Raw genomic sequence first — 115,114 nt, forward strand, 5'->3', positions numbered from 1 at the left:
CACATTCGTCTTCTCACGATTTTTCCGAGTCAAAGTTCATTTGTGATTGTATATGTCCATGCGAATTTAATTTAGAAAATGTCACATATCAGCAAAAGTAACAGAATTAATATAAAGCGGGGAGTCGTCATCTGTGCATGACTCAATTCCCGCGCCGTGTGCAGGTGACGACCCCTCTGCTTTAAGTGTTTACCTAAGTGCACTCGTATATCCTAAACACCACAGATTGGTTAGTCACGCTAGGCAACTCATTATTTAAGATACTATGTAGAGTATCCATTTTTTTTTCAATCCGGCATTCTGTTACAACTATATACTATACTATACTAAAGCAAAGTGAAGTGCTTTTGTGGATCCATTGGAAATTTTCAAAACTCGCATCACCAGCAGAATTAAATCTGAGTACCAGTACTTCAAACTTGTGAAACAGGAGGACAGGTTCGAATACATTTGGACTACAAATGACGCTCTTTGTTCCTTAGAAAATGAAAAATTACAAATCCAATTGTGAAAACTGTTATGGTTCAGAAGTCGTTTTCACACTTCTGTTTGTCAACTTGTCAAAGTCCTGGGCATGACGTTAAAACTGCATCCGGTTGTGGAGTTTTTGTACTTGGGAGAATGAGGTTACCCTTTGCCATAACTACCTCCAGGTCACCCTTGGGCAAGGTGTAGCACCTGTCAGCCTTGGGTGCCAACTTCCCACATAACAAGTTCGGTTGACGTCAGGAAGGGCAAGCGGTCGTAAAAGCCTTGCACCAACTCAACCTCACGTGTGCGGTATTACCTATTAAAGGCAACGTTTACAGTTATTTAAATATGTATATATTTATCCTGGGTATGATTTTAAACTACATCCGGCTGTGGAGTCTATGGACTTGGGAGAATGAGGTTACCATTTACCACAACTACCTCCAGGTCACCTTTGGGCAAGGTGTAGCACCTGTCAGCCTTGGGTGCCAACTTCCCACATAATAAGTTTGGTTGACGTCAGTAAGGGCATACGGTCATAAAAACCTTGCACCAACTCAACGTCAAATGTGAGGTATTACCTGATAAAGGAAACGTGTATGGTCATTTAATTATGTATATATTTATCCTGGGCAAGATTTTAAACTACATCCGGTTGTGGAGTCTATGGACTTGGGAGAATGGGGTTACCCTTTGCCACAACTACCTCCAGGCCACCCTTGGGCAAGGTGTAGTACCTGTCAGCCTTGGGTGCCAACTTCCCACATAAAATGTTTGGCTGACGTCAGTAAGGGCATACGGTCATAAAAACCTTGCACCAACAGATCCGCATAGGTGGACAATATTTTATGTAAATATGTATATATACGTTTCAGTTTTCCTTAGCATTTTGCAGGGGGGGGGGGTCGTAACCTCTTGTAGTGAGAACCAGTGTCACTGGCCTGCCAACGGGATGCTAAGGTTTTTATAGTAAAAGTTATCAGTCACGTTCGTTAATGTAATTTCGTTTTATATATGCGTAAATCAAAAATCACTATACTAAAGCTCAACAAAAACCTTGAGTTAGTGGCCGTGGAGTATTAGTCACGCTAATGCAAAAATGCGACCAGGGCGTAAATACGAACGCAGGAAATATGTACTTGCATACTAAAATATGCATTACATTGACCTACACCGTAATAACGACATTGAGGTAAAACATTGACGCTCAATAGATGAACATACTGATGTCAGCTTCCTAAATTTAATACTAGTAACACGATGAACAACTGATAGATTTCGTGATTCAGGATCAAATGATATCAACACGACTGAGATGTCCTTCATGGCAGTCAGGTTTTCTTTGTGTTTCGAAACATTACCATTGGTTGATATGACACTTATATTTGTTTAATAATTTAGTTATTTCAAAACTAAAATATCATGTTTGGTACGTTATTATGTTGTTCATATGATTTATGAAACATACATATTACTACATCGTATTTTGCCGTGGCCCTTGTGTTTTTCCACATTTTTTGTCTTGTTTTTTATACATTGCACGTAGATTGTTGTTTTCGTTTTGTTGAATTTTGACCGAACACCTGCCAATTTCGTCCCAAAATAAATTACACAATAAGTCCCAAAATGTCATCAACTGTTTTTCAGACGTGTTTTGGGACCATTTCATTGGTACTGACGGTGATCCATGGTTGGTTACTAATGCAAAGCATTTGTTGTGATACGTGGCGATAATGGTGACTAGTAGCCGTGGCTGTATAGAGAACCTTTTCACAATGACGGACGACGCCGTAGTTACGCACACATACATGGGACACCATTTTATCCAATTTTAAAAATGGACAAATCTGATTGGACATGGAGTCGTTCATCAAAATATTCACATTATGTAAATAACCTAATTGTAATTGCATTTTCTGGATTACCTTACAATGCATTTGTTCACTGCTACGTTAAATTGGTGATTGTTTCAATTTCAATATATGTCAGTTAAATCATAATCTATAACACTATCAGAACCACAATCACCATAAATAAAATGACCAATTTGTTTATCATCAAACAATCTCCCATTTGCCAGCTCCAGTTCGATATGGGACTCATAGTGACGTACACAACTCGTGTAAAATACATTGTTTGTTTACATGAAATTCGGAGACGCGCTGCGCGACGACCACCACCCTTTAATAAACAGAGAGTATCTCTTACACAACTCATCAACAGGCATGGATACCACGTTGCAAGACTTACGTACAGGAATAAATGTATTAAACTAAAACAAAATTGGTTTAGTACCTGACCTTTGACTAGAGATTACAGAATTTTTAAAATCTTTATTAAAGACACTTACATCCTCCCGGAGGACGACTAAAAGGGATAGATAAGCTAGTGTAAGAGTGAAATGTAAAAATGAACCCAGTATGAAAAACTAAAAATTTCCCAAGTAGTTAATGAAGTCTTTATTATCCTATTTTGAAGATGTTATATTCACATTCCAGCAGATATATTTACATCGGCGTCACATGGTGTCAAAGTTATTATCATTTGTTGAAATTTAATGATTAGAATTATTACTGATACATGTATTTGTTTTAGAACTATGATTATGGCTGTTATTATTTAGAGAAGAATAAAGATGGCAGCTACGGCCATTACTTGAAAAATACTATTATATGAATCAGCACTGATAATTGTTGGAGAAACATGATTAACATCGGTATTGTCGTCTGTAAAAAATACTAATATGTTAGATTGGGACTTTTGAAAGATATTAATACGAGACCTTTATTTCTGGCGTATGAAGTAAAGTTATGATTAACATTACGATTGTAAACATTTAATTTAAGATTGATAAATACTTAACGAGATTTCTTATTGTGAACATTTGCGATCAAGTATCAGTTGTCGCACTGTGAAGAAGCATTTTTACTTCCTCAATAGCTTAAAGGGCGGTGGTCGTCACGCTGCGCATGTGAGACATTTGTGATGGTAAACATTGATTTTCCCACAACGCAATACGCATTTCTAATCAGTAGGAGGTTTTACCTTGGCGCGACCTGCACTAATTACCGCCAGTGACTCCTTCCATACCTCTCAATCACCTAAAAATACCTAATTAAAGCTTGGTAACGTCTCAGTTTGTACTCGTTGATCTGCACAACAGTCAAAGTCCCATATATGAGATCCACATATCTCACGCATGCATGGCGCGACGACAACCGCCTTTTAATTTCTTTCTTTTCTCTCGCACCATCACAAAATAATCTTCTGTGATTGCACTGTTGATGTTCTTCATTTTTTTCAGCTCGTAAACCCATTCTCTGTCTTGGTTACGGTGGACTTAGCACTTATTTGTTGTGACCTGCACACGTTCTAAATAAATAGCGGGTTCATCAATGTCAAGTTCGTGAGCAATACATTCACACATTTTTATTTCTCTTCGCACGTCTCCTTTTAAGATTATTCTGTCTTGACTAACATTCTCCGAGTTCTTGTTGGAGTTCCACTTTAATTCGTAATTGTGCCATATTGTTGTCTGAGTTTCCTTCTAGTTGTTGGAAACAATCATCTAAGGCTCCATGGAAAGGCTCTTTCTCGGGGTTGTTCACTCGAATAACTACATGTACGTGAGAGGTTTATAACTTATCAAACTATAGAAGTCACTCACAAAAAAATCTGTAAAGTTGCACTGGCCGATGGTTTTGTAATTTATATCATGCTATTAGAACTTAAGCTAAACACCCACCAAAAGCCAATCCTAAACATCCAAAAAAGCCAATCCTAAACATCCACCAAAAGCCAATCCTAAACATCCACCAAAAGCCAATCCTAAACATCCACCAAAAGCCAATCCTAAACATCCACCAAAAGCTAACTCCCGCATTGGAGTGAAAGAACAATTGATATCATGGCTATTCAGACTAATAGTATTATGGCCATTTTGGGTGTCAAATCATTATCAACTATTTTTAAAGCAGACTAGGCCAATTTAAAAGACACAATCGAGGTATTTATACAGGGCAGAATTTGACAGTCGAAAACAACCCTGTCAACAAGCAAGCTACTGATTTATCCAGGTGTTGGGGGTTATGGTCAAATGACCAATCAAGCAAATCTTCTAAGTAGCTTCATTTTGGTTTCAATGAAACTTGGTGTGCCGACAGTATATATATTTTTTTCAATATGGTACACTCACTCTCGTTGTTGTAACAACAGTGTTGTAACGTATAACAGTCATCGATTTTTTAGAAAATTAGCATATTCATATCAGCACCATTTTATATGTCGTATTGACCTTACTGGAGAGTACATGGAGATTACTAAGACAACTAATACTAATGTGACGATGAGGCAGATATCACTACAGATGTCATACCAATGTTTGGGACTACATGATCACATCTTCATATCATTATAATGCATTATTTAATGTAATATCCCAGTGACAACCAGTCCAAGTCGAAAACAAACACCTGTTGACCATAAACAAGATTCCCCCAAAGTCATATTCTGGAGTGAATTATTCTTGACCAGTGGTTTAGGCCTTCGCATTAAGTCTGTAGCACACTCATTCGGAGTCATTGACACTTTGGTGTTCAACCACAGATATGATTTGAACTTGTGTCTACCGATTGCGAGCCCAATAGCACACCACTACACTACCGGTGAATATATTTTTTGAATGCATGTTCATTTTAAAGCAAAGCATTAAACAATGTTAGTGTTGAATACCACAACAGTGTACCCCCAAAAAAATGGTTTTATTTCTTGCAATACTACAATATATACATTATATTCACTGTTTCAAAACCAAGCATTTAAAAAGTGGGACTGTCACATTAAAGGGATTATCAGAAAGATCTAACTACGTGATTTTAGGTGGTTGGATGAACAAAAGTACAATGTTATCATTTAAAACACATTACTGCTGTTCAATTAGAGTGCAGCCAACTCCTTGCACATATCCCACCCTCACTAAATATAGATCCATGACTAAATGCACTACTGCTATGCAATGACACCCTGGCTACACTACAATTAGCAGCACATGCAGTAATTGAAGGTATAAACAATGGCCGGTTCATAGAGCATAGCAGCCTTATGTATTTCAATTGTTGGCATCTATTAACATACAGGAAATTGCAATTGATTTGACAATGCACAGAAATACATTACTAACAGCTGTTTTTGGAATAAGTGACTATTAAATAGTGGTGGTCGTCGCACCACACATGGAAGATGATAGACAATTTGTTTTCCCACAATTCAATGCACTCTCCCAGTTCCAAGGACAAAGTTTTGATTTAGGTTGCAATATGCACTAAATACAGACTTTGACTTCTTATAATATTTGTTAAATCTTTGTGCAACACTCAAAGTCGCCATCTTTGTTGGTATTACACCTATATTTTGTAAATACATGGCATGGCAACCACCTCCCCTCAAGGGATATAACTAAAACATCCGGGGCAGGTGTTGCTGGTGATGAATCTAGAAGTCATATATGCAATATTATAAATCATTAGACATGCAAAAAAACCACATGTATCGGTAGTAAATAACTTAATTCTTTGATACATATAAATAATTATAATCTTTTAATTAATTTTTCTAGTTTCATGATTCTACTTGATTCTTGTTCCCGACTAGCGTTCTGGGGTGTGTGCGTTCCTTCTCCTGCCGGTGGTGTTGGTAATCGCTGACGAAATATATCCAGCATGACACTTTGGTCACTTCTTTTTAAAGCCTGAAATACGTAAATATAGTGCTGTCAGTGTACACGATTATATGTGCAATGTACCAAAATCTTATAGATCTAGCACTGTATTTACAATTTTAATTTAATTCATTAGCGTCATATGGATGGGTGAATTCGCAGGGTCAGAATCTTGCTATTGTCTCTGCTTGATACTGAAATATGACATGGTATTTGTTTTGAGTATGATATACATATTATATTAACCTATTCACCACCAGTTCCCTCTTTTCATCACAAATTCACAAAATACTGTAACACATGTCTTTTTCGTGAGTATATCTTTTTCGCGAATTTAGTGAGAGAACTGATTCGCTAATTCAAGATGTCGCTAATGACTTTATTATCAATTCCAAATGGCCGCCAAACAAAGAAATCGACAATGACAAGAGAGATTCGCTAAATCAACATTTCGCTATTACATCATTTTACCACAATTCGCTAAAATTGCATGCCGCTTTTTCGACATGTTTTACAGTAGTTTATAGTCTGCACTTTCCTACGCAAGATTGGGACAAAAATAGCCACATTTTTTTAGGTGAAAACTGAAAACTTACTGAAATTTTGTCTGTACATGTATGCTTCAAAATTAGAATTCATTTCCAGAAATATAGAATATGAGAAAAAAGTGCTGACAAATTTGGACAAGAAAGTTTGGTGGTAAAAACATTGAGAAATAAACTATTTTTTAGTAAACAACATTTTAACATTAAATATTCACCTTCATTTCCAGCAGTTTTTGAAAACTAGTCGTGTCACTATCAGCAATCAGTTTGATGTAGTTGTCAACAAATAACTGTGGTGGATCATGGGGAGACATCACAACCTGAGAACAAAAACAAACACGGTAATGCTCAAATTGTAAGCCATATTTTGAAAATTACAGATGCTAGTGACACTAACATTGAAATTGGTTGACATTTTACAGTGATTGATAAGATTTTCAAGTTTGAAGTTGATCAGACAAAAAGTCATTGTCACCACACGAAAAAGACAATTTGAAGGTAAATGTCAACAATACCTTGAAAAATGTACATACAACAAATGACAGAATCAAACTTTACTTAGATCATATTAATAAAATATTGTTTATACAATAGGATAAAACCTGTTAATAGTTTTTGCCAAAGATGACCAGTTCAAGGACAACAGTTCCTCCTAATTATGTTTGACTGAAATTAAATATTTGTTTTGTGCTCTACTCTCTGTCCATAGAAGGATATAGTTCATGAAAAAAAAATTACATTATTTTACTTATACCAGAGGTACATTACTTGGGGTTTGCAGCTATGGTGACATGATACCAAGATCCCGTTTCAATCTCGCTCTCGCATAAGCGTTCCAACTCAGAAAAATGTGAATGCGCATGCCCAAGGTAACTAAGATACTGGGATGTCCAGGTAGATCAAAATAGATGCTCACGATATGACGGTTTACGATAACTATATTTTCTGTACATTTTCGATGTATTACATTTTTTCACTATGAATGTGGTAATACATGTTTTACTGATTATTACAAACCGCCTATTCCATGTCAGAAGGTCGTAGCATCAGTCTCGCTATCTACGAGATGAGACTTGAATGGGATCTTGGCATGATGTCACCATATAGTATTATGCGCGTTGCAAACCCCAAGTAATGTACCTCTGCTTATACTTATTTTTAAGAAAGAGAATATAGTCTTTCCGCCATATAATATATAGAACACTTGATAATGTACATGTTCATCCATTCTCCAAGAAAAACCATTGCATACCTTTAGAATCATTTCAGCTTTAGTCATTCCTTTCACTACTATTTTCGTATAACTGCAATAAAAACACAATACAACAAGCTACAACAAGCATTAAATATTGATATTCAGTTAGCAAATTTATCCAATCAGATCTCAAACAAAGTCTCTGTGTACACCACATGGAAATATACACAACCAATAGAGTATGGATGACACTTACCTTGCTGGTGCCTTTCTCGCCACCGTTGAGCCAATTGATGGTAGATCTAACAATACTGTCTTCAAAGAATGGGTGTCTAGTAACAACTGTTCAGCACCGACTGTACTTACTGGTTTACATTTAAATAAGTGATTAATAAACCTTGGAATGAATGAACTGAAAGAAACAAAAAAACATTGACTATAAAGTCAACTGGTCCAAGTTTATGGTTTTTCAGGGGGTGGCAGGGACAGATATTTTTTTCTCACTTTTGAAATAATTTTAGATAGGAATTCTCAAAAACAATAATGGTTGTCACGTTTCCTCCCTTTTTTAATTTTTATTAGGCAAATACATGACATGTTAAATCCAAATCTATTTTAATTATTTAATGCTTTACTGTGTTCGCTAACTAAACCCAAAGTTGCAGCTGGTGTGCTCATTTTCTCAGAGGTAATAAAAACAAAAGGTAGCTTCAACCAGTCACTAGATGACTTACTTGACAAATTTGATGCAATATTGCGTGAAATATTTCCGAGCGGATGCTAGATTATCCCTTATTATCGGCACAGTCTTATTTATATGAGTTGTAATAGCCGTGATATAACCACTTTGGTCACCAACCGTCTCTACCATTGACCAGTTTATCTGTAGTCCAAAAACGCTGCAAGTTATTACATGAAAACTCTTTCTTGTACAAAAACGAATATATAAACAAATATGCCAGAGTCAAAGTCGGTATTTAATATATATCACTGTCAGGATTAAAACTTGTATTGGATTGTGGGAAAATCAATGTTTATTAACATATTTCACACACATGTGGCATGACACGCTTTAAATTTGCTTTCTGAGATGTAACTTTCAGGTCATTGGTATTGAGTACATGTATCTGAGGATGCTGAAATGGTCCCAGTAATTAGACTTTGTCCACAAGTGTGTTCAAAATACACTCGTATTCAAGAAGAAAATATTTACCACAATCCCAGATAGGTGAACATACTAACTTACCTTATTCATGGCTATAAGAGCTGGCTCACATGATGCTTCTAAGTCTTGAGTTAATAACTGAATACAATTAGATATAACACTGAAAAAAATCAAATTTAATGTGATTTTAATATCTCATCATCATATTCATTGACAGTTTGCAGCAAAGAAGTCCATATATATATATAGCTCTGCTACACATATTGGCAGAGAAAGGCATCAGAGAAAAAAAAACATTACTCACGTGATATGAAACCATAGATCGCATCAGCAAATAAACAAGTAATGCTACACTTGAATGTTAGCAATCAATCATGACCATTTTATTAGCATGTTAAGTATTGATAAATACCTCACGTTTTATGCAAACTTCCATTCCAACAACCCATTATTAGTTATCATGAAATGTGAAAGTCAGACTTAAAAAATGACGTCCATCATCTTGACACTAGAGTGGCCAAGGATGCTAGTGACAAACATAGCAAAGCCAGCAAATGTTAAAAAAAAAACGACAAACTTTTGGTTTAGCACCACTCAACTTACTTATGATAGACGTCCATTTCCCCACTAAGATGAATCTTATCTGATAAAGAAGAATCAACTTTTTCTTTCAATTTATCTTCTAACTGAAACAGAGTATATCAATTGTCAATGACCCTATAGGTCACACATCCTGGTACTTTTATGGGGATTGACTTCAGTTACAGCACATCATTGCGTATAGACTGTCGACAGTCTTCATGTCTAATGTAATTGTGTTTCCTAGATATTTGAATGCCGAAGGCATTTGATGGGAAACGCGAATCATTTCACGCGAGGGACTTTAGTTCCAAGAGACTGTCCCCATCTGCAGGTATCTAGTTGATTTGAATAATTCATAGTTGATGCTGACGTCACATAATAAATTATATTAACATATTATATTCAAATTTATTCTAAATGACCCCTGAATGCATTGGTTGTCCTCGTTATGAACACAATGAATACAGTAACTCCAACCAAAATAGATTATTATTAAATTATTAAATCGCCTAGAACCAAGGAAACAATGTGCATTGTTTGTGGCAGCCAAATAGAAAATATAGAAAACTGGAGGATACTGTTTTGAGGGACTGAGAGTGTTGACTCCGCATGAAAACATGGATAAGTTCAGGAAGAAACTTCAACAAACTAAGTGAGAGTTATTGGAAAGGTCGCAGGCATTTTCCTCTAAGAGAATGGCAACTGAAAGTGGGGGACCCCGGTTTTGGAACGAGTTCTTTTTAACAAGGCGTATGTCAACACGACATGTAGACAAACACATCTCTTCATTCTGTGTAGTTTGCGACAGTGTCTCGCTGGTATTCTTTGCAAGAAATATCATGGTATTCTAAACGTTCCAGCACTTTTATAATGCATTCGTCAAGATTTGTTTGTGTCATGATATCAAAAACTGCTGTCACAGTGGAAAGTGTCGCGATCACGTATAGTACAGTCAAAACAAACTTCGCGTCGTGGGTGATCCTAGTAGCCAGCGACCCCTGACCCTTTTCCTGATTGGCTACGATAAAATGATAGACATCTGCGCGAATATTCATTTGCATATTAAAAGTACCCGGATCTGGTAAGACATCTTACCTAACGGCACTCCATACTTCCCATCCCGGCTTTCGCAATTTATTCGCGCCTATTACGTTTATACACAATATTTATTAATAATAACAGATTAATAATAGGTGAGACCGACTGTCGACAGTCTCCATTACGTACTCTACAGAGTCTAATTTTCACTGCTGGGAATTATAACGATTTGATGGCATTTGTCACTTTGTGTTGTAGGACCCCAGTAATATTTTCCTTGCTACAAAATTTTGCTGTTTTCACTGATTCATGAAATTCAAGGAAAAATTTGTCTCTTATGATATTTTAGCAATATAAAGTAAAAATGACACGGTCTATTATACATAATATTGTCTATTAGAATTATTAATTTCTATTTTGTCCAAGAATAACAGGAAATGAGAACAAAATAGGCAGAGAAAAGTTGTTTGTATCATTTTCTAAAGCAATAATTGGAACAGACGGTTTTCCGTCCTTCTTTTATCGCGACGCTTTGAGTTCTCCTGATCATGGAAAATGGCACCACCAAATGAATGCATAACAATGAAGATACAGACCTGTTGTGTTGTTTCTAGACAATAATCAGCTGTACATAAGATACAGCAGACAAGTCTCTGTTCATTTTCTGTAAACTTTGTGATATCACTGGGCGTGTCTTTCAATAAACTTGATATACTCAAACCACCAGTGGAGAGACCACCGCTTGTAGAGCTTGACCTGCAATTGGAGTATCTTCACATGTAATTACTCATACTCTGTATCATCATTAATGGATGGAATGGCATGAACAAAAAAATGACACCAATTTTTCACCAACAGATCAACTGTAAAAGCAGATTTATTATAAGTTTTTGATCATTTTGCAATATTCGTAATTTGCTGATCAAATTTGTGCATTCATATGTGTAGCGGTTATAACGTCATGTTGTATTGAGGCAATTCGTAATAACGCAGACTCGCGTATTTTTTTTTTAAAACACATTCCGCTGACCTATCAAAGAATGCTAAAAGCAATTCGTAGTTTAGTAAAAATCACCTGTAAATTTGAGAATAGCATCATGGGATATCTTATACACAACTTCTGGTTTGTGGATAATACAGTCTATGACATCATATCGACCGGCTCTTCGAACATGTGATATCAAGTGATAAAATATGAATATTACATAATTACCCCCTCAAAATTAAATATAAAATAAAAACTCACTTACTTTGGTAAATTATTTGTGAGTAATTTAATTGCATACTCTCTAAGATGCTTCTGGAATGTAGCTGTGAGTGATAACAGTGGCTTGCCCGTACTCAATTGTGAACACTGTACCATGCACTTTTTGTAATATACAAATAAATCGGCGCAGGATGGTAAAATAGTGCCACCGTCTCCTGTCTCTAGCTTAGGGTGCCCTGAAGCTTTGAAGTCAGCCACGAATTTATCAATGAGCTCTCCTAAGCTCCTACAAAAAAATATAATCATGACATATAATATTAGCTCTATTCTCAAGCACATTATCATGACAAAGAAATAAAAAACACAGGCAAGAATTGAAGATTAACAATTGAAATGAAGCAAAATATCTTCACGAGAAACACAATTTTATCAATCCTTTCCAAACCCATATCACCCCATACCTCATTTACTTTAAACAAGACATTGGTGAATAATTCCAACTAATAAATGATGATATAACAACACTTGGTATGAGCAAACCATCAGAAGCTCCCATCCTCTTCTTCCTTTACTTTATAGTCCTTTACCTAATACTGTAAAGTGGTTATATTTGACGGGGTTAAATTTTAGCGCATTCGTGATTTTGACAATTTAACGGTGTTTAAATTTCACGCACTGAGTACATAATCAAAACCAGCTACGTAAATGTTCATCTGTTTCACGTCCTGTCTGCTCAGTTGTTAGGCCTTTTGTTTATTGTTGTGATTTTCAAACTTTTTTTATGAAAATAAAATGTGCTAATGTTTTTTGTAAACAACCAACCACAAGCAGGAAGTTTAGCTTAAATCAGTATAAAGTAGGGTTTACTTTTAGGATATTGCTCTACGCATTACGTTCGCTGCTCACTAATATTTATACTACAATTCAATTAATCATGGCTGGCAGCCTGATGCATTGGTTAAAGAAAGCACCACTGCCTTTTCAAACTGAACCAGGTTTGCTCGATTCGAACAACACAGAAGACATCGAAAAAAGCAAGCTAAGCCTCCTGATGCAATTTCAGTGATAAACGAAGAAATCACCATAGCAAGTAGGAAACGAAAACGTGGTAATTATCAGCACTATGATGACACAACCAGTGAAAAAATTGCAAAGTTTGCAATCAACAATGGAGTGATGAATGCCAAGAGAAAATTCAGTAAGGAATTTGGGAAGCCGATCAGCGAAAGTACCGTTTGTGGTATGAAGAGGTTTTACCTAAAAGAGGCCTGCTACGAAACCGAAAACATCAACAAACTACCAGCAAAGCGTGGACGTCCTGTAATGTTAGGTGATGAACTTGACTCTAAAGTACAATCCTATGTACTCAACTTCGCATCAAAGGTGGTGTTGTAAATTCGTCAAACCAAAGTTTGCTGGACAAATATGGAGGCCATGTAAGTTTAAGCGTGGACTGTGATTAAAAGTTGTTAGTGATTTTCCAGCTGTTAAAGAAAAATTTCTGAATGGTATCTAGGGGACTGTGGAAAAATACAATGTTCCCCAAGAGCTTGTCATCAATTTGGACCAGACCGGTGTTGCCATTATTCCCGCGGGAGAATGGACCATGGAAGCAGAGGGGAGTCGCCAAGTGTCAATAACCGGCCTCGATGACAAGCGTCAAATAACAGCTGTATTCGCCGCGTCTGCTACGGGCGAGTTTTTACCACCACAGCTACTTCATCAGGGAAAAACCGATCGTTTTCATGCTAACTACAAATTTCTCGAGTCTTGGGACATTTTCCACACTTTAATCACGATTCTATGATGCGATATATCGATAAGGTGTTTATCCCCTACGTTAAGGCAACGAGAGCGAGGCTGCAGTTACCGCCCACACAACAAGTCGTCGCCATTTTTGATGTGTACAAGGGACATCGGGGTGAAGAACTACTGAATAAACTCTGTGAAAGTAACATCTCTGTCGTATTTGTTCCAGCATGATGTACAGATCGCCTGCAGCCCTTGGATTTAGCAGCAAATAAGGTCTTCATGGACAAGATGAAGCGAGAATTTTAGCTATGGTACGGAGATCGCGTATGCTCTGCATTGGGCAATTCTGTTGATGATCCAACATCAACGTTAGATCTATGGCTAAGTTCAATGAAACCACTTCATGCAAAACGGTTGGTCAGAGCAGTACAGCAAGTTTCCCAACAGCTTGAACAACTTGTAGAAGGCTTTGCACAAGCTGGAATTCTGAATTGTTTTCAGTAAGAGAACTCTGAATTTTCTTGTACTAGTATTTACAGTCACGTCCTCGCCTTTATTTACATTTGGAAAATACTATTTAACATTGTAATAATTTATTTCTGTATGTACAATAAAACAAGATGAATAGTAATATTTCTTATTTTATTATAATGTGTGGATGAATGAAAATTGGTCGCCCAATACCCTATACTAGTACTAGTACCTACATGTACTGGTGCGTTCGACTTCCTGTCCCAATGACGACAATGATAAATGGCGGTGTTTTAATTTCACTCACTTCTAGTTTGCATTAAATACGCGAAAATTAAACCCTGTTAATAATCACCCACTTTACAGTATCACAGATTTTAATCAACAGAACACATAAGTTGGATTTTATAATTTATTAATTAATATTTCTTACTTGTCTTGCGCATCAATGTAGATCTGTAGGTGAGGTTCAAAACATCGAGATATTATACCACAGAATGCTGGAGGCTTGGTTTTCACTACCGTCTGAAATAATGTATTTATAAAGCAATACAAGTGAGTTGCATACATATTAATTAATTGATAACTGTGAGTATAGGCACATGTCAAGTATGTTGTATTTGTTTGTCTATTTCAACTTCTTCTGCTGCTTGACGTGGGTCTGGATATCTTAGTTAATGCTTGGTGTATGCCAGCAACAGGTCCAAAGTACCAAGTAAATAAAGTTTAATATCATCCAATCTATCTGGTGGTACCATCTTTAAATTTAGTAACATGTGGTGATCAACTTTCTCTGTTTTTGAACAAACTGCCATATGACATTCAACACCAGCCGTCAAAATATTTAAATCCAAACACAAACACATTAATTATTGAAAGTATAAGGAATTTATAAGTTTGTTCTCTCGCTTGCTCCTAATAGAAGAACTACAATACAGTGAATCGAAGCCAACAGAATTATCAAGTATACAGTTTTTTTTAGAAGTGTAGAAGGGAATGAAATGGAAAAGATGTTCAGATTAGGCAAGTCAATTTCTTACACAACATGATTCAGTTGGGACAGGTTTTATTCTACATACTTTAACTTCAGGTTTTTCTTCTTCTTCTTCGTCATCTTCTTCATCGTCCATTTCAAATGGGTTAGTAGAAACAGGTTTTTCAGTATCGGGTGTTGCAGCAATGCTGCCATCGTCACCTAAAGTAGTACCGCTAAATCGCTTCGCTAATAATGCTTCGAAATTTGTTGTCCTTTGAATGGCAAATAATAACAGTTTGACCTCTATTTCAACAGCCCTCTTGGCCATGATTTTGGACAATTCCTCTCTATTTCAGAAAAAAAGACAAAAATTTAAACGCCTGAGTATGTTTATGACATGTATAAGTGACATTATATAAACACCTTGTCAATTGAAACCCTTTATTAAATAACAAATGTGAGGATGGAAAACAAACTAAGAATGCAATATCTTTTCTATGCGTGGCAAAAGTGAGTATAAAAAGCCTGAAAACAATGTAATAATATATTATCTAAGACATTCATCATAAAAAAATTAATTAATATTTATGTTTCTTAAATAATACTACAATCACTGTAATAATCACAATGTTCCTCATCGAATAATACAACATGAATTACATGAAAGGTCCTATAAAACAAGGTCCCATAATGTCTAATGCATATATCAAGTTTGAACAAAATCCATCTGTAAAACAGCCGAGAAATGCTTCATTTTTATGATTTTTTAGCACAAAAATGGCTGCCATTCGGCCATCTTGAATCACATCATAAAACAAAATGATGTGCACCAAGGTCCTATAATATCCAACGTATATACAATGTTTGAACAAAATCCATCTGTAAACAGCCGGGAAATGCTTGATTTTGATGATTTTTTAGCACAAAAATGGCCACCAGATCGTCAAACCAATGTATCTGTATATCTCACCTTTTATACTGTTTGACCTGTCACCTTTTTATATTATTTGACCTCTCACCTTCTTATACTATTTGATCTTTCACCTTTTTATACTATTTGACCTCCAACCTTGATATACTATTTGACCACCCACCTTGTCATACTATTTGACCTCATACCTTTTATACTGTTTGACCCCTCATCTTGATATACTATTTGACCTCTCACCTTGTTATATTACAGAATTCCACACAAATCCTTTCACTGACTTCCCATTCAGAGGGAAACAATCTGCCAAACTTTTCTTCGCACTCCACCAGTGTCCGTTTAACCCAAGCGTATCTCCTGTCAATTTTATCCAACCAGGCAACGTCTTGGTTCTCATGAAACAGCACTAAATATTCCTGTAACTGGAGCCTCACAAACCATTTCAATAGGTCTTTTCTGTTGAAAGCAAAGAAATATTTATTTGTCATAGTGTATATTTTTGCTATTCTCATAATAACTGTATAATTATTTATTTCATGAAATTATTTATTTGCATTCATTTAGTCAAATTACAGAAGTCAAAAATACCATTTTGATCAAACCTCACAAAACTAATTATCACATGAAAAGATGTTAAAACACATTAATGAAAATGAGCATGGTCTATCCAATTCACCTTTCTACAATCAAAGGTTATAATATCCTTGCTAGTCTGGCAATTTGTGTTGGTCTGCACTGTTTTCTCTTCTATTTTTTTTAATTTAGCAATGTTTCTGACTTTCTTTCCGTATATGTAATCACAGATGTACATTTTCTGACTGAATATTGACTAGTGACAGAGAACAGCAACATGTCGGTTTGAGTTGCTGCAATGCTATTTGCACAGAATGCTGTTTGAGGCATGTGGAACACCGTGGAAAGGTGAATGCACTGTACATGCCAAATATGTAATTAAACTGAACATCAGTTTTCAGAAAAAAGTGAAAAATGGGATCCTGGATAATGAACAAAAGCAGTCATACACCACTCGCTCCATGTTGACTGAAAGGATAAAATTTAGTAGTCTGACTACTGAGTATATTTGGAATTTATGTACATAAGGTTTGACCAATCTCTGTACTACTTACTTGTATTTGGGATCCAGTACATTAAGTACTAAACAGGCCTCAGTTAAAAGGGCATATGGTCCTAAAGGCTGTGGAGGAAATGCAGACAAACATTTTTAGTCTGTTTATGTGTGAGAAAACAAGATAATTTTCATATGCCATACTTGAACAACTTGTTGCTCATTCTTGTGTAAGTGCTAATCCCAAACTTTTGTCCGATTTCTATTTTTGGAGTCAAGTTAAATTTAATGCCCATCCCTTACTAAATTCCCCAAATTTGACTGTCATGTTTTAACTGGTCATTATCATTGTCTTAATTTTCCTGAATAATAAAATTACAGCATAAATAGTGATTATCAACTACGGTATTACCAGTATTAATGGGATTTAAACATGGTAAACTACAGTTTCACAATGACCTCTGCCTGTTGACAACTGTGAAAGGTGTCATATACTTCTTCCGTACTCAGTTTATCTTTCTAAATTGCCATTTTTTTTTTTTTTATTAAATGACGTTGTTTCTTCTGATGAATGCAATGCTAATAGATCATATTTCAACATCAGTCATTCACTTCTGCATTATATTAAAATAAAAAAGCCACACCAAAATTCGGGAATTCCTGGACACAGACATTGTTGCAGGTCAAACCATGTAGAAAATGATCAAAAACTTTTGACAAAAAAGATAATGAGCAAGATTTTGACTTTTCCCAGAGACCCTAATAATTTTCACATCATAAATTCAGATGTTATGTAAATAATAATGTAATAAAATGTGCATATTTTTTGTGAAAATTTGTGTGTGTTCATTGTTAAAGCATTTCTGAAATCAACGACAATGTAACTTCTGTCATAAAACATTGTTTTATTTTCTCCAAAGAGAAAAGATATTTTTGTAACTCGGCACATGGTGAATGAAAATTGCCATCGAGATCAGAAACATTGGTGCGGTATGGTGCATGAAAAAACTGTTAGGAAATAACAGGTAATACCAGGAGAGTGTAAATATCTACCTTTCCTCCTTGTCCAGAGAAAGCTTCTTCAAAATCAGCAATGACCTGCTGACCTACCTCCATCTGGATGTGTTTCATCCTGCCAAAAGCATAGACGTAATGTGAAAAATATTACACATTGATTTTGGAAATCATAAATTTAGACACCAGACTCATAAATAATACAAGCAGTCCCCTGTGTGTCAAAATACTAGTACCTGATTTTAGGTATTTTTTTAGAACTAAAATGGTCATCAGTCATCCATCTTGAATCTAATTTACAAATCAAAGTGGTGTGCATCAACTACTTTTAATGTTTTTTTTTTAATCCTTAACTAAATTTTAAGTAAATTGTTCTGGGTATGTCAAAATACCTGATTTTAGTGATGTATTTTTACAACAAAAAATGGCCATCGGTTGCAGATGCAATGTTTGAAAAGAATCAGTCAAAGTATGTCTGAGATATAGGTCTTGATAGATGGACAGATGGATTGACGCACACACACACACATACAGACTAAACCATGAGACCGGGAAGTGGTGGGATGTGAACTAAGGTTCTACTTGCAGACTTTGTAATTGTCATGGGACAACCAAATTTCGAAACCAGTTGCCATAGGCACATGTATCTACCTACCTATCGGACAGTTGTCTGATCTGTGGTATACTCATATATTTCTCAAAGTGTTCCATGACATTGATGACTCCTTGTAGTAGATTGGCTACTTCCCTGTATTGCCGTTTTCTAATGAGTGACCTGAAAACAAATCACACCAACACCAAGGTACTTAATCCCTTGAATTACATTGGTCATACACCGCCATTATGAGGTCATTATGAGTCGTGTTCACGCTATACCATGTATGGTCTAAGATTTGAGCTAATCTTAGGTGTTTGCATATAGGCTAGTCCCAATTGCGCTCACAGAAAAAAGCGACAATTAGCATGGGCTAAAAAACACTAAATAATAATATACAAATCTTCAGTTTTTTCAACTATGATTACTGAGAAGGTATAAATGTTATTTCTATGGTTATAAAAGAATGCCAATTCAGAAAGTTCAGATTGCAAAATAACTAATACTTCCCGAGTATCATTGTCAGTCCAATTTTTTTTTCAATAATATCTCTGGATGTGCTCGCATCGCTCATCATGTCAAAAGTGACATACCGAAATGAATAATTAGGAGTAAAACAGTAAATCTTCCAAATGAACATTGAATACAATGGCGTTTTGGGTTTACAAGCTAAGGGTTTACATACACTTTATTAGCCCATGCTACACATGTATGTTCAGGACCAGGTCTTAAAAACAGATCAAATTTAACCTATACAGATTCTTAGCCTGTGTTATGTGTTCACAAACAGTCTTAACAAGAGCTAAGGGAGCTGTGCACAGAACACAATAATATAATGTACAACTATAAAATGTGATTTAAGTCATCATGGAAATATCAAAGTCAGTGAAGGTCAAACACACAAAATGTAATTGTGGTTACCGTAGTTAGATATATTTACTTTGGAAGCTCTTGAATATCTACCCTTGACTATGACTTACTCTAAGGAATCCACACCGCCCACTAACATATGTAAGTGATTCAATGTCGTGATTGATGATGTCAAATGTCTTTTGGCATGGTCCAGTTGCTTTATATCACGCGTTATCTCCTTAACCTGCAATGAAAATTGCACAAGAGTTAAAAGCATTTATCTTGAAATTGATTTCTACGTAGTTCTACAGATTCAGTACGCAATTTCTAACAAACGAAAGGTCAGATCGTCGCCATTTTTGGTCAACTTTACCGCTATATAGAGTACTGGAGGAATGTTTCTGGATTTTTTTCTGTCTGCCTTCGTTTTGATTTTTTGCTTATTTTAATATAGAGACATGTTGTTTTTACTCAGGTATTAACGTCCAAACATTTGAAATAAGGCTACATAAAAACAAATTATAGTTGCCAAAAAACGAAGAACATTATACATGAAGCACCCTTCTATAATATTTACATAAAAAAATATATTCAGTCGTGCTGCAAATTAATTATTAATTGCGTCATTAACCGTTTTACTCCATTTTCACGTATTCTTGTGATCACATGACTTGGTATTTGCATAATTTAAAAAAATTGCCATATTTTCAAAGTTTGAAACAAGATCTTTATTATGATATATAACATGTGTGGGTAAAATGTATGTTTCAGTCTGTAAATTGAGGCCAAAAAATTGAACCAGCGAACGTATGCTAACCCCTTAAAAAAGAAAAAAACCTAAATTTTTTTTTTTTTTTTATGATCGTGTGATGGAATGGATTATAAGAATAATTTCGTAGGGTTCCTACAGAAACAGACTTTTCTGGGAACCCTGTTTTATTAAAACTGAATTCTAAAATATTTTAGATCCTGAATGATCTCAATCCATGGCAAATAAACACTAAGTATATACAATGTAGTGATACAAAAAAAAACAGTTGAGTGCTTTTAAATTAACAGAAATAACATTGGCTACACACCATCTGTTCTGACTGTTCGGCTTTCTCTTTGATGTCTTTAATTCTTCTAAATAACTCTTGAATCGCTTTCTGCGCTTCTTCAAGTGCCTCTCTCCCATCCTGTCCGGCATTTGTCTGACCTCTAACAACGTATCGAATATCATCATCCAGGCGACGAATCTTTAGTCGCATCCTATTGACGACATCATCAATATTTGATAATGACTGAAATGAACAAAGTCATAGTTCCTCACTCATTTATGACACGTGATGGCACTGTTCATGTTACAGTCTGTTTACACCTTTCTGTACACTGTAACCTCGCCCACATATACTACATATCTAGCACATTGTTTGAAACAAGACCTGTGACTTCAGGAATCGTTAAAACCAGATCCACAACAGAACATACAATTAATTGATTAACCTTTCAGTTCCTAGAATTCTACTTCCATACACAAAATGTACAATGTAATCAGAGATGTCCAAAGTATAAAATATATAAGTACAGACAAAAAACACACACACACATGTACTTTCATATTTTCATGAAATGCAAGCATTGTTGACTCCTACCTGTTCAGTGGGGAACAGCTGATTAATGTAATCCACGGCATTGAAATCAGGTCTGTCTAAAGGATCGTTACTGGGAAGTACCTAGAAGAGAAAATACACATGAAAGTTTATCTAGATTTATATAGAAACAGATGTCACATAGTCTACTCTTTAAACCTTCCAGTGAAGACTAGGTTTTGCAGAAGAATTCATATAGAGGATTCAAGAGGTGCCTCACCTGCCTTGGTGCCTTTCAATAAGAGTGAAATATTTCCTTCACACTAGTTAGGTAAGAGCTATCAATCAGACTAAGGTATATTTGGAAATTTCAAGCAACACCCACTAAAGATTGTACTTCAGACATAAAAAAGCCTAGCATTTGCCTTGGTGGGTAAATAACATTCTATCTGGGTTACCGTATTCTAGCTAAGGTTTACTTATGGGCATAGATATGAACAGAATTATAAAGTCCAACCCCTCTGTGGCGCTATTTATATAGCTCTGTTATTTCGCGTAAACATGGCAACGTGATTGGAATAATTATTAATTTTAACGGTTCAAAAAATCAGGTCTCAGTAAATGAGTTACAAATATTATCGGGTGCCTTTGCAAGCTTGACCACTGCCAGAATGTCATACCGGCCGGTGGGGGCGTTATGCTCAGAATGAATAACATCTCGTCGACCGTACCCGGTCGCGGTTCTCTGAATCACAGTGCTGATTTATGTTCAAATCTCGGTGTATACTATCCCCACGCAATATTTCTCACCTGGTCGATCGCTTGTTGAACCTCGGGTGGAAACGCTAGCAAGTCTTTGAGGTGTGCATCATCAATCAACTCAAAATCGTCTTCTTCCGCTACGGCAGCCATTTTGAAATTATCAGGGCATTTTGGGTAGAGCTGAATTACGCTCGCGAATTAATATTTAGAAAACATGGTTTCTGTAGTGTTCATCTCTTACAATATTCGCGTGTTAACGTAACTCTTGGAATTCTATGATTTCTTACCCCACGTAAACATGATTAAATTGTGAAGTAAATGTTATAAACTACGATTAATAAACTGAACTACTTTGTTTACTGCGAGATGTGAAATTGTTTATTTCAGGTGTTGCAGGACTCTTACACATGGTTTTAGAACATGTCTGTTTCGTGGTGTGTGTATACTCTAATCGCTGTGTTGTTTATCAGTCCAACTGCGCCAAACTATTAACTGTATAATTGTAACGATTATGGGGAAGGTTAAGCGCAAGTTTAACTGGAAAGCTCGACGTGTCGCTGCAGAAAACACGCCGAATGAACCCGTAGATGTTCCTGAGGTTGAACTTGATCAGACTTTGCACGGTACTTTTGACACTAGCAATGCTTTAGTTTTGCCAGCCAAGAAGGACAAATCGGAGAAAAAATTCGACGAAATAAAGAAAGTTAGAAAATTGAGTAAAAAGAAAAGGAAGCAACTAGAAAAGGTTATTGAGCACAGAAAGAAAAAAGAGAAGGTCTGTACGATTTTGTTTTACTTCCGGTATTTTTATTACCCATCTAATTTTGGGGCTACCATTTTATTCGCCAAATTGTGTTTTTCATACTTGATATGTTTGTTCAGCTAAATATCGAGCAGTTTTTAAACTCAACACATTCATCTAAAAGTTTATTAAAATAAAACATCTTCATGGTAAATTTTATGGATCAGCAGAGAAAATATTTGAAAAGGTAGTACTTCAGGGGAAAAGACAAAAAAAAAATATATTTAAAAAATCCCACATATTTGATTATGCCTATGTTAACTGTGTAAATATTAATAAATGTATATTCAAATTTGGAGGTTACATTGTATGGTTTGCTATTTGGGATGCTCTTTTGTACTGGCCTGTATGCACAATACTGATTGCTGATTCGACAACACTGCTCTGTTTGAGGGTCTATGATTACACAAAGTGTTGCTACAGGAAGCATAACTAGCTGAAGTATAATTTGTTGCTCCATTCTTTCTTGCAGTCACAGTAAGTGATCAACAACTCATACTTTTGTTAACCTAACTTAATTTTTTTTAGAGAGCAGAATTGTTGGCTGCTTTACAAGAAGTACAGGCTTCAAAAGATGAAATGTTGATGTTTCAATCAACAGCAAAAATTGGTCAACATGTGAAAGCCCCTAAGAGGTTTGTCTATTTATATTGTTAAAGTGCAGATTACTAGTATTAGGAACATCAGTTGTCTTCAGTGCTCAAAGGTTTTTATTTATAGCGAAAACTGTGAGTACATGTAAACTGAATTGGAAAATTTCCTTGTTAGTCTCCCTAGCAACATGGTAATAGTCCTAGGCATCTGTTATTACTCTGCCTCCAACACTCATTTGTAATTTGAAATGAAATTGTATCTGTGTGTGCTACATTAGCAAATAATAATGCGGAAATTCAGCGATTTACCATTGTCATATTTCACATGTTTCTTTCACCCAAAATCTGACTTTATTTAAATCTAACTCCATAAATTTTGTTTTAAATGGTTTGTCTAGGGGTATCTGCTTGTTGGGATTTATATGCTGAAATCGTAACACCATTGTCAATGTACATATGCACCACAGAGTACATGTGTGTGTATGCATGAATACTAGAATCTTGAAAGGGAGTTTGATAAGAATGTGGTGTTGTTTCTGATCAGTTTATTTCAGTGCTTGTTATAATGACTTCAGTAAATTGTCAACAAATACAAAATTTTAAGATTTCCTGAAACTTCCAGAAAATATATCCGTTGTTCACAACTACAATTTTTTTATAAAAAAAAAATTGTTATTACAGCAGCTGCGCTCACTTGACGCTTACATTATATCATTCTTGTATTTTCCGCAGACAACTTGAGACGTGTGATTTAAAAATCAGCAGTATTAGTGGAAGCAATAAAAAGAAACGAACAGAAGATGACAGCGTCTGTCGGTATGGCTCTGATTCAAGTGACATCAACACGAGTGATATGTCAACTGATGACGAAGAGACGCCAGATAAAGAAGAAGTTATTATCAAGGAGAAAGAGAATGCTAAACAAGTTGAGGTAGATGATAATGTGAAAGATGCTGAAAGTGATAAAAGTGAGCTCAAGAAACAGGAATCTGTTGTGAAAGACTGTGAAAACACTGAGAAAAAAGATTTCCTGTCGGATGGAAAAGTGAAAGTAAAGAACATTGTTGAAATAAGTGAAGAAGATAGGAAACCAGCTGTGTTTGTTCCTGTGAATAGAAGTTCAGAAATTCAGGTCAGTGTGTGATGCATTTATTGTCATCTTTAATATGAGGAGTATTATGAAACCTTCAATTTGCCTGGGCTGTTATCAGTCAAACTTATTATTACACACATTAAAAATGGCCAAGTTGAAAGTCATCTTTTATTTTGTGTGTCCATAATAATTTCTGGCACTTTTTAGGAGTTGAATTATTGGTCATGCCATTCAAATTCCCAAGAATTCTTACCATTTTCTGGTGAATCTGACTACTGCATTGATGTAAAGTGGACATACATGTATAACTGTATTTACCCCTACTCTTATGCCAATTTTGTTCAAACATTAGAACAAAATGAAATCTCCATGATATTAATGTGGACTTTATTATGCTGCTTCTGATCTGATTTGTCATTTTGGGCTTAAAAATCATTTTTAGAACATTAGCACAGCTATTTCAAATCAACATGCTTAGTTATTGATGTCAGTCACTTTGTTTCACAATAATTATATTAATTATACACTAAATAATCAACTGTTGTTTGTCCCGATCACTTTGTGTGAATTCTTCAATTTGTTTCCCATTTTGTCTTGAGGATCATCACGTGTATGTGTTATGTAAAAAATGAAATTAAATATGAAGGGATGTTTTTTTTTTATTAGGAAGCCAGATTGGGGTTACCAATATTAGCAGAAGAGCAGATCATCATGGAAACCGTCAGACATAATTCTGTTGTTATAATATGCGGTGAAACGGGTAGCGGTAAAACGACGCAAGTACCACAGTTTTTATATGAAGCTGGATACGCACAGTGAGTGTCTTTAACATATCATTCAACCAACTAATATAGACTACCCCTGTACTCTGGACTGGTAAAAATGTATATAAGGTGTCAGATTACACTACTATGTATTAGAAAAATGTGTGAAATTGAAGCAAGAATCTTTCTTGCTCTTGGCAAGACTTGATATATGATAATTATAACTCATTATGAGAATTGTGTGTATTCTTTGCCATTCAGTGATGAGAAGTACTGCTCCTCAAGACTTAGAGGATTTGAATTCCTCACTGCTTCATTGCAAGAATCTAAATTCACACTATGTGGTTAGAATTTGAATTCTTGCAAATGAATTCATGAGAACTTGGATTCTTTCTGAAAATAAGTAATCGGGGGATGGGTAAAAAAAATTCCTTCCAAAGTTGACATTTTGCATATAAATTATAGACGGTTCTATTATCCGTTGATTGGTTGGACACTCTTTATAATTTAGAAGATTTATAAAAGGTCATGTTGACCCATTTTTTGTTCATAGAAACGGATTGATTGCAGTGACAGAGCCACGCCGTGTTGCCGCGATAAGTATGTCAAAACGTGTTGCACATGAAATGAATTTGTCAACCAGGTAAGGAAATCACTGTGTTTTTGTCATTACACATTGCAAGTTTAAACCACACATCAAACAGTGTATATACAGATGAACATACTGTTGATCATTAACCTTGCCATCTATTCTGTACTTAGATTTTGAAAAAAACATGCATGTACTTTCAGTAAAATCAGCATACTTGAGCTTGAAGTTTGAAAATATGAATTTATATTATTGATGTAGTACAATTAATTAAATAAATTGATCTGCATGGACTGGTTTTTTCTGTCTCAACAGTGAGGTTTCCTACCAAATACGTTACGAAGGTAATGTATCGAAAGAAACTCAAATTAAATTCATGACTGATGGCGTTCTACTCAAAGAAATACAGAAGGTGAGTTGTTGATATATTTTCCTTGATTTTAGTGCCATATTATAGGATATTGAAGCAATACCACTGTCCAAGACTGGTACACCACAGGAGTTTACATAATTCATCACATGTACACACAAGCATCAGCATAAGTGTATTTGAAGTAAATTGTGCAAAATCAAATTGTGTATCAGAATTGTAATTAAAAACTCTAGACCAATGAGAATAATGTATTTTAAAAACTCTAGACCAATGAGAATAATGTATTTTAAAAACTCTCTAGACCAATGAGAATAATGTATTTAAAAAACTCTCTAGACCAACAAGAATAATGTATTTTAAAAACTCTCTAGACCAACAAGAATAATGTATTTTAAAAACTCTCTAGACCAATGAGAATAATGTATTTTAAAAACTCTCTAGACCAACAAGAATAATGTATTATAAAAACTCTAGACCAATGAGAATAATGTATTTTAAAAACTCTAGACCAATGAGAATAATGTATTTTAAAAACTCTAGACCAATGAGAATAATGTATTTTAAAAACTCTCTAGACCAACAAGAATAATGTATTTTAAAAACTCTAGACCAATGAGAATAATGTATTTAAAAAACTCTCTAGACCAACAAGAATAATGTATTTTAAAAACTCTCTAGACCAATGAGAATAATGTATTTTAAAAACTCTCTAGACCAACAAGAATAATGTATTTTAAAAACTCTAGACCAATGAGAATAATGTATTTTAAAAATTCTCTAGACCAATGAGAATAATGTATTTTAAAAACTCTAGACCAATGAGAATAATGTATTTTAAAAACTCTCTAGACCAACAAGAATAATGTATTTTAAAAACTCTAGACCAATGAGAATAATGTATTTTAAAAACTCTCTAGACCAATGAGAATAATGTATTTTAAAAACTCTAGACCAATGAGAATAATGTATTTTAAAAACTCTTAGACCAATGAGAATAATGTATTTTAAAAACTCTTAGACCAACAAGAATTATGTATTTTAAAAACTCTCTAGACCAACAAGAATAATGTATTTTAAAAACTCTCTAGACCAACAAGAATAATGTATTTTAAAAACTCTAGACCAATGAGAATAATGTATTTTAAAAACTCTCTAGACCAATGAGAATAATGTATTTTAAAAACTCACTAGACCAATGAGAATAATGTATTTTAAAAACTCTTAGACCAATGAGAATAATGTATTTTAAAAATTCTCTAGACCAATGAGAATAATGTATTTTAAAAACTCTTAGACCAATGAGAATAATGTATTTTAAAAACTCTCTAGACCAACAAGAATAATGTATTTTAAAAACTCTCTAGACCAATGAGAATAATGTATTTTAAAAACTCTCTAGACCAATGAGAATAATGTATTTTAAAAACTCTTAGACCAATGAGAATAATGTATTTTAAAAACTCTCTAGACCAATGAGAATAATGTATTTTAAAAACTCTTAGACCAATGAGAATAATGTATTTTAAAAATTCTCTAGACCAATGAGAATAATGTATTTTAAAAACTCTCTAGACCAATGAGAATAATGTATTTTAAAAACTCTCTAGACCAACAAGAATAATGTATTTTAGGCAATTGAAATGCTGGTATAATAACACTGTATACTGTAACATGATTTAAAATATCTGTGATAATCATAGCAATGTGATTTTTGTTGTTTTGTAGGATTTTCTTCTCTCCAGTTACTCGGTCGTGATCATAGATGAGGCACACGAAAGGAGTGTTTATACAGACATTCTGATTGGTTTACTTTCAAGAATAGTTCCTCTCAGAAAAAAGGTCTGGGTTTGTTTGAATTTGTGTTCCAGTGTCAATTTTCAGTTTATTTTCATTATTCAAAATAAGATTACTTATATGATTCACTGTTTTTGTGCATTTCTTTGTAATGAATCAAATACAATCAAAATCATGTATGATTAGATTATAGATAATTGTGGAAACTAGAATGGTTGAGTTATTAAAAAATCGATTTCTTTATTCTAAATGACAAAGCACATGCTATGAAAAAACAGATAGTCTTTTTTTTCTGGAAATAACAGCCTAGATACTTGCCTATATATACCCGGTATACTGTAAATCATATAATTTTAATGATTTCAGATTTTATGGCATTCAAAAATACAAAATTTTGCAATTCATAAAAATTTGTCTTTCCGAATTCAGTTTACAGTAACTTTTACTGTATTTGTGTCGTGATTTCTCAAGATCTATGCTTTCTATATCACATGTGACTTCGGTTAGAAACCCTTATCTATTATACATCTTCTTTTTATTCACAACATATTTTTGTGAATTCTCCTCAGAGAGCAAAACCTTTGAAGTTGATAATCATGTCAGCCACCCTGCGAGTGGAAGACTTCACAGAGAATGGCAAGCTATTTAAAGTGAAACCACCGGTGTTGAAAGTGGATTCCAGACAATACCCCGTCACTGTACACTTCAACAAAAGAACACCAATGGATGACTATATGAATGAAGCATATCAAAAGGTAATTTTTTTTTGACTGCCAAATGTTTGGTTTTCTTTTTTTTTTCCAGTGTAAAATATAAGCTGTGACAGGCAGTGATATATTATCTACATGTACATGCTATAGCAGCTTGCCTACTTCACTCGAATACTGCATCACAAATCAAAAGCATAATTTACTAATTTACTCTGATTTCAGTTCCAATTTGTGTTACCATGTTGACAGATTATAACATTGCATGATACATTTTAATAATCTACCGGTACTGTTTTAATGTTTTTGTGAGAATGCTATAAAAAATTAAAGATTATATGGTGACCCAACCATTTATTTTTATTTTGTGTATCCTAATAACATTAACCTATAATAATGGTAAACTTGACATGTAATCTTAAATTTCCCTTGAAACCAAATGGGTTGATTATTTTTTCTCGTAGATTTTAAAAATTCATCGGACTTTACCTGCCGGTAGTATATTGGTTTTTGTTACTGGACAAAATGAGGTCAATGCCCTCTGTAGAAAGCTTAAAGAAGCGACAAGACCAAAACAGTTCAAGGCTCATTTGCAGGGTAAGACCAATATATATTTTATATAATATTACCTCCATGAGGGTTAACTTGCTTGTACATGTATCTGTAAGACTATCAGCAGGATAACTAAAAAAGATGCATATATGGACGAATATTCATGAAATTTCCACGAGGGGATGCCCTTGAGGCAAGACTCTCTTTGATTGTATCTTTCCATGGAAAACAGCATTATGGACATGTTATCGTGAAATTTTCATGATATAAAGATATCAACCAATTAGATTTGGGGGAATCTAGATCTGGTTGATGACATGAAAAGATAAGTATTTTGCATCTGTGGCAGAGGTCTGTACTGTTGTAATGCCTTCTTGTTGGTTTTCAATGATTGAACATAGTGTGTAATATACATGTAGGTTTAACTAAAGACATAAGAAATAATGTCTTTGGTTTAACATGACAGTCAAAATTCATTCTTGTATCAAGTCATGTGACCATGTACTAAGGCTTCTTCATCTTTACAATACTGTCTATGGGAGTTTTATGGTATGGAACCTGTGGCATTGATTACAGTTGTGTTGATAATAAAAAATTGTCAAAATACACAGGTTTTAATGATGTGCTTTTCCCAAAAAATAATTAAAATTTTGTTACTTGTAATTTGTTTTGTGACATCATTCAAAATGTGTTAATGGAAATAAAAATGTTGTGCTTTACAGACGAGGATGCTGAAGATGATGAACAAGAAGCTAAAGATTTCAAAAAACGGAAATTACCCAAAATACAACTGGATAGGTAAATAGCACATTTCATTTGTTGACTGTTTTAACATGAAACTCATCTTTTAGGAAAGTTGTTTAAAAGGTGGTAGTCATCATGATGATGTTAAATATGGGTCCCATGTACTGTATTTATCCGGGTAAGAGCCCAGGGTCCTGAACATGGAAAATTGCCAAAAAATAGCGGCGGGCCTATGCCTGGACATCCCCTGCAAAAAAAAACACGAAAATTGACAACTCGCAGAACGAACTGCAGCAGGGAGTAGAACGGCAAATGAAAACATGCAACATAAATCAATGAACAATATGCAACATTTGAAGTAAAATAAAAATAATTTATTGCTTAAAATATTGGCACTTTTAATTCATGACTAATCACAATAAAAAGACAAGAAAAATGGGGTTGCTTTGCTACGATGGCACACGCTGCTTTTGTTTACAGCCTGTCACCAGTATGTTTGATTTGGTGATTAGAGACCACATCCTACAGTGTTCAGTGCTCCAATATTTGTGGATTTATTGCCATACCAACTGATTTCATCATTTCATATCATTGTCTTTAAATTAATAAAAAGTAAGATGCATTGGGCCATTCCAGTTTATATCTCCAGTTTATTTGATGAGCTTGTGTGTGTTTATGTGGTGGAAACTGCCACAAACAGTACAGGATCTTTAAATCTCACTAGATAGACGGTAGATACATCAAGCAGTAGACGGTATACCATTGTGCAATGTTCTAATGGTGAACACGCAATTATTCAGTTGTACAGGGACGAGATAGAGCTAGTTGAAAAACTACATACAGTACGCTAGGACGATTTGGAACAATGTATCACTTGGAGTACAAAGGATGAAGTCTGTCTTAACACTCTTTGTCAATTTAAAGACAAGGGTGGATTCACCCCTTAGAATTTTAATCCTTGGCGTCAATTAATATAATTGGTTGTTTTAATTGAGTCAATCAGGGAGAACACACTTATGTAAACTGATAGAAATGGCTGAATACAGGCCAATGTGTGTTTCTTTGCGTCACGAAAACAGCATAAATCTATAGAAACTTTGACTACAACTACTCAATTTTGATAACATAACTGGAGATAATAAACACTGATAATTACATACAACAATAAAATAAATCTGATAAAAAGAAGCAAAGTTATGGTTAAATACATGTAACATGAAAAATATATGTATCCACATGGTACAGTGTAATAACGATAGTTTACTTCATACAGGGTATAATTTCCATGGTGTATAAGTCATACAAAGTTTTATTTCCAAATCACTATTCACCATACAGTAATGGAAATTCAAAACTATAGTTCCTACTTATGGTGTTGATGAGTTCTATTGTGCCACCATACAGAGTAGGATTTCCAAATATAACTCATCATATGCTAATTTAGCAAGTTCACAATTTTATATTTGATAATGGGAATCCAAAGTAGTCCTGATTCACGGTGTTGATGAGCTTATTCGTGCCACCATCATTATCTAATTTCAGTAATACCGTAACTATTTCATACTTGCCCAATTTTTTTACCATATACAGTCAGAATTCCAAGTTTTTTTAGTCATACTGTTGGAAATCCAACCTCATCAACTGGTATGTGGCGAGATAAATTAGGCCATATTTTATTTAGTAGCCATAACTGCCTGGAATGCCATGATTTTTTTTTCCATACTCGTCTGGATTTCCAGATTCTGTTCCTCCATATACAGTTGGAATTCCTGGGTATTTTCCCCATCATACAGTGCTAGAAATCCGACCACATCAACGGGGGGGGGGGGACTGGAATGGCCCATTTTCACACATACAATGTACATGTACATTTTTGACAACATTTCCTTCTTAAAATTGTCAGTCAGTCAGTTAGTAGTATCTTAAATGTGAATCACTGTTACAGCTATTCTGTGGATCCTTATGAAGAAGAAGAAATAGATGAAGTAAACGATGACCTTTTGGAAGATATCCAATCAGACTTTGGTTTACAAACTGAAGTGGATTCATCCGAGGATGAAATGGTAAGCCTCTTGTTTTTTGGCATCAACTTTACATTCTTCATACTACTTCTTAGAAACTAGTAACCATATGGCTTTGATACTTTCACGGAAGGTAACTTGAGTGGTTCTCCCACAAATATCATTACGATAACTGAATAGGCAGTTTTGACTAATCTGTCAAAAATTGCACGTAGTTTTCATGAGTCAACTTCTGCTGGGAAAATGAATTGCCCATGTCTATTTTAACCTTTAAATTTATATCATGTGAGTGAACTCAAACTAACAAGTTGGTTTCAATCTACAAACACTTTGATGCATTTATTGCCATGATCCACTACAGCTACATGTTGTATTCTACCATCATTAAACACTTCTATACCACAAGGAGTATTCAGTCCATTGTTATCACTATCAATCCTACAAATAAACTGACCATACCTGTCATACTTAGTGACTTTATGATCACTACTCACATAGACATAATCATTCTTATCTATGGCAACTCCCCTTGTGTGACTCATTGTACTGTCACCAGTGGAAGAGAATTCAAACATAAACTGGTCATCAGAATTGAATACCAGAATACAGTCATTTTTAAAATCTGCTACATACACAATCCCTTTACTGTTAAATGCCAACATGCAAGGGTTATTGAATCTTACCTGTTTGTTTTCCTTTTTTGCAAACGAATTAATGTACCTCCCATCTTGTGTATACTTCATAATACCCCCATTTAAAAACCCACTCACGTAAACATTCTTAGTTACAGGATTAATTGCAATGCCATATAAATCACCAATGTCAGAGCTTCCAAACCTTCTAATAAATGTTCCATGCTCATCACTGACAACTATTTGTTTGTTATTGTCATCTGTCATAAAGTATTCATTATTATCTGATATTGCTACATCACGTGGTGTGAATGGCTTTTCAAACTGATCAGTGAATGTAAAAGATTTTTTGTAATTTCCATCTCTGTCGTGAATTGCTACTGTGTTGTTCTTTTTATCAGCAGTGACAAAGTCATCATGTTTATTTATTGTTAGTCCTAGTGGGTGACTGAACTGCCCCTGTCTTCCTGTTATTCCCACGGTCTGTACCAATCCTCTTATAATGTCAATGTGTAGTGGAGATCCTGGTATTTGTTGGTTACCAATTGTCATGGCAACTTGCTGTTTTCCTTCCATCTTTCCTGTTATCATCACATGATGTGTCCCATTGCTATTTTCTGTAACATCAATGTCTTCCCATGATTCATCAGGTTTCCTTATCTTCACCTTAACATCTTGACGAGGAATGGTCTGTTTTCCTCTAGAGTCTCTGGTTGTGATGATCAGGTTGACAGATTCACCCTTCTGGAGTTGTTTTGGGATGTTTTCAACTGTACATTTGGATGGACAGGCATCAGATTTGATTACTCCTAGAAGTGTGTCCAAATCAGTGTCACTTCTTGGCTGGAACTCAGTGATATGACAAATTGGTGACTTTTTTTCCATAGCAATCAACTGCATAATACACTTACTAGATTCAGTCCTAATAGACAGCAGATGAACAGCATTCCCATGATGTACCAGTGTTTGGAGGTAATGATGTGTGCTGACTAAGTTGCCATGGTGAAACTCCATTTCATCGATGTTTATTGCTGCTTCTTTTAATTCAGTCTTGGCACTTTCATCCAAGTTATCTATCATCGTGTTCTCTTCTCTCTTTATTCTCTCTATCAATTCCTTTGCTCTTCTTCTAATTTTCATTTTTTCTGCCTCACACTGGTTTCTGATTTCTTCTCTTGTAGATTCAGCTGCTGCTTTTCTTTCCTCAACTTGTTTCTCTTTTACTTTTAACTGTCCTAACATCTCCTTCAGTTGGGTTTTATACTCGTCTGCTACCTCCTGTAAGTCTCTATGGATGTGTTCAGGAACTCTGTGTTTAACTATGGTACAGTCACTGCACACTGGCACCTGACATGTGTGACAGTAGAATTTCAGCTTGCTGTCTTTATGATCACTGCAGAAAACTTCAGTCTGCAATGTGAGATGACCCTTAGATTCTATCTCTTTGTACTTGTCAATTGTTAGTACTTGGTGACCTTTGAGAGGTGGAATGTGTTCATGCATTTTAACACAGACATCACAGCTAAACTGAGGGCAGTCTACACACCTGTGAGTTGCTGTCTTCTCTTGACATATCTCACACAATGGGGGATTGCCAGTAGTCAGCTGCTTCTGTCTCTGGAATGTGTCTAATAGACTTGTTAAAAAAAAGTTGGATTTTAGATCTTTGATGGGTGTGTCACACTGAATTCTGCATGCTGCACACCTCAAAACACCTTCAGATTTGGCTTTACAAGTCACCAGGCATTGCTCACAGAATGTATGAAGACATGGTAGAGCTTTAGGTTTCTTGTAGATCTCCAAACAGATGGAACAGCTCAGGAAATCCTCACCAATTTCATCGAGAAGAGACTTGTTGAGGGCAGCCATTTTGTTATGGCAGCCGAATTATACAATTACATTGTAATGATTTGCATGTATGTACTGAGTTGACTCCCTAGGAAAGTTGAAATTCTTATTATGTATTTCTGTGTTATTGGTGTACAGTGGCCTGACTATGGTTTCAGTGTTATGCTTTATCTACCTAAGGGATATTCTATTTATAGACTGTTAATGCTTGGATTCCTGCCAGACATCACTTAACTTGTTGACTTTTGACCCACTTTAACTTCATTGCTTAATCGTGAAAAAACATTCATTTTAGATTTAAATAAATAATATTTTAAATTTTAAACAGTTTTCTGTACAGTGGTGAAACAAAAGTGTTTAGCCCACACTTTTTTTTTTATTGGTTGAGCACATACTGATCAAAATCATTAATTTATATTTTTTAGTCCCCATATAATTGTGACAGTTTTTAAAAAATAATTTACTACAAATGGTTGTGCGGCCAGGCCAGTCAATTGTGTTACATGTAGTTATTCATTGTTTGTTATGAAATGAATGTCAATGAATTAATGATCATGATGAATGATTGCTTTAATCCTGATTCCTTATCAGGGTAATAAAAAAGTAATAATTTACACCTTAAAAAAAACACATCAACACTAAAATGTCAATCAATGATGGTGTTACATGTGAAAATCAAGGTGTGATCCTTAGCATCATAAACTTCATCAAAATCACAGTCCCTCTATAGAGGGACTGTGTCAAAATCAAGCATTTCTGTCATTCTATAGAAATTAATTTGTTGTTGTTCAGATCAAATTCAAAAAGGCTGGCTGGCCAATCAAGTTCAAAATTTATAGGTACATCATTTTGCACATTTGCACAAATAATGGTTTGACGATCAGATGCAAGATGGCTTATGGCGGCCATTTTAATGTTAAAATTCAAGCATTTCTGCCATTACAGAGCCGGATCGGATCTTCATCATGTATGGATGAATTTCGTTCAAATTAGGTACATACATTGGATTTCATGAGATCTTGATGCACATCTGTTCCGGAGCCACATTTTTGTATGTGAAAATTGTGATGTATAGAAATATGTATTCATGACTGAATTTCTATGATAAACTCAGGCTTTGTCCTGATTTACATCTGTGGCACATTGATTCATGTTGGTTTTCATCCCCAGATGGCAACACAAGACCTTACTGCTCTTGAACCCTGTAGAGTAATTACAACAACATATACGCAACTGTTGATTAGTTAATAATTTGAATCTTGGAGCCAGATTTGTAATATTCACTGAATCATTCATGAATGTACATACTTCATATAGTAAACATATTTATTGTATTTCAATTTTTCTTGTTAGGACAAAAGTGCTATAATGTCGTCTGAAAATGATGATGTCCCGTTACATGTTTTACCGCTATACTCGCTATTGTCCCCAGAAAAGCAAGCAAGGGTAGGTTTCTATATTCATGATTATATTTTTACTTTATTTCACTCTTTATCTTACAGCTACTCATTGAATTTGTTACTTTATTAAAATGATATGTACCAAATTCTGCAGACAAACTGTGGCACTTAATTGACATATATAACATACTGCAGAATACATAACAGCGTCCGGATTACTTTCGGAAATTCCGTCGCGTTTCGGAAAGTTTTAATTTTCAAAACTTTTGAATATTTATTTGTGCTTTTAGGTTAGTGAGAAGGTTATAATAATTCTTCATTTCACTTTAACACTGTTTTTACACCCCTCAGACCCCTTTAAAAAGTCACTTCTGGCCATTATAATGGCCACTATTTTCTTAATGGCCAGAGTATTGACCAGAATTTTTTAAGTGGCCAAAATATTTACCAGTGTTTTTAAAATGGCGGTTTTAATGACCCATGTTTTTTATACTGGTCAGAATAATTACAATTGCTTTTTGAATGATGGAGTTGATGTACATTTTTTTTTGATGGGCAGTATAATGGTCATTTTATTTTTCATTACATACATAAAATGACCAGTATTTTTGTTCATGTCTCTAAATATAATGGCCCAGAAAACAGCCTGCTACCTCGTGTGAGCTCAATATATGTGTGGGAATTTATTTTTCCCAAGTTTTACTGGCGCTTGCAAGTACACTTAAATGAAATTTCGCGAATATTGCCTCGATCCCCAGTGAAATGTCATAGTAACGCTGATGCCAGTGACTGCTGGTGGACTGCATAACCTGCGGAGTATTTAGATGGTGTTGAATCATAGGACGATTGCAGTACTGCAACTGGCACATCAAGGTATGAATTTGTAATTATTTTACCATTTTACAATGACTTCAATACAATATTAGATACTTTTGTTGTTGTTTATGTAGCAAGATAGTCTTTTGGGGCTTTCGTTTTTGTTCAGTCATGGCTCACTGTGTAAGTACTGTTTCATTATCATTCATAATTGTCAAACAACAAGCTCAAGTAGGTGTTAATGAGCATTAGCTCCTATGTTTGTTAATACGAGAAAAGTATAAACAAAGGTTATTTCCAACTCCTGAAATCTGCAAAAAAACATCAACGTAAATTTGTTTCCATTCATGGCAATGTTTTCAAATTATTTTAATAAAATAATTTAACTGACTGCAAAATGTTTGTTTTTTTAAATTTTTGAAGACTATGTATATTGTTTTTTTTTTCTCTTCAGACAATACCAGGAATAGTGTACTGTACACTGGGAAATATAATTTAGTAATCATGTATTAACTATACATGTATATATTATGCCCATAACATCAAATACCATACAGAATCCTTTTTTCCTGTAAACTAGTATGGATGATATATGCCTACAGTGTGCAACAGTTCATTTTTCTTTGCGCACAAAAGAAAAAAGTAAAACTCATACTCAAAATAACTTTTAATTTAGCATGGATTTAAACTAAATTTCAATTGAATCTAATATTCTTTGCTCATCTTTGAGCCCAATTTGATTTGAATGAGTTGTAGAGATCAATATAAAAGGGAAGTGAACCTGAATGTATGCACCTAAAGTAGGAATAAACAGAAGACACTTATTCGTAGCATTCACGTAGAGCTCTTTAGCAAAGGCTAAGAGGTCCAATACGTTACCCTGTGCTAAAAAAATGTGCATGAATACAGGCTAAGAAATACTAGGTACAGAGTAAATCTGGTCAGTCCAAAGCCTTAGCACAGGCAAAACAAAACATGCATGAATGCTTAGCTCGGCTAAAAAAACCATTGTATTTAATGTTCATTTAGGAGATTTACTACTATATTCATAACTTTTTATTTTGGTGTGCCATTTCCCGCATGACAATCAACGCTAACATATATAGAGAGATTGACTCAAGAAAAAATGTACCGATGATGAGACTCTGTGCTACTTCCTGTTATTCTGCAATTTGCACTTTCTGAATTTGCTTTGGTATTGTTTTATAACTGTAGAACCATGGATGTACTAAGAATGGTAGAACTAACCATGGAACTAAAAAAAGGGTTTATAGTTCCATGAACTAACCTTCCTAGTTACTCTTACTGATCGAGCACTCATAGTTAAAATTTCTGAAGATTTTGCCTATTCGTAATAAGTTTGGGCGTTCCTTACCCCGTGCTAACCATTGTTTCCTTCTGTGCATGAACTCAAACATATGAGATTAGCTTAAATCTTAGCCCGTACTTTGTGTAGCATGAACACTACTATTGAAGATACAGGGGGCAAATGGGCGAGACTTAAACAAAATATAATGAAGGTGTAATATGCAGTCAGTAAATGTCCTGGGAGTTTCTGGGTCAGCCAAATTGATCATGGGTACTCTGGCTCAACTTGGACAAAAAAATATTTAGTCTATACATGTATAACATTACTTAAATAAATCTTTTTTTAGCTCCATAGACCTTAGAGAACAGGGACATACTACTGTGGCTACCCCTTTCATGTAACCTTAGTTATAATCCTCTACCCAAATTAACACCTTAGAGAAACTGATAATAAAGCTATGTCAACACCACTGTTACATCTTTTTCTATTTCATAAGCCAAACATGGCTGCCAGGGTGTAGCTACACAAAATGAGACAATTTTGTGGTTGGAACATAATCAGAAAAGTTAAATTTGATCAAAACTTGAATAGCCAAGTCCATTCTATTGATGCGAGTGAAACTAAAAATTAACAATTTTTATTCCACTATGAAATCAGGAAAGGGAAACAAAAATGGTAAGTTTTCTCTGCAAGGAAACAAAACTGCCTAAAAGTAAACAATGACCTATGAAAATTTGTGTCATTATAACAAGTGGATTTTTCATCATATTTAGAACAGATATAGCATAGTGCACTTGTTATACACTGACTAATGGGAATACTAGTAAAAACTGTTTGAGATGTATAAATCTTCTAGGTACATGTATATGTATTAATGAGATTATACAGGAGGTTATAACCCACATTGCACATTGTCTCAGACAGAAGTTGCATGACCCTGTTTTCTAAGGTCATGCTTAAATCATAACCATCTGAATACCATTATTTCACTTTTCAAACTAAACTATTTTTATATTTTTAATAGCATTTTTTTGATTTTGAAAAAAAAATATAGAAACAATATTACACTTAACATAATTACTCTATTTAGCAGCACATGCGCTTAGGTAAATTACAGGGATCTTCAACGGTCGAAATAAGTAATATTTTCATGATTTAGTATCCACAAATGTAATTTTAGAGCAAATATGGTATTGTATTGGATCATAATTATAATACAATTATTTATTTTGTGAAAGTACCTGGGGATCGATGAAGTTGTACATGCATGGTGGCATTCCCATTGTGGAGGGACTCTATAATTTTGTATTTACACAACTTCCTACTTTGAAAGACAAAATCATGCAGCTGCATTGTTACATAACTTTCTTTTGTCTCTTGTAGGAAGTTAAATCCCCCTATTGTTCTCAGAAATTAGGTTCCCAAGTACAGCAATGTACTGTCCACAGAGGGACTGTGTACTGTTCTAGTCTCTCAAGAGATGAACTGTGTGTATATATGGCACAACCCCTTAATATATTCGGTTAGGAAACAATTTGATGTTATTCTGTTTTATTTGATATTTATATTTTTTGCAATCAGAATGTACCGGGTATCATCTTTTTGGAAGTATATCTGAGTTGCATAGGGGAAAAATTGACATATCACAAGATGTCATTTTATCCACATTGTTATTTGTGAGGACAGAAATATGCCAGAATACACAGACACCACAGACACCACAAATTTTTGTTTCCAAAATTGATTACAAAGTGTCTTAATTAAAAACTGGTCATTGTAAGCTAATAGCAATCTGAATTATTTTTTGCAGATAGTGACAATTTAAAAAAAGGAAATACTATATAAATGGAACGTAAGAAGTTGATGAACCAGAATTTATGGACGTGACGTTAAGGGGAAAAAAAAGTTTAACCAGTATTGATGGATGCAATGGTTTAGCATTTGCATGTTATCAGTTTTACATTTGCACACAGATTTTGAAAGTTCCAAGTGTGTAGAGTTTTACTGTACATTCCTTTTTTTATGTTTTCCCTCAAATAAAAGTGACATCTTTCAACTGATATTTCATGATTTTCAGCTATCTTATATAGTTCTTCTTGCTGACCCTTTTGTACACACCCACCCACACTCACTCCACAATCTTTCATCTTCTTAATAATAATTAACAGGAAAATATTATTGAAAAAATCCTGTAGAGATCAAAAACATGAACAAATTTGACACGCCTACATCTTTGAGAAAAAATATTTTACACTAGAAAAAGAATAGCACAAAAACAAAGAGGAGAAAAAACATTTTGCACAGCCTCCTCCTTAAGCTAATCGTTTCTCAAGAAAACTTGATGAATATCTGGAGGAGTATGACATTGCAAACCTAAAATATTATTATCCACTAAAACAGTCTGTATGGCTGTGCACTACATCATGATTTTTCAAAAACAAAACAAAACATGGCATACTTTTAATATTGCTTACATATTCTTGTTTTGTCTAATGTTTTCATTAATTATCCAATTTCTGTACTTTATGTGTTTGTACACTGAGCTGAATAATTAAGATGATGTTTTGAAGCACAGCGATAGAGGGACTGTGTTTGAAGCAATGTTTTAACCCCCCCTCCCCCCATATGACTTTTTTTACTTTGCAAAGCTGTACCTCCCAGATCTTTAGTTGTTTATGCATAGATGGTCTTTGGTTATAAATTATTTACTTTCCAGTCATTTTTGAAGTGTAAACCTTTGTCATACTTTCTGCTGTGTTGACTTCCTGTCACTATGCTTTTGTTTCCCTTTGGTTAGCTAAACATATGAACGCTTGTTGAAAATCACACTTGGAAGTAAGAGTTTCTAATGGAATAGCAAGCAATCTAATCTATTCCTGAAATTGTTAAATTATATATAGTGTTATTTGGAAATGTCAAAATAAACTTCTAGGAATCTGTTATTCAGTTCAAAAAATAAACTGGTTGCATGCAGAATCTCAGAGAAACAATTGCATGTATATGCAAGAATGGACGGATGTTGCAGCAGCAGAAGTTTGGGCCTGGACATTCCAGTCGCATTTTTAAAATGATTTTAAATAATGTACGTATTCTTAAACTGTTACATGAGAGGGGCCAGAGCATGAAATAATATTTTAGTTTTGGAAACTATGCAAAGATGTGTGTTCAGTAATTCAATACCTTTGATGAGCCATTATTAAATTAGCATACTAAGGGTTAGATTTGAATAGATTCCTAGTAAGATTGGTGCATTCTTAATTCAAAAAAACTTAAAAAGTTTTAATACTACTAAATTATACATATGTTTGATATAATTTATTGTAAAACATTAATGTTGTTGTGAAAATAGTTTCATACAAAACGGTGAAAATTTGCCAAAATCCTTATATGTGTTGCCAGTGATATGCTAGTTTCCATTGTTATTTAAATGTACTCATCAGGGAGGTAATCCATTACAAAACATCACTAATCCACAGTAGTCTGGTTTCAGGCTACACCAAGTCTTAGTCATAAGAGGGACTTTGACCAAGTGCTGGCTAAGATATAAGTGAATCCCAAATGTTTGCATATCAGCTATACCCAATTGTGTTCACTCACAGAAGGGTCCAACAGTTATAGCACAGGCCACAGTGTTGAGGGTCTGTGCACTGGCTAAGAACACCCAAACTTGTTTCCCAAGGGAGGCAGCAATTATGAACAAACAATTAAACAGCAATGGTACAGTGCCATAACTACACTGTTAACCGAAATAAACCAACCACAAATTATCGAAACAACCACCATATATTTCTCTCCCTTAATATTTTTTTTTTCATTCCTTTTCCATGTTTTATTGATTTATAATGCTTATTTTTTTTATTAATATCATCACCAGTTTTTTCAGTTGTTTTTTTTTTTAAACCATTGTGGTGCTTCCGATACTAGTTTGCTGATAGTTGTTAGAAGGGAATTTTTGTGATGTTGATTGGTACACTCAAAAGCAATATCACATGTGCAATTTACGTTACACCCCAAAACGGCATGCGTGCGCATGCGAAACACCATGTCTTCGACTTCTGGGGAAGTCGTCTACTAGTATCCCACCAGTCATTACTTACTCCGTACACGCTTCCACACTGATTGGGTCGCTGTAGTAGAGCATACAACAACGCCAATTTGGTTCGCTGTCTACGACATGCACTAACAAGCAGCCTGTCGGCTGAGATAGCTCCGCTGTTAGCAATGCACATGGCAATTAAAGAACAGAAGATATCATTAGAAAATGAACAAATCTGAGAGAGGTCCACATGTAGTACATATATGTATAATATATCAAAGCAATTGGACTTGCGGTTTTCAACAAGAAGTCGAAAATATCACTTTTTACCAAAAATTACAAAAATATTCATCAAAATTAGAGAATTAAAGATATCATCATGAAATGAACAAATCTGAGAGAGGTCCACATGTAGTACCTATATATGTAATATCAAAGCAATTGGACTTGCGGTTTTCAACAAGAGGTCGAAAATATCACTTTTTACCAAAAATTACAAAAATATTCACCAAAATTAGAGAATTGAAGATATCATTACAAAATGAACAAATCTGAGAGAGGTCGACATGTAGTACCTATATATGTAATATCAAAGCAATTGGACTTGCGGTTTTCAACAAGAGGTCGAAAATATCACTTTTTACCAAAAATTACAAAAATATTCACCAAAATTAGAGAATTGAAGATATCATTACAAAATGAACAAATTTGAGAGAGGTCGACATGTAGTACCTATATATGTAATATCAAAGCAATTGGACTTGCGGTTTTCAACAAGAAGTCGAAAATATCACTTTTTACTAAAAATGACAAAAATATTCACCAAAATTAGAGAATTGAAGATATCATCATGAAATGAACAAATCTGAGAGAGGTCTACCCAAGGTACATATACACCAAGTATCAAAGCATTCAGGCTTGTAGTTTTCAAGAAGAAGTCGAAAAAGTAAAACATTGACACAGACGACGGACGACGACGACGACGGACAATCACTCATATGATAAGCTCCGCTCGACAAAGTCGACAGCGGAGCTAATAAAACTCTGCATTCTGTAACGCCGTTATATACTGTTCCTGTGCATCCAAATAAGTCGGTCTGTCTACGCTTGTGTTCCAGTGCACTTCGCTTCATAAATTAGAATGAAACATGTCAGCAGCAGAAATTTTGCGTTCGTAAACAGCGCCCCTTAGCCCCCGTGCTAAGGACTGGCCCTCCCAATGCATGGATGCAATTGGGTCTAGTCAAAATGCAAACATCAGCTAAAATCTTAGCCAGTACTTCATGTAGCATGAACACTATTATTGTCCAGCATTATAATACCGTGAACAAAAAAACATGCCATTCACTGCTAAGTCAGCTAGCTACACACATGGAGCTCTATGCTAGACCCCCTCCCCCATATAACTTACTGAACCACCCAACCCAGTTTTGTACACATGCAGTAGTCGTGGAATATTTTCACAGATAATTTTCATATCACATTAAACCATTCATAATAGAGAAAATAGCAAAATATAAAAATAAAGCAGAGCATCATGGGTATTTTTTAGTTGACTGTGTCTTAGCCACTTTAAAATCACCTTCCATCAACTCTTCAACATAAACTTCTACAGTTTATAACACATGTTATGAAAAGTTATTGGTTAAGTATTTCAATTTAAAATGTTATAGTTTGGGTGTATTTGAAGACTAAACTTTAGTTTTTTGTCATTATTAAAATGGGAATTTTGTTTATGTTTGAGCTTAACCCCACTCATAAAGACAGGCTCTTTTTTCGGATTAATAACTCGCTGTTTATGTGACTTTTTGGAGTAACCAGCTGTTTATGTGACTTTTTTTGGTGGAAAGTCAGTTGCTGAGTATTTTTGAGGTTGCACACTTTTCAAAGGTTCAGTAGTGAATGTCTTGTTTGTTTGTTCAAGGTATTAAAATGCTGGACATTGCCTTTATAAGAACAGGATTTAGTACAGAGTCTCATTGTCAGTCCATTTTTATCTCAAGAATAATGTCACAGAATGTGCTTGTATTGATTGTCAAGTTTAGTATAGTTATGAATAAGAATAGTTATGAATATAATAGTTAAATTTTCAAATGGACATCAAGTACAATGGTATTTTGGGTGATTAGCCTGGACTCAATGTTTGCACACACTTCGTTAGTGCCCGTGATAAGGGTCTAGGCAGAATTTTGAAAACGGGTCATCTTCTATGTTCAATAACCTATTGCATTATACTATATATTATTAAGTCAACAGTATCAAGTGCATGATTTGTTGTGATTTTAAAAACAAATTAACCCAAAACGTCATATTTTTTCAAGATATATAATTCCATATTTCAAATTTTTCAAAATCTTGTATTTTACGTTTACCTACAATTGTACTGGCTTAAAATTGAAGCAAACTGAAGCGAGTGAGGAAAAAGAGGAGAGCTGTCAATCCCCATGTGCCATTACCGGGTATATCTGTGACATGAAAAAAAAAATGACCATTTTATTCATGTAATGAAAAATAAAATGATCATTATAATACCCATTAAAAAAATAGATTGTCACCCACTCCATCATTAAATAAAAAATTACTATTATTCTGACCAGTGTAAAAATAGTGGTCATTATAACTACCAGTTTGAAAATACTGGCCAATATTTTGACCATTAAAAAATTTCTGGTTGGTATTCTGGCCATTAAAAAAAAAGTGGCCATTACAATGGCCAGAAGTGACTTTTCAAAGGGGTCTGAGGGGTGAAAAAAACAGAGTTAAAGTGAAATGAAAAATTATTATAACCTCCTCACTAGCCTAAAAGTATGAATAAATATTCAAAAGTTGTGAAAATTAAATCTTTCCGAAACGCGATGGAATTTCCGAAAGTTATCCGGACGCTGTTACATGTACTTTATTTTAGCTGGAATTAATTTTCGCTGAAAACTCTTTTATGGGTGTTTTGTATGGAATTTTTTTCACTGATTATTAGTTATATCCTCTGCTTGTTCATAAACAATGTGAGGAAATTTTACAGAATTTAATGGGTTTTAATACAATATCTCAAATTAATAATTTCTAGGGTTAAAAATTAAGCGAAGATACATGTGTTGAACGTCTTCTTAACTGCAACTGTTAGACCACTACCCTTGGGGCATTCAGGTCCAATCAGTGTTTCTTTTAATTAATAGTATTACTTATTTGGTTCGTAAATTAATAGTAGTTCCAGTTTTCATGTTTTTACATTTAAACAATTACCAACATACCATATCATATCATCTGCACAATAGGTATTTCAACCGCCACCCGAAGGAACACGTCTGTGTGTCGTGTCCACCAATGTTTCCGAGACTTCACTGACAATACCCGGCATTAAGTACGTGGTGGATACCGGCAAGGTCAAGAGAAGGTACTACGATAAAGTGACAGGTGTGTCCGCTTTTAGGATCACCTGGACGTCGAAGGCATCGGCCAATCAAAGAGCGGGACGTGCTGGTCGTACTGAAGCTGGTCACTGCTACAGGTTAGTGTTAGATTGCTTGGCTAACCAATCACTGGAACTGAACATATTGACGGACCTTCAGTGTTGTATATTTCTCTCAAACAAGAAACTTAATTTCATAGTGATATCGGGTATCGCCTGCTGATGCTGTGTTCATGATGACTTTCAGCAAGCATAGTATTAAACTTGTTTTCTCTGAATCTAAAACAAACATGTGTGATACTCTTTTGGGAAAAATATAATATAAATATTAAACACTGTGTGTACACCACCAATTATAAAAAGTTTTCCGGTACAAATAATCCCAATAGTTGGTCTGTTCATACAAACTTTCAAAAAAAAAAACATCATCGTGTTTTGTGATTGTTTATTATAATCTCAGGTGTCATCCTGAAGATGTGTATTATATTACTGACTCTACGTTTCTAGCTATCAGTGCAGTAGATGTGACAATTCTTTGTTTCATTTCATAACAGACTCTATTCCTCAGCTGTATTTGCCAATGATTTTGATAAATTCTCACCGCCAGAGATCACTAGACGACCTGTAGATGACCTGATATTACAGATGAAGGTAATGTTTTTTTATTGGTATTACCACATGTTTTCACAATATATGAAAAAAAGTGTTCAGTTTAAATGTCAAAATCAACAACATACTCTAACTACATCTGCTGATTTCTTCTGTGATTAGATTAGAGACCTGCTCAATGCTGGCCAATTCACTACGTTCAATTACCCATCATAGACTCCAGTCAGTCAAAATGACTATTTTGAACTGTGGGCATTAATCAGCGATTCTGCCGGTGATGGAGAGATAGAATCTAGGTCAGGGGAAGCCCCATGACCCCAAAATTCTCTTTTCTTTAGTTCTTATATCTTAGGGATGCATGGAAAAATTTCATTCAAACGTTTCTTTCATTGATACACAGAACATTATACATCTTATGAATGGGATTGAAAAAGATCAACTGAAAACGCTTGCGATTTGTGAACATGAGAAAAGAATTTAATTCCGTGTGCCTCAAAAATACATTTAGTTCTAACCAATAGCATCAAAGAACGCAGCAGTGGGCGCTTGGGTGTTTGAATATGTGAATAGGAAATGAGCAAGATTATCACCTTGTTTGCTTGGACGTGGTCAGAGATGAACACAAATCATGCTTTCTGAGACTCGCAATGTATTAGGATTTCTGAAAATTTTGTGATTATCTGTCAACTCCCATAAATTCCACAATTCGTGTGAGATCATCCTCACATATCACAGTCGTAATTTTATAAATACATAAATTTACATCACCTCAAATATGGGCTGGACTTTGTTTTTTATTATTTGTTTTATTTTGTTTTTTTAGGATATGAATATTGATAAAGTTGTAAACTTCCCATTTCCAACTCCTCCTGAAATTGAAACTATGAAGGTAGGCAACATTTAGTTCATAATACTCGGTGGTTGTAAAAATTGTTTTTGTTTTTGCACAAAAATGTATCCCATAAGCCCTGTGATTCGTTCAAATTTGTCTTTCTATTATGGCACATAACTTGATATATATTGTTGCACAATTTGGTTGCAAATGTTGTTGTTGTGATTATTTTCTTATTCATATTTTTGGATTCACAACAGGCTGCTGAAAAGTTACTTGTATCCCTGGGTGCATTAGAACCACCACTGAAGACAGGAAGATTTAGAGATTTAAAGAAAGGTGAATTTTATTATATGCCCCCGGTATATATATATATGTATATATAATAGCATGCTGTTCTTGTTTACAATTTATGTTAAGAATTGGGGAGCTTGTTTAATGGAACCGAATTGTAGTTACAATGGTAACAATATTGTGCAAAGTTTATGATCCAGGTGATTGCTGAGAAAAAATATCATTATTATATTACTTGCCAACCATTTTATTTTATTTACTTTAACACAAGTGGAATTATTGATGAATAATAGATAGATCTATTTTTTCTTGTTTAGCTGAATGTTCCAGCCATATTACACCCCTTGGTAAAGCCATGGCATGTTTTCCTGTGGCGCCACGATATGCTAAAATGTTAGCACTGGGTGCACAAGAAGACTGCTTACAGTATGTCATCGCCATGGTTGCAGCACTCACTGTACATGTAAGTGGCATAATTTTTAGACAGTGTATTTCAGATGACTAATTGGCAAAATCTCATACATAATCAATATATTGTGCATATAATTGTTCTGTTTTGTCTTGTAGGATGTATTTGATGAAAATATCAACTCATCAGACTCATCAAGTGAGGTATGTACCGGGGTACATGGAAATGTAATTATAATATGAGTTGATTACGAGGATACTGCAAAGTATGCACAAAGACAGTAATGTGACTGCATACTGTCTGAGTGCACACTTTGCAGTATCCTCGTAATAACCTTATCATTATACGTCTTTTCTTCCCAGGAATACATCATGGGAATGCCAAAATTCAAAACGTTTAGAACAGATTTAGCGAACTTCTTTCTATCCGGTCCAGTCAAACCCTGGTGCAGCCATGTTTGTTTTTTATTATTAGAGAACAGTTATGCGCGCAATCGTTCCATATTTGAATTAGTCTTTCCAAATATGGTAGGATGAAAATACCCAGTGCAATACCGCAAAAATGTGGCTCGCTGTAACTTATGGTGTTATGGTGACAGATGTATAATAGTAGCTTTTATTAGTGTATGCCACTTGGCAGGATTTTCATACATTATGAGATGGTGTAAAGCAAATAGACCTCATTTATAAAAGGCCACCGACATCTTGTTGAAAGCCAAACAGCATCAAAAAATTAAAGTAAAGTTAAAAACAGAATATAAATGAACATCAGGACATGCAGCAAACAATACCTAGCGAAATATGGCCAAGAATAAGCTTCTCATAAATAATAGCCGCATTACTAAATCGTTGTTGTGGTATCAAGACCACTTTTAATTTGTATATTTTTGTGCATGTTTTTGTAGAAAGAAGTGAATCGGAAGGTGAAAGCCAGAGTATCACATTATAAACGACTATGGGCTGGACAGGTAAACAATGAATTGCATGTATCGATTTGATAGGACCTACATATAGTGATATAGAGTTGAGTGCAGTAAATGTGCAGTCTTACCCTCTCATTTTGTTAGCATCATCTACTTCTAACTTAAATTGGCAAGATAGGGGGTTAAAGTTGCCTTTCCACTTTGTATGATCTGTTGATAACTTCTCACTGACTCCTGTAAGCAGTACATGAGAAATTTCACGAGTTTTCTTTTGGTGATTATACACCATAACTGTAAGTGCAGGCTAGTTTCAGTGCTCCAATATTTCAGGGTTTGTTGTCATACCAACTGATAATATAATTTTACATCATGATCACAAGGGTCAGTAAGAGGTGTGGGGATCCATTTGTAAGATTTTCAAAGACGTAGAAATCATCTGCCACCTTTTATATTTCTCTAAAAGGGACATAACTTGATGAGATATGCTATAATTCATTCAGCTATTCCATTCACACAGGGTGAATCTCTCTTACTCGGTGATCTGATGGTGTTGTTAAGTGCAGTTGGTGCCAGTGAATTTGGTGGATTAACACCAGCATTCTGCGGTTCACATTGTCTGCGGTACAAAGCCATGATAGAAATAAGACGTCTTAGAAGACAACTGACAAACGCTGGTAATGCCTAGATATAATATTTAAACAAGTAAAGAAATTTACTGTTTTATTTATTAATTTTTGTCACTTTAAAAACAAATAGTCATAGTTTAATACTGTAGTAATACTGTAAAACATGTTGAAAAATTGACAGGCAATTTTAGTGAATTGTGATAAAATGATGTAATAGCGAATTGTTGATTTAGCGAATCTCTCTTGTCATTGTTGATTTCCTGTTTTCACAATAATTGTCTGTCGTGTGCCAAAACAAATGCGCAGTTATCACCTCCATAAAAACAAAGAAAAACTGTCAAGTGTAATTAGGAAGCGCCCCAGATTTTTATATTCCGGATTACTGTATACTAATCCCCAAGTCTTGGTCATTTTGAATTTATAATAAAGTCATTAGCGACATCTTGAATTAACGAATCAGTTCTCTCGCTAAATTCGCTAAAAAGACATGCTTGCGAAAAAGACATGTTTTACAGTATTTTTGAACACATCAGAATGTACCTGGTAGTGAAGAAAGTTCTTGTTTGTGAGGTGTACCAATATAAGATTATAAAATAATATGATAATTATAATTTAGTAATATGGGCTCATGCAGTGAGATATACTGATTTTACCAAACGTCATGTTCCACAATGTGATTTGAATAACATTTGATTTACATAATTTTGATGCAAAAATTTCTTTTATCTTTATATCAGAATATATTTTTCCAATTTATGATTCAAAGATGTGATGCATTTTATTTAGTTGAAATACCTGAGTGCAATACAGTGGTTAGGGTTCATCTCACTCTAGGGTCGTACCCAATCTGATTAAAATCTGATGTAGTGTATGAGCTTTAATTATTTTGGCTATAAATTTATTTTAATTTTTTATTACTTTTGTTATTAATGCCTTTTTATTTTATTATTTTACTTTGATTTTGATTTTGTGATTTTTTTTTAATTCCACCCTACATACATCTGATCCGACGCCTATGTAAGTCCCGTTCAAATCTCGCATAAGTAACAGCCAATCACAGCCCCTTTTATACAGGCTGTCGGTTGCTTACTTTTCAGTGTAGCGATACTCTACGGGCATTCTTTCTGTACATTATATTTTGCCCACTTGAATAAACCATTAATAGAAAATTGCTAGTATATTTTTATTTACAAAAGAAATTCCACAGCATTTTACAAATTTTGTCATTACATTGAATATTTTTTTCAATTTCAATTTCTGATACATCTTCGCCAGCCAAGGTTCATTTATTTAGTCATCGCTTCAATTTTACATCAAACATTGAGCATAATTATCTAGAATGGAAGCACAAAAATAAGTAAATCGTAAGGATTAGAACACTGTAAACAGCTATAGTAAACAATGCAAACTTATTATAAATTGTATAACGGTCACCGGCCCACGGCATCGACGCAGAAAATTGGAGCAAAAAAATATTTCCTGATCAATTGCGATGTGTTCCAAATAAAAAATATTTTATTCCAGTCCAAATCAGCTCAATTACTTTAATAAAGAGTTAAGTATTGTATAATGTACAAAATGTTGATACATTTTGATGAATATTTACAGCTACGGCTTCAATACCGTAGAAGATTTTGGCCCGATCGTCAACAAAACATCAACAAGACACCAGTGTTTGGTCGAACCGGTGGAAACAAAATTGTCACTCCCAGAATAACTATGGAAAATAATGATCTAATGTCGAACCATTCGAGCCACAATATAAACATAACAAATGTATTTCGTTACATTTGACAATGATAAACTTACCGCTCACGCCATTTTATTTGAGTGTGTTTGCCACCTGACTTTGCCCGGTGACGTCATCATGTGCGCTATAGAAGGAGGTCTGTGATCCGTTGACTAAAATCGACGATAGTGGGTCTTGTTGAAATCTCGTTACATAGGCATCGGGTCAGATGTATGTAGGGCGGAATTGAAAACAATTACAAAATCAAAATCAAAGTAAAATAATAAAATAAAAAGGCATTAATAACAAAAGTAATAAAAAATAAAATTAAAACAAGTTTATAGCCAAAATAATTAAAGCCTGTACACTACATTAGATTTTAATCAGATTGGGGTCGTACCATCAGAGGTTTTGGGTTTGATAATAGTTCATTTACCCATATAAAATAGAGTACACCACAGCTTTAATTTTAGGAGACTATCTTCATGTACCTACTTATCAGTATAGAAACTATCCATAGTCTTTATAAGCCATATAAGATTTGCAAAGGATATCCTGTTTCTATATCTGTCATATCAGCTACTGAATAAAAAAACAACAAAAATTATCTGAGCAATAATACGAAATTTAATCATAAAGATGATATTGACTTTCTTCATGTAACTTTATGTTTGTTCTTCATTTTCAGTAAATGCTGTCAATCCAGACTGTGGAATATTTGTGGACCCCAAAATGCAACCACCGTCATTAATTCAGGTATTTTTATTTCTAACACCATTCTACTTTATATTTGATTCCCAAAAAAAATAAGTTAAAACAAATTGTTATTCAATTTAAAAAAAATTATTGTATCAGAAAATTGCCATATATTTTTTGTTTAACAGATGAAAATTTTACGGGAAATTGGATTGGCTGGTATGGGTGACCACGTAGCAAGGCTAGTATCCTATTCATTCACATACCAGTAGTTTAGCTACAATTTAAATTTTTCATTTTAATTTATTTTATATTGTAGAGAGCAAGCAAGATTCAAGTTTTTTTTTATTTCGGTAATACCGAACCATAATGAACACACATAAAAAAATATTAAGATGTTCTATCTGTGCATATACAAATTGTTTCGTATCTAACAATTGAATTAATTTTCTAGCTATATTGCTTACCATTATCATCAATATATGTATATGCCATGGTACATGACAAATCACTACGTGTATACTAAGTTGGTAATTTTGGTAATCAGAAATATACCAACAATTTTTGTAAAACTTAGACCATTCAACTCTAATATGTAATTTTATGTCTATTGTGTACCCATGGTGATAATAAACTAATGAATTGTTATTGTCTGTTATGCTTCACTTTGCAGGAGGCTGCCCTCTGATCAACAAACACTGGAAACTAAAGGAGCGTACAAGGTGATTATTAGTCCCTGTTCGGACGAAGTCCAAAAACAGGGACTTATAATTCGATCTCCGTCCGTCATATCTCAGAATCCCTTGGACCGATTCCGTTCATTCTTTGCATATGCCTAGTACCTTATGTGGGACATATGCACATGCAGTGGTTTAGCCATTCGATTCAAAATGGCCGACTGGCAGCCATCTTGTTTTTTGAAAATGTTGTATTTTGGACATGCTTTTTCAGTTGTCATTGAAACTTGGTACATAGATTATACATGTTAGGAACATGTCCACGACGTTTTATTTCACAATTGGATCAAAGGTGGTCAACTGGCAGGCATCTTGTTTGGTTTTTTATGTGGTATCTTGGATGTGCTCTGTCAGTTTTCATTCAAATTTAGCACATACATGTACTTTATACACGTTAGGATGCATGTCCATGACAATTTGTTTCAAAATCTGGTCAAGGATGGCCGATTGACAGCCATCTGACTTTTTGGCCTTACTACTATGTTTCCACAATTTATGTACCATTTTCATTCGTATTTGGCACATACATCATACATATCTGTGTGTTTCATAATTAGATCAAAGATGGCCGAATAACGGCTGTTTTTATTTTTGGCCATATTATTACTACACGGAACATGTGTTTTGATGTAAATAAACAATCTGTTGTATACGCCACTTAGAACTCAAGATTCAAGGACACGCTTGCGACAACCCCTCTGCTTTAATATGACGAGCACAAAAAGAACTTTCAAAAATTTAACGGGGACTTGTTTTTATAGTGATTTTATTCCCTGATGTCAGTTTTTCACTGTTGTTGCAATTGTTGCTAATACTCTGCATCTTTATCCTATTTATATTTATTAAATTATGAATATTTTCTCATAGGCTGAAGGTCTAGAAGATTTGATTTATATCCATCCAGAGTCTGTTCTGTTCAGACAGTTGCCAGAGTATGTCATCTATCAAGAAGTGATAGAAACAGGCAAACTATATATGAGAGGTATGTCATAATAAATGTATATTACTATGAGGTTATTATGAGGATACCTCAAAGTATGCACAAAGACAGTACAGCGGGAGTATCGACTGACGCGCAGTGGACGTTGATGCGATGGCATACTGTGTGAGTGTATACTTTGAGGTATCCTCATAATAACCTTATTATTATACATCTTTTCCTTCCAAGGATACATCATAGGAATGCCGAAATCCAAAATGTTTTGAACAGAATCAGCAAACTTCTTTGTGCGGAGTCCGGTCAAACCCTGGTGGCATTCATGTTTATTTTTATTATTAGAGGACGCTTGTGCGCGTAATCATTCCATATTTGGAATTCGCATTTCCTAATATGGTAGGATGAAAATACCACGTAAAATACCACAAAATTACGGCACACTGTAACTTCACGGTGACAGATTTATAATAATGTAATAGTATATATTTTATAGAGTATATTTTAATTATAATAGTACATAATCAGAACCTATCATTGTGCAGCATGTTGTTTGGCTCTTGAGGTAGATGGTTTATGTATCACATTCTTTTGTGTAAATGTTTCTTATAAGACTACATGGAACTGGTGTGTCCTATTTCAACAATAGCCAGAATTGTAACAAAAGATTGTAATTAGCAAGGTCATTTGGTATTCACAGGGTGCACCTTGTCATGTCAGTTTCAAATATCCAATTTTTCATTTATTGTTATTTCCTATAGGTATAACAGCAATTGAGCCTGATTGGTTGCCAAGGTTACTGCCTCACATGTGTGTTTTATCCAGACCATTGGAGGAGCCTCCTGTGGTGTATCATGCCAAGACTGGTACTGTACATTGTTATATGACTAGCACATTCGGTAAGCTTTCCAATCAATTTCAGGACTCTAGCATGCACATATAACAGTCTTGAATATATAGAGTAAGTGCATTTTGTCACAGAAACCATATTGAAAGTTTGTCATCGTCATCATCCAATTGCATTATGACATTTTAGTGAGCAACCCCAGAGTCAACCAGTTACAGTTAGGCTCAAGCACATACACAGTAACTAATATTTACCAAATATTAGTAATATTACAAAATACAAACATACAAATAAATCCTAACTGATGACATCAGCCTTCTTTGAATTTGTGGCATCTAGGAGTTTTATTTCGAAATTCATCTACTAAAAATTAATACTAGTATGGTAGTTTCATTTCCCAACCGACAAATTGGTGTAATAAATTGAAAAATTGAACTAATGTAGTTTAAAATTGTGGTATGGCAATCTTAACATAATACAGAAATATGTTTTTTATCCACATGTCATGAGTGCTATTACTAATCATTGATTTCCATCTATATTACTGTCAGGTCGTGGTGGGTGGACTATTCCTGCTGTGGAATTAGAATATCCAAATAATATTGAGAAATACAAATGGTTTGCTAAGTTTCTACTTGAAGGAAAGGTAAGATTGCTATAGTTTTAAGCATAAGCTTTCAATGAAATTCTGCTTAAATGTAACGGTTGCTTGCTGTGGCTGCTTTTGGATCTCACTGGAGCTCATGCAACTTAAATTTGTTTGATAAATAAATAATGTGTCAGGAAAGAACTTGTTTATTTAAACCCTACATGCTGTGTGCCGTAAAAGTCAGAATGTTTCTCTGAAAGGAGAATGCATATAATCTTCAAGTAGTTAGTGGACTTTCACTCCTATCTAGTAATGAATTATACATGTACTATGTATTTATAAGGTTAGGGTCCATCCAATTCCACACTAGTTCCAGGTACAATGTATGTACATTATTCAAAGATTTATTTTGTGGAAATAGGAATGTACCTGATTATCATTTTATTTTCAATGTTTATCATACCAGCTGCATACACTTATCATTTAAATCCCTTTTTATACCAATATTTAATGTAATATCAGAATTATTAAATGTTATAAAATGTGATGTTGTCAAAATGTCTCAACATTGATCACAATGGCTCATAACATAACATAACAGTATTTTATTTTTATGTCACTTTTTTTTACATGTAGGTCATCAAGTCTCTGGCTGTATTTGTACCACATCTGTTGTCCACTCCAAGTACAATGGTCAAATCTTGGGCAAAGTAAGTAGATATATCATTTATAGCAGAAGGGATGGATATAAAAACATACGATTGAGTTGCACACATCCTGAAATGAAACTCACTACCAATACACTTCATACATTACACTCTAGCCACTACAAATACACTACATTGTGTATTTTATTCCAATAGACTGTAACCACTACCGTATACTACAAACACTAAAATACACCGAAATTGCTACCAATATTCTAAGCCACTACCATAGTACTACAATCATTGTCAATATACTACAACTATTAAAATACAATACATCCACTGACAATATCCACTTATACACTAAAATTGCTACCAATATATTCAATATTTCCACTACAAATACATCACTACCACTGCTATCAATAATTATGTCTGATCTATGAAAACTTAATCACAATAAATAAATGGCTTGTGATGTCATTCTTAGGTTGCAGCCGAGGACAGAAGTGTTGTTAAAATCCTTAGTGATGGAAGATGTGAATTCAAAGGATGCCCTATTAAAAGCCTGGGACAAAAATAGTCAATGTAAGTTTGATTTGGGGGGCATGAAAAACATTTTTTCACATACACCTCTGATGAGGGTACCTGGACTGATCACATTCAAACTTTTCACACCTATACACTTTCATCTTGATTTGGTTCAAGATACCCGACTTAAAATGTCCCAAAATAAACCATTTCTACCATTGCGAGACTGGAATGAATCGATGATTGTAGTATACATAAACATCATAATTTGAAATAACAACAACCAGCATTTGTAATTCTTTATTTCAATAACATATCTTAGACTGCAAGCAACATCATTCAAATTTTGCACATATATCCATGCCATGGTTCACTTCAAGCTCACCATCTGGCTGCAGTTTTTAATATGTTTAACAGGAAGATTGAATAACCAAGTTTCTTATTTTCAGATTTACTTTCTTCTTTTTGTGAATGGCTGCCGAATGAAAAACATATTGAAGTTCAGAAAATATGGCCACCTGTCAAAAGAAAGGAAAACTGAATATATCTATTTGCAACAGTTTCTTTGAACTGTGTTTTATTTATAACAATAAATTGATTAAAATTCAATTTTATAGTTACGTCAATCAATTTCATTTGTTGTGTATTTGATGTATGGTAACTTGGCGGCCATGTTGGGTTTTATTTTATATTTTAACAAAAAATTAAAATACAAGTTTCGAATACAAATGTTTTCCAGACTTTCAAAAATGTAGCTAATTTGATGGTACTACATCTCAGAAAACAATATCTTGTTTTCATATTTCTGAAAAATGGCCACTAATTGGTCATTTGTAAACCAAATCGGGCACTCAAACCTTTGAAAAACTCAACACAAACATTTCTTTTGATAATAATGCTCACCTTTCGCTCGATCTATGGACTGGGTGGTATACAAGACTTCTAGAAACTAATTTGCCATTGATTATCTATCAATTGAAAGGTTTCGCCATATTGGAGGACTATTATCACTAACTATATTGCAGTATTCTCTGTATGTATACTTTTAGATGTTAACAAAGTATAAAAGCCTTCCAGTATGCCAATGGGTATTGGAGGCATGAAATAGAAATAAGGAATATTTAATATGTATTAGAAATGTAGGACAAGCTTTTATTGCGAGGTAATAGTGAAGTGCATTGAGATTCATAATGGGAAAGCAATCCCACTTACAGAATTACAGTACAATGCTAGAAATTTTAGAGCAAAATTATATTATATAAATTTGATTGTCGATTTGTGGTTTGAAGTATCCTATATATCCACCAAAGTTTATTTACAAATATATACAAATGTTTTTGTACCAAACTATGAAATCTGTTGAGCAATACTCAAGATATTTGTTATGCATATCTTTGAAGAGGGTGCTATTTTTATAAAGTTGGTGTCTGTCTCGGTAAAGACTTTGGTGAAACTTGATTGTAACACGTTCTGCATTGTACATAAACATGCGAATTTTAGGTGCTGCAATAAAATCAAGACATTAATATTTTATGGTGCAAAGATACAGCCTCTGATTGGTCAACATGTCAACATAATACACTGAACCAATGAAAATATGTCTTGCAAGCTAACCTTTTACAAAGAAGCATGCAATACACTAATGTGGTTTCAGAATAGTCAATATATTAAGCTTTAATATCTAGATATTCTTTTAATGACATTGCGCTTCATAGAGTGGGTATGTGTATTTAATCAATTTCCAGGTCTCTGTATTGTATTGTGTGGTATGTTTATCCAAATACACCATAATTTTCTGCGGTTCTATGATGGTCGTTGTAAAACAATAAAGATAATTCCTAAGTATCAATTTCATATAACATCAAATGTTTGCAGTACTCTAGATTTTAGTAAACAATGACCGTTGGCTGTGCACCAACATCGAACGAGTCTGCAGCATTACTCGGATAATTAAACGTATTGTCAAACATATATCAAGTCAACAACAACGAGGACAGACATTTTTCCTTGATAGCCCTTGCTTTTCCTTAACAGGATGAGCCTTTTTCTATCCAGTACCAGTCTGCTCTACTACAAAAGCTAATATAAATCTAAAATTGCATACCTTGCTATTAACGCTATGCATTTCTAATAGAACCATAGACCCTCAACAACAGGGTCTATGATACGGCATTGTCTAGTGATTGCAGCATAGACCCTTGTTGAGGGTCTATGATTGCAGCAATCAAACAAAAAATCTACTACCAAAATCTATTGTACCGTGTATCACGTTTACATCACTAAAAATCAGTTTCATGGCTTTACTACTACCAAGCTTGGATTTTATTCAACTTTAAAACGAGCGTCTTCACATATATCACATGATACTGCAACTACGGTTTATAAATCGGTCAAAAATGTTCATGAATTATTTTAAACAAATCTGTGTGATTGTAAAAACTGAAGCGATAGAACTAAAATAATTGTACAAACAAACAATATGTTATCTAAAATAATTGTAATGTGTGCGTTTTTGGCGCGAGTGTCTTTTTTTCAACAATTCGGTCTATCACAGGGTGAATTTATTGCACACACGTGATTTCTACATGATATAAAAGAAAGCCAAAAAACGGCAAGAAAAAATCTCGCCCATAAGCACATGGCCAATGTTTGGTCTATAATGCAGTACACTCAATCATGATTTGATCTAAAATGCGATATACCTTTCACCTTCAAAATTTTCTATGACGAGGCAAATATTTGGGATTTAAAACAGCCCTACCACTGCAGCTAAGAAATATGTCCTACCATGTCAGTAACTCGGTTCCACAGAACATCTCCTCCAATTGAGACGAGTCGTAGCAGTGTGTGTGTGTCTACGATTATGAGTGTTTTCATGTTTTCAGTCGAATCAGATTTTTCCACATTGAAAAATTCTGGTGGTCATTGACTCGCTCCAACTATTTGTAAAACTCATAAGGCCACATCGACTTAATTTCATGGATGACATCCACGCGCGCATTAGTTTTCGCCTGTTCTCAAAAAAAAAAAAAAAAATCTCCGACGACGAGTCTTCACATATCGGTTTTCTGTCCGGAACTTGCTGACTCATATTGTCGCAAAGCGCCGACTTGTCGTAAAACTCGTTTTGGACTGGACTACCTCCAAACGTGCCACATGCGTATTGCGTTGCCGGGAATTCCAACATGGCGACTACGCCACCAAAATACATGAGCATAGAAGTTCAGAGAAAAAACAGAAAGATTGTTGTTGAATGGTACGCAATTGACGTCGGCCAGGGAGAGTCCTGTGGATTTAGCAGGATTTTTTTTGCCAAGATTTTTTTTTCGCTCTCTCGTATTAGTTTTGGGGTCTCCAGCGGATGTCATCCATAAAATTAAATCAGTGTAGCCTAACCAATGAAGACAGAATTCAGTTACATGACACAATATTTACTAATAAACACTATTTGAAATCAAAAATATTTCTTTACGAACTATAATAATTTGTAAGACTTACAAATGGACAAAAACTGATCATGTACTTTGGATATTAAAAACTATGACAATCTCGATTGCCAAACCGGATTGCCAAGCCAACTGATTTTTTTTCTCAAATAGCGGAGCAATGTTCAAGTAATTAACTGACCGATTTTCATGTAGCCGACCGATTTTCATGTAGCGGAGCAATTTTCAAGTATCGGACCGATTTTCAAATAGCCGACCGATTTTAAAGAAGCCGATCGCGCCCTACTTTTTTCAGCGATTTTTTCAAGGATGTAGCGGACCAATTGTATATATGGTCCCACCGTAACACGCCTACTATTCTAACCAATCAGTATCAAGACAATGCCCTTGATGGATGCTGACGTACAGACCTGTTCCAACCCAGAAAATGGTTAAAATTTGCGTCACTTGATTGTGGTTGTGGTTTAAATGTGTCGACAATATACTGTATTCAATTTGTGTGAGTTTTGTTAAGTTAAAATGTGTATCACAGCTTAAAATGTAGATAGTCTTTAGGTTTGACGTCATTGGGGCTGAGGAGTGTCCACCCGTCAAGCACTTTGTTATCGCACTAGAAAATTTGCCATCAGCCGATAAGCCCCTGTGGTTGAGACGACGTTATCGCCATGTGCCAGTCTATATTCACCGACAGAACTTCTGCATTGGTTTTACTCATCACCATTATTTTAATTACGCTCCTAGTATGGTGGAAAAGCAACAGGTTGCCGGAAATGCCGGGGCCTAGAGGATGGCCGATTATCGGATCATTACTGTCCCTCGGCGAATCGCCTCACATCGCACTGATGCAAATAGCCTCAGATTATGGAAACGTTTTCCAAATACGTCTTGGTGTCCAAAATATCGTCGTGCTTAATGGGGTAAGGGCTTTAAGAGACGCTCTCTTTAAACAACCAATTGCATTCAGCGGAAGACCTCGGTTCCCTTCGTTTATGAAATCAAGCCAGGGCGGTAAGGGGCTTGCATTCAGTAGTTACAGCGAACAATGGCGCAAACTGCGCAAGGTGGTTGATGCGTCCTTGAGGGACTTTGTAACTGACCGACTGTTCTCTACTGAACAGAAGATTACAACAGAAGCGAGTGAACTGATTCGAATCCTGACTAACAATATGAAAGGGCACGTCATGGACGCCCATGATGACATTCATGTCGCCATTGGCAACATTATCGTTTTCGCATTATTTGGTAAAAATTACAGCCACGACGACCCGGAATTCAAAGACCTCGTATGCCTTAACAAGCAGTTTGCCCAGGCTGTTACTGGAAATGGCAACATAGCAGATTTTTTCCCATGGTTACAATTTGTGCCGAGTTCCATTCAAGACCAGCTCGACACCTACTTAGAACAGGAATCGTCGTATATGAAAGATAGGCTGAGAGAGCACTATAATGTGTACAAGAGCAGCGCTCCTCGTGACATTCTTGACAGAATTTTAAGCATGTACGAAGTGGATGAAGGTAGAGCCTCATTACTTAAAAATACTGATTCAGAAAAAGAAGTCATAGCCACACTGTCTAATCTATTTGGCGCCGGATACGACACGACTAGCAAAACACTGTACATATCATTGGTTTATATGATCATCTACCCCGACATTCAACGTAAAGTCCACGAAGAAATCGATAGAGTCGTTGGCAGAGATCGGTTACCGAAGTCATCCGATCGACCCAGTATGCCATTTACAGATGCCGTTATACAGGAAGTGCTCCGCGATTCGTCCATCGCTGCGATGGGAATTCCTCATTGTACTGTCCAGAGCACAACATTGTATAACTACCATATTCCAAAGTATACCCCCATCTTTGTCAATTTATGGTCTGCCAATCACGACCCTGAATCATGGGACGAACCTGAATTGTTCCGGCCTGAACGATTCCTCTCCATGGATTGCCGATCATTGAACAAGTCGGCTACAAGGAAACTGATGGCGTTCGGTGTGGGTAAGCGACGCTGTCCCGGGGAACAACTGGCACAGTTGGAACTATTCCTTTTATTTTCCGCTCTAATGCACCAGTGTAGTTTTGAGCCATGTCAGGGCGAGATTCCTGAACTGAAGTATACTGTCGGGTTATCTCTAACTTTGCAGCCATATAAAGTGTACACCACCATACGTAAATCGGTAGGACAATAAATGACTTTTCATGGATGTTTTTGTTTCCAAACTTTGTTTGGAATACTTATATACAATTATATTTTACTTCCACGTTCGTTACATTGAATCACCGAAAACTAGGCAATTCCACACATAAATAGATTACGGTAAAACCTAAAACAAAACCTTATCAACAAATTATGATACTTGCTAGTATTTGTATGTCCTGCTTTTATGGACTCGTCTGCCTGTCATAAGGCATGGCCGCTTCTTTCTAATAACAGCAAATTGAACGCATTCAAGCTGTCATTAAGTTCCTAATTAAAACAATGTTCTTTTGGCTTTCTTTTGTGATTACTCCCGACATACGTAATAGTAAACAAGTACTACGACACAGAAACATTTGATCTAAAACGAGATCAAATGAAAGTATCAGGAAAATAAACAAATATTATAAATATCTATAATTTAATAATGCTATAATTCGCACTTACCGTTCAAACATATTAACTCTACAATAACTGTATTTGTGAATTGCTTCGTTTTTGTTATTTCCCAGTATATATTGACATTAGGTGTCGGTTTTTGTTTTTAAACAGTGTACTCCATACTCATTTTTAAGGAAACTGGGGCGCTTTCATTTAGTCGAGAGTTTAACATAATTTGATTTACTGAGACAATTGAAAAAAAATAATTTGATACTTGTCTCTTATGTTGTAATTATATTACTCTATTAAATGATGAGGATTTTCTCATCTGAGATAATTTGTTGTTATTCGTTATTTCAATTCGGCGAACGAAATTGTGCGTGTGGATGTTGTTACACTTGCGGCAGTGCCGTAAATTGAATGTAAATATATAACATTTGCTTCTACATGATATAATTGAAGTCCCGGAACCACCGTAAGTGGCGCAGCACACAACTAAGGCTTTCACGGAACACTATCAATATCTTTCGTAGTAAAATATCAGGTAATGACCTAAAATGACCCACATATGTATGTTGTAGCCAACATTTTCACATTGTATCGGATGGGACGCCTGAGAATGGTTTCAAGGGGGTTGGAAACGATGGAAAACATACGAAACAGTATATATCTGAGCCAGAAAATAAATTTTACGATTACATTTAATAGACCTTTGACGTCACAAAAAACGTCATCTTCGGCAGGTCTTACGAAGTAACGTGCTCGGAAGCATTCGCTTATGATTTCACTGATGTCACCAAAAACGTCATCTTCGGCAGGTTTTCGAAAGCAACGTCCTCGGAATCATTCGGGTGCTCTGAAATATTATCCAAACAAAGTTTGAAGATGATGGATAGGTAAGTGATAATGTGATACTTCAAATTCATCTGCAGTAGCCTAACTGTTTACATTTTACAATCGAATCATTATTCGCTACGAACAAATATAAAATTTGGAAAAATCGTTGACTTGACCATGCGAAAGATTCATCTACTGAAAAGGAATGTGTTTTGAAACTCGTGTCGTGACATTGTCAATGTTGCTATAGGCGTACATCTCGAGTCGTGTCGTGACATTGTCAATGTTGCTATATAGGCGTACATCTCGAGTCGTGTCGTGACATTGTCAATGTTCCTATAGGTGTACATCTCGTGACAATTTCAGCAGTGCATACTCAAATATCTGGAAATTGCGGGTTATTAGTTTACACCTATACTTTCCATCGTAACAGCGTCCCCCCCCCCACTAAAAATGGAAACGACGAAACCATACAACGTTGTAGCGCGTGAAAGTCCAACAATGTGCGCAGACGATAACAAAGTCTTGAAACTGAACTGCCGTATAATTTAAGCTAGAAGCCTAGTCATAATTTTGGAAAAAATTGGTCATCAATCGCATGACAATGATCATTAGTTTATTATGCACAATCATGAAGCTAATGTCTCATGGTTCAATAAAATAACATTGTTTATTTGAGAAACGTGTCCTAATATTGTTTTAAAATTGGTATTTTTAGAACAATTCCATAGAACACAATGTTAAAGACAAATTACATTTTTTTACACTTTTTAACACCCTCATTTTTTAAATAATTCAGAACAACCAAAAGTACTCCATCATTAACAATATATGATTTTTTCAACCTATGTAACCAGGTTAGATTTTCAGATATTGCATAATATCTCTGCCATAGGAACCTGTGGTTAAAGTGTTATAATAGTGTCAAAATGGTGACTTTCCACTAAAAAATAACCATCAATTTCCCGAAAAAAAGGCTGATGACCTCCAACTTTTTTTAGGTCAATACTCCTTGCCTTAGAGTACAATTTATTGCAAAATAAATAAATTCTGGGTATTTTAATTTAGGAGTAGGCTTCTACCTTAAGTTTATTATTTATGTAAATACCGATAATACACAAAACATATTTGATGTATAAACGTGGCGCTAAACAAACATTACAGTCAGAACAGTTAGAAATACTATTTTCTTGCCATTGCCGTTTTGGTTTGTCTGACTAAAACGATCTCATGAATAAGTATTCACGTTACTTAATATATCAATGCACAGTTTATGGGGTCAATCTGACATGATTCAGACACTTAAGCAATTTCAGATTATTTGTTTCTCTCCTCTATTTTCACTTCACAATGAACAATAAAGTGGAGTAATTATATCTAAGTTGATTTTTTATGAAAATTTGTTGTCCTTGAAATGAAATTGACTAGAAAATAACCTTTATTTTTGCCATGATTCCGACACCATGTCCATGATTCGGACACATATGAAAAAATGCTTACAACATCATGCCTTGCCAAATAAAATCAATAATCATAATCATTAAGTTGCCACCGTTTATTTTCCTAAAAAATCTCATTTGACTGCGCAAAACTCAAAACAAGAAAATTGGTGCATGGACAAATCCAAGATTAGTTTCTCGATTTTATTTGTAATGTCAACTACTGTTAGAACCCTGCTACTGGTGGATCGCCACTCATTCTTATTGGGTGCGAGCACAAAGCAACTCGGGCTACGTCATTTGATCACTCTAAAAATAGATCCCTGCAATTTTAGATTATTGGAGTTCCTTAATGTTTGTTTCTCTCAACTATTTTAAATTAACAATGAACAACAAAGTAGAGTCATTATATCCAAGTTGATATTTTATGAAAATTTGTTGTGCCCTTCAAGCGACAAAAGGCTTAATTAAAATCTTGTGCCTTGCAAGCTAAAATTATACCTCATGAATTCAGTTATCAAAATCATTAAGTTGCCATCGTTTATTGGCCAACAAAGTGTCATTGGACTGTGCACAACTACCAATAAGGAAATTGCTGCAGGGACACACAGAAGATTATATTTTCATAGTTTTTTAAGGCAAAGTGCTGCTAAAAACGAGTAATTTCTCAAATTTATTTGGAACGTCAACGTTCACCGCTGGTTGGTTAATGGGTCAATATTTACTAATATTTCCCCAAAGCTTCCTAATTCCCTGACCATTTTGCATGCAACCAAAATCAAAAATTGGTAATACTCTTAGCAACATTTAATTTGGGATCAATTGACAGTTCAAATGATGAGAACAACCTAATTTTACTAAACAAATTAAAATGTGAAAGGAAGATATTTTAGTTGCAGTGAGGTGCGGAACGTCAGCCCATTGACACACTGTATCTTAATCCAGAATGTGAAAAGACGTGCTTTTACGTCTTCAACAAAATTGAAAGTTAGGAACATCACACGACTTTCTCATTCCACGCTTACAATAAAAAAATATGTACAATGAACATATCCAAAGGAAAACTAGCCGTGTTACATTTTAATGCGCAATTTTAAAACATATTTTTAAGCGGTTACACCCACCAGTTTGTGTGTGGATATTTTGATGAAGAGAAATCATACTATAAATGCAAAAGCATTGGGTGCCCCGCGATGGGACCCAAACGCATACAAACAACTTATCATCTCCTACAATCATCGCATTACCTGGGATCGTCGCATCAACAAACAACAATTTCAATTCAACTTTAGCCTGTAACCACACTCACAAATGTCACAATAGTTTTGTCAATGAAAAACAGTGAATAACATTGCATGACATCCATGGCAGCATTCGTACAGAGAATACTGTATTATCATCAACGGAAACACATTAAGCATCACACAAAAATGGATTCTTGATGATCAAGCATGTTAATTGTCACTATGTGATGATGTTCACTGCGGGCCTTGTATTTTGAGATGTGCGAGTGCACACCTAAAATGGTTTTGAGGAGTGCAATTTTTCAGTACACTTGAGCCTGGTAAAATTACACACAATTAGCTACAAAACGCACACCTACAACACACCTGAATTAATTTAAAAGTGCTTTTTGTACCACACCATGTATTTCCAAAATTCAAGGCCTCGGTCAGTCGCATTATGCTCACGACTAGGGTAAATGACCCATGGTTCGGACAGCGCCATGAATCGGACACCTGGGGATTTGAAATTGTTTTGCGTCATTAAAAGTATTGATAAAGCTTAGGCCTCAGACAGATAGATGCACTATTAGATGTGACATATGTGATCCAATTCCTATCATAAAATGTCATTTTTTAAGATAGAAAATCGGGATGCAGCCTCAAGTTTCAAAATAGAGTGATCCTTAAGAGCCCTGTTAAAAATAAGGATGTCAGAAAATGCAAAAAAAAAGAGGAATTAAATTTAGCCTGATATTTGGGATATAAAACTGGTATATTCTGTTCATCAACTTCAAATTATCTACAGCTGTATTGCCAATTCTCGCGTTTCACAATAAAGTGTGCCCTCGGCGGATAACCTGGAAAGACGCATTTCTCACTTCCGGTGTCGACATCGCAATAATGGCGCCACCAGCGGAGAACGTTGGCTGGTTCCCGCCTCAAGTGTCATGGTTCGCTGGTTCCCGGCGTCCTTTGCGAATGGCAGGTAGGACGCAGGTAACTAGTAATCGCCATATTGTTCCATTTGGGCCGGTTTTCAGGCCGGAAGGAACGCGACTGGGTGACGTAATTTGAAAACATTCCAAGTTCCGTTTTGCGTAAACGTGTCTGTAATGCTACAATAAAGCCATGCTCATACATACTACCTGCTTAGATTTACAGATTTGATATGTTCTGTGCAAATTTATAACAAAAGAAACAATTCTTTTTATTCGCCCAACTTTCGAAAGCAAAAGGAAACTCCTGAACGGCCACGAGCGTAAGCGCTGACGTCAGGTAACTAAGGGAAATGGAACAAGCAACGAGAAAGTGATGTACCAATCAGAATGCCAGAACCGTTACTAGTTACCGGCCTCTTGTGGCTTGGTACGCCATGACACTTGAGGCGGGAACCAGCCAAGTGTCATGGCGTACCAAGCCACAAGAGGTCGGTAACTAGTAATGAATCCAGCATTCTGATTGGTCCGTCACTTTCTCGTTGCTTGTTCTTTAAATTTGTCTTATCTTACTTGACTACTAATTGTGAGCCACATTTACTGTATTAGCTCATCAATAGACAAAACACTTATTTATTTACACGTATATATATACGTGCTTCTAATAGAGCAAATATGGTATTGGATTCAAAGTATCAGGAGTTTTTCATGGGGTAAAGTACCCAGGTAAAAGAGGTGTTACAAATTTAACACGGGTATGATTATATTGGAGGTGCACTTAAATTATGGCAGTTGACTTAAAGACAATTAGTGCAGCACATCCCTGGGGAGCACTGCTCTTTTGTGAATCCAAACACAGACAACATATATTGTTGTGCAATACATTATTATATTCTCTTGCATGCCAGGAACATTCTCAGCAATATTTTGTAGCTGTAGTAACTGTGGTAACTGGTCCAGCTGTCAGTCAGAGTGCCACTCAATGCCATGAAAAGAGCCATAATAAAAAAGAGTTGTGTGTTCAGCTCTTTGTAGGTTTTACAAAATGTTTTTACTCTGCGAAAAAAAAAAAATGAACATGTTTAGTCAAAATACAATATATGAAAAATGGTACTTGTAACAGAAATACTTGAAAATGAAATTCAACAACAACCAGAAACTGTGAAAGTTATTTTGCCCACTAAAATTAGAATGACATACACTAGCAGCTATAGTTCGCATTGTGACTGAATCTATTTCAACAATAGCAGAAGCCTAGATAAAAATAAATCTAAATTAGTATTTTATTATAATTTTAATCCTTATAATATTTACATGATCAATGTAAAATTTATATTGTCAAGCAGCACACTTGGACATGCTGCATTGAGAGTGGGTATATTTTGTATAGGACAAATAAAATAGTGTTGTTTATGGAAACACTGAAATTAATGTAGGTAGGTATCTATCTTTTTTTCTCTTATTTTTGTTTTAAATAACACATTTCCTGTGTCATTAGTGTCAATTTGTAGCGACCATCGCCAAAATGTGGACTTTGAAAGCATAGCATATACACTATGTATATCAATGTAGTATATTATTAAAATAAATTGTAAAAAAAAATGAGATCTAATTGTTTATATTAGCTTATTTAATTTTATTATATAAGGGGGCATTTCATAACCACAGAACAGTGAGCAGCAACACAACGGTGACGATTAATATTTTACTATAGAAGAACAACCTAGCAACTAGCTGTGGAATCATAGCCCCTGAGGGCCGTTTTTGGTCGTCGGTATCTGGCTGGCCCATATTCGACTTACAATACAAAATTTGAAAAGAAGACGTCCAAGTAATAAAGAAAAAGGTAAAACAGTTGTCAGTCGCAAGATAGAGCTACGGATCCTCAGCTACCTAGCAACCGATGATAAACCCCAGACAACAAATAAATTTATTAGTTGTCTAAGGATAAACACACACAATTTACGGCTTGTCCCCTGAATAGTCTCTGTGGTGAATAAACAATGGTAAAGTTCTCCAAATTAACACTTACCTACATGTTGGGGTTCAAGGCATCATTGCATGATTTCACAATCACATCGGAGGCTATCATTTTAAAATCTCCCGGGAAACTATTTACGCCTTGTAATCAATCCACAAAAATGTAGTTCTTTATCAAAATAGCCATTTACGTCCACAAAGCACGATAAAACATAATACTTTTACTATATTTATTTAAACCAACTACTTTATGAAGTATTTGAATCATTTTGATACATTTTCTAGTTCAATTAATGCAAGAACGTATTGTGACGTTAAATGCGGGGGGGGGGGCCTTTATGGGGCTACACCGTATTCAGGATCGGGGAGTTTGTCTTTAATACCGGTCTAATAGTCTTTGTCTTTGGTAGCGTGCTTATCTAATAAGTCTCCTCCCTCTCAGCTCGTCCGCTGTCACGGGGTGGGGATCGTTTGGTGAATGTATATCACCACAACTGAGACTGTGCAGAGAAAGAAATATACCAGTAACGATTATAACAAATCAACACAACACAATATATACGGTTTCCTGTACTTTAATAAACAAATAACAGGGATGCTGGTCACTGGAACCAGCAAGGAGGGGGATACACTGTAAAATAAAATAAATTAGAGACTTGATCGATGCTGCAGGGAACACTCCACTCTCCATTGGACAGCAATGTGCAATGTTGCGTTCCTTCGTATCTGGCACACTGGCGAAGCAGCTGCACTACAATTTAAACTCGTGCTCTGTGTCCAGGGAGTATCGGCAACTGCACTGCTATCTGCTGCTACTGGTAGCACTGGTACAACGGGAGTAGTTCAGGCAGTGAGCTTCGGTGGTTCCTGTTGATCAGCAGGGATCACTGCACAGCACGTCTGCATATGTACCCCTGTATAGGGTACAGCTCACTGGAGTCAGGAATCAGCATCACAAGATGTTACAGGATCAAGTCAGGTCACCTTCCTGACTAAAGATTTTCCCTTATGTCTCAACTTAAATACCCTACCTAATTTATGGCCATGCAAATAATAAAATGTATATAACGAAATGATTGGTTATCTCGAAATAGTCGACAAATCAGTGTACAGAGGATGCCAATTTTGGTAGTGGAATAAACCACTCTTAATCCAAGCTCTACCAATTTAAAGTAGGAGACTCGGGTCAATGATGTCATATCTATTTTCATTGCCAACAACACTGGGCTCAGCACATTCCAAGGTATTTCACAATCACCTTGTCACTGTCTGAGACATACCATTATGCCACAGGGAGAGACAGGATGTATGTATCTCAAATTCTGCTGACAACACAATCCAGTGACTGTATCAGCAGTCTTAAAAATAAGCATGTGCAATGGGTTGTTGCAAAGTATCCAAACATGTGCGCTTTTATTTCACACAGCCAGGGCTCTGTACTTTTCACTTACAATTTATGTCACAGTATTTATTTATCACGATTCTTGATAAAATCACCGCTTGTGGTGGCAAGGGTTACCGTTCGCTGGTTCCCGGCGTCCTTTGCGAATGGCAGGTACGCCATGACACTTGAGGCGGGAACCAGCCAAGGGTTACCGGAGGATGGCGCATGACCCTTGTGTCACGCAGGATGGTTACCTGCGTCCTACCTACCATTCGCAAAGGACGCCGGGAACCAGCGAACGGAGAACGTTGAACGTTGGGAGGCTTATTTGCATGGTGGTCTTCTGTGACTTTAGTCGTCTGCGAGTCCCCGATTTAAAAAAATATTTAACTGATCGTCGTATACCATGTGCTGGGAAGAAGAAAAATGAGTTGGTTGAATTGGCACAAAAAGCAAGCGGTATATACGATGTTATTGAAGACTGTGATCATGATGAATCAGAGAGGAAACGCCGGCGGGTGTTAAATGCTGACGGGACTGTTGCTGTTGACCTGAATGGTAAACAAGTGGTGTGGACACGAACACTTCATTGTCTCCCGAAAGTTGCGCTTGGTGACGTGTTTGCGTATTTAATAAGAAACTGCGAGTGGACACCGGAACGACTGACAAAATATAAACACGACGATGGGTATCTTATGTTTAAGGATAACCATGTAGAGGACGTTCTTTCAGGAAAGGTGTCTGGGCACATAGATCACGTCTATGTCAAAGCTGAGGTGAAACCGGAACAACGCCAAACTGCTCAACGGTACGCAACATGGCTACTTCTTTCATCAGATGCTGAAGTTATGTCCGCCGGTTGTGGCTGTGTTGCAGCGTAAGTGTTACCAAACCAGTAATTGTTATAATTATCTTACATGTACTATGTAGTTCAAACATTCATATCTTTAAGAAGCTACATGTAGTGTTTTGTTGATATTAATGTACTGAGGCAGACATAATTAATTTGAAAAGATCTACATTGTTTACAAAAATTAGCATGTAAATATAAAGTTGTAAATAACAGTATATTTTAAAATTAAAGAATGCTTTAAAGTTTTAATCACTCCTTCCCACATCTTAGAACAAGTATAGTGCATGCCATCCATTTTCTCTAGTCCCCAGTTTTTAACTATACAAACTAAAATAAATTATGGTTATATGGTAAAATATTTGTTTATTGGTTCCTCCATTAAAATATTTTATATTTATTTTTCTATTAGTGATGATGGTTCTTGCAAGCACACAGCTGCTCTACTATTTGCAGTAGCTGAATACGTAGACAGGCAGACTGACAGGGGAACTGCAGTAAGTACCGATGAGACTTGTGTGTGGACTAAGCCCTGCAAAACATCCATACCAGTTAAGGTGGAAGACCTAGATTATCGCAGAGATAAAACAACACCAAGGAAACCTGGTCCCCAACCTAAGAACTACAGACCACTGAGAACAGTGAACAATACAGACATTCTCAGGATTCAAGAGCATTTAAAAAGGGTGAGGTGCTGATTTTCTTAAGGGGTAACCATTTTAAAAATGGGGAGGGGCACTTGAGGAAATTGGATGTACATACTGTATTGTAAATTTTACTTTCTTCCCAACATGGTCTCAACATATTTCATAAACTAACAGCCTGTCGGCTGATATAGCTCCGCTGTATACTCTGAAAACAGATTGCCAAAAATATATATTTACCAGTGCCCCATCATAACATAAGAAACTTTGTTTGTATATAGATAAGTACAATTTCCTTTTCTGTCATATTGTTAGACAACTCTTTACCCACCACTTTATTTTAGGCAATAAAACAAAAGGGAAAAGAAAACAAGTCCCCTCCCCCTTATTCACTCAAATATGGATAGTAAATATGACAACATTTTTTCCAGGTATGTGAAGAATCTCATCCCGGTGCATTATTTCTGAAGTTAGTGAAAGATCCACAACTATTGCCTGTGACTAATGTGCCGACGATGCAAGAGATTTATACAACTTACAGATCTTCAGGAAGTAACATGATGTTTTTAGATTACTTAACCCAAAATACAACAGAGCAGCATGTAGAAATTCTAAAAAACCTTCTTCAATGTGATCCTGCATGGTATGAAGCCAGAAAGGGACGTATAACAGCAAGCATTGCTGACTTGGTGAGATCAGTGAGAGATGTTCACAAGTGTGAAACATTAGTCAGTAAGATTTTGGGAACTGCAAAACCTATTGAAAACAGTGCTGTAACTTTTGGTAAAGAAAATGAGCCGGTTGCAAGGCAATTATACTCAATTAGTGAGGTTAAGAAACACAAAAAATTTGAAGTTAATGAGTGTGGACTAATAGTAATGAAAAATAAACCATTTATGGGAGCATCACCTGATGGCACTGTTAATTGTTCATGCCATGAACCAAAACTAATTGAAATTAAATGTTCTTTTAAGCACAAAAATATTGCTGTTGAGAAAATACCTTGCATCGATCCCAAATATCATTTAGAACTAGTTGATGAAACTTTGCATTTAAAGCAGACTTCCCCATGGTACAGCCAGATACAATTCCAGTTAGGTGTGACAGGTATAGCATCTTGTGATTTAGTTGTGTACACACGTAAAGGAATACAAAAAATACCTGTATACTTTGATGTGGACAGATGGGAACTGTTACAGAGTAAAGCAGAACTTGTTTTTAATACTGCTGTACTGCCATTGCTATGAAAACACTTTGACCGCCATATATTATTCCCGCTTAAAATTCAGTGCAGGTTTTTACACATTTTGCAAAATTTTCTGTACATTTCACCATAATTATGAATTATACAGATAGTATCAGATACTGCTTTTTGATCAAAAGGTTTGTAAATTATTATCAAGATTTCATGTGGGAGGAGCAAACAGTACAAAACTATTTTGTGTGTGGATCTACCTACCTATCCATATTGTTAGTCAAACTTTTAGTTGATACATGTTGTAAACCTACTCCAACTTGTATGATTACCTATATTTTCACACACTTACACTATACTTTGGTATGAACAATACCATACATTAAAAAACACTTAACACTCAATATTTATTGTTATGTTTTTATTCAATGCAAGTAAGATGACAGATGAATAATGTATGTTTACTGACATGAATAAATTGTTACAAAAAAATCACAATGAAAATCTGTACGTTTCTTTTAAAAAAAAATATATTTTATAGGATTTAGTATGTATCTCTTGGTGTGCTACCCATGTACCTGCTACCTTGACTGGCTGGTCACATACTCCAGAATGATACAACACGTACAGCCAATGGTATGAAATCCTACGTTGTAAGTTTGGCATTCAAATTATAAAAAAAAAAAACTTATTTCAACATTTAGCTTGCCTGCTGCTAAAATTATGTACACATTTACCAACTATAAAAACTAGTGTCGTTTACCTATTTAGTATGATAATTTATTCTAAAAATTGGCATTTAAATGTATGGTAACAGTAACAACGAATTTGTTAACGGTGCATCATCCATGGTCATTAATCATGTGAACATATTCACATCATCTGAATTACGTGATTGCTAACCAATCACAATCTAGGATCAATATGTGTGACAATACAATGACTCCCACACAGGAAAAACATGAAAAATTTTAATCAGATTGGACCATGGCAGAAAAAAAAATTGATAAATCTGAATTCAGTCAAACAATATGAAAGAACAAAAAACTAATCAGAAATCCAGATAATAATAAAAACTGGACTAGAAAATCATTACTGAAATACATATTTAGTACAAGTGAAGAAGACTTTTTTCTGTAATGGTACATTTGCATACAAACGTGTTGTAAAGATATACATTTGCATTCAAGCATCAGCAACTGTATTTACGCTTAACTGCCTTTTTGGGTACAACTTTAGACATTTTCAATGCTTGTTCGTTTTTAGAATAAAATAAGGGTCCTTTGAGATTGCAGAATGATGCAACAAGTTTAACAATCATTGATGCACAATCCTGTAAAGAAGATGGAATTTGGTGTTTCAAGATCCTCCAACATTTAACACGTTGGATTGCTCTTTCGACATGAATCCTTAGGTGTGCTATTTTTCTTGTTCGTCTAATTTCATTAACATTAAGTCTTTTACCCTTCCCATTAAGCCATTTTCTGGTGAATGGAGGAGCAATGAGAGCAGCATTTTTTTTTAAAAGTAAATCTTCTATATGGAAGCCTCTATCAGCCATCACAGCATCTCCATCATCCAGCTTTTCTATCAGTCCACTTTGTTCTGTAAGATACTTGTCAGAAACATTTCCTGACCACAGGTCACTTACAAATGTGAATGCACCAAAAGGTGAAAACCCAAACAAAACTTTGTATGTATTGTGACTTTTATATTGTGAGTAAGTTTTATATTGTTCATCTTTGTTCTTTGGCCGATCAATAAAAAATTCAGAACAGTCAATTGCAACACGGGTATTGGGGAACGACTTTTTAAAGTCCAGTGGCATCCATCCTTGAATATTTGCTTGTGATGGCCAGACAAGTAATGCTGGCACTAAAGTCTGGTACATGTAGGAGATCCATGTGATTGTTATTCTTGATACAGTTGAGCAGCTTACATCGAACAAATCCGCTAGGAGGAGAAGTGGTAAATTTAGAAGTAGTCTAATTAAGCACATAAGAAATTGGTAATAATGCGGCAACTGATGTTGCCTTCCTGGTCTTTGTCGCCCACTGTTATGATGATGAGCAGTACTCTCTGCACCTCTCCAGTACTTTAGTTGATCAACACCCCCACTAATTGAGTCATAAACACCTACAACAAAAAATAAAAACAAATACAAATATAGCATATGAACAAAATAAACAATGCAGTACTGAAAACATTACCTTAAACTATGTATTGTCACCACAGAAACTATATATTAAAACTGTACAAAAATAATAAACCAGTAGTATAGCAACACAAGCAATAACACATATACAAAATTACAACAATAACAATTTTGAAAAAAAAATGTTTACAAAATGTTTTAATATGAATGAATTTGATATTGTGAATGTCTCACCCTGAAGAATAGACTTTGAGTGCAATCCTGTATAGAAATTTACTCTCTCATCAGTGTCAGTTGCACAGTTGACTACACCTTGTCCTGTTTTTTTTGAAGATGGTGGTTTAGCTGTACTTTCTAGAACATTTATGTCATCCATGGTCATTGTGGTTTGTGTACTTATGTTAACCAAAATAGGAGATGCAGTATGGAGGTAATCATGATCCAGTGGTTGTGGTGTCTCAACAAATGGACAAACATTAAGCTGCAAACCTATATAAAAATAATGAAGACAGTTTGATATTCAGTAAATTGTTCACTTCAAATGTACAGTCACAAACGTTTGGATGCACAATTATAAATACGAATACTGCCTGATCACAAGCAGCTACCATATTTCTGTGTGAAATTAGTTGATCGTAAAAAACGCAATCCTTTAGAATATAACGAAAACGCTCTGGGATTCAGTGTTTGGGGACCACGTATCATATCATATACACATACTCGACATTAGCCAAACTAACTATACATCAACTAATTTGATTTACGGGCATCGAACGACATGTACGTTTAAAGTCAACAAAAAAATACAACTTACGTCCAATACCAGGTTTCTGCTTTATTGCAACCTCCAACTCTTTGCCAACAGTCGGTACCAATTTATTTGGGACGTTCTCACACACCTGTACAATTGATGGCCTTGGTTGCCTAGCAGTTTGATGTTTATTCAACGGCCTTTGATTTACAGGTTTCCCCCAGTTGTTCCATGCAAAGTATTTGGGGTCACCGGACGCATTTCCCCACATATCGATCTCATCTTCATCAAAATGTCGGGAACAAAGTCTCGACCGTCTAGAAATATTCAGAATGTCCACTATGTTTTCATCTTTACTTTTTCCGCCACGTCTAATCAAATGTTTCCACCTTGCAATTGCGGTTTTTTCTTGCGGCCATTTTACCCACCTAATACCCTTCATCCAAGGATATTTGTCAAGGTTTCGAAGCTTCGATGTATGTGAATAGCATTCTGAGGATTCGCAAAGGAAGACCATGGCAATAAACTGAATTATTATATGAAAAACAAATTGACGAAATCAAATACGCGCGGTAAAACTTCAGAATAAAGATGTCGACAATTTCCCATGATGCTTTGCGTATCATATGCCTCTCTCTACAGCCCGGTAGGTGGCGCAGTGTATTGTGAAACGCGAGAATTTGAACTTGCATAAATTTAATGGTCCAGAATCCAAGGTATGTGCCATGGATTTAGGACAATACATTATTTATACTACCGAGTCACTCAAAGTTGATAAAAATATGCCAAAATAATTGGGTCCTTCTGTATCTTCCTGTTTAACATGTTTAACTTGCGTGCATTTCCTATGCAAGTCGACGTGATCACACTTACGATAGCAACTGTTGGTTTGCCGCCAAAAACAAGACATGCATTATTTTGCACATACACATTTCTACATAGGATATTGTGGGCATTATCCTGTTTGAGTCACTCACATATCTGCCACTTTAAATCCTTTTTGAATCAAAAACATCATCATAGTCACCTTCTACACATTGTAAGCTACATTTTGTTAGGATCATTTGAGATTTTATAGAGGAAAACCAGAATCAGGTATGCATTTTGAGAAATATCAAAAACCATAATAAGAATTTGGTAAAATAAACAAGGATTTCACTAAAATGAGATGCTGTCACAAGAGTGCGCAGCAAACTTTTTTTCTTAACCCGATTACAAATTTTGGACCATTTCATTTCGAGATAGATCCAGCACAATGCATACAAACTGTTTACAGAAAGAAATTGTGGACAAAAAAAAATTGTACTTTAATATGTATTACACACGCCTATTTATAGTCCTTGTAGATCGCCAAATAATGTGGCATAGCAGACTTCTGGCATCAAGTGGCATTGGTGCATCACAGACTACAGGCGAATTTAAAAGGTTATTTTGACAACATGATTTGCCAATGATTTTTTCTTCTTTATAAAATAATTCATGTGCAGAAATTACAAGTCATTTGTATACAAACTCGCTAATACCTGATCTGAGACGGTACACAAAGTGCCTTTCAAAATAAATCTTTTTGAAAAGTTATAAGAATATAAAGGAAACTTCTATGCCTACACTTCGTGAGCACAAGAACTCGGGGAACTTCTATGACTGGACTGGGCCCTGAAAATGCTATTTTAAAACCTTGAAATTAGTTCACCACAAGCCACCAGGTGCAATTTACCCCCACTCATTGTCATTTTCCTTATCCTTTCCAATTTCAGCAATATGTTGCTATAGTTTCTCTGAGTAGAAGTCATACCCATCATAAATTGGCACATAATCCTCTGTAAACTTGTCTTTCTGCTTTCAGCCATTCCTAGTTATCATTGCATTCCAACAGCTACCTGTCTGTGATCCTTCCGACCTTCAATTCTGCCTGCCACAACGTGCCCTCCGACCTTCAGTTCTGCTTGCCAACTACACTTCATAGCACTGAATCATCAGGTATGTAACGCCTTCCTATCATGTCTAACCATTACATTATCATTTTTATGACCATCTGGGCGATGAGGGGGGAATTTATGTCTCTCATCATGTATGTGCTTTTAAACTCGTTATCCAAAATTATTTTATCACCCTGTGCGTCAAGTTGGCTTTTAAGTCACATCAAAGCCTATTTTGAGGTAGAGCTAAAATAAACATGTCAGGTGATTTGTAACCATTAATTTTTTACTTTAAGGAGAAATGCTTGATAAATACCTTATTAAGATTTTATTTACACAATTGGCTCATGCAATCCAGATGCTTTTTAGTACTGAAAAAAACAAGTTTCAATAAGATGTGATGAGTATGAATATTACAAAAAATGCTTCAGTGGATTGACCATTTCTGCAGTGAAATTGACTAATGCTAGGAATCAAGGGTTACTAAGCTATCATTTGCTGTATTCAAAACATTGTAATCATCACACTAGTTCACAATAGCAATGGATAATAGAAATGGGATTTTCATTCAGTTTACATGCTGGAAAATAAGAAATATAGTTCTTGCTTTAAATATTATTTTGTAGTCTATGAGTCAAATTGAAAATGTTTCTTTATTGGAATATGTTTGGAAGTATGTGGCTAGTATTTCAACCAATTATCATTCTCTATTTATTAAAACAGATGATCACATAAACATAACAAATGGTCTTCCATGCAAAACATTTAGCTAAAGATTATATTTAATTGTCAAGTGTGAGTGAAACATTTTAAATTACTAGTATTTTTCCTATCATATTTTACAAGAATGGTTTTCTTTTAATATGTTGTCAATATCAAAATCGGTTTGCAGCTGTACAGGCCAATTTCATTTTCATTTCATTTGTGCAGGAATATAGTGTCATTTTCATTCATGGTTATATTGTGTGTGGTGGGTATTGGGTGTTGTAATAAATTTTTAAATTTGTATCAATGTGTGCTTTGTTTTTTACTTATTTTTACTTATAATCATTAAATCATTTAGGTGTATTTTCTAATAATCTATACAAAGTTTGATGTTTAACTTTCTAAAAAATAATATATATTTTAAAGGTTCTGATCACATTCTCATCCCCCAGGGCTACACAAGAAGTAGTGTATTTCTGGATGTTAAATTGAAGCACCTATTTTTCTGATTATAAATAAAAAATGTAACCACAAATTCATTGTAGTTTTGATGATATATAGCATAAAAGGTTATTTTGCTATGCCTATTTTCAATTTCTTATGTATTTACATAACACCCTCATCCCCAGAGTTACATGCTTTCTTTGGTCTCTGGAGAGTAAACAAGAAACAATCTAAAGGTTACATATCACAAAATGCACTTCAGGTTGAAGGTCATTTAGTTAAAAGTAAATATAATCATGTTCAGATAGGAACCTACACCTTTAATAGATTTTATGGGATGTTTCCAGGGTCCCTAAATATAACATGTACTATGCATTGGACTACCCTGGCAAAGGAAGACTTAAAAAATAAATGCATAAAGTATGAGTAAAATCCATCATGGTAAAAATGCACCCGTTTCCTGATTAGGTGCAGCGCCACATTATTCGAACTCACGGAATAAATCAAAGCCATTTCTCAACTCATCACTTAGACATGTCTGTGTTATGTAATAATTATTTCAATGCTAGACCCAATAAGGGGTCAAAGGTCAAAAGAAAGGCCAAATTGTCCACTCTGTCCGGTTTCAAAGATGGAGATCCAAAGTGTTAAAGGTGACCTCATTGCCAAATATTTACCTTTTGGTCACAGGTCAAAAGAAAGGTCAAATTTTAAACTTTATGGAATTTCAAAGCTTAAGGTGTAAAATTGTTTTTCTTGCACCAGTAATCAAAAGTGTCAATAGTAACCCCATTCCCGGACCTTTCCCTTGGCATCCAAGGTCAAAACAAACGTCCAATTTTCAACTTTTTTCCAATTACAAAGCTTAAGGTGTAAATTCTTGGACCAGCGATCAAAAGGGTCAATAGTGACCCTGCCACCCAACATTTTCTGGGGGGGGCAAATGTAAAAAGAGTAGTCAAATTCTCGACTATTTCCGATTTCAAAGGTTAAAGTGTTAAATTGTTCGTCATCGAAAGTCGAAAGCAATCAAAAGTGTCAATGGTGGCAACGTCATCCGATCTTATGTCGGATGACCCTGTGACTATGAAGTTATATTTATTGCTTTTCTTATTTATTCACTATTGCATTCCCTTCTGTAGGTTTTTTTCCCTGAAGAGATATGGCTGCATTCCAAAATCCATGCTCCATTTGCCATCGGTCTTCATCAACGCAGTACACGATTCAGATTGCACCATTACGTAATACCTCTTACAGTGGACAAATTGTCAAAAGACAGTTTGGCGACAAACAGGGCATGGCCGTTGGCTCACTTACCTGTACACAATGTGCTACTTTCATCTGCCCTCCAACTGAGCAACACAAAACATGTCTGACTTCTCCAAATTATACTGACCCCAACCAATTTATGAATTTCTTGCCAAGTTCACTCCGACAACTTTGGTTACATTCAATAGACCAATGGCTGCCAGCCATGCAAAATTTAATTCATACACCATCTTACTTCCAAGATGTCACACCTCACTTACAAAGCCTGAAAGCTCACTATGACAGTGGAGTTCTTTCTAACGTGATCAAAGCCCTTGATGACTTCTGTTATCCAACAGTACGGTGCCCAGTTGGTTGCTTCATGTTTATTGATGACCTCCTCAGAGACAGGCTTACTCTTGCCACAACAACCCATTACATGGCCACTATATGCCACTCCTTTCGTGCTTTTAAAGCAGATCCTCACTTCCTGGATGGGGCCCGTTCTGATTGGACTTATCCTTATGAGGAGCTAAAATGGAAATGTGCTCCAAGCGTACTAATTGATGATGAAAAAGGCTTAATGCTCCTCATGTGCTCATCTACTGTGCATTGTCCACCACATATCAACAGACTTCATGTGCCCACCAACCCAGTCCTCAAAAACTTTGCACCTCCAGTGCCTGATGTACTAGCTCCAGCAGTGCTCACCAGCAATATGTGCCGACCAGGACACACAGGCCGATACAATTCTTCATTTCCTGTATACAGGCAAACTGGCAACACTTCAGGCCTCTCTACCTTTCGCTTGTCTTCCAAAGGGCAAACATACACTCCATCACCAGAGATCGCTACTGCCAATGGTTTGGTGTTACAGCATCGGCCAGATATTTTACATGTACATGTAGCTCAACAAACCACTCAAATTGCTGCCACAATTCCAAGTTTACTTGACAACTACACATCTGCTCCTAACCATCCCACAGTCCACGATTTGGCCTTCCACAAAGAAACTGGTTCATACATAGATATGGAAGATGCTTTCTTTTTATCTGATGTGTACAATACATCATACACCACAATTACTCCCCTCCAGCAAACAAACAATCAAAACCCACAAGGCCACAAATTACAACCACAGCACTGTGTTCTTACTGTACACCCGGCAGATGGCACTGGTTCTAAACTACTTCACATACCTAATACACATTTCATTGGCCAACGAAACAACACTTTCGGTCCAATAATATACTCAACCTTAATGATATTCCTCAACAGCTCATCCCTCAATGAAGCCTTCCTACAGTCTGTGAGAAATGCTGAAAATATCTCATCCTTGCAAAATACCTTACTATCTGTTCTCAAACAGTTGCGAACTTCCCATGCAGGTGGACCTGTAAATCATCAGGACATTCAAAACCTAAGTACGATCCTGGGTACAGTGCAAAGCAATTTCCCTGAACAGCGCATCACACGCTTCATCCAGCTTGCATGTCACCAAGTTGGATCCTTTGACTTTCAAACGCTACAGGACTTGCAACAAATCATGCCCAATGCTGAATCTAACATTACCTTCTTCACAACAAATGCACTTGGGCTTGAAAACATCAATGTACCAACTGATATGCTTGATCGTCAGTGGAACCTTATGCTTTCACTTAGTGCCAGAGAAACTTTCCAGATGCATGCACGTTACAGCATCAATACTGCATGGCAAACACTCACTGGTCAAGCAATACCAAACCATCTGCCTGAACAGCAGCATCTCCTTATGTATGTTCGCTCAGGCTATCGGATCCAACCAGCTCAGAGACTGATGCTTGAAAGATGCTGCGGTCAAACACAAGCATATTGCATCATTCACAATCATTTGCTTATTCGCCAAGCACAAGGCAATCAGCTCACATGCAGTGTACCAACATGCAATTGTGTTCTTTTCTGGTGTTGCCCCAAAAACTTTGGGGAGAAACAACAGTGCACTGTTGGTTTGTGCAAGAAACATTTCAAGTCAGCTATTCATGGCATTCCAAATGGAACATTCACTGTAGGTAATTATGGCCCTAACCCTCAAGCGCCAACTCTGCAAACTTCTAGAAAACGACGTCGCATTCAAGGTGACCACAATGAGCCTTCGGATAATGAACACTCTGACACTGGCAATGACCAAGATGTGACTTTCGCTTTGGAATACCATCACCCTGTTTTTGAGGAAAGTGATGAACAACCACAGGACCTGTACCCAATTGGTAACACAAATCAAATTGCAAACATCTGCCCTCTTGTGATCTCTTCGGATATTACTCCTCTTTTCATTGCTGAAAATAGCTCTACTACTTCCGGACACTTCTATCTTAACCACCATCTGCGAGTCATGGCTAGAACATCTTTCTCTCAAAAACCACCAGTCGCAACTCTCCAACTTCTCCAGAACATTTGCAGTAAGAGTCCTAATTGGAGTGTGCCACTCATATATCCCGAGGGTATGCTCTTCCCACGCATTTTCTGGGTTACTGAAGGACATTCAGTTGTTGGTGCTATTCCATCAATCTTCTACACAAATCTCATACAGAAGTTCCACCAGAAAACATTAGCACCCCTAAAAGATCACCTCATGACAAGAATACTGGATAACAGTCTTTTGACATCACATGACATGTCATACCTTCAATTTGCATTTGACATCAGACTCAACAGTGACCTAAATAGAAATTCTGCAAAAATTGCTTGCCATAGAGGCTTAAAGGCTGTGGTTAGAGATGGGCAGAAAATACAACCAGAAACAGATGGTGGCCTCCTCCAATTTGATGATATCGACTCTCGAAAACAAGTAAATCAGCTCGTTGCCACACTCAGAACAGAGGGACCTTGGTCGTATTTCCTCACCCTCACCTGCAATGACAGTGCCACTCCAGGTGTGGCCCCACTTAGAGCTGCCATACAGCAACATTCTGACCAACACTACCCAGGAAAACTTCATGACTTGCTACAAAATTACTCTGTGATCCTTATACGAGCATGGGAATGCACAGTTCATTTTATGTGGCAATACATCACAACTAGCCATGAACAACCTTTAGGCCCTGTAAAAAGTTCTTGGATGAGATTCGAATTTCAGAGTTCTGGGGCTCTGGGGAATCGACCTCATGTACACGCAAGCATCACAGTAGAAGATGAACCCCTGCCTACAACACTTGGACGTGTTCGTTGTTCAAACATGTCCATGTGGGCACCAGATACAGATACTGACTTTCAGACTTTGAATGCACATGGTCTCATCCAGTCTTCCACAGATTTTGAAAACTTGCAACATTTGGCATCAACACTGCAGCAACATTCATGCACAAATGCAGGCGGCAGATGCATGAAACGTAAGGCTCAAGATGACACGTTTCTTTGCCGAGTTCCCAAACACCCTCCAAGTTTCCCCTACAGATTTGAGGACCATGGCATCCTGTATCCTGAGGACACATACAACAACCTCGCCTACCTTGATCTGGCGAAATTATGCCCATGTGGCCAACATTGGGAAACTGGACCACAGTTCAAAGCTGGAATATGGTACTATCCAGCTCAAATTGGTGAACACTTTGTTCCGACTGTGCCTCGCTTATTTGTAGCGATGAAATCCAGCACAAACGTACAGGTATGTGATAAAAAATTCCAAGTTTCATACTTGGCCAAGTATGCTGCAGGCATAGAAGAGAGACGCCCTGTGCACCTTTCCACAACCACAAGCCCGGGTCAGGTATTGGTACAAGCAGACAACCTCGTCAATATAAAAATATCAGGTCAGCGCATGCACCCTCTCAATGACAGACCTGCAGCCCTTGCCAGAGAACTGGCACTTACTGAAATGATATGGTATGCACTTCGCTTCCCGTATGTTATCTCCAGCACCACATATGTCTATGCATCCACTAAATCCCCTGAGTGTCGCTCAGCCATCTTCAAGCACAAACGACCTAATCTTCAACATCACCAACAACAACAAGATGGTGGTGGTGGACTCCCACAGACAGCTGCTGATCGATTGGCCCTACCACTGTGGAGACAATTCACACCAGCTCAGGTTACTGCCATCTGTAGTCACCACCAAAGCCATTACTACCTAGACAACACCACCGCATTTTCAATTAGACCACCAGAGCTCCTTCTCTTTTCCACTTTGGAAACCTACTTACGCTGGTTCACATGGAAAAAGGACTCTAAAGCACATCTCAATCCAATCTTAAACGCTTCGTATCTTATTGACGGTGTTGGTCGTTGTGTTCGCATTCGTGGTGCTCATGTCTCACATGCTGCATCCTACATCCATGCCCTTACAACCAACCCTGATCCAAATATCGCTGTCATTGCTATTGATCTATATGCTCATATATTTGGACCTGTGCAACAACAACAACAACAGCAGGTTCAAGCAACTCAACACTACCAGCGTTTCGTTGACACAACAGACATGAGACACAATGTAGTTGTCTTCAAGGCACCATTTCCATCAAACCTACCTGAATTCTTTGTACACATCATCTTGACCATGAGACATTTCAGTACTGAACAAGACATATATGATCAACCAAACATGACTGCAGCCTTAAGGGCAGCAAAATTGATTAGTTATGATGGGCCTGATGAAACTGATGTCAAGAATATCACCCGTGCATATGTCACAGACCAACTGCTTTGGTATCCCTTCGGCTCAAAAACATTCAGCAAGCACCTCAGTGATCCCCTTCATACATTGCGCACTATACTACTTGACCCACAAGTAAACATTGCGCTCCCATCAACTACAGAAGAAGACATTGCAGATTCTGTTACACATGACCTTATCCGGCATGAACATTTCCTAAGAGATACTGCTATAGATGACTTGGGAGGAGAACCTATTCCCAATTTCCCAGACATTGAACATTTTAAAGAAGGTGCAGTTGAGTTCCTACCACAAATTACACCAATCAGAAATCAAAATGCAGCATCATTAGAAGAACAGAACAGGGCACTCAATACATGCATTACAGCAATAAACACATTACACAATAACCAACCCAGTACCCGCAATTGCTTTGTGCTTGTTGGTCCTCCTGGAGCAGGGAAAACACACATTTTGCTCATTGCGAATACGTATGCCCTCTCCAAGAATATGCCATCACTCTTGGCAGCCATAACCTCAGAACGAGCAAGACGCCTTGGAGGAACCCATATCCATATGCTCTTCAACATTCCAGTCTTAAATGCCAAAATCAAAACAGTACAAAACATTGTGTCCAAAGCTCTCTTGAGTCTCTCAAAGAAACCTGTACAACTCGCTATGCTGCAGCGACTAAAAGTGCTATTCATAGAAGAAATAGGCCTACTTTCAGCTCAACTTTTTGCTGCTCTTGACAAAATCCTCCGATATGTTATAGGCTCCAACCAGCCAATGGGAGGCATTTTGGTCATAGCCACTGGAGATCCATACCAGTTGGCTCCAGTTGATGGCACACCCTTTGGGGCCAGTCACCATCTCATGACCTCTTTCCACATTATTACAATGAGCCACTATGTCAGAGCATGCCAAGATGCCGACCTACAGCAACTTATACAGATACTGCGCAATGTCAACATCACGAATCAGGACATTGAGAATTTCATACACATCATTGCAAATCGATGCCTGCCTCATGCTGTAACATCATGGGATGATGTTCCACAACATGCCTTAAAAATCGTGGGTACTAAGGCTGCTTGCCAAGAAATAATTAGCACATACATCGCACAAAAACAATCTGACCCAACTGTACAATGCAAAACATTCCTTGCTACTGATGAGGTTGAGACTACTCAAGGGGTATGGGGCCAGGCCAATGCCAATGTTCAATTCCAGCTTGACAAAGCCTGTCTGGAGCCTAAGAGGTTGGTACTATTTAAGGGACAGGTACTTCGACTGACATACAACAATACTGTTGCAACAAATGAAGTACCTCGTTTCTCTCAAGGTCAACTCTGTATTGTCATAGACTTGCCAAGTGAAACTGAACTATTGCGTTTGATGCTTGTCCCACCGGGAGTAAGGCAAATTCAAGAACACATGCAAAATAACCATCCCTGGTCGTTATTCTCCCTTTCACCAACTCAGGCACCCTTAGTCATTGTTGGGAAGGGTCATACTAAAGCACGCCGCATCCAATTTCGTGTAACCTACTATATTTGTAGCACGGTTCACAAGGCACTTGGGGAGACATGTCCACAAATTGCTACGCAAGTACAGACTTTGGGAAAGAGACCAGTTATTGGTCCTCATCAGTCGAGTGACAAAATTGGAGAACATAATATTTGTGACACATGATCGCAATGACACTATCATGGGCATAAGGAAACTGCTCCAAAGTACTCCACAATGGTTACACCACATCAAAAACATTCTCTCGGCACTGGACAATACAACACCATCAGCCACAATTCAACATACTCGTGACCCCTATCCCCCTACAATTCGAATGCAACAGTTACCTGACAGCAGCATTGGCTTTGTTTACATGTTGGTGAGCAACAACCATCGCAACTTTGCCTATGTTGGTGAAACAGCTTGTATCCAACACAGACTCCAACAACACAACACTGGTCATGGTTCCAATTTTACGAACAACCCACAACTTCGCCCTTGGATGTGCTTTGTGCTAGTGTACCGATTCCCTCAAAATGATGACCATCAGGCAAACATCACTGCCACGAAGAGCTTTGAATATCAGTGGCACACACTCAATGCTCAAGATCACCTTCCAAACACTCGCACCATCTACACGAATGGCCTAATTGTCTTCGATCGCATACGTCAACACTACCCTAATCTAATTTGGGACGACTTTGGACACTTCCACCCATGAACACCTCCAGCAACTATAAGTACAGACATTATCCCAACATTTCCTTCTAACATCAAAATCAGTAGGTGAGAGGATGCATTCACCGTATGGGTAATGCTTCCTCTCACCACCAGAATCCTTCAACAACACTCATCCTCCAAGCACAGGACCATAACACAAAAGTAAGTGGAACATCAAAACAGTTCAAGACATGTACCAGTACATTGAAATCCATTCAGCATGCCTTCAACAAACACTCCCTCTAGCTAAAGTAATTGCACCTGTTGATTTAGCTAACACTTTCATGTTTTAATTATTCTCCAACACTAGCATTAACCTATAACTCATACCCCCAAATTTTCAAATCAGAAAGATGTTTTATATAGATTTCATTCTATTCCAGATATCACCATGCTAGCACAATACCTTGAATCAGGGGACCTTGATGCAGCCATGGCAATATTTAATCATCCCACGGTGACTAATGTGACATTATCAGAAATCTTGACCACCACATCAGAGAATACAACATTGACAGCCCAAGTTCTCTCAGTGAAGAAACCAAAGCCCAAGAAGTTCCAAAAAGATGGCAACAAATTTTCCAAACTAGAAAAACAGTATGACCGGCTTATTCTCCTCAGGTAAAAACATAACAAACTTGCAAACAATTGTAATCATAACTTTAAGTCAGTCAGCAGACTGGCCCTCAAAACAATACTTAATCAACCAGAATTGTGAGGTCTATTGCAACAAGACACCTCTACTATGCTTCTCCATCTCAAATATTACCAACATTCTAACATTACGTAGTCACAGTTTTCAAGCACTATAACTTTCACGCATTACCTAAACATTTTGGTATCAATCTTTCAGAGAACTCACCGAAGATGACCTCTTCTATCTCCTCACCGAAACACCTATGGACACAAGACAACTCTTCAAAATCCAGAACTATACTTGGATTGGAGCAACTGTTGGGTTATTTGAGGCTGAATACAACACCATGCTGAACCATATTCCCATCCTAAAGCTTGACCAACCACTTCTGCCTATAATACCTACAGTTATCCACATCACAAGACCATTTGTCGCAGAGTACTCAGATAAACTCATCCAAAGACCTCTTTACATCAACCAAGCCACACTCACTGTCACCAAAGCTAATGTTATCATCGGTTGTGGAGCAGAATTTTGTGACAGCCAACATAACATCAACACTCACTGTCCAGCTACCGTCACCCAGGACATAGCAAAGCGAGTGATACAATGCCGCATTACATCTAAAGAGGCTAATATAACAAACACTCCATTCACCTCTGCATTCTTTTCCAAACTCTTCCTCTCAGAACATGCAATGAAGGTAAGTGACAGTGTATCTAATTTATTCTCAACCATATAATATCAAACCACCACCTCTACACCCAAACTAAATTGGATAGAATGACAGAAAACAGAGCCATTAACAATCATCATGACTATGTACTTTACTTCATCATGCCATAACTTCTGAGTGCATCAACTCATGTATTCTTTTAGGGCCCTTAAAAATTCCTGTATACTTAAAAATCAGGTCTCATTAAAAAAAAGCCATTCATAATGGGAGCACTCCTTATTGATTTCAAACTACTTAAAAAGCATGGGTCTGACACAGAGTAATTGTGGTCAAGTAATGCTCCTTACTGGGTCTAATCTAGGGCCACTCGCTGAGCCTGAATTCATGGACTATTCCTGTGTCAATGAGCACTTTCTAAATAAGAGCCCATAGCGATGTCTATTCATATACTTCATGAATATTAGGAAAACACTAAGTACAATTGTTCAGTTCAACCTGATGCGCGTGACAGTATTTTGCAAACTTCTGCCAAGTGTGTGTCATGCTCTTGCAGGGAACAAATCGCAAAACTACCACACATACACCCCCCCCCCCCACTATTGCACCACTGTATTCATATAACTTATTACTTGGAAATTCATAGGGTGATCCAGAACAATGCATATTTTCCTGTGATTTCTGGACGTGTTAACTACACATTCACCAAAATATTTATCAGAGTATAGTAAAACAAATACAACATGGTTTATTTCAGCAGGTATTGCCTTTTCAAGATTACTCGGTGTGACTATTTCCTGTTGCTTGGCATCCGGAAGTTGTCACATGCATCCAACACCTCGCAATCAGTAATTTCCATTAATTCCCTCTATATCATGCTATATTTGTATAATACCTCATCTACAAAATGATATTTGTCCTGACTAATATTACTACCTTTATTTCAGACAACAAGCACCCAAATTCCAATGCTAGAGTTCGGAAATCACGTACGTGACGTACTACGTTATTACGCTGACCAGGGTGTCACCTGGCAAATCTCAGGATGGTATAAGCCTGGCCTTCGGGCCAATGATGAACAAGTGCATGAACCAAAATTCCATGTCACCTGCGTAACACCAGAGATGGTCTTGGAAAATGCACCCCTTTTCAACGTAAATATACCTGATGTCGAACGACAAGTTTTACAAGCCGCCATTCAAAGGCCATGCCACCGACGTGTCCTGGCTGCACACCAGCAACGCCCACAACCAAATCCACATGCCCAGCAGCAACGCCAGCAACCACAAGCGGCCCCACATCAGCAACGCCAGCAACCACAAGTGGCCCCACACCAGCAACGTCAACAACAAAATGCAGATGACCCTCAGCAACGCCAGCAACCACAAGCCGCTCCACGTCAAGAACATCAAGCTGCACAACAGCAACACCCACAACCCAATCCACATGTCCAGCAGCAACGCCAGCAACTACAACCAGATCCGCAGCAGCAATGTCAAGAACAAAATGTAGATGACCATCAGCAACACCAGCAACCTCCATACCATCAACGTCAACATGAAAATGAAGCTGCACACCAGCAACCCAATCCACATGCCCAGCATCAGCGACAGCAACCATCAGGAGCTCTGCAGCAGCAGCAACATCAACTATAGCCACCTCCACAGCAGCAATGTCAGCAACCGAGTTTACCAGTGCAGTAGGAACGTTAGCAACCACAAACACGTCTCCAACAGCAACATCAGCAACCATCAAACGTGAAGTATTTCATTAAAGTCTTCATTGAACCAAAGAAGGGACTGATAAACTGTGTATGACACAAACTATAGAAAGCATTGTGTATGTGCTTCCTACTTTATGAGACACTTCTATGGACCTAAAACTGTTTACGAGACATCATTCATTATTAGTACCTGTGATGGCAATCATACTTCACCTTTTAATACCAGTGCCATTCTTTGTGGACTTTGAAATATTAGGTGATTCACAAAAAAGCTAGCTCCCTCTCAGTGGGACGAGATTGACAGAAAATTTTCATACTATGTTAACCAAATACACAGTTTGAAAAATGGCCTCACCATGACACTTTTCCTGTCATAATTTCACCATTGGCCAATGCCTTAAAGTTATGACTAAGCACTTCATTTTTGAATACAAATGAATTCAACATTCAAGAAATTATTAATCTTTATCGTAAGAACATTTTAACAAACTTAACAATCATCTATCATTTCAGAAATACGAAGCTAGTGCTGCCAATATATATTTTCCTATTCACAGCCAACTCTTCCATCCCTCTTCTACGGGTCAAACAAAATGTGCTTTATCCTTTTTAAATGAGGTATTCATTCACGTGCATATACTCTAAGTACCATGTATGCAGCAAAAGTCAAATTTCCATAAATCACTACTGCACACAGAGGACTCATGCATATACTTGGTTTAATGATACCCATGTTTTACCATATTTATGTGTACATGTATTTAGACACAGTTTCTTTATGATACGAGTGTGCTTAACAACAAACAAAGTAAACCAGCATTTACCTACTGGTACCTGTTTATGAACAGAAACTTTAATCTCATAAAATCAATGCTAAAACAAGCTGCATACTTTTATAATCACATGCAGTGGCAGCACTAATTTCTTTGGCAACCATTACAACCCCCCCCCCAACCGGAATCATAAAAAATAAAATAAAATAGAGAAAAGGACAGAAAAATCAAGAAAATTAGCAATTTGGTCTACTGCCAGCAAACAAATATGCCAAAAAAGATGTTTTTTTCCAGGGGGTGCACCCTGAACCCAAATTGCCTTCACCACTTTTCCCCCATTAAATTTGGCTTGCCCTCAACTTGCCTCCCCCCTCGGCTCTTAAAGGGGCAATTCATGATCCACTTTCAATCATCAAGGTCAACTCTATCGAAATTCACATTTTTACCTGGTAAGAATCATCGACTGCTTTATATTACAATCCGAAAACCATTGTTTCAAATATCCTTCCATTTGGCCAAGAACTGAGAAAATGTGTCATTTTCTAATTACTATTGAGAACCTGACAGTAATTACAACACAATAGTCTATGGAGACGTTTTCAATGCTAAAAAGCTTGTAACTTGAAAACGAATGATCTGAATCAAGTGAAATTTTCCAGCTACATTAATGTTTTACTCTATTTTTATTTAGGTAGAAAAGTGGTGAGGTTTTGGTCACAACAGAATCATGAATTGCACCTTCACTATACATCATTTCTTTGTGAAATTGTGGGTCAGAAGTGAATAAAGATAGAAAACTAATATTCAATCATAGGCTGCATCACTTTCGTTCACTTATTAAGGCAATGTACTTGTATACCGGTATCTGAAAAAAAAATCTGCTCCCTTATTATTAGCGCTGTGGGCTTAACTGCACATATATATAATACAAGTCAATTTATCACAACTTCCATCAAATGTACATGTGTATGTGTAATATTTAATAAAGCATTATTTCTTCACACAAATTTCTCAGCCATCCTTATATACATGAACACGCACTATTGCTGCTGTCGCCTTGTCCAATATCCATCACCCTCTCTCCGGTTTTTCACTTGCTCCCATAATCACCTCACTGGTAAAGACATGTGGGAATGACAGAACAACGAAAAAAAATCTTAGGGAGTGTACCTATAAGGGCATTCCAATACTGCCACAACACTCCACCCCCTACTCCTCTCCAGAGGTTGTTTCCTTGCTCCCATACTTGCTTCACTTGTGAGTGATGACATGCATTATATCTGATTGAAGGAATCCCCATTGCGAGGTGAGTGTACTTCCTCCTCAACTATACGTGTACTCTTCCATGAATGATTAACGTTTGCACCCTCATTCAAAAAAAAAAATTATCCTAAATACTAAGGTCAACAGACTTTTCATAAATATAAACATTACTCTTATATCGGGCCACTCAACAGTCTATGGTGTCATTGTCTTTTATTGGGCACAGGCAGGCAGGGGGGATATCTTATCCACATTCTGACCATCCTGCATACCCCTCACCTCTAGAACACCATGTAAGCATTTCTCCAACACAATATCGCTCATCAAATAAGCACAATTCCAACACATAAATAAAACATTACTGTTGACATATCCATGCATAATAGAATTTGCACATGTCCCTCATAACCCCCCCCCCCTCCCACAGATGCGCCACAACATCTATAAATGTACAGGTAGTCCCTTCCATCTGGCCAGATGCAACACATGGCATCTATCTCTAGTTCCGAATAACTCTGGATATAATAGAGATTGAAGTGTTAAAACATGTGTTGTTAAGATAAAAAATTTAGTCAATTTTAATTTGAATAAATTTATTATACACGGTATTCAAGACTCTTTATGAAACGTGATTTCTTTCGCCCATGGCATACTACTAACCTTGGCATTTAGTGGCCCATATGTTTTTAGTAGAGAAAATAACTTTATCATTATATATTTCGTGATGGTACATGCAAAATTTGCATATTTAAGCGAAACAAATATGCAATTGTCGTGAAAATTACCAATAGTACAATCTAAGGTTACAATACAGCCATACCTCGAGCCCATTTTTTAAAAAAGTAAACGAATTTATAAAAACTAGCTGTGCATATATATATCCTTTCATGTGAACGATTGTGGTTAGTGACTTAATTGCCTAACATTACAGTATAAAGTTTGCTACATTCTAAAATCATCATATGATATATCAAATCAAATTTATTTAAAGGGCGGTAGTCGTTGCGCCGCGCATGCCCGATGTATGGGTCTCATATAAATAAAGACGGCGGTTTTGACTGTTGTGCACACCAACCATTACAAACTGAGAGGTTGCAAAGCTTTAATTAGGTATTTTTGGTGTTTGGAAGGTATCGGTGGAGTCGCCTGCGGTAATTAGTGCAAGTGGCGCCAAGGGCAAAACTCGTACTCGTGATTTCATTAGAAAAGCGCATTGGATTATGGGAAAAGCAATGTTTATCAACACAAACGTCACACATGCGCGGCGCGACGACTACCGCCCTATAATGTACAATCAATTGTGAAATAGAATCGAATATCATTAGATACATTGGAAATATTAGTAATGGCTTCGTATAGCGTCATCTTTCAGGTATATCTGTATGGTTCCGGGCGTTCCTTGCGAATGGCAAGCAGGACGCAGGTAACGAGTAATCGCCATATTGTTCCACTGGGCCGACGGGGGTCTAGCCTGACGAGGTTGCGTGAATTGCGCCCTCTGCAACACAGTGAGGTCTGATGTCGTTCGGCCGGCGAGGACCTACTCACGCCTACATGTCAGGTTAACGGGGGTTAACAATATTTCGGGACGCTATTGCCGCAATATATCGCGATATTTAGACAACTTATCTAAATATCATCTAGAGCTAAAATAAGCGGTTATACGTTGGACGGGGGTCTTGTTAAACATATTTCGCGACGCAATTGTCGTAATATATAGAGATATTTAGATACTCTTAATATCATCAAGAGCAAGAGCTTTTAACTATAGGTCATATCAATATAATATCATAGATCACATTACTAACTTTGCATTCGCTTTGCACAACTTTGTAAGTAGTTTGTCTTCCATTTTTCAGTTCGCTGTTGGGAAAATCTGCATATATATGGAGAATTTTCTAGATATTTTCGAAATGTAACTGCAGGGTTGGCATGACAATGACCTACGTCAAATATACGAAAACATCCATCAAATTTTCAATCGCTTTTCACAACTTTGCAAGCTTGTTTCTCAACATTCTCTGCTAATATAGGCTGCTTTCCCCTGGCTTTTATTAATTTTTGCCGACTTTATAACTGCGGGGTTTGAAATGCCATAGTCAATTCTAGAAGGTACTTGTGCAAGCGATATCAATTTTAAAACATCCAAAAACATGACATAGCCGCCAATTCGACTTAATTTCAAATAATCTATGCAGCTGTGTGGTTAGGTGACCGACAAATGTTCAAAGTAAAGCACAATTGGGCGTGGTTAGTACTTGCATGGGAGACTCACCGAATAAAAGAGGTGTTGATTTTTTTTTTGTTTCAGCGCACACATAGAAAATATACTCTTTTTAATACTCAGTAATAAAGTATACAGTTCATCTATACATTGCAAATTTACCACCAAGGTCAAAATAGTGATACGAGTAATAAATATAGATACTTACAAAAATGTATGTGTATAGTTTTGATCAGTATATTAAAAAAACGTCATGCATTGTTAACGATCGGTAGCTAAGCATGTGCACAAGCTAACAATATATGCTAGAATATACCATTTACAGTTGTATATACAAAACACGCACACGCACAGTATGTGGCCTCTTAATAAGTTCTAAAGTAATGTCCGAATAGAAGATAATGTCCGTTGTCAATATGAGTCCCAGTATTAATTCAACCGTTGGTAAAGTTGGTCCCTTTGTAATTTTCTCGGCAGTTTGGAGTTTTCCGTCTGTTACTGTAGCAATGGCATCGTTAATGCAGTACCGGTTGGTGAACGACTGTATCGAGTGGTTGAGATGATGGTATTCATATTCATTCTTCAAACGATTTTTGACCCGTGTTGTGAAGCATGCCAGTATGTTGGTTTGGTCTAGATCATTCAATTTGTTGTACCGTGTGACTTTTATTGCTACCTTGGCAGTTGTGATATGGAAGCACAGCAACTGATGACAATCTCTGTTATATTTTTGTGTAGGTGGACCGAAGATGTACCAATCGAATGGAGTACCAGTATTCAAATCCAATACTAGTTTGACGGTCTTTGTGAGACTTGGATGAACGATAGCAAGCCGACTGCATTCAATGAATATGTGCGCCAGGTCAACGACCTCGTCACAAAAAGGGCATTTATCTGTGTCTCTGATACGAGAGCTTAGTAAAAACCTACCAGTGGGATATGCGCCGTGGATAAGGCGCGACTGTAGGTCACCATCATTTTTTAATATGGGTAGCAGGTAGCAATTACAAAAGTTTGGTGTAATATCTGAGGGAAACGATAGTATGTCATGCCATATCGTATTTTGATTCGTGTTTTGGTGTTTGATGTACTGTAGAGTAACAAGACATTTATAGATGGACCCTTTTTCAAGTTTATATAACGGATAATTTAGCAGGAAGTCTTGATCGTCTTCTATGTATATAAAATCAAAGTAGTATTTTGGATTGTAGACTTGCACGTGTGTATCAAGAGTATTTTCGATTATCCTTTTCCATTTTTTAGGTATAGCTCTCATAATGACGCCCATCGCTAAAAGAAACACGCGTTTGGAGTATATAGGCACTTGACGACGAACGGTGTCGTTATCCAGCCATCTGTCATTGTCGATTAGCTGGCCTACTTTAGTGATACCGGCTTCAATGAAATGACGCATGTTTAATGGTAAACCATTCAGATGGTGTCATATAAGTGAATTAAAGAATAACGGTTCCTCAGATACATCATGGTAATTGGACCTTCCAATCCCTTCCAAGGCAATGACAACCACAATAACAGGAGTTCTTGATAAAAGACAGGCGTGTTTTCATTGCTTTTACTCACAGTTGTTTTGACATTTTGCAGGAAAAAATCAGTAAACCAAAAACATGGATGTTCCGATTCAGAGTATAGATATTGCTGTAGATATTGAAGGCGGTAGGCAGCGATGAGGGATGAGAGATCCGCTTAGGCTGTATCTTTGTCGAATATCGCGCATCAAGTTAACAGGACTGGGTAGCGACGAGTTGATGCACACAAGGCTTTGTGTACCTGAGTAGATTAACTGTATATATTTGATAAAGTGTTCACCAAAACCGAAGGCGCCTAAAATTTTGAATAAGAAACCATGATGCACTCGATCGAACGCCTTTTGTTGATCTAAGGCAACAATTGCAAGGGGAGTGTTGTCCAAGTTTGCATATGTGATTACATCACGTATCAAGCTTATATTGTTGTGTATCTGCCTCCCAGGTACACAATATGATTGGTCGACATGTATTATGTCACCGAGCGCTGATCGTCACCTTAGGGAGAGTGCCTTGGTTAGGATTTTATAATCTGCACACAAGAGACTAACAGGTCTCCAATTAGCCATTACAGAATTGTTACCTTTTTTCGGCAGTAAGGTGATAAGTGCTCGCCTGCACGACACTGGTAAACACCCATCCTCAAGCGAGCCTGAGAAAACTTCAAACAAATCGTTGCCAAGCAGTGACCAGAAGCCTTTGTAGAATTCCTCGGGTAAGCCGTCGAATCCGGGTGATTTCAAATAGGATAAAAGTTTAACGGCATTTGATAGCTCCTCAAATGTGATTGTGTTATCACAGTTTTCCTTCTGTGCCACAGATTAAATTAAATAAAAGCCAGTTGAAAGCAGCCTATAGATGTTCACGTGAACTGACTATCAAATGTTAGAAAACAACATGCAAAGTTGAAAAATGTTGGCGGTGTTGCTTGTATATATCATTATCTTGACAACCCCACAGTTACATTTTCAAAACATTAAGTAAATGTTTCGAGAATGTTTCATATAAAAGCAGATCATCACAGCAGTCAACCGAAAAGTCGACAACAAACTGCTTACAAAATTGTGAAAAGCGATTGCAAAATTACCAATTAATATAAATGATAGACATCATGGTACGAAAGAACTTTGCACACCGTATTTTAACATTTTACAGACAGCTCATGTGACAACGTTCTAATACAAGCTGCTTTCATGTGGTTTATATTCATTGTTTTGACTTTGTAACTGCGGGATTCTGTATGCCAGCAACTTAGGACAAATATACAAATACATCCACCAACTTTGCAATCACTTTGCACCGTTTTCATTGAAAATAAGAGGAAATTTAAAAATTGTCTATGAATTTAAATAATACAAAAAACTCCACGACTAATTACTATAAATGATTGACATCGTGGTAAGAAAGAATGCACGGACTTTTCCACATGTCTTTTTCATGAGTGTGATGAAACAAAACAAAAAATCCACCTGGTGGTTAACTCAGGCAGTATCCCATACAAGTACTAACCACGATCGATTCAGCTTAACTTTAGCCATCGGTCGATCACCTTACAACACTGCTACATGACAAGTTTGAATTTTGTCCGAATTGGCGGCTGTTTCATGTTTAGAAGTGTTTTAAAATCGATATGGTATAATTTTCTTATAAATGGTCATTTTCTATAAATTCACGTAATGTTTTCGCATTTTAACTGCGGGGTTGGCCTGAGAATGACTTAGGTCACATATACAAGCAACTTCGCCAACTTTACTATCGCTTTTTCCAACTTTGCACACTGTATTTTAACACTTTACAGACAGCTCATGTGACAGCGTTCTACATAGACTGCTTTCATCTGGTTTATATTCATTTTTTCGACTTTGTAACTGCGGCGTTATATATGCCATCAACTTAAAACAATTATACAAATACATCTATCAACTTTGCAATCTCTTTGCACCGTGTGTTAGCGGCCTAAAGTCACGATATGCCGACAGCATCAATAACGTTTTCATTGGAAATTAGAGGACATTTGAAAATTGCTCATGAATTTAAATAATACAAAAATCTCCTCGACTAATTACTATAAATTATTGACATTATGGTAAGAAAGAATGCACGGACATTTCCACATGTCTTTTCAATATGTGTGATGAAACAAAACAAAAAATCTACCAGGTGGTTTACTCAGGCAGACTAATTTCTGTAAATGATAGACATCATGGTACGAAAGAACTTTACACACTGTATTATAACATTTTACAGACAGCTCATGTGACAACGTCCTAATACAGGCTGCTTTCATGTGGTTAATATTCATTGTTTTGACTTTGTAACTGCAGGGTTCTGTATGCCAGCAACTTAGGACAAATATACAAATACATCCACCAACTTTGCTATCACTTTACACAACATTGCAATCTCTTTGCACCGTGTTTTAACGGCCTAAAGTCACGATGTGCCAACAGCATCAACAACTTTTTCATTGAAAATTATAGGAAATTTGAAAATTTTCTATGAATTTGAATAATACAAAAATCTCCACTACTAATTACTATAAATGATTGACATCATGGTGAAAAAGAATGAAAGGACATTTCCACATATCTTTTCCATGAGTGTGATGAAACGAAACAAAAAATCCACCAGGTGGCTTACTAAGGCAGTATCCCATGCAAGTACTAACCACGATCGATTCAGCTTGACTTTAGCCATCAGTCGGTCACCTTACAACACTGCTATACGAATAATTAAAATTTTGTCCGAATTTGCGTCTATTTCATTTTTAGAATTGTTTTAAAATCGTTATATAATTTGCTTACCAATGGGCATTTTCTATACATTCACGTAATGATTTCGCATTTTAACTGCGGGGTTTGCTTGAGAATGACTTATGTCAAATATACAAGCAACTTCGCCAACTTTACAATCCCTTTTTCCAACTTGGCACACTGTATTTTCACATTTTACAGACAGCTCATGTGACAACGTTTTAATATAGGCTGCTTTCATCTGGATTTTATTCATTTTTTCGATTTTATAACTGCGTATGACAACAACATAGGACAAATATACAAATACATCTATCAACTTTGCAATCTCTTTGCACAACTTTGCACCGTGTGTTAAGGGCCTTAAGTCACGATGTGGCGACAGCATCAACAACAATTTCATTGAAAATTAGAGGAAATTTAAAAATTGTCTATGAATTTAAATAATACAAAAATCTCCACGACTAGTTAATATAAATGATTGACATCATGGTAAGAAAGAATGCACGGACATTTTCACATATCTTTTCCATGAGTGTGATGAAACGAAACAAAAAAATCCACCAGGTGACTTACTGAGGCAGTATCCCTTGCAAGTACTAACCACGATCGATTCAGCTTGACTTTAGCCATCAGTCGGTCACCTTACAACACTGCCACATGAATAATTAGAATTTCGTCCGAATTGGCGGCTATTTTATGTTTTAAAATGTTTTAAAATCGATATGGTATAATTTGCTTATAAATGGCCATTTTCTATACATTCACGTAATAATTCCGCATTTTAACTGCGGGGTTGGCTTGACAATGACTTAGGTCACACATACAAGCAACTTCGCCAACTTTACAATCGCTTTTTCCAACTTTCCACACTGTATTTTAACATTTTACAAACAAACAGCTTATGTGACAACGTTCAACATAGACTGCTTTTATCTGGTTTATATTCATTTTTTCGACTTTGTAACTGCGGGGTTCTGTACGCCAACAGCTTAGAACAATTTATACAAATACATTGTACATCTATCAACTTTGCAATTTTTTTGCACAACTTTGGACCGTGTGTTAACGGCCTAAAGTCACGATGTGCCGACAGCATCAACAACTTTTTCATTAGAGGTAATTTGAAAATATTCTTTCAATTTAAATAATACAAAAATCTCCATTCCATTTGTCAGTTCGCTGTTAAGATAAACTGCATGTATATGGGGCATTTTCTAGATATTTCGTTGATATTTTCGAAATGAAACTGCGAGATTGGCATGACCATGACGTATGTCAAATATACAATCACTTCCGGCAACTTTTCAATCGCTTTTCACAACTTTGCAAGCTTGTTTTTCAACATTGTATGGTCACCTCATGTGACGATCTGCTAATATAGGCTGCTTTCCTCTGGCTTTTATTCATTTGTTCGACTTTACAATTTCAGGGTTTGATATGCAAACAACTTAGGTAAGATACACAAATAAATCTACCAACTTTTCAATCGCTTTGCACAACTTCGCACGGCGTATAATAGCTTAAATCCCACTGTGTTTCGACCACATCAACAACTTGTTATTTGATCATTAGAGGAGATTTGAAAACTTTTCTTGAACTTAAAAATATACAAAACTTTCCACCATTTTCTACTATAAATGATTGATACCACAGTCAGAAAGAATCTAGGAAAGTTGGCTCATATCATTTCCAAAAAATATCACCAGCTGGTTTGCAAGTACGTTTACAAACCACGTCCGATTGAGCTTAACTTTAGATACTGGTCGATAACCTAACCGTACTGATGTATGACTAATTTGAACTTTAATCGCATTTGCGGCTATTTCGTGTTTGTTAATGTTTTAAAATTGATATTGTTTTCACAAGTTACTTCATGAATTGACTTTTGCTTTTTACATGCTGCAAAAGACAGTAGAGTAATTTAACGACAAGTTACGAAAGATTTATTCACATTTTCGAACGTTTAACTGTGGGTCACGTCAATATAATATCATAGATTACAAATGAATCTACCCATTTTCTTCCCATAACAGATAATACCATATTAACATTATCAGGAAAGCTATAACATTTCTGTAAATTACAAACATTTATAATAAGTTATTGTAATAGAAAAAAGTGCAATACTATTAATAATGAAAATAATATTAATGTTATATGACACGAACAAACTCTTGAATGAGTTTATGTTTCTTTCTATAATTGATATGCCATAATTCTTTGGCTAAAATATTCTTTAAATATATTTTTCTGATTAATAATTTTTGACTTATAGACAGCAAAGGCCGCTACAGAAATTATTAGATTTAGTGTTTCTGATTCTGAACCAACAAATAAAATGGTTGGGAATTCTATATTCTGGTTCATAGCAAAATGCTCCCCCCCCTCACTGCACATGAGCATTCAAATATATAGTGCTGGCTGTCATCCGTGACGTTACAAGTATCACACAGTGATGTACTAGAAATCTTCCATTTACAAAGATTGTACGCATGTGGAATCTTGTCGTACAGTAACATGTAATTAAATTGAGCGATCTTTTTGCATGGTATTTTCTTAATTTTGATATTCCAAATCTCATTCCAATTTTCAACAACCTTTAATTTATTCCAGATTAACGGGGCATATGATGTTTTCGTAGATTTTAAAGTAAAACACCAATAATACTCTCTACATGGCTTTGGCCCCCAAAAATATCAGTTTCAGCATTAAAGACAGTTTTTCATTATATCATGCCAATGCCTAGGTATTGCTGTCTTTAATGACAAGTACTGTGTAATCCACTTTGTTTTATTTAAGAGCTTGTTCAAAAGGAAGTTTTGATCTAAGAACTTGCCTTTTGGGAATAGATCAGCTACACTTTTGAAACCAACTTTCCTACTTTCAACATGTAGTTTATTTTCATACCAGCTATTAAGTACTTTCTAATAGAAATCTGGTAAAAACTTAATTATTCTATTTAACATTATCCTATTATCCCCCAAACTTACTGAAAAAAAGCTCAATAATTGTAGTCCAGGCAGCACTCTTTTCTGCAATTATTTGAACCCATGTACATTGCAACGCTTTTATCGTTGTTTCAATATCAATCATTTGTAGCCCCCACCCAATTCTTATTAATCTTATTACAATTCCACAATTAACTTTCCGTCTTTTTCCACCGCACAAACAATCGTAAGCCTTTTTTTAACGTTGGCTATGACATGTCTGGGAATAACAGTCATGCAATAAAAGACATTATTAATGTTTTTAGAACAGTTATTCTGAACGTTTTTTCTAGTTCTGGAGTACAGTTTCGATTTATTCTAGCTTGCTATCCCAATTAAGTTTGTTTGTTTCTATTTTATCATGGCCGAAATATATGCCAAGTGCCTTTTTGGCGAATTTGGTCAGGATATAATACCCAAGTCCCTCCTTTTTTTCCACAACCCGATCTCGAGTCCCTCCGTTTTGTGTTTATTCAATTTTGACCCAGCATATTTGCCATACTCGTCTTGAGGTCATGGTCAAAGTGTGAGCATCGTGTTCACATTGTCTCTTCAAGATATCCGCTTTCCTCAGTTAATTGACAGTAGAATGACTGCAATGAGCAAATTCATTTCTAGCTACTTCCAAGATGGCCGACGCGGCGAACCGACAGGTGGCACAGTTACGCACAATACTTTGAAGCTATTGATAAAGGAATGTTTGCAAGGCATGGAAACCGAAGTTAACGCAATAACAGAGTCAGCGTCTTCTATTTTGCAAGAGAAGAAGAAGTGAAGAAGAAGTGGGAAGAAGTGGTTGACTTGAAAGCGTAAAACGAAATTTTACAAACGGAATTCAGTGAACTACAAGCTGAACTAGAGTTAACCACGTCACGTATGAGTTCAAAAGAAAACACTAGTTTAAATTGCTATTACAGAACGTGATACGGAAAATTGTGCATCTCTCATTCAAGACGTTTTAATCTGAGAAGTTTAGTATGCCAAATGTTTTATTTGATAATGCTCAACGAGTAACAGTCGATGTTAAAAGATAATCAATCACAGCACCATGTGATATACTCCAATAAGACTACAGCGTAACTATATTCTTGCAAATAGACGGAAAGCTCTCAGGGATTCAGAAATAGTTGTCGACCTATGTAAGGCAGATTATATAACAAAAAAAGATTGAGAGATGTCATGGATAGTGTCTTTAGAGCCGGAAAGAAAATTCATTTAATGACACCATGTGCACGTAATAGATTTTACTTTTGTATTTTTTTGATGTTACAGGTTGTAGCCTATGTAAGTTTCCGCTTTAAAACTAACCAAATGGATTTCGCACAACCACTCATTATAAGGTGCGTAAATTTTGTTAAACTATGCAAGGATCCATCTTTTACAGCCATGGGACTGTGCCACCCCAGACTAGAAATGCTATATCTAATTATGTCAAATTCTCCAAATATATTAAGTACTTTTTTGCAGTTTGGCATGATTACACCGGGAACTAGGTGGCACACACACAGCTCAATCCCTTTATAGCTTTACATAAGTAAACTGTATGCCAAAATAATGTATTCTCTTGATTTTAGTTTAAAAAATTAATTTAGTTTGACTAGTAGAAAAGTGATTTGAAGGTGTCAACATTAGCAGAGAAGATGTCTAGCTAGATCGTCTGTATGATATGCATCTTGGATGCATACATTTGTCAAAACTATACAGAGATTTGTTTTAAAAATCATCTCCCAAATTATACCGTTTTCCTTTTTTTGTTTATACCCTATCTTCCCATTGACAGGGGAGTAATTGAATATAGTAGTAAACAATCTATGTGTCTGCTCTGGTTTTTTTAAGTTGAAAAAAAAAGTTTCCGTTATTTGTTATGTAAAGAGATGATGTTTTTTTCTCTAAAACTTAAAATGTTCACTTTATGTATGACTTTTTGCCATCTCTATCTTGTTATATTTTTGTTAGTTGCTACCGTTGTAGTTAGCAGCTTGCTCCTATCATCCTTGTTATTTTTTCTTTGTTTGCTTTTGGTTGGTGCATTCTCTTTTCTTTTATTTTACTTTGCCAGTAATAAAAATGAAATGTAATAGAATGACTGTACCACGGAAATTGGAAATGTTATATATAAATGAATCTGTCCCTTAACATTTTATCACTCAATATGAGAGGCCTGGGTAATCGTCATAAAAGATTGGGTATGTTCAATTGGTTAAAAAATACAAACAAAGATGCTATTGTCTTAAACATTGTGTTACAATACAGCCATAGCTCGAGCTTTTATTTCTTTCAAATGGCTAAACAATTGTAAATACAAGTTGTGCATTCTTCTTTTATTATTTTGTATATTGATTATTGACATTTCAGTTGATTGGCATTCCGGTGTACAGTTTTAACATTGTAAAAATCAATGGATTTAACATAGAATTAAATATAACTGTCATACTGTCATATTAGGGATACAAAAATTAGATTTTTTTTCGAATTGTTCATACATACGTACTTATATACTACAGCTCAGAATACAATGGTGGGTCAAACAATAAGTACTTTAATTTTAAATTGATCTAAGACCTAGTAACAAATCGTCATTTTATCCAAGAACTATTTCGATTTAATATGGTAAAATAATTTAAAACCTGCTTTATGGCGTGTATATTATAGTCATTATAGTATATATTACAGTACTGGGTTAAACTAAAACAAATGAAAGAAAATAAATTGCTTGCAAAAAATACAAAGTTTGATAATAATAATATTAAAGATTGGGTTATTGTCATGGAAAATCTCATTACCAGAATTAATTTGGGTTAACGGGATAATGCAGATATAGAAACACTTAAAATGTCCTTAAAATGGTATATATTCGTCAATAAACAATGCAATGAAATGCAATGCAAACAGCAAAATAACAAGTATAAATATATTTACAAAAAGTTAAAAACAAGATTTGGTCTGGAAATGTTTCCATGCGAAAAACGGTAGATAATAGACATAAATGTTCATCGGCATCTAAAAAACATACTGAGTGACAAAATAAGCGGACGTATTAGACATATTAGTATATTAATAAGAGGTGAGACAACACCGAACCAATAACATCAAAAGCATTTTATTAGCAGATGAAAAATGAATGAAAATAAAAGGCAGGATTTAATTAATAAGCTAATTATGCTAACTGATCTGACAGGTCATGATAAACTGTTTACATTACAGACAAAATAATAAGATAGCTAGTCTGAGAAATCTGTCAACTGATTTATAATTGGTTCAAACAAATAGAGAACAATATAAAATCCAGACAGATTTTGTTTTCCTTTTGTTTGTTACCCAAATCCTAATGAGTTCAATAACGATTATTATTAGTATATGCGACATTTCTAAAAACGAAATACAAATCACGCCATACATACATTAAATGCTGTTAATGGTTTAGCAGAGCGCCAGCTATTGGCATATTTTGTATATACCAGAAGTTCGCTTTCGCTTATAGATATACGGTCGAGCGCCACCAATTGTTGCAATGAAATTGTTGTCATAACTACCGCATGAAATGCCCGACACTTTAGGTCTCATTTCAGAGTCAATCACATGTTTCATAAATATGACTCAAGTCTGAATCTTTTTTTTCTGAGCACCTTTATATGTAGCGTACTATGTGATGTCGCCACCGTGTTCTGTTAGTTGGACAGTATGACTGTTGCAGTACTCCACAAGCCCTCGAATTGTGATAGAAGGGATATAAACACGCTACAACTACTCACTTGGGAAATTAAACTGTGATGGTCCACGGTGTTTAGATTGTATATGCACTTACGTGTAACTGATTGGACACCCCTGGCGCGATCCGGTCTCTGTACGTGGGGATGCTCTTCAAATCCAGGCACTCGTTGTAGATGAATTGTTATCCTCTTCTCAGCACATTCAGTGTATAGTAACGGCTTATATTATGCAAATCCCAGTAAATATAAGAAATTAAGCATAATACGAATATACATACACAGTTCTCTAAACAAAGCTGTGTATTGGCAAATCTGCTTCGACGTTTATACGACAGCGATTTTATGAGAAGGTCATGCCTTTGATGATGTAATTGTTTACAGCACTGAAACTCGCCAGTACACGATATAATGAAAGCTAATTTATGGAAAAAAAACAGTTGCATAAAAACACTTGTAATATCATGAATGACATAAAAACTGTAACACACATCACACTGGACTAAAAACGCCCAAAATACGCTATGCACAATCCTTATTTCTATAGTGATACGTTACACATAACAAATCTAGCTGAAATAGTAATATGTAACGTGTTACGCAATACACGCATTGGTGGTATAGTAACACGTCATGTATTACGTAAAATACGCGAATATAACGTGCATCTGTTGAATCACTTACCAATTTTACCATAATTAGCTTAAATTATCAATATATCCACTTCACCAAATGCTTCGTGAACTGAATAGGAATAGACCGCTTCTTGTCAGGCAAGAGATCGCCGGGATATAATCATTGACTTGCCGCACCATAATCGGCATGTTAAGGTAGAGATGCAGTTTACCTGACAGGTATTTTTATTAGTTAATTAGGTAACCAAGATGACCTCTCTTGTCCACAAAACTATATATTTTCGGAAAGCTTATTGTAAGAATTTTAAAATTTTGTTAGTATTTTGTTATGGACACTGTAGTTTTAAATATGCACAAAAATGTGCTTTTTTGGTCAAAAGTGATTTATGGGTACATCTGTTTACTATGAAGAAAGTGCCGTCTTGAAAACTGTCTACCAGTTGTCAATTTTGCAGGGCAGCAGCTCAAATTTCACTACTTCAAGTTTATGCATAAATTAACATCCAGGCTAGTTGTCTGTACGATTGTTGTAACACTGTTCAACCAAAAACAATGCCCCGACCGCGTTTTGAAGATAAACACATTGTCAATCATTTGGGAAAATGGCTGTAACAGTTCCAAATTTAAATATATGATCGTTTTGTTAAAAGTTAAACATAGTTCATAATATGGAGATCCCGTCATTTCTTTTTTTCACCATATTTCTTTATTATTATTTATGTACAGCCTTGCTAAATCTTGCTAAGCATTCAAAAGAGAGAATGTTTGCATCTGTTATCTATATTTTCAAATCGTCTTTTAGTATGTTCCACTATTCACAATTCCACAAAATGTTAACAGTATATAGCCAAGACTGTTTGGATAATAAAAAGCAAAAAAAATCACTCCCAAGTGCCCACGAACCTGCATCTCGGTAAATTCTATTCACAAGAGGCGGCTCAACACGCTCGGGTTATTTAGAACAAACGCGCCATCTTCTCTGTCAGAATGAATGAACAGCGCCCGCTACTACATATGGATGGTGCAGTGTGTGTGATCACAGTCCCTCTATCACCGGTCTGGAAATGCTTAGTATTCTATTGTACCAACCCTCGTAACGGGCAAATAAATCATTGACACCTTACTCCAAGTTATCCCGAAAATAAACTCCCATTGATGTAGTCGTGCATATCATTAACCCACTGGAAGTTACCATGATACTTAGCGATTTGCGTCATTGCGCATGCGTCATTACCACACGGATCACAACATTGCCATGTGGAAGGCTTACGGCGATTTTGTCGAATTCGATGATGACAACATTGATTGGGATTTTGTTTTAGAAGACGCCATTGAGAACGAAATCCAAGAAGTGCATGAAGATAAACCATGCAGTTCAACCAGTGCCGAAAACATACCGGAGAATACCTTTCACGAAGCATAATTGCCACGCCCACACACCAAAACTCCACAACTGCTGTCTGAAACGTAAACAAAATTAATCTATGAAATTTAACTCTTTATTACATCCTCAAACAGAATTAAATCGCCCCATTAGTTTCAGAAGTACTAGCTGTTTCTCTAATCACTAAATAAAAATGGAATTGGAGAATCACCCCATTCCCTTGTATTCGGAACAGAAAATAGCGTTACAATTATACGACTGAAAGAATGATGTGATCCAAAATGGCGTCGTCGTGAATACAATGACGTGCAAAACCAAGACCCAAACATCATACATATTGTGACAGTAAATATTATTTCAATTTAATTGTGTTGCCGAAATACATATTTGTTACAATTATTATGCCTGAAAAACAAAATATGTAGGAAAAAAAATTACCGAAGTAAAATGTGTACAACATCGTAACTAGGAGCGGCCATTTTGTTTTTAACGATGCCGTTTACTTCTTAAAAAAAGTTTCGGTTTTTGAACGAACAATCATCAAAATCGTATATTCAACTTGACCATTGTGCTAAACGTATTTCAAATCTACCAAAAACACAATTTATTTCATATTGTCAAGAATGTACCGCTAATGAGAGGAACAGAAAAAAAAACGTGTCAGTTTACAAGTCACGGCACTGTCCAGCTATCAAAAAAGGTGAAAAAGACAGTCATAATTTCACACAAGAAAACGTCGAGCATCAACATATTGAACACAACGAAACTTACTCTCCTTAAAAACAAAGACGTTACGAATCAACTATGGTAAAAAATATTTGTATACGGTATCGAATATGTTCTGGAAACGTTAAAAAATAGATCACAGCACTGAACGCGATGTATCTCGAAGCTATCAACAGTATAGTACCGCGCTTCGCGGAGAGCCGTTACAAGCGTTAGCCCACTAATCTCGCCGATTCACACATAAGACAATATGCGTTTCCAGACCGGTGATAAAGGGACTGTGGTGTGATTATTTTTCATTTCCATTTTTTGACAAAAAAACGAAATAATGGACTTTCTCAAAGATTATCTGCTATAAATACCTTTAGAGTCTTCGAAGAAAGCTGTCGATAATTGATGAAATGCTACCTCATTTATGTCGCTGAATATTATGTCATTTTCCTCGAATGTAAAACGGTATTCAGGTTTTGAATAGGCGGAGATATACACACTCAAACATACACATACACGTACACGCATACATTTGTACTTGTATTTCTACGTACTCCATTGGAATTACTTTTTATATAATTGCGTTACGTTTAGATTGAAACTCGACTCTATATAGGTTTGCGATTTAACTGCAGTTTAATTACACTCAATTAAATTGCAATTTCATATACAATTGCTGGGTATTTGTTTTAAAGCACCCGCAACAGCGACCCATGCGACATGCAAACCTCATGTAAATTACATTGTGTGTACACACGAAATTCCAACGCGCTTTGCCTGATGGTCAGTTATCACTTTGTAATAAATTGCATAACCTTGTCTTTTCTGAGAATGAATTGATTGTTGATAAACTTTCATCAAAATCTAAATTATATTGTGTATATCTTAGAATATCAGCAAGCACGAATACGTGCTCACATTGTAGGGATCGTTGCGATGACGTCAACGAACATTTACGTTATTCTATATTTCCAGGCTGGATTAATTAAATGATGACAATTTCTGATCGCTATTGACTCAATGGTAATAGCGCCTTTTTATGAAAAAAGCCGCCAGCCAGGAAAATTGAGTTTCAGAGTATTAATGAAAAGCATGATTCCCGGGGTATTGTTTAAAATGATATAAGGCAAATTGAAAGTGAAAATACGCGAGTTCAAGTTATTCTAAAGTGTTCATTGTATCTAATCCATAACACCGTCATTTTTAAGTAAGCTCGGAACGAAAAAGGGTCGAAAATGTAGTTCATGTTTCATTGGCACTGTCAAGTTTATTCTACCTTCAAATCCTCATATAACACTGCAAATCTACGAGTATTTTGGAATAAAACCTACTCAGATTACCAAGTTAAAACATTCGCAGTGAATTGACTTGCAGTTCGCATCGATCAGTTGCAATCATGCAGAACAATAATCGTTTATCGGTCTTTATAATATAATTTCACATCCTCCAAATTATATTCTACCACGGGACTGCCACTCGCCTATTTAATGTAAAAAACATCTCCGACAGTCATAGAGGAACAATCTAACCGTATGTCGGTTCAATTTATATCAATGTAATATCCGGCAGTTCCAGAGACATTATACGCGCGTATTCATCCACATTACACATAGACGATTGTAATAGATGGAATGGATGCCAGTATACGTTTGCAAAATTGTGTACATGTATGATGCGTATCCCTCAGCATCAATATGTGTTGTACAACTATATACTCACTTGCTATCTCTATACATTTGAAAATGGACATTATCTTTTCCACAAAGATGAATAATTAAAAAAAAACTGAAGACAGTTTGATCGTTACTTATACAATTTATTCGCGATGAAAGTGACGTCAAAAGTTGCACCAGCATATGCATCTATAATCAGTTGCATAGTAAAATTAGCGGCACAATAATTCGTTATCAGGCAGACTTTTTTATTCAAACTGACGACGATAAACATATAGCGTTACCAGTATAAAGAACCGAACACGCTCTCATGCAACCAATGTGAATCTTCTCTTATCTCACAACGCGACACGTGGTACACATTATTCCGATTAGTTGTAGTTGCACCATAACAATTTTATCTCGGTCTGGGGTATGGGTATTCTCATTGGACCACCACTTGCCGAATACTCCAGCCACAGCAAAATAGTTTTCAAAGTGTCTTCTAACAAATAATAATAAGTTTTTAAATGTTTTCCCGAACGTCGATTGTTACACCACGTGGATTGCATTGACGAAAGGAAGTAACGACGTGTTGTGTTTGATATATACAAGTATATATATATAAGTATACATGTCTGAGGGCGGTTCAATAAGTGACCCAGAAATAGCAGAACTTTAGGACGAGAAATCTTCTCGCTGTCTGGGATTTTATTATGATCGATCACCGGAATGAGATCAATTACGTCGTCATTCGATGCGTTTTTCCATCAGATACACAGCAAGTATATTACTTTCGGTATAATAAACAACAGCGCACAAGACGGATGGCCCATGTCTCCTCTGAGATGATGCAAACACTCCAATGTGATACAATCTCTAAATAAATACCACAGAACAATATATTCCCTATCACAATTACGACAACGGTGTCATTTAATATTCACGTTCAATTTGTAGATACGCCGTTGTAGGTCAACGGATTGCGTCTTCCGTTATCGTGACATGTGGCATGACGAAATTAATATTTAAAGCTTCTAAATAGATAACCTGTTATCATGAGTGGGAAAGTTATATTGTGTGGGATGGTGCATTTCTTGCATATACCTAGGTGACATTGTAATATATCATCAACCATCTTTTCGTCGTAGCAAGACATTTTGAATATCGAGATTGTTTAGAATCAAGATTTGGTATTACTGAGAGGTGGAATTTCCTCCCTCACAGATTACGTAATATGTAGGCACTCCACATTTGTTGATAATACAACAATAAAACATTTCTCATAATACTCACTGACCACGGTATTTTGAAACAATTGACAAAGTCGCGTGACACTCTCGCTCTTAACGAGATCTTAACGGCCATTCATGAATAGGTCACATTATATCAGTTCAGTAGTTTACCCCGATAAAACAAACTGGTTTCACAATGACGATGTAATCCACATTTTAACTCGAGCCTCGTTATTAAAAAAATGAACGATTACTGAATACATCACCGAGTGAGTCGAAGCGTGCATTTCACCATCCGAAACTCGGAGCCACGTGCCACTAGGATTAGCATCGATTGACTGGACACGACTTTTGTATGATGTAAGAATTTAATTAATTTTAACATCCTTTTGGTAGTTGTGCCTTTCTATAGTAACGCAGCTCGTGTGACAATAGGTGACATAACTCGATGTACTATTAAATAAAACAAAATCGAGAGCACTAACTATTACGACACACCCTTAGTATAGTAAGGTTATACGTTGGTTCATTTCCAGACAGCAAGACATGTCGCACTGTCATTCTGATATGTCAATTTAGCCTGATATTTGATATACCTGCTCAGTAAACAAATTGCAATGCGATCATGACTATAAAACAAGCCATGAATGTTTATGTCACGATGTATACTTTATTATATAGATCCAAACAATTCATTGTGACATTCTAAAATAAATTTTCAAGCTATAGGTTACTTTTTTCCCTAAAAGAATGATACATTTCAACCAACATTTAGCATGTCAGTATCTATAGACTTGAAAATAAGGTTGGGACATAATCCATCAATTGACTTCCCCTTGGCATTGAAGTTTTGTTGACTTTCAGTGACCAAGATGTAATAGATTGACAAAATCAAAGCCATTCACTGTCAGTCTGTAACCGACTTTATACTTCCAGAGAAGTTATTCATAATATACGTTGTGATCATCTCCGATGCACACTAGTTCAAAGATTGACACATGCTACTATTTTTAGCAAAATCTCAGCTGGCGATAGCCGCAGCAGACCACTTAATCACACGCATGCCCACACAAAAAAGAGTACTCCAATCTTGAACGCGTCTTTGATCGCAGCGAATTGCAAAAATTCCATACTGGCTTTGTCAGTTTTGCATTATTAAAGTAATTCAAGTCTAACGGTCGAAGCCTTGGTACGCGTGATTACCCCCCCCCCCCACGCTTCCAGCCCTCGCTGTATCCGTCCTGATAAAAATGCTCCAATATGCTGGGTATTATTGGTAAAGAGGTAACATCTACAATGAGAGATTAATTGAACATGAATTTGATTGAGTCGCGTGATAAATATATAATGCAATTTATATATACAGCTCTGTTCGCTGTTAATTCACAAAAAAGCTTTCACAATGTCATACCTCATAAACGATTGAATAATTCTTAGTACAATTGATCGGTTTACAATAACTTTGAAAAAAGAATAATTTCCTTTCAATGGAAACGTAATTATTTTTGCTATGGCGGCAGCAGTCTGGCAAAGCGCCGCGTCGTGGCTATAAGTCAGAGTGAGATTCTTGGCTGGTTTGTTGAAACCACACGACCAATTTAATGTTTATGACCGGAGCGGCTATACGTTCGCTTGACTAGGAAACTGTAATGATTACAGCTCACTGGCTTGATGGAGACAAAGTATACATGTAGGGATTTGTCAATGATAGATCACCATTTAGCGTATCGTTTTCAAGTATTTATTATGCACTGGCCACCCACGTATTTACGTTTACCATTCTTCCGTCAACATCGCCACCTACAACATAACATGGCCGATGATGTTCGAATCCCATTCAGATACTTCATACCCTATAATGGTTTACGCATTGTCGAGTGGTATAATTAATACATGTTGTCACGTCACGGTTTAATCACCGGGTCCAATCACGAGACACCGTGTTATCGCGCGATTGACACTTCATTATCGGGGATACATACCTGATTTCCCAGGAGTTAGCAGAAATTCAATAAAAAATAAAAGTACCACTCACTGAATATGCATAATCAGTCTCTGGATTGTTTTACTTCATTTAAACCTAATTATCGATGAATTAAACATTGCTTCTGCAAATGTGGTGTTCGCAATTATTCCTTATTTATAACCCAGTAGATGTGGTGTCAGTCGCCAAACTAGTTTTCAGTTCCCTGTGCGTGCTGCGTATTGTACGATTTTTTTTTCTTTTCAAACTGTTGACAGAGCAATATAAATATGCCTAATTACAGCCATTAGTATGATTAGCATAAACTTATTTGCTTGTTTAAATGTCTACAATACATAATGTTCAAAGTTGTGTGCGCCCCTACCTCGGTGCATAAGCATGGGCGTCAAGCAGGTCAACTCGAATATCTGGTGGTCCAACGGACAGTGTCACGCAAGGCAAGATGGGCACTGTTGTCGTCTACACAAGTTCAAATCCAGCACGTATTTGTGTCTGTCTGATACTTACCGTTTTATTATAATTTCAATTCTACTTTAATAACAGCACGGTTATAGCGAGACACCCGATACAACAAAACACTAGGCAATTACCAACCAATATGTTGTCTCAAAACACAGTTTCACACAAACTATATGTCAACACATTCACTGGTCTCAACAAGCTTTTTTTAATAATTACCAACACATTGACATGAAGCAAGCAACATAAATTACTCAGGTGATTGGTTGACTGTATATACAATTACTGACCATTTGGGGCAAAGGCATTAAATACTGTTAACAGTTGAAAATACGGAAAATACCAACAATTGTTATAACATTTATTAAGCCGTGTGTAAGTGCACATCACCTCGTCGCCATGAACTATTCTGTTCATTTTTCATTATGTTCCCTTGACTCCATCGTTTTACGTAATCGTCACCCAGAGTACCAGGAACACAGCCATTCGCGTGTGGGCTCTCAAGCAGAATGAGAAAATGGGACTGGCATATAATGTTTTCTGTTCGTTCGGATGAAAAAGAGTCACTGTTAACTTCTGTGAAATTCAATAGAAAACTGGGCGGCGGTGCATAATGATGACGATGTTGATGATGATGATGAGTCAGCATTTCACAGTAAACAACTTAAAGAAATGTTATATTGACAATCATTACTCATACAAAACCTTCACCTTGTGGACGTCTGATGGAAATTTCTTGTCACTTCGCAGTGTGCGTAACCTAAATAAAACAGTACAGTCATATTTATATTGTCAATATATACGTACGGCATTCATTTAATTCGATAATGCCAGGAAACTATTAGTGATGGAGATCGATATACTTCATTCATAGCGTCAGCATGTTGATGTTGCCATGCGTGACTGGAAGAAATTACTTACATCCTATGTCATATGTAACATCAGAGGCGATAGTGACATCCTTTTTTCAGTTAATATATATTTTTTAATTTCATAAACTTTTCTTTCAGCCGAGAGTTCATAAAGAACACTGTATATTTGTTTTTAATGAATTATTCAGCTATCACCTTTGTAGGCTTGAAGAATAATTATAACACGTTGTAAACACGATGAAAAAGTAGACATGCTCAATATACACAATTACATTTAGATGAGTGCACATAGCTAATAAAATTAATGTATATGAAAAGGCGAAGCATGTGACCCGTTATACTTGGTTTAAAAAACCCACATGTTCCCATTTGTCTCTCATGTATTACATGTAATATATAAAAACAAACTTCGTTTAATTTCAATAAGTTATCAGAGGGAAATTCTTCTCCACAGGGTCCTCCACACTTGTCAGGGGGGAAACTCGTCTCGTCTCTCTATCTCGTCCCCTTGAGGTACGGGATCGGGGAAGTCACTTTAACTTTACAGTCAAATAAGACACACACAACGAAATACGTTTCAGCTCTCGTCTTAGTCGGTCAATCGAGCACTCTACCAGACACAGCGCCCTGGGGAAAAGTCCCCAAGACTCTCACAAGGCTGAACCAAGACTCGCCCAAGACTGGACTGCCTCAAGGCTCGCCCCTGGACTGGACTCTCGACTGCCCAGGACTGCACTCTCTCTCTCTTGCGTCTATCGTGCTGTGCTCGTCAAGACCAACTCAAACTCTCTTTATTCATTTTCAAAACTCTAACCAATTACAAAGCAGTAAAAAGACTCTAAGGCGTAACCTTCAATCATAAAGCCAATCACACTAAGTACTGAATACGTCATATCTTTTGATTAATCGTTCACTACATTAATAACTATGGATATAAACTGTCAGAATGAGTAGTCTAAAAAGCGGCGGTTATCTGGTAATTAGTTCCAAATCACTGAGCCAAGTTCCGTCCAAAACTTCAATTAGACCTAAACGATGACAGACATAACACAGCAATTCGCTCGTAATCAACTAATTAAGTCGGTCAACAGATACGCGAAAACAAATTCATGACACATCCCTTCACCCAAACTGAGATATGCCTCTCGGCATTGCACGTTCATAAATCAAAGATACCGTCAGCCACTCATCGTCATAGGGTTAAATACAATACTAATAAAAGGTATAAATTAAAAAGAGTAAAACACACTAATTAAGTACAATGATTATAAAGTATAAATACAATGGTTATAAAGTCTCAAATATCAACGGTTATAAATCAAAAACAAGGGAAAGTCTACCAATCGACTCACTTTTCTCAAACAGGTTCGCTGAGGTAACCCTTCGCTTCACTGTCTCCGTTACTAAGGTTACAAACTCTATATCAAAAGGTCAAACAAAACTAAGGCGTGGCGGTGTAACCAAGCGATCAGCCAATCGCTGCAGTCGACAGCATGATCACGTG

General features: G+C 36.0%; 6 protein-coding genes and 1 long non-coding RNA gene across 7 annotated transcripts; 4 read left to right on the plus strand and 3 right to left on the minus strand.

The window, feature by feature from the left end:
• Window positions 1-5,212: 5,212 nt before the first annotated feature.
• LOC100368050 (vacuolar protein sorting-associated protein 53 homolog) lies at window positions 5,213-22,079 on the minus strand. The gene is made up of 19 exons (XM_006823060.3): window positions 21,955-22,079; window positions 21,208-21,288; window positions 20,653-20,856; window positions 19,702-19,817; window positions 18,782-18,901; window positions 18,166-18,244; window positions 17,174-17,241; window positions 16,287-16,502; window positions 15,222-15,465; window positions 14,576-14,667; window positions 11,963-12,205; window positions 11,309-11,468; window positions 9,696-9,778; window positions 9,174-9,252; window positions 8,662-8,810; window positions 8,184-8,339; window positions 7,985-8,036; window positions 6,948-7,052; window positions 5,213-6,217 (listed from the first exon to the last, which is right to left on the minus strand). The coding sequence occupies exons 1-19, from the start codon at window positions 22,054-22,056 to the stop codon at window positions 6,059-6,061; spliced, it is 2,508 nt and encodes an 835-aa protein (XP_006823123.3). The 5' UTR covers window positions 22,057-22,079; the 3' UTR covers window positions 5,213-6,058.
• LOC102804948 (putative ATP-dependent RNA helicase DHX37) lies at window positions 21,827-56,417 on the plus strand. Its single transcript, XM_085491027.1, has 30 exons — window positions 21,827-22,005; window positions 22,294-22,681; window positions 23,237-23,343; window positions 24,034-24,433; window positions 25,061-25,209; window positions 25,712-25,801; window positions 26,063-26,159; window positions 27,846-27,959; window positions 28,484-28,669; window positions 29,086-29,218; window positions 29,896-29,971; window positions 31,863-31,980; window positions 35,772-35,864; window positions 45,252-45,484; window positions 45,940-46,036; window positions 46,818-46,883; window positions 47,087-47,165; window positions 47,438-47,583; window positions 47,688-47,732; window positions 48,434-48,496; window positions 48,969-49,125; window positions 51,495-51,562; window positions 51,691-51,743; window positions 52,176-52,224; window positions 53,107-53,221; window positions 53,935-54,072; window positions 54,572-54,666; window positions 55,246-55,319; window positions 55,747-55,844; window positions 56,237-56,417. The coding sequence occupies exons 2-30, from the start codon at window positions 22,418-22,420 to the stop codon at window positions 56,326-56,328; spliced, it is 3,495 nt and encodes a 1,164-aa protein (XP_085347153.1). The 5' UTR covers window positions 21,827-22,005; window positions 22,294-22,417; the 3' UTR covers window positions 56,329-56,417.
• LOC144362073 (tripartite motif-containing protein 2-like) lies at window positions 30,270-34,450 on the minus strand. The gene has a single exon (XM_078013658.2). The coding sequence runs from the start codon at window positions 34,437-34,439 to the stop codon at window positions 32,253-32,255; it is 2,187 nt and encodes a 728-aa protein (XP_077869784.1). The 5' UTR covers window positions 34,440-34,450; the 3' UTR covers window positions 30,270-32,252.
• Window positions 36,574-39,999, plus strand: LOC146733662 (uncharacterized). The gene is made up of 2 exons (XR_014926676.1): window positions 36,574-36,691; window positions 39,754-39,999. It is a non-coding gene; the product is annotated as an uncharacterized LOC146733662 (long non-coding RNA).
• A 3,586-nt stretch (window positions 56,418-60,003) lies between the features above and the next one.
• Window positions 60,004-61,422, plus strand: LOC100368349 (cytochrome P450 1B1-like). The gene has a single exon (XM_002739961.2). It carries the CDS (start codon window positions 60,004-60,006, stop codon window positions 61,420-61,422), a length of 1,419 nt encoding a protein of 472 aa, XP_002740007.2.
• Window positions 61,423-69,871: 8,449 nt separating this feature from the next.
• LOC146733663 (uncharacterized) lies at window positions 69,872-73,056 on the plus strand. The gene is made up of 3 exons (XM_085491488.1): window positions 69,872-70,489; window positions 70,875-71,148; window positions 71,538-73,056. The coding sequence occupies exons 1-3, from the start codon at window positions 69,945-69,947 to the stop codon at window positions 72,351-72,353; spliced, it is 1,635 nt and encodes a 544-aa protein (XP_085347614.1). The 5' UTR covers window positions 69,872-69,944; the 3' UTR covers window positions 72,354-73,056.
• A 435-nt stretch (window positions 73,057-73,491) lies between these two features.
• Window positions 73,492-75,724, minus strand: LOC146733664 (uncharacterized). The gene is made up of 3 exons (XM_085491489.1): window positions 75,280-75,724; window positions 74,691-74,945; window positions 73,492-74,437 (listed from the first exon to the last, which is right to left on the minus strand). Exons 1-3 carry the CDS (start codon window positions 75,722-75,724, stop codon window positions 73,494-73,496), a joined length of 1,644 nt encoding a protein of 547 aa, XP_085347615.1. The 3' UTR covers window positions 73,492-73,493.
• Between the last annotated feature and the right edge of the window lie 39,390 nt (window positions 75,725-115,114).

Source organism: Saccoglossus kowalevskii, chromosome 16, assembly GCF_978046115.1.
Source record: "Saccoglossus kowalevskii chromosome 16, keSacKowa6.1, whole genome shotgun sequence".
Lineage (NCBI taxonomy): Eukaryota > Metazoa > Hemichordata > Enteropneusta > Harrimaniidae > Saccoglossus > Saccoglossus kowalevskii.

Excerpts from the sequence above, each read along its gene's own strand:
- LOC102804948 (XM_085491027.1), top strand. The coding sequence starts at position 22,418 with ATGGGGAAGGTTAAGCGCAAGTTTAACTGGAAAGCTCGACGTGTCGCT. Across the intron at positions 24,434-25,060 it reads ATAGAAGTTCAGAAATTCAG|GAAGCCAGATTGGGGTTACC; the intron begins GTCAGTGTGTGA and ends TTTTTTTATTAG. Across the intron at positions 25,802-26,062 it reads GAAATGAATTTGTCAACCAG|TGAGGTTTCCTACCAAATAC; the intron begins GTAAGGAAATCA and ends CTGTCTCAACAG.
- LOC146733663 (XM_085491488.1), top strand. The coding sequence starts at position 69,945 with ATGGTGGTCTTCTGTGACTTTAGTCGTCTGCGAGTCCCCGATTTAAAA. Across the intron at positions 70,490-70,874 it reads GGTTGTGGCTGTGTTGCAGC|TGATGATGGTTCTTGCAAGC; the intron begins GTAAGTGTTACC and ends TTTTTCTATTAG. Across the intron at positions 71,149-71,537 it reads TTCAAGAGCATTTAAAAAGG|GTATGTGAAGAATCTCATCC; the intron begins GTGAGGTGCTGA and ends CATTTTTTCCAG.
- LOC100368050 (XM_006823060.3), bottom strand. The coding sequence starts at position 22,056 with ATGGCTGCCGTAGCGGAAGAAGACGATTTTGAGTTGATTGATGATGCA. Across the intron at positions 17,242-18,165 it reads TCTCTGGACAAGGAGGAAAG|CCTTTAGGACCATATGCCCT; the intron begins GTAGATATTTAC and ends TTTCCTCCACAG. Across the intron at positions 9,779-11,308 it reads GTCTAGAAACAACACAACAG|TTAGAAGATAAATTGAAAGA; the intron begins GTCTGTATCTTC and ends ACTCTGTTTCAG.
- LOC100368349 (XM_002739961.2), top strand. The coding sequence starts at position 60,004 with ATGCCGGGGCCTAGAGGATGGCCGATTATCGGATCATTACTGTCCCTC.
- LOC144362073 (XM_078013658.2), bottom strand. The coding sequence starts at position 34,439 with ATGGCTGCCCTCAACAAGTCTCTTCTCGATGAAATTGGTGAGGATTTC.
- LOC146733664 (XM_085491489.1), bottom strand. The coding sequence starts at position 75,724 with ATGGTCTTCCTTTGCGAATCCTCAGAATGCTATTCACATACATCGAAG. Across the intron at positions 74,946-75,279 it reads TGCAATAAAGCAGAAACCTG|GTTTGCAGCTTAATGTTTGT; the intron begins GTATTGGACGTA and ends ATTTTTATATAG. Across the intron at positions 74,438-74,690 it reads CTCAAAGTCTATTCTTCAGG|GTGTTTATGACTCAATTAGT; the intron begins GTGAGACATTCA and ends TTTTTGTTGTAG.